This window comes from Notechis scutatus, chromosome 4 (genome assembly GCF_049901735.1).
Source record: "Notechis scutatus isolate UNSWTSFEM ecotype Mainland chromosome 4, rNotScu1.2, whole genome shotgun sequence".
Taxonomy (NCBI): domain Eukaryota; kingdom Metazoa; phylum Chordata; class Lepidosauria; order Squamata; family Elapidae; genus Notechis; species Notechis scutatus.
Window position 1 is genome coordinate 74,145,304 of NC_142012.1, and position 141,274 is coordinate 74,286,577.

Consider the following 141,274-nt stretch of genomic DNA (forward strand, 5'->3'; position numbering starts at 1 on the left):
GATTTCACTATTTTATCTTTATGCAAGGAAAACCACTTCTCTGATACTACCTTTGTTTTGTTTCACTCTGGGCAATACTTTCCATTGTGGTAAAACCATTGGATTTAATTTTTTTTTTTACATTGATGTATTTATTTTATTTTTTAGATAAAATAAATCTAAATTTATTTTGCATTTATTATTTATTTTTTAGATTGCCCAGCTCCCAAATTGTCTCTGGGCACAAAATTGAAAACAGAATAAAACTACTTAATTTTTTTTTTTTTTTTTAAAAAGCACAGTTGCCCCAAGGAAGCAATTAGAATCAACCCCCACATTCTAAAGAGACCCCGAAACCCTAACCCATGGCTGGAGGGAATTACCATGGATGGAGAGCTTGTTTGAAGATGGTTGAGTTGGGAGGGGGGCAGCCAAAGAAATGCACCAGAAAAGGCCCATTTTCTAGGTTGATCTTAATTGAGGGAACCTGAACAGAGCCGAAGCTGCCTCATCCTACAGGTATGATGGGGGACAGGCGAGTCCTTCAGAGTTTACTCATCTACTACCTGATCAGATAGGAGTTACATTTTGTAACCTACAAAACCAGATAACTTCCAGCTTGGAAAATTTTGTTCTAATCTCATTTGTTTACTTGAGCTCATTGAATTGGGAAACATTTTCCTGAACAGGTGCTTGAAAACCAAGCTTGTTTAACCAGCACAGGTCTTGAAAAAAACTGGATTTCTGTCTTGCTCTGGCTACACTTCCCTTTTGTTCTAATAGGGTAGCTGGGTGTGTGTGTGTGTTTGTAATCCTTGCACTTCACGTAGCAAATCTCTTGGCCCTGGCAGCTCATGTGCTATAACTCAGAGGCCTACGAGCAGCCAAAGATGTGGTCCAACATGGCCCAACCCGGACGAGATAGGTCAATGCAGTGGGAGGGTTGTATAGGGTGGGCCTTGTGTTTTTGTGGAAGAGATGCAGAATTATTATTTACGGTTGAAAGGCTCAGTGCTGTTCAAACAGACATTTCTAACACCGGTTTTCTCTCTTCTCTCTCTCTCTCTCTCTCTTCCCCGTCCTTTTCCACTTGACCCAAGACTGTGTGCTTTTACTGCCAGTATTCTAGAGAGGAACTCGAGGACGAACAAAATCAACAGGAATTAATCAAGTCATGGACAAAAGTTGTGTGTGTGTGCGCGCGCGCGTCTGTGTGTTTGCTGCTTCCACACATTAACCGCATGGTTTTCAACATGAAGAACACCAGAAAAACAAATTTTTAATTTAGCATGAGCCACTTCTACACGAGCATGGAAGCCCACTTTTATTCACACCATTAGAGAGGATGCAGTGAGAGAAGAAGTGACGGATGTCCAGGGTGCTCTTAGGCGACGGCTTCACAGAAGCAAACGCAAAGCCATTGCGAAAACCGAGGAATTCCTGTTGCGAGAGAGACTCAAACGACACTGGAGAATGGTTCAAACTACCGAAAGGCACTAAAAATTATTAAAATCCACAACAGCTCGCCTTATTTTTCTCAGACCCAAACTGTCAGGGTACTAAAATACACCTTTGGTTTTGTTTTGGGTTGTTTTGTTTTTTTTCATTTTTTAAAAAAAAAAAACAAAGAAAGACGACTAACATTGCTTGTTTCATTGTAAATAACACTGTAAATTCTAAAGAAGAAGAAGAAGTGGACCCAGGCTGATCTGGCCCTGCCTCCTAGCTCACAAACTGAATCCTGCGTTTGCATTGAACAGAAATCGGTGTCTCGGAGGGCCCCCCCCCCTCTACCTGCCGAGGTATTCTGGGTGTATCTTCACAGATTCTTGTATATTTAGCAATGATGTTTGTATATGCAAAAAAGGCTAGCTTGATTTTAAAAAAATCTTTAAAATCTGCTACAAATTTAATGATTCCTAAGATGGGGGAATCTACAGTTCTGTGAAACCAAGGATTCTCTCCGGAGTACTCATATTTTGATGCATGCGTTCTGCCTTATTTTGATGAACTCTTTTCCAGTTTTGCAAATATATTAGATTGCGACGCGACAGACGTGATCCCGGGGCGCAGTTCATCAAGCACAGCTGCTAAGGAAGGCCTCCTCCTCCTTTCTGCTTGCAGTGGGTGGAGGACCGAGGCCGCTTAGGCACGGCGGCTGTCGAGGGCAGGGCTGCTTGTGGAATCCTATCCTCAACCTCTAAACACAAAGTCCCCTATCTACTATTTGTTGCTCTTGCCAGTTTTTCTGCTGGAAACGATCTCAAACTTAACAGAAACCATAACATATACCATAGTTGCTTTTGCGGAGGGGTGGGTGCTACCCGTCCTTGCTTTCCACTGGGGGAAATGCTTGCAGCTTTTGGCAGTTTGGGGTGATGGTCTTGGGAGCGCCAGTAGGGAATATTTAAAAAAAAAAAAAAAAAAGGAGGGGGGAAAGGAAGGAAGAGAATTTCTTAGCTAACAGAGTGGCAGCACGCTGTAAAAATATTACTATATTGTGTACTGGCTCTAAGATGTAGAATCTTTCAGGAAGCCAATCGTGTAATCATCCTAGCAGATTAATATTAGGTTGTTAAGGCTGCTGTGTTTTAAAAGGGCATTTTTATTTGGGTTTTTTGGTGAAATACTTTTAATTTGTTAATTATCTTCATATGGAAACAGGATTCGTTGATAATAGCTCTAATTACATATGTATGAAAAAAAAAAAACACCCACCAACACTGGATGATCTAGTTGATAATTTAAGCATAAAATAAATTGTGTTAAAACACTTCAATGACATGGCGGTTGCAGAATGCTTTGTGCCTGGTGTTAATCCTCTGAGGAAGCTTTGCCTTCTCCTTTCTCCCCCTCAAGATTGTGAATTCCAGAAACGATAACAGTAAAAAAAAAAAAAAAGTTGGAAAAGGATCTTGGAGATCATCTAATCCAACCTCCTGCTCAGACAGGAGACCTACACTATTTCTGAGAAATGTCTATCCAATTTCCCCTTAAAAGCCTCCAGTGATGGAACACCCACAACTTCTAAAGGCAATTTGTTCCACTGTTTGATTGTTAAGAATTTTCTTAGTTCTAGGTTGTTTCTCTCCTTGATTAGTTCCCACCCAATGCTTCTTGTCTTACCTTTTGGGGGGTCCCACTGTGCCTTCAGTTTTTGCTCTCTTTGTTTCTCCCTCTTCTTCTGCCTTCTTTATTTCACCTGTCATCCAGGTCTGCCTTTTATCAAAAGCAGATTTTTCCCCCGACCTCAAATTCTCCTTTTCTTCCCCAGAACAGCTGCTATTTCTCCTCCTTTCCATGCCAGCTGATGATTGCCTCTTGAGATCTTCCATCTCAGGATGTTGGGTGGCTTGGAAGGGATGGAAATGGTCTATTTTTAGAGCCAAGGACCCTGAATTTCTCTACCCTCCCCTCCTCACATGTAGCCAAAATCTCATCTCCTTCCTGCTTCTGGATCCTGGATCCTAGGCCTTCCTCACAAAGCACAGACGTCTCCGTACTTCAAGAACCATTAAGGGTGTGTTGCGTTTGTTTTACTGATGCACAGCAGAAGGGTGGCTGGATCACCGATGGAAAACAAATATAATTCTGGAATTACAAATGAAATGAAAACAGAATCTTTCTGTTTCGGGGGATGGTAAGATAACTTACCAACCATTGTATCATTGAATAATCAGAGGGAATGCTACCTATTTTAAAGAAAATTCCTTCACTGAGTTGACTGGCGTACAGACCACCGAAGGGGCTAGGAATTGTATTTGGAGCCTCTTGAGACTTTTCCATTCTTTCAACAAGACAATGGGAGGTTGATGTATAAATTGTACTGCTTATCAATGTCAAAACTGCTGTTTCACTAAGGAGGGAATAGATTGACGTTGTAGCACTTTCTTAATCTTTTTGCAAACTGTTCTTTTGAGAAGTCTTCTTGATGACCTTGGATTCACACCTTTGTGTTATTTGTGTAATGCCCAAGGACTATCTGACTCTCATCAGATTTCTTTAGGTGAACACTAGACGAACAACTGGCTAATTTAACATTACTATTTCTCCCATTCTCATTTGCCTTCCTTCCACCCACCCCATTCCTTGGCCCAGTCTACCATCTCAAGTCTGGAACAAGATGTCAGAAGCATGGCCAATAGTCCTCTGGGCAACATTGAGTTAGATCAGGGGTCCCCAAACTTGGCAAGTTTAAGACTTGTGGACTTCAACTCCCAGAATGGCTGGAGAATTCTGGGAGTTGAAGCCCACAAGTCTTAAACTTGCCAAGTTTGGAGACCTCTGAGTTAGATGAAGCCTGCAGAAAATGAATAGCCTAGGAAAAAGATGACTCCTTTAACATTACTAAGCAGCGTGGTGGTGGTAAGGGGAGGAGGAGGGGTTGACCATTAAACCTCAGCTGTCCAGAGGTAGGGAAGTGATGAGACCCTTCCATGTGATATTAGCGATAGCACTTAGACTTACCGTATATACTGTTTCACAGCGCTTTCCAGCCCTCTCTAAGCGGTTTACAGAGTCAGCCTATTGCCCCCAACAATCTGGATCCTCATTTTACCCACCTTGGAAGGCTGGAAAGCTGAGTCAACTTGGAGCCAGTCAGAATTGAACTTCTGGCAGTAGGCAGAATTAGCCTGCAATACTGCATTCTAACCACTGTGCCACCATGGCTCCATTATGGCCAATGACCAGGTACGATGAGAGATTTTCTGCTCTGAAAGAAGGTAGTAAAAATGATGATGAATAAATACAGTCCAACAACATTTAAAAAAAAAATCCAGGGCTTCTCCATCTCTGATACAAATCAAAACATCAATATTTTTGAGACCACTTTTTATTTTCAATCTTTGAAGCTATCGAAACACTGAAAATGTGCATTCATCAAATAAACATAGACTGGAATGAGTGAATGGGAGAAGCACAAACTCTTCTGAGCCAGAGAGAAGAGTGAGGAATTTTGCAAGCTGATGAGTAGTGAAAATGATGTTAAATTTGGGGATTTGACCTGTGGAGTGGCACATCCGTCTCTTTGTTGAACAGTGATTGGGGGTTATGTGGGGTGGGGAGGCTGACAGCTGAAGCTGATTGATCAGGTAACCAGCTCAGTTTGCAGCAATTCTCTTTAGAAGAAGCAACTGGGAGAGTGGAGATTAGGAAAATTAGCAAGAATAGGGGAGTGCAAGGGAAAGCAAATGAGTCTCCTGTCGTGTTGAAAAGACAGGCACAAGGAAATGAATGGTTTACCAGATGTGCTGTGCTTGTCTTAACCAGAAAGGCAAGCTAATCTTACAAATGGAAACTTCTCTCCTAGCTGAAAGTGAAAGACTAGAGGCCAATGTTTTCTTCTTAAAGACCCATCAGAGATCTTGAAGGCCAGCAGTACACAACCTTTGGGGAGGATAGGACATCTGTTCAGCAGGAGGGGAGGCACGGGGATGGTTTCAAGGAGAAAGACAACATCCCAATGGGAATAAAGGACTTGGAGAAGAAAAAAAGGGGGGGCTAGTAAATATCCATATATTTTTTCCTTGCAAACAATTGATTTTTTTTCTCTAGAAGATGGGAGAACAAACAAGGGGGGTCAGCTATTCTGGATTAATCTCAGCTCTCAGATTGACCGACTGAAGACATCAGGAAGAAAATAACCATGTCACACTGGCATCCAAGCCACCTGAGTGAGGAGAATTTGAAGAAGCAGTTTATGTACTTTGGGCTTCAGGAAGCTGGATTTTAACAACCACAGGTGGAATCTAGATTTTAACCACCACAGGTGGAATCTAGATTTTAACCACCACAGGTGGAATCTAGATTTTAACAGCCACAGGTGGAAGTCGGGCAATGTTCCAGGCCTTCTAAAAAGGTCCTGAAAATGCAGGAAGAAATGAGTGTAATGACATGAGGAAAGCTTCAGAGAGACCTCCTGGACAAGCTAAAAAGCCAAAGGGAGATGAAAAGGCCACACCCACAGTGTGAACACATCAGGAAACTTAAAGATGAGCTGGCAAGGAAGGCACGGAAGAGGGTCTTTTCCACAGGGAAGTTATATGGGGAAGGCCTGCGCCCTGCCTGCCTTCTATCAGAAGAGGGAGAGGGCCGTGGCTAAAGAAGCCTGCAGAAGAGAAGGGAACCCAACTTCTGGGAGGAATAAAAGGACTCAAGGGGAATAGAGGCGTAGTAAGAAGCTAACGTAAACAAATTATGTTCCCATGCTCTGGAATGCCTCCTCTCAGGGTGTTGGCAGAAGTGCAGATTATATAACCTTAAAAAGCTCCAGAGGTGCCAGAAGATTAGCGAAGGGCAAAGGTAAGTCTCAGTATCCAAAAAAAATGGGGAGGAGGTGGTGTAGGCACCTACCTTGGGAGCACTTTGGCATACACCCAGAGGCAAGGGTGAATTTGTCAAGGACGTATCCAAGCACGACGATGGACATTGATGGAGAAACACTGTTCTGCAGCTTATTCAATAAGCTCCCTTCCCAGCTCATACAATCCGTGTATCTTTTTATTATGGTCTCCAGGTCTATTGGTTAGAAATATTTGGGAACTGAGGGTCACAGCATCAGGTTGAGAAAGTCTGATTTATACCAGGGGTCTCCAACCTTGGTAACATTAAACCTGGAGGACTTCAACTCCCAGAATTCCCCAGCCAGCAGAGCTGGCTGGGGAATTCTGGGAGTTGAAGTCCTCCAGGCTTAACGTTACCAAGGTTGGAGACCCCTGCAAGTTTATACCACAGTTAAATTCTGGGTTTGAATTAAATTCCTCTATCAGGAGACCACGAGGTAATATCTGGGTCAGGACGGGGGGAAGGGGTCCAGCAGATCTCCCCACAGACTCCCCCTCTGCTGCCAGCCCCCCTTGGGTTGCTCCAGCTTGTCTAATGGGAGAGGCTGCCCGGGGAGAGACGTGTGTGTTTGCGCGCGCGCGTGTGTGAGAGAGACCTTTGAATGGTGAGACCCGCCTCAGGAAGCAAGGAGAGCAAAGACGGTTCTCGGTGCCGGCAGTCCCGGGCCGCCCATGAGCTAGAAATCTGGAAAGACCCTCCCACCAGCTGCCGGACGCCAAGAAAGGCTGACCCCCCCCCCCGAAGAGAGGAAGGGGCAGGGCGGAGAAAGGGACGCCTTTGAGGCTGCGGAGGAGGAAGGAGGGTGCAGTGCCGGAGGGCGCCGGAGGGGCCGCTGTGGGCGCGGCGGGCGGCCTCGGAGGCGCTCCTCTTGGCGGGCGGGCGGGCGAGAGCGCGCGGGGCGGAAGGCGGCGCGGCAGGCGGAGCAGCAGCAGCAGCAGCAGCGAGCGAGAGAGCGAGAGAGGAGCAGCGGCGGCGGCGGCAGAAGCGAGAAGGGCGCCTGGCTCGGCCCGGCCTCCCTCCCCGCCTCCCTGGGCCAGCATGGCCGACAGCGCCAGCGAGAGCGACACGGACGGCGGCGGTGGCGGCGGCGGCGGGGCCGCGGAGGCGTCGTCGTCGGGGCCGGCCGGGGCTCCCCGTCGGCGGCAGCGGCGGGGCTCCCGGGGCGGCGGCGGCGGGAAGGCGGGCGGCATCGTGATCTCCCCGTTCCGCCTGGAGGAGCTGACCAACCGGCTGGCCTCGCTGCAGCAGGAGAACAAGGTGCTGAAGATCGAGCTGGAGACCTACAAGCTCAAGTGCAAAGCGCTGCAGGAGGAGAACCGCGACCTGCGCAAGGCCAGCGTCACCATCGTGAGTGGCCCCGCCCGGGACCCGCAGGCAGGCAGGGAGGCCCAGCCCCGCAGGCCGAGTCGGGGCCGGGGGCAGAATAGTGGGCGCGGCCCTCCCCCTCCCCAGGGACCCTCTGGCGGGGCCTCCGGGAAAGGTGGCTCTGCTAAGGGGGAGGGAGGGCAGCCCGGACAGGAGACCTTCCCCCTCCCCCCCTGCGGGTCGGCTGGGGGGATTCAGGCGGGGGCCGCCCCAGGTCACCCCGGGGGACTGGGACCCTCGTCCTCCGGCTCACCCTCTCTGGACGGGGCCGCCCTCCTCCCGCCCCACCTGCCCCCAAGGACCCTCGGGTGGGAAGGGGAGACCCTCGCCTCTGGCTCCCCAGCCCAGGGCCAACCGGGGTGGAGGTACCACCCCAGGATTCACGGGGTGCAGCTGCCCAATCCTCCTCTTCCTCCTCCCACCCACCCCGTTTCTCCCTCACCCAGCCTGGCTGCTTCCCCGGGGGAAGGACGGCCCCCCACCAGCTTGCCAGGCAATCCTCGGAGTGCTCTGGGAAGGCAAGCAAGCTCAGGGTGGGTGGGTGGATGGATGGAAGGCAGGCAGGTTTCTGCTGAGCTGTCTGTCTGTCTTCGCCTTTCGGGGTGTTTCTGGGGTTTTGTTCCACTTTAGGGCAGGTCTTCCTTGTGGCTTCTGGTGTTTTTTTTTGTGGTTGGGAAAAACCGCCTAGGTAGGAAGTCACCTTGGGAGACAAACCAGGAATATTGGCGTAAAGAAGCAGAGGGATGGGCAGGATGACCTTACGAAGATAAATATTGTACTTCTTGAACAATACATCTGTGGATAAGGGCTCCTCCTCCTTCCACCCAATTAGGAGAAACGATTTTTAAAATCTCTCTTTTAGGACAGAAATGCATGCCTCTTTTGTGAGTTAGGTTTCAAGGTGTAAAGGCAAGAACCCGAGGTGTGCACACTTCCTGCTTGTCTGCTAATTTGGTCGACTCTCTGTTATTGCTTGAAATGCTGCAGTGACCTGCAAAATCACTTTGACTTTCCAAAGTGGGTGTCCGTCCCAGGGGTGGGTTTCAAAGAGGTTTGCCAAAGGTTCGGTGGGCGTGGCTAGCTGGGCACGCTTTGCACACATGCCAAACACACACACAGGCGTTTCCTACTCACCTCCTGCAATCCCTGTAGCTTCAGCAGCTGACTCGCGGCACTGCTGTGCCACACAGAGCAGCTGAGCTTCAAAGGCAGGGAATAAAGGTCAATATGGGAGCCCAGGTGGACCCAACAGCAGCACATCAGAGAGAACCGGTTCGATCTCAGCTGATCTTCAGCACTAGCGGTAGGCCAGAACCAGGCCGAACCGGTAGAACAGCACCAATGATCTGTCCGTCTATCTGTGTGTGACAGGCAGTGATATAACTGCAAAGTTTTCAAAAAAAAAAAGGCTGAGAATAACCCAGCAAGCCCATTTCTGGACTAAGCTGGAAGAGGAGTTGATTGGAGAGTTGAGTTGCATGTGGAACTCCCCTCCTCGCTTTTAAATGTCTTCTGGAGTTAAAAATGGGCATGTTGAAGGATCTCTTTGGATGTGTCGTTCGTGGTCCTAATGTTTGAGTGGCTGTGGCTTTTGAAGATTGGATCTATTCTGGGGCGGGGGGGTCCAAAATAGTAAGCATTTGATGTATCTACTGAGTTATAGTGCCCACATCCAGCTCAATTACTGAGATTTCTTTTCAGCTCCTCTTTACGAAATCAGAAATTAATGAAATATGGCATTTCTAATCAGAAGTACTCTGACAGGTACTTTCACCTTGACACTGAAGAGACTTCTAATCATGTGAATGCACAATTACATACAAACGAGTTGCACTGAAAAACCTTGTAAAAAATGCTGAACCAGACCGGGAGAAGGTCTTCTATCTAGTTCACACAACTGTACATTTCTTCTAATAATTTGTATTTACTTAGGGAAACTTCTAATGAGAGATACCAAGCATACAAGTTAATAATCACATTGTTTTATTTATTGCATTAGTATTAACTATCTGCATTTCAAAGTTATCCCATTCAAAATCAGTTTATAATACAGCAGAATTCAAGCCTTAAAAATAATAATGTATATTATTAATCTCCGCAAGTTTAGAGTGGCAGAATGCTAGCCAATTAAAATTTACATATTAAAATAATGTAACTCCTTTCTTTATCATGATGGAACTGTTCACTTACAAATACAGTACTCAAGAGTCAGCACAAATAAATTCTTATGGACACCTTGCAAATTATGGCATTTCTCCTCAAATTACTGCTTCCTTTTATGGTGTTATAAAAACATACTTAAATGCTGAAAATTTAATAACCATTTATCTGCGTGTAAATTCATAAGGGTCACTTTATTATTACAGAACTATAATTTGCGAGTTTGCTCCGTTTGTTGAACACTGTGTTGCAAGATGTGGGCCTGATCATCCAGCCATCCAGCCTTAAACATTCAGAGATTGCCCTTAATAGTTATGAGGCATGAATGTAAAGCGGTGTTCAGAATCAGAAGGATCAAAGCACAAAAAATACGTGATAATGGTTTGAATGATTCTTGTGTGAAAGATGTTTGTCTTTGCCATCATTTTCAGTTTAAAAATGGACAGCTTAGTCATTTGAAAAGTTCAAATGTGAACATCATCGCTAAAAATATACTCACTAATAATAATTAGATTTTGAAGGATAAACTGCATGGAGATGAAATGAAGCATTATACCAGTCTTCTGGATTGCTAAGAAGGAGGTCCTATTTTCCCTTTAATAATTTAAAAAAGAAGCTGTCATAATCACCCCCACACCTCAGTCTGAGGACTAGAAGGAAAAGAAAGAACATGAAACAATGTAATCAAATGTTTTTTCTCTCTCCATAATTCACTTCCAGTATTTTCTTAACCAACACCATTGCCATATAATCAACATACCCAGGCAATTCACAAGGCGCTCACAATCCCTGTAATAAGGGAAAATCAGAAAAAGACAGTGAACAAAATCCATGGAAATGAAGATAAATAATTTTGAGAAGATGCTTTAAAAGGAGCATTGCCGGGTACACACTCTCACACAGGCTCACATTATGCGGTCTCCCTGAAACCATCTCTTAGTGCTGTCATTTTACACCAAGGATGCTCAAACTTGGCAAGTTTAAGACTTGTGGACTTCAACTCCCAGAATTCCTGAGCTAACATGACTGGAGGAGGAATTCTGGGAGTTGAAGTCCACAAGCCTTAAAACTGTCAAGTTTGAAGACTCCTGTCTTACACAGTAAGAATTCAGCCTAAACATTTCTGTATATTCAGAATTTTGGGAGATGAATTGTCAGATATGATGGAAAGATGAGGAAACATATGGACATGGTACAGCAGTTCTCTAGCTAGCAACCTGTTGGCATCCCCCTTTCATATCGCTGAATATCTTTGTAAAAGGAGCATTTAAAATATTTAATATCTTGGTTACAAAACCTGTTGAGGTTTTGAAAAATCCAGTGAAACGGTAACATGAAGAGAGGTGCTGATAGAATCACTTGAAGCAGATGGACAGACCATAGCCACAGGGACAGTACTGTTGCATTGTACAGTATTGTTGCCATAAGTCTTGAACTTTTGCTATTGTCACGGCACTATCCTCTTTTTTCAGTGGTCAAAATTTCAGTTCATGTTTTAAATACAAATGGGAATCTATATATTTAAATGTATCTATATAATTCAGGCATTTCTCCTGATGAATTTAAGATGAAGAGAATTGAACTAGCATTAATGAAAGGTCAGAAAAATAATGTTTATAAGATGGTTCTGCAATCTTTGGGAGATAGTGGACCAATTTGGAAACTGGAAAACACGCTCCCCAAACACAACACCCCTGTTTCCCAGGAGAGAATCTGGAGAGGAACTGCTTTGCTGCCACCAATCCTTCAGTTTCTGAGAGGTTCTAAGATCCTTGAATTTCTTTGGTCTGTTTCTGCAGCCCCATCTTTCTTTCTTTTTTTTAATTTTTGGGGAAAGATTATGAGACCTGCATCCTGCGGATGAAGGCAATCTGTTTTGATCCTAAAATCAAAAGGGAGCAGAGTGTATGGTCTGTATCGCTGGAGGGATGAACGTCTGTTGGAATCAGCCAGTTTCTGACAGCAGATGCCTGCCTTCTTCTGAAAGAGAAAGAAAAATGGGGACAGCCTTCAGTTGGAGGCCCTCAAACAAACTACTTGGCTACCTAAGAGGATTGGTTGCCAGAGGAGCTTTTCTCCAAAGGCTGAGATTATTTGGAGTAAGCCCTTTCTGAGCGGAAGTCAGAGGTAATTGCTTTTGATTCAGAAATGTGGAACAATTATCTGGCTGCAGGCTGAATGGAGGAGTTACACTGAGATGCACAGGGACCTCACCTCCTCCACAAATACTTTTGAGTCGGATGTTTCCTGACGCTCCTCTCCGTGTTTTCTCTTTGCATGCTGGCTCTACCCACAGAGACGCTGGACAGGCTTTCTCTCCATCTTAGTTTACTTCAAGCAAAAGATTATTTTCCCAAGCATTGTCCTACTGTGTGCCTGACCCGAAGGGCTCTTGTGTCGTTTCTAATGGTGGCTGATCAGCAGGCCATGGCCGAGCACTTCAACACAAGGAGAGAAGCTAATTGAAGTTTCGCATTCTTGTTGAGACACAATGCTGGGGAAAAGGCCTGAGGTTCTGGTGGTGAAGGTGCAGGACAGGGGATGGGTGGCCGAGGTGGTAGTCCTCTCCCTGAGTCAACGGGGGGCTGAATTAAGAGCAGAGAGAGGTCCAGGTTCTTTCCTTGTCCAATGAAGGAATCTGAACTGGAAGCTTACGGCAAATAGATGAAAATGGAGCCTGTGTGCAGTAGAGTTTCTGTCAGGATTCCTGCAGTTACTCCAATTAAATCACAAGTCTTGAGCCAAACTTCCAAAACTTCAAAAGGATTTATTGGGAATTAATATGTCCGGCACTACCTGGGTGTAGCCGACTCTGAGACACATCATTCATTGTCACCCTTTACCCTGGTTTTCCTCCACCCCCTGGGTGTATCATAATTCATATTCTCCAATGAGACACCTCCATAGCCAAGAGTCATCAATCATGCTCTCCAGTTAGAATTTTGCGGGGCAGAAACTTCAGTCACCCAATTACTATCTGTGAAAAACTATGTATGGAATGCACTGCTGCCACACTGCACTTTCAAACCCCTTTCCTCCCCTCCCTTTCTGTTGGCAACTCTAAAACGACCATAGATATATTTTATGAGTTGACAGTTTCCTTTTTCCTTGTTAGCTCTTGGTAGAAGAGAGGTGGGGTACAAAAGAGATTGTCCTACTCTTGGTTAACAAAATGGCCCATCCTTTCCCCCCCTTTCCATATGAACGGCTGCCTCTGGGTGTGTGCGCATGGGCCTGGGCCTGAACTTGGATGACCGGAGATGATCGCGGGACTGCCCAGTCCTATTGGTCCTTTCCCTGCTCTTGGAAAGGAAACCTCAAAGAGATCTCGGGGCTCATCAGAAGTCAAACTTAGCTCAGAACAACTAGACACCAGAACAGTTTTTCCCCGAACGCCATCACTCTGCTAAACAAATAATTTCCTCAACACTGTTCAACTATTACAAAGTCTGCACTACTATTACTATTAATCTTCTCATCACTCCTTACCGCCCATCCCCTCCTACTTGTGACTGTAGGACTGTAACTTTATCGCTTGTATCCTAATGATTTATATTGACTGTTTCCTAGTATGATTTGATTGCTTATTTGTGCCCTATGACTCTTATTAAGTGTTGTACCTGATGATTCTAGACTCTTGACGAATGTATCTTTTCTTTTATGTACACTGAGAGTATTTGCACCAACGACAAATTCCTTGTGTGCCCAATCACACTCGGCCAATAAAAGAATTCTATTCTATTCTATTGAGAAGAAACAGGGAATTTAGGCCAGAGTGTGGAGGTTCTCTGAGCTGCTCAGTTGTGTTAAAGACTGCTGCCAGTTGACTTGAGGGAAGATGGTCAAAGTGCAGAGCAGCTCACCCAGGATCCTTTGGTTGTCTTCTGCTTCATTGCAAGAAGAGAGACCCCTCCCCTTAGAGCAGGAACAGCCCTCTTTCAGATGCAACTCCCATAACTGGGGGGGGGGAGGCTTTGAGGGGCTGCAGCCCAAAGCCTGTTGGGGCTTAAGCAGCTGCTGCTCTTTTTTCTTCTCTCTTTTTATTTTTTTACTCCGTCCAATTCATCCTGTGGGTTCTTCCGAATGCACAGCGCATGGCATGACCTTATTTGAATAATGGCACATTCCCCCTCATAAGAGAAAGTCCAAAGGAAATTTCAGGGAGAAGACCAAAACGGAAAGCTGCAAAGGGATTTGATAGCACGGTGGAGCACAGTGGAAATTGGATGTGCTCTTTTGTCTCCCCTCCACGTGTCCTATAAAAAGCCACCAACAACTGAACTCTGCAGTTTACAGGGCAGAAATGCTAAACATTGTGGCAGGTAAGCCTTTTTCAAGTTTCCAGGAATAATAATACTTCCTGCCAGCCTTTTGACACACCAGCACTGTGTCTTCCACCACATTCTGTTATTCTAGTTGCTTCCTGCGAAGAGAGACAACTGCAAGAAAACAACTTGTGAAATAATAGCTTTCTTAAGTTACTAACATGCTCTCCTGTTAGGGAGTCTACCTGACATTGAACCATTGTCAGTGGGCCTTTGCCAAGGGTCTCTCACTGCCAAGGGGAGCCTAAGTTAGGTTTGGGATCTGAGGACTTCCCACCTGCAAAAGAGAAGCAGAGTAGAGATCTGGAGGGAAAAGTAGAATTAGTCCTGGACTTATAATCATTTAACAACAATTCGAAGTTAGGACAGCCTGGGGGGGGGACAACTTGCAACCTGTTCTTAGTGTTCTAATCACTCTTGTTTCCCACTCCATCTTTGAAGTTAAATGATTATATGTTGGGGAAACTAAACACCGTTGCCTGAAACTTTCTTCTCTGAATAGTTTTCTAAAGCTTAACTTTTTTTAAAAAAAAGTTCCTCTGACTTTATAGGAAAAGGTGGCCTTTCTAAAAAGCTCTTGAGGAGGAGAAATTCTTGAATACTTTGCCGTTCTTCCAGGGGAACCCAAGATGGTCCTTGTGAATTTTCACTCTCTAGCACTGATAGGTGTGAAGACCGTGGCTCGTATATTTTATTCCTTCTTAAAAGTCAAATGAGATTTGTTCTATTTCAGGAATATATTTTAATTTGCATGAAATTACGGATTCATTTATCATTGACACCGCTTAATCCTTTTGACTTACTTTTCACATCTTATTGATGACTCTGGCTGCTGCTTCTGTCCAAACCCACACACACATCCTGGCTAAACTCAGTTCTTGCTGGGAGCAATGTGATTAATTGATAGCCTAATGCTGGAGCTTGGTTTCCATATGTGGAGATGTTTCGGGTCAAAAAGATATGAAAAGCCTAATCTGTTGCAAATTAAAGGAAAAGATACTCTGTGAGGCGGGTACCCTTTAGTGGGGCTTTATATACATTTCAAAATAGAATTTGGAATTCAAGTAACAGCACCTTGGCTCAATAAAGATGCAAATTCACTGTCTTCCTTTAACATGGGTGATAGAAAGAACAGTGGGGAGGCTCATCTGTGATTCTAATATCATGAACATACCCTGAGGTCAATCTCAGCATCTGTAGTCATAATTAACTTCCAATTCCAGGCGTTTAACGAAATGAGGAAGTTAAGATGGAGACCAAGGGGTTGCCAGCCAGCAAATCAGTTTGATTCCATTTCTTTTGTTCTCTCTTTCCATGCCTCATTTCCTTCTCAGGATTATCAAGCCGAAATTCCTTTGCGGTAGTTTTTGAAGTGTCCCCTTTCCCCCATTTCCTTGATGCCCCGTCTTACCACACCCAATCAGGAGGAAGTTGGGAGGACCTCACAGAAGGCAAGAGTGTTCCTTAGCCCTTTTTTACCCTCTGGGTTCCTGCCTGTGTGGCTGTGTCCGTCTCTGAGAGAGAAGGGGGAGAGAGAGAGAGAGAGAGAGAGAGAGAGAGAGAGAAACTAGTGCAAAGATTGAATTTCCCCACAGAGCTCTCACAAGATGCCTGATGAACTCCGAGACTAATGAAAGTTTAAGCCTCTGGAGATCCACTCCAGCTCTGTAAATACAAAATAATCCTCCCTTCCCCTTGATCTTAGGATGCCTTCTCACTATGAAAGCAAGAAATACAGTTTCAGGCTGTGGTTCATGGTGGGTTTTTTAAAGGCCCACATGCCCTGCCTAAGCTGTGCAATGTCTGGACCTTTTTTTGCTAGGCAGAGGTGTCTTTCCAGACTCCAGAGGGAGGTAGAGGATCTTTCAGGATCCCAGATCCTGCTCAGAATCCTCTGGAGTAAGAGGTCTCCAACCTTGGCCACTTTAAGACTTGTGGACTTCAACTCCCAGAATTCCTGGGCTGACATGACTGGAGGAGGAGGAGTTCTGGGAGTTGGAGTCCACAAGTCTTAAAGTGGCCAAGATTGGAGACCCCTGATCTGGAGGTGGCCTGGCTTTTGAGGAGAGAGGAGGTTCTTCCTCGGGGGCTCGGCTTGGAGCAGCCACTCAGTCGTAGCGCGTTGAAGTCTCAGTCACGGTCCCATAGAATATTCCTTCTTTTTTTCTTCTTTCCTTTCTTTGCCCTTCATTTTAGCCCTGCTTGAAAAAGTTTTGGCAAATCCTTCTTCTTGTTCTTCTTTATAAGCCTTTCCGCCTCAGCTTTACGTCCTCCCATTTCACACACACACCCTGAAGGTTTTGCCTCTGCCAGGGCTCATTAAGTGAACCTCGGCCCACTTGGGAGCAGCCCTTGAAATGATGCCCTGGAGCCTTTTCGGCTTCCTCTAGAGCTGCTGGCAAGGAGTTGCCTGGGGCTGATGGTCTCTGCTGCTCCTGGGTGGTGCCTGAGCTGTCCCCAGAAGGACATTCCCGAGGCTTCGGCTATGCTGCTGCCTTGTGCCCTGGAGAAATCGCTGGATCAAAGATTGCCTTACCTAACTCTCTCCTCTGGCAATCCAGAGTCTTTTTCTGTGCCACCTTTCCGTTGCCAGACTCACTGAGCCAGACTGTCAAGTTTTTCCTGCCTCTTTGAGGTCTGAGGCTGCGTTTTGGAAAGTAGAGATTCGCAGTAAACATCCTTTGAGATCCTTGGTTCTTTGGCCCAGGATTTAAAATTCTCCACCTCCTTCTCAGCTCAAATGTCTTTGCCTGATTTTGGGAGAGGACTTGAAGCCACCCCCCAATTTTCTTGATGCCAGGCCTCCCCACCAGCCTTTCTTCTCTTGCAGGATTCACCGCTGGGCCTCGCAGAATAAACCTCACCCCCACTCCAAGTCAGCCAGCATTCTTAAATCCTTACGTTTTGTTACTCAGTAAGAGTGGCTCTCTTTTTAAAATAAGGCTTCCTGGGTGCCACAAGCCACTGATGGAAAAGCCTGATGCTCCCTGATGTCTTCCAGAATGTCATGCCCCTGTCGGAATTCGATTCGGAGGGGTAGGCCGAGCAGCTGACAGGGAGTGGGAGTGTGGCTCCGGTGGCTGTGGAAGAAACTGGGGAAGGTTAAAGACCGGCTGGGCAGAGCAGGGGAGAGATAGTACAAGGGAGAGGGAATTCAGAGGAAGACCCAGGCCCATCCTCTCTTCATCCTAGGGCACACAGGGAGGAACGGAGAAGGGAGCAACGTGAGTTGCGTGGCTTACGGGGGAGGAAAGGGCCCTGATTCCCTTCATTAGCTGCAGCTGGGAACACAGTGTTTAAAAAGGGAAGCTGTGCACAGTAAAGTTGTTGGCAGCAAGTCGTGAATTATGTGGTCAAGGCTTATCTGGGTTCCTGGCGTCTTCCCAACTGTGTGTGCTTTGTTGGCCTTTCAAGTCTGAAATTCCTTCTCCTGCCCTGTCCAGTCAATTGTTCCAGCGTGGTTTGTGTGGATTTTTATTTCCAGTTTGTATGTACTTTGTTTTCAGACTGAATTTCCTCCACTTAAAGGCTGTTCTTAGGAGAGTTTTTTCTCCAGCCGAAGGTAACCTGGACATTGGGGGCAAAGTTGGAGGTACTAAAGGGACTTTTCTTACTTATGTGACTGTGTTGCCTTTGTGCCACGCCCCTTTGGGTCATCACACAGAATTTCATAAGTATTGATCTCCTATGATTGCATGCACCAAATGTGGCACTTCTGCTTCCAGAACGGTCCTCCTGCCCCATCTGGGTAAAGAAGGCTGGCTTAGTAACAATCCAATCTCTGCAATAAAATGTCTTTCTATGAGATACCAACACAGCTTCTGTAAAGAAGTGAAACGTGTGAAAATTTGCAAGAACAACCGTCAAGGAGATTGCGATGGGCTGTGGATAGTGGCAGCCCGAATCCCTGCACGAGATTTGATGTCAGGGGCCGCCTCCTTGGAGCTCTGATAGCTTTCCAGCGCTGCTTCTCCTGAGGTGTGTTTTTCTGCATGGATGATTAATGGTACTTATGCCACTTCTCCACCCATAAGAAGGAATTAAAAAAAGATGGCAGATGCATAATTGCAATCAAATGCTGAGTTCTGTTCTCTGTACTGCTGCATGTAGTGCTAGCCAAGGATTTTAAAGTTATGGTTTGTGGAAAATGTCAGAATGACCTTCTCTGCAGCTGACAGCAAATCATAATATGAATTGTACATGTCTTACAAAGCTTAAGAGAAATGTTGGCTTTGTGTGAATCAGAGTTTACTTCCAGCAAGGGGTGCAGAGTGTCCAATCCCCTCCTCCTCCTCCACACACACACACACACACACACACACACACACACAGCTGTTCTGAAATTGCTCTCCTACTTTTCTAAAACTAAATCTTCCAGACCAGGGTATTCCAGACTTGAAGATCTTGGATGTGAGTTCCAAAGAGAAGATTAAATAAAAAACTAACAACGGAGTCAGCTGTGGTCTGGTTCCAGTTAACCATTTCCTGAAGCAACGGGTCATAATGGTTCAGCAGAGGAACCAACTTTTCCAGCATTCTCTAAAGCAGGGGTCTTCAAACTTGACAGCTTTAAGACATGTAGACTTCAACTCCCAGAATTCTTCCTCCAATCATGTTAGCTCAGGAATTCTGGGAGTTGAAGTCCACAAGTCTTAAACTTGCCAAGTTTGAAGACTTTTGTTCTAAAGGTTTTTCACATACTAGGTTCTAGTTTAGTTTAGGGGACTGGAGGCATATGAGGAACAGTTGCAGGAACTGGGCCTGGCTAGTCTAGTGAAGAGAAAGACCAGGGGAGACATGGTAGCAGTCTTCCAATATTTGAGGGGCTGCCCCAGAGAGGAGGAGAGGGTCAAGCTATTCTCCAAAGCACCTGAAGGCCAGACAAGGAATAATGGGTGGAAACTGAGCAAGGAGAGATTCATCCTGGAAATAAGACATTTCCTGACAGTGAGAACAACCAACCCATGGAACAGAAGTTGCCTTTGGACATTGTGGGAGCTTCATCACTGGAGGCTTTCAAGAAGAGATTGGACTGCCCTCTGTCAGAGGTGGTGTAGGGTCTCCCGCTTGGCCGGAGGGGTGGGGAGGGGCTGGTATAGAATGTAGATGACCTATAACAAGGGTGTCAAACTCAAAGCCTGCAGGCTGGATAGAGCCCACAGTGTGGTCAGATCCGGCCCAAAAGTCCTGGTCTACCCAACGCGAAGGCGAAAGATCAGATCAGCATAGCTTCGGCCCGGTCTTTCCATAGGGAAGAGGAAACATACCAGCATTTTGGGGAGTGGCATCAAGCTGGCCCCGCCCACCCAGTTGACCATGTCCCCCTGCCCCCCTCCTCCAAGGTCAACCACAGCTCTAATGTGGCCCTCAATGAAGTTGAGTTTGACACCCCCGACCTTCCAACTCAGTTAATCTGTTACCTTAGTTTTTCTTGCACTGTGTGTCTGTCCGTCCATCCATCATCTGTCCTTTCCCATCATGTACCTCTCCCCACCCTTGCATGCACCCCCTCACCAGAGCTCTTCTCAACCTCGTGGGGCCTGTGCTTTTGAACGTGCTTCAACAGGGTAATCATTAATATGTGAGGGGTAATCATACGTTAATCCGCTGTCATCGTAATAGCGCTTTAAATCCAGTCCTGTCAACTTGGCCTCCATCCCTTTCTCTTGATCCTAATCTTTTGCCTGCTCTTCCTTCTCAAGTTCAAGGCAAGGCTGTAGGGCATCGATCTCTTTTTCCCAGCTGCTGGCAACACGCAGAGATCATTTGCAGGCATTCTGTGAGATCCAGGGAAGGTGGAGAGTTCTCACGTTATATTCGACATTTCCCTTTCTAGCCAGTTGGGTTGCTTTGTCTCTAATCAACAGTTAGGCTGAGTTGAGTGACCCTTGTGCTTCTACGCTCCTTGTTCCATCCGTTTTGCAATTGCCTGGCGAAACCAGATTGGCAGGTTGAATGGTTGCACCAATAAGATTCACTTCAGTCCAGGAAAGTCGTAAACTCCAAAGGATACTGGTGGAGCGGTTTTGCATGGAAGCCACGGCTTGGCTCCCTTGTTCCATGCTTCGAAGTTTGCTTTGAACTTTATTCTCAGGACTGTGAGGTCTGTGGTCCTGTAAGAGTAGAGGAAAGAGAAAAGAAAACTCTTTGGGTTGCTCTGTGTTTTCATCCTGCCCAGGATGGGTGGATGGCTTCTTGTTCACCAAGAGTAGGTTGTTCTCTTTTTCATCCCCTTCATCCCTCCCACCTCCCTCTCAGGGGTGCTTACACTAAAGCCAAGCACGATGGGCAGTTGGGAATGACTTTATTCCAAGTGACTGGCTCTGAGACTGTTCTGATCTGCAGTTGAGGAATAGGAGGGTCGGCATCAGCGATGGCTAAAATTATTTGCAGTCTGTCCCAGGAAGCTCAGTGCAGTGACAGGAACAAATCTCTGCCCACGAACGCCTTGAAGCTGAAAAATGGGCTGTTTGTGTCAAGAGTATTACAGAAAACACCTCCCGCCCCCCACAATATCCTTTTCACAGTCACATCCATCCTGGCTTGTGTTGGTTGGTGTGGCTTCATTTCTGGAGTCAAGCACTCTGACTGCAAGAGAGCATTTCTGGCACTGGGGTCCCTACCTTTCCTCCGTGGCAGCCTAGAGCAGTGGTCGCCAACCAGTAGGCTGGGGACCACTGGTGGTCCACAAGAAAATTTTGGTGGTCCCCAGAAAAATGTCATCCTCAAAGCACCCTCCCAAAGCAATTAATCCAGGCTGTGTGGGAACACAAGACTGTGCCGCCAACATGGCCTGCAGGAACACAAGGCTTGCATCGCTTGCATTGCAAACAACATGAGGTAGTGAGGGGGCGGGGAGTGAAGGGGGCCAACTTGCCCCACTCACCCTAGCACCTTGCCTGGCCACCAGGCTGCTTCTTTCTTCTGCTGCTTTTGACTGCACGCAAGGAAAGCAGCCAAAGTCTTTCTTTCTCTCCTCCAAACTCCACCAGAAATGAGTCTTTGGGACCCTGCAAGGCCTCCTGCTCCAAGAGCCTGCGCCGGTGTGATAAGTCTCAAAAGACTCATTTCTGGTGGAGTTTGGGAGAGAGAAAGAAAGACTTCTGCTGCTTTCCTTGCATGAAGCCAAAAGTTTCTCTCTCTCTCCCTGAGAACGGAGCTGGAGACGGTATCCTGCAATCCCAAATAAAGAATGATCGATCAGTAGGAAAACGGGGTGGGGAATTTTCCTGCAGACTTTTTTTGGGAATTTTCCCAGGGTCTCTGGTCTGCAGGATTTAAAATTATGAGTTTGGTGGTCCCTGAGGTCCAAAAGGTTGGCGACCCCTGCTCTAGAGCAGAGACCCAGACCTAGACCCTCCATGGACAGGATGAGGTCCAATGCTGGTGGCAGCAAAGAGATCAGGCTTGGATTTTCAGGGCAGATCTCTTGGTGTCCCCCCGTTCTTTCCCCCCTCCATCCCCGGTCTTGTTTAGTTGAGTGGCAGCAGAGCATCAGCCGAGGAAGTTACAGGGTGGCCTTCCAGACCAGTTGCCTGGCTCTCAGCTTGTGGTTTCTCTTCCAGCAAGCCCGAGCCGAGCAAGAAGAGGAATTCATCAGCAACACCTTGTTTAAGAAGATTCAAGCTTTGCAGAAGGAGAAGGAGACGTTGGCCGTGAATTATGAAAAGGAGGAGGAATTTCTCACCAACGAACTCTCGAGGAAGCTGATGCAGGTATGTCTTCTTTGATTACCCCCCACACCTGGGTCCCAAAATAAGAACTGCTCGGGCCATTCTTCTTGTTAGATAGGAAGTGCCTTTGTTATCACTGGAACCATCGTTTCAGGCCCTTAAGCAACAGGTGTTAGAATGAAACAGGGATTCTGCAGAGCTGAAGAAGCGAAACGTCTTCGAAGAAAAAGAGGAAAGTCCAGTTGCCTCCTGAAAAAGCACCTTTGGGAAGTCAAAGGAAAAATGGCTTAACCGCCATTATCGGCTAAACATTCCAAACAGGGGAGTGAACAAACCAAAGGAAGAAAGAGGGTTGCAAAAAAAGAATATTTCTCCATTAAAAACAAAAAACAAAACCAGAGGCCAGGGGAAACCAAGCTGCCAGGCTTTAAAAGTCCATTTTCAAAAATTAATCGATAAAGGCCTTTTCAAAATCCTGTGCTAAAATTATTAATAGGCGAGTTGTGATGTGTGAATCACGCCAAGATGCCGTTCAGTGGAACAAGCGATCTCAACTCTGCGGTGTTTCCTCCTGTGCAGAGGTTCCCCCTCCCCCAGACACCCCAATGCCTCTAATGCAATGTTGGGTACCTGTGAGATGTGTGGACGTCAAGTCCCAGGGTTGCCCTGCCCTCCTTGGGTTAGGGGTGGGAAAATCTGGGCACCCCAAAAGTGCCAAGTTTGAAAAAAAAGGCGTCAAGTGGCTCTGATTCAGCGCACGGATTGAGCTGATTCATCACCCAAAGGGGTGTTTGGATAGCTTTGGAATTTGCCTTGGATCAACTCTTTGTGTGTCCCTTCGCACTTCGGCTCCTGCAGAACATTGTGTGTGTGTGTGTGTGTGTGTCTTGATTTCCAAGGCTGCCAAGGGAAACAGCTACAGTGTTTATATTTCACCTTTGCTCTCTTGATCTATATTTTTTTCCTTCCAGGATCCACTAGGAATGCCCTCCATTTAAATAATGTTGTATATCCAAGTACCAAGGTTCAGATGATACTATCCAGAACCTAAAAAGGCAAAGTATACCTCCTCCTCCTCCTCCTCCTCCTCTTCTGCATTGCAATGCTGCTGATGCAGAGTTGCTGAATTTACCACTCTTGGATTGAGGCCTTTTATAATTTTTTGAAAGAGTTTTATTAGAACCTGTTGCTGCTAGATGCACGTGCCTTGGTTCATCACAAAGAGGTGCACTGCAGAGAGCAAAACGATGTAGATTCTGGAATTTTCTGTGGAGGATGAGCTGGGCTCCTAGATTGCCTAGAGAACCCTGGATTTTCTTTGAAGATCCTGCAGGGGATGGTGTTGCATTAGCTGTTCATGTCTCTGTTTTGCCTGCTTCTGGTGAATGCACTTCCTGGAAATGAATAGCCCTCAAGAGGGAAGGGGAGAGGGAGAGGAGAGAATAGCATCTTTTTATGGAGATATTTTGTTAAGCAAATCTGAATTTTACTGCCTTCTGATCTCTTACTCTGTTTTAATTGGCTTATTTCCCACTTTGCAAGTTAGCCACCTTTGGGTTTCAGCCAACCTAGAGGTAGAAATGTTTTTTTTGTTTTTTTTTTGCAACTGTATTAGACTTGAGGTTTTCTTTTCAACTGAATTGATATTGTTGCAACTGTTCCAGAGTTTGTTTATTAAATGCATAATATTAGTTACTATGTTTTTCAAAACTCTCTGTTCTTCCTGAATCATTCAAAAAGTACTTCTGGTACTTTGAGATCTGGCAACTTTTTATTGTTTGAGCAGGTACAGTCAGCAGGATCTGTTTTTGAGATATAAAGTGCAGATCTGGTGGCTGAAAGAGAGAATCTTTTCCAAGGATTCTCCTGGTTTTGCAGAACTTTCTTTGCTAAAGAGCTTCAGAGAAGTCAGAAGTGTGTATGTCCTTTGTAACATTTGGACTGGGTTTTGTAAAGGGATTAGGCAGCGGTCAATCTGAGGTACTGTTTATTTCTTAAAGCACAATGTTTCCAAATGTTTATATGTTGGAAGAAAGGAATATATATAGCTTAATTTGTCCTTGTCTGTTCACTGGCTAAGTCTCTGGGGATTGTCCACCTGTGTTTGCCCTGCCATTTCTTTCTTTTGAAGTTTTTAGTGCTGCTCGGTCCAGGGGTGTACATAAACTAATGGAAAAAATGTGCTTGAGTCTATAAAACTGTCTGCCATGGCTTTCAGACTTCCTTAAGCTAGTTAGTATAATAATAATAAAGAGAACTTTATTAGATAAACAGAGTTAAAATATAGAAGTAAGGGAACTAATTTTTCTCCTCCCCCAGCCCCCAATAAGTGTCAAAACTTTGTGTTGCTCTGTGTGTAAGTGTGGCATCTGGTGTATATTGTCCTTGGAAGATTCGTTCTTTTAGCTCTCTGTAGCAGCCTCATTGGTTCCATAATGTTCTGCAAAGATAACATTTGAGTCCCTGTTAGAAGGCATTTAGGAAGGGAAGACCCTTACTATAGAATAAAACATTCATGGAATTGGAGCCACGAGATATTCTGGGTATAAGAACAGACTGTCTCCCTTGTGACCCTCAACTGTTTGCATTCTGACATCTATTTGACATTTCCAACCTCTGTATTTATTATAAACCTGTTGGATTTGCACCAGGCACCAGTTCCTTTAGTGTTTTAAGTGACTTGGTTGGAACCCTCCTAAGAAAAGTTATCTCTTGATTTGGTATCCAGCTGCTACTTATTACTTTGAAAAAAAAAATCCCCCCCCCCTTAGGTTTATAGAATTACGGTTTACTCTGCACCCCTCTCAGAGAATTTGAGAAATTGATTTCACAAAACAGAAAAGGGGCCACTGGATTTCCAACCCTACACAATAAGGCACACTGGGTCCTTGGATATTCTCCCTCGAGCCGCTCGGAGCATCCAGAGACTGGGATGTGCTTCTGAGTCCTCTTCTTGCAGGCTGAGCTTTAGATGAGGAAACGCTCCGCCCCCTCACGTGGTATTGCGCAGCGTCTCCCCAGTCTTTTGCTCAGCCTCGAAGAGTCAGGCTGTGTTTTCAGAGAGCTCCTTGGCTGATCGTACATTTCTTGCCTATTTCTTGCCTATTCCAACTTCGTCTTCATAAGGTTTGCCTTTCCTTCCTCCTCCTGCGCAAAGGGTCTGGACTTAAGGGAAAAATTTCCCCGTCCCTGGGGCGAAGCTGTGGGCTCGCAGCGCGATAGCGCGACCCCCCCCCCACCCTTATCAGATCGCGTTGCTGCCTCCACGTTGCCTTATGGCACGCATTTCTTTTATTGCTGGATTCCCCCCCACCCTAAACGCCGATCGGGAGGGTCATCGCCCCTAGGGCCCTAGGAGCTGAGCTGACCAGCAAGCCCTCCTTTTCCGTCCCGAAGGCGTCCCGACGGTTCAGCTTGCGGCCGCCATTTTGGCTCCGCATCGTGGTCGGGCGCCATTTTCAAATACTTAGCTGCGGTGAATTGGAGCTCCAGGCCTTGGGTTAAAGCTTAGCTGCCCATCTCTTCCACCTGGCCCGCTCTTTTATTACTTGTTGGCCTCCCGCAGCCCGTTTCGGGGCGAAGTTGCAGCCCCCCCCCTCCGGTTTTCTTTTTCTTGTCTGGAGGCCTGCTGCCAGAGGCCCTCTCTTCAACTCTAGGCCTCAGGCGTTTATTTGACTGATTGGCCTGTACTGAGATACAGTTCTCCCTGTTACGGTTACTGTTTATATAGATTTCAAAAACAAAAAACAAAAAACACCAAGAGTTCAATTCCTGATAGAGGGTTTTAATCCCATTGAAAAATCTGTGGCTACAATGCATATTATCCTTGATTTGCAGCAGCTTGTTTAGTGACTGTTCAAAGTTACAATGACATTGAAAAAAAAAAAAAATATGATATTTTTAAAACCAGGGGCTGTATAGCTCCTGAAGCTAATGTATTGCATATTGTCACCTAATGTGAAATACAAATACAAAAAGAAAAAAAAAAAAAATTCCTTTTGTACATCAATATTTCTCATAGATATATAGAGGTATACGGAGAACCTGTATATTCACCTGGTATAAAACATAAAAATAAATAAAGGGAGAAGAAAAATTACAAATTAGAGTATATATATTTCTGTTATCTCTGTACATAACAAATTCCAAAAGGGGGAGCGGGCCAGCTTCATCGTCACCCGGCCTCATCCAGGCCTGATCTGGGCGAGCCAACCGCCCTTGCTAGTATTTATTATCTAACATGGCAGACGACAATCCCTCTAAACGTCCTTCCTTGAAGGCTAAGGCAAAGTCCCACTACTTGCGCAGGCAGGACAAGGAACCTAAGGGCTCTAGACAGGACAAGGAACCTTCCAAGGCCTCCCAACGTGACGCCTCAAGGCACCACAAAGCGTTGGAAAAAGAGTCTGACAGGCGTTCAGGGAGTCTCGCCCGGAGCCGTCAATACTTCCTCCTCCAACCACTTTTACACCCACTGCTGCTGGTCTGCGCCAGGACGAACCCTCTACCTCCGAGGTTCCGCCTCACATCAGGGCTTGGATGGAATCAGCCATCCGCCAGAGCATTGCAGAGGGACTACAACACATGACCAGATCAGGCTTCTCTCCATGAGCCTCCGAGCACGACTCTTTATCCATCAGATCCCTTCCACAACCGGGCCCCCCGGTTGATCAGGTACTCTCTCAGAGGGACAGCCCTCCTCCGGTTGGGGCCCAGGTGGAGGAGGAAGGGGACTTTGGGGATTTCAGGGAAGAGGAAGAGGACTCCCAGATGGGATCCTCCCGCTACAGTGAAACCCTCTTAGAGGCTGACATCATGGAGGGGGAGATGTCGGAGGACGAGGGCACTTCCCCCGACCAACCCACTTTTGGGGGGCTGTTCAAGCCGCACATGTTCAAGTCCCTCCTCCTTAAGGCCAAGTATGTCTCTGGCCTTCTTCCCCAGTCCCCTGCAAACCTTCCCCCGTCCCAGAGGGCCCGGAGGACTCCATTTTCACCCAACCAGTGGTGGAAGCTGAGGTCATCCCTTCCCCTTCCATCTTCGTGGATCTGGTAGCGAAGCAACTCACCTCCACAGGGACCCCTCCTACACCCTCTAGCCAAGACAAGAGATTCTTTAATCTCGATTCGGCACTATCTAGCCTTCTGAACATTCCGGAAGTTGATGACCCCATTGTGGGTCTGGTTTTCTCCTCTACCCCTTGTGAGGCCCTAGAGGCCTCGAAACCTGATGACATGCGGGCCGAGTTGGCGCTGCGCAGGGCCCACCTATATGACGCCTGGGCCATTAAATCAGCTATGGCCGCTTCCCTTTTCACAAGGTCCTCTATCCGGTGGCTACGTCAGCTCAAGGAACACGTCCCGCTTCCAATCTCAGAGCACACCAGGACATAGCGAAGTTAGTGGCTGCAGCCGAGTTCTCGGCTGACGCCACTTACCAGTCGGTAAAATTCTCTTCCAGGGCCATCACATCGCACGTCACGGCTCGCCGCATGCTGGCTCAAACACTGGCAGACGGACGTAAAGAATAAGGTCAAGCTGGCCACTGCTCCCATTAAGGGAGATAAACTGTTTGGCCCAGCTTGGAACCACTGTTGGTCGAGGGCCGCAGTAAGAGAAAGTATCTACCCCCCTTCCCGCCCAGATACCCTAGACCCCCTTCCTTCCGATCCCAGGACCGCACGGTCCCGGGCGACAGGACCAGACGCGGTGGCAGCTACAAGAGACCCTTTCGGGGATCGGGAGGAAGGCCCTACCGCAGAAGGTGGAGCCTCTTCCTCCCTCCCCATTGGCGGCCGCCTCAGCCACTTCGCTGCCCAATGGGACATATCCACATCCGATGCATGGGTTAGGGACACAATCAGGTTTGGTCTCGCCCTGGAGTTCAGGTCCGCCCCCCCCTGATTATTTCATCCCATCCCCCCTCCTCAAGGGATCCCTCCAAACGTGCACCAATGGATGCAGCCATCCATCATCTTCTTGACATTCAGGCCATTCAACCTGTCCCTCCGAATCAGAGAGAAAAGGGCTTTTACTCCCATCTCTTTGGGGTGCCCAAACCCTCTGGGAGTTGGAGAGTCATCCTGGACTTGAAACGGCTCAACCGTCACCTTATCCAGCGTAGGTTCAATATGCACTCCTTGCAATCAATTCTTTTAGGCACCAGGCGGGGAGACTGGTTATCTTCCATAGATCTTTCGGAGTCATTCCTCCATATTCCAATCAGGCCCTCCCATTACAAATTCCTCAGGTTCTGTCATAATAGCCTTCATTATCAATACGTGGTCCTTCCCTTTGGACTGGCCTCGGCCCCCCGGACCTTCACCAAGGTCCCGGCGGCCCTGGCGGCTTATCTCAGGAGCGTTCCCGTCCGCCTCCACTGCTACTTGGACGTTATCCTTATTCTATCCCCGTCCAAATCCCAGGCAGTCAGGGATACCAGGGTCACCCTCTCCGCCTTACGGGCACACGGGTTTCTAGTCAATTGGCAAAGAGCCAACTTACCCCTTCCACCCGAATCAACCTCTTGGGTGCCATAATTTATTCTGTTTCTCAAAGAGTTTTCCTCTCTCCGGAGAGGTTCCTTAGCATTCAAGCCCTGGTCAAACAGAGCAGGCGTTCAAGGAGGGTGGCCTTGCTGGACCTCTCTGAATTGTTGGGCAAAATGGTGTCACCCATCTCTATTATTCCCTGGACCCGTCTACACAGTAGATCCCTCCAGTGGTTCCTGCTCCCGTTCCAACGATCCGGAAGAAGCTACTCGAAGGCCAGAATCAGGGTCCCTCCAAGGGTCCTCACGTTTCTTCTCTGGTGGACCAATCCCACCATCAACAGAGGCCACCTCTTCGCGGAACCTCAATGACTCTCCGTCACTACGGACGCAAGCCTGTCCGGTTGGGGCGCTCATCTCGACTCGCTCTCGGCACAGGGCAAATGGTCGCCGACCGAGCAGAGGTGCAGCATCAATTGGCTAGAGCTTCACGCTGTCCATCTGGCCCTGTGCAGTTTTTCCTCAGATCCGCAAACATCACGTTCTCGTTCTCACGGACAACGTCACGGCCAAGGCCCATATCAACAGGCAAGGGGGCACCCAGTCCATCCAGCTAATGAGGGAAGCCGAGCGCCTTTGCCGCTGGGCAGAATCCAACCTCCTATCTCTAAAAGCCGAACACATCTCCGGAGTAGACAATACTCAGGCGGACTGGCTGAGCAGGGCCACGGTGGACCAGGCAGAATGGCGTCTCCATCCATCCCTATTCGAGGAAGCGTCCAGAATATTCGGCCTTCCGGTGGTGGACCCTTTCGCCTCCCCGTCCAACACTCAGCTTCCACGGTTCTTCTCCCGGTATCCGTCTCACCGGTCGGAGAATCACAACGCCATGCGTTGCCCATGGCCCCCAGGGCTCCTATATGCCTTCCCTCCGTTCCCGTTAGTTCCCAGAGTCATACAGAAACTCATACAGGAGAGAGCAGACCTTCTCCTGGTGGCTCCCTATTGGCCCAGGCAACCGTGGTTTGCGGACCTCCGCTTTTTGTCGGTAACGCCCCCATGGAGGATCCCCCCGGACTGGGTCTCCCTCTCTCAGGGGCCCCTTCTGCATCCGGAGCCTCAATGGCTCCAGTTAGCCGTCTGGAGGTTGAGCGGATCCGCCTGACTAGTGAGAAGCCCTCAGTCAAGTCATCGACACTATTTTGGCCGCCAGGCGACCTTCCACTACACGAATTTATGATGCCACTTGGAAGGGGTTCTGCAAGTGGTGTAGCGGGTCTCAGATTGATCCCCTCTCTCCCTCTGTGGCTCAGATCCTAGAATTCTTCAGGAAGGCCTTCGCAAGGGGCTCGCACCTAACACCCTGAGACTACAATTTTCTGCCCTCTCAACCGTGGTCTCCTGTGATAACTACGGTTCCCTTTCTCATCACCCCGAATTAGATCTTTCCTTAGGGCGCCACCAACCTGTGCCCTCCCACTGTTCACAGGTTCCCACATGGGACCTCAACAGGGTCCTCGTTTCTCTTACTCGTTCCCCGTTCGAGTCTTTGAGGGATTAATCCCTTCAGTTTCTCACCTTTAAGGTAGTTTTTCTAGTAGCTATTACTTCTGCTCGTCGAGTTTCGGAATTAGCAGCTCTGTCAGTCAGGAGCGATCTATGCGCGTTCCATGCAGACCGAGTGGTCCTTCGTCCCGACCCCACCTTCCTACCCAAAGTCAACTCTCCCTTCCATAGGTCACAGGAACTGGTTCTACCAAATTTTTGGCCTAGGCCCTCCAGGGGCAGGGGCGTCCTCTGGCACTCCCTAGATGTTAGAAGGGCCTTGCGTATATATATTAACCGCACTCAATCCATGAGAAAGTCGGAATCCCTCTTCCTATCCTTTCAACCCAGGTCACTGGGGCTTAAGGTTTCTCCTTCCACCATCAGTCGCTGGATCAGGGCCACCATTGCGAGGTGCTACCTTTCCCATTCCCTGCCCGCTCCGGGTGGAATAACCGCCCATTCCACCAGAAGTGCAGCCACCTCGGCGGCCTGGGCCACGCAAGCCCCCATCGCTGACATTTGTCGGGCAGCCACCTGGACCTCTCCGTCCCCGTTTATCAGACATTATAAAATAGATACGTACGCCTCAGCGGAGGCCTCTTTTGGCCGACGGGTCTTACAGAGGGTCATCAGTGATCCGGAGGGGCCTTCGGGCCAGACGGAGTCCCACCCGTAGGACAGCCCAGCTTTGGTATGTCCCAGTCTCTGGATGCTCCGAGCGGCTCGAGGGAGAATGGGCGTTGGTTCTTACCTGATACGCCCCTTCTCGGCGAGCCGCGAGGAGCATCCAGCCCCACCCTAATTTTCTCCGTCTGGTGGGGACTCTTGCTTCAGCCAAGGAGCCAATAGTAGATCAGAAAGAATTAATAACCTCTCTTCTCGTTATCGCAAAAAACTGGGGAGACGCTGCGCAATACCACGTGAGGGGGCGGAGCGTTTCCTCATCTAAAGCTCAGCCTGCAAGAAGAGGACTCAGAAGCACATCCCAGTCTCTGGATGCTCCTCGCGGCTCGCCGAGAAGGGGCGTATCAGGTAAGAACCAGCGCCCATTTGCTTCCCTCGCTCAGAAATATTCAGTCTTTGTCTGAACTTGTTCAGACTTCTGCACACATGGAGGAAGTCAGCTCTGACAAGCAGGGAGGGCTTGTTTGATCTCTGCCAGTTCTGAGTTGGTGTATTTATCAAGGAAATATAGTCCTGCTTAAGCGTGAGACCCTATACCAGTGGTGGCTAACCTTTTTGGGCTCCTGTGCCAAAAATGGTGTTCGTGCGCGTGTGCCAGCACCTAGAAGGCAATGCGTGCGGCCCCCCATGCCCCCTGCGCATGCACGCACAATCCCCCCCACCTGCACTGTGCCTCCCAGCTGATTTTCAGCCCGTTTGAGGCCTTTTTTTGGCCTCCCAGAGGCTCGAGGGAAGCCTCTGCAGCCTTTGGAAGCCAAAAAATGGGCCCGTTTTGTCATTTACGGTGTTTCCGGAAATTCAAGAAGTGATGAAACGGGCCTTTTTTTCGGCCTGCAAAGGTTGCAGAGGCTTCCCTCAAGCCTCTGGTAGGCTGAAAAAGGCCTCAAACGGGCTGAAAATCAGCTGGGAGGCACACCCATGTGCAGTGAGGTAAGTTTGCCTGGGGCTCGTGTGCCCGCACAAATGTCTCTGCTATAGGTTTGCCGTCACAGCCCTATACTATTTCAGACCAGGGGCTGTCCAGTCTTTTCTTTAAAACCTCCTTGAGTCTCATCCCCTCATGAAACGTCTAGAAATCCAATTTGCTCTAGATCGCTATATTTTGTCCCTATCTGTAGAAAACATACCTGTTCCTGAGTGAGAGAGAAAACACAACAGAAACGGCCTACTGTACTGAAGTTGCCCCTTCAAAAGCCACAAAGGCCTTTTCTGGGTGGAATTGCTTCATACGTTACGCGCCCTTCATGTTTCCCGTTAATACTGTGTTTCACTTCCAATCTGGGTTTGACCAGGGCCAGATTTTATGCCCTTATGTACAATGAAAGTTGGCTGGCTTGCTTACTTGCTGCCCAAGACTGACCCCTCTGCGCTTGGACTTCTCTCCTGGTCTCAGCTGCAGCATGAGAAGGCAGAGCTGGAGCAGCACCTGGAGCAGGAGCAAGAGTTCCAGGTCAACAAGTTGATGAAGAAAATTAAGAAACTGGAAAATGACACCATTTCAAAACAGCTCACCTTGGAACAGGTAAGTCCCAGAGGCTGGGGGGGGACATCGGCAGTGCTTGCATGGTGTGTGTGTGTGTGTGTGTGTGTGTGTGTGTGTGTCTGGTGGCCAGCACAGTTTGCAGCCCAGCTTTTAGGGGAGAGGAAATATTCCTTTTTGGGGGGGGTTGATCCCCCACCTGGGAAGAGACGGGACGGGAAGGTTGAAGGAAAGGTGCTGGGTCTGTGGAGGGAGGTTCAGTGGAGGACCAGGGAAAAGTCCAGAGGGAAAGCAGCCCCTGAGGATCCACTAAGACAGTGGCCCCCAACCTTTTTTGTGCCACGGCCCGGTACCGGCATCACAAAATGATCCACGGCCCGGTACCGGCATCAGCACGCATGACAAGGCAAGGCGAGCCGAGCGACCGGCCAGCCAGCCGTCCCCCGCTTCTCCCCGCCACCTTCAACTCCTCTGTACCTTTTTTGTGCTTTTTTGTGCTTTCTTAATCTCCTCCGCCATCGGGACGGCTCTTCGTTTGAAGCCGCCCACCCCCCTCAATGAAACTAAGGTGCGAGGATTCCTTCAGGACCCAAACGCCACTTTCCAACCAGAAAAAGCTCACCCGGAAGCACTTTCTCGTCGAAACAAGATGGCGGCACCCAGCAAACCGGCAGCCCGGTAGAAAATGATCCACGGACCGGTACCGGTCCGGGGCCCGGTGGTTGGGGACCCCTGCACTAAGAGACAAGGAAGCCTTAACCACATCTTATAAGGAAAATCTGTTCAAGATGTTTTATAGATGGCTTCTCCCACCCACCAGATTAGCTAAAATGTATAGCTCCCAATCTCCAATATGTTGGAAATGCTTGAAAGAATGCAGCACTTATTACCATATGTGGTGGAAGTGCAAGAAAATGCAAGAATTTTGGCGCAAAATTTGGCAATGGTTAGAGGAATTGCTAAACCTAAAAATAAATTATACACCAGAAATGTTTATATAAGGAATAACAAATGAGAATCTGAAAAAAGCAGATATATGTCTTAATTATTCATATTATCACAGCCGCAAGATTATCAATTGCCCAAACCTGGAAATTAAAAGAAATACCTAACGATGATGTAATAATACAAAAATTTTTATACTGCGCCGAGTTAGATAGCTTAACGTTGGAACTGAAGGAGCGAGATACTGCAGAATTCTATGAAATATGGGGGGGGGGGGAAATCTATAATTGGAGGAATATGAAAGGAAGTTAAAAATAGTGAAATAGAAACTAAAGAGTTTATACCGCAACAAAATGTCTAAGATAGAAACGGATACAAAGATTTATAATGTAAATATGTATACAGATGCGTGTGTGTGTGTGTGTGTTAATATTGTTTGATGACATTCTGCTATTATAACAATGTAAAATGTTGATATATGTCAAAAGATCACCACGTTCAAATGTTTTTAAAATCTAATTTTCAATAAAAATTTAATAATAAAAAAAAGAGACAAGGAAGGGAGGGGAGATGGGCTTCTTTGCAGCCCTCTGGCAACTTATTACTGACTTCAGTGTAGGGCTGAGGTGATAGCTTTCCCTGTTCCCTAGTAATAAAATAGGAGGACAGATTTGGCCTGCGCCTTGTTGAGGTAATTCCCCGTTAGGAGAATGAGCGCATACAGGGAGACGTATTTGAGAGTAGTGTTTGAATAATACACACAGAGCACACAGATACACTGTACAGTAAATGTAGGTTTTTACTTCCAGAAAGGTTTAAGCAAAGTCCAAAATAAGCAGTCCAAAAGTCATTCACAGGTAAAATCAGTCAGTTTTCATCCAGGGATAATCCAAATATCAAAGTCCAGTGTCAAAAACAGTTCAGTATCAGACTTACATTAAATCCAGTAATATCAGTCAATTAGAAGAAATGGAGCAACGGCAATACTTTCCAACAGAAGGAAACAGAAATACTCACTCAGGCACACTCTCTTCTGAGACTAAGACTAAACAACCCAGGTTTCTGGCTCCATCTTATGGCCGTTTGAGAAACCACACCCAATTGCATGCTCTTGTATTCCCTTAAAGATATAGTACTAAAATGTTTATCCTGGTTTATATATTTCTAACCCAAATACCTGTTAGGTGACTTATATTCCTAACACGCCTCCTTAAATATGCTAACTGGTGACATGCACTTGAAATTTAAAAACCGTGTTTCCTTCTCTTCTATGGTGACAGTTCTGCCACTTTATTTTGCCTTCCTTTATTTGTTAAATTTATTTGCCCCCTATCTAGCCAGGAGGCTCCTCTGGGGGCTTACAGCAATAAAAAGGAAGAAAGGAAAAGAGTGTGATCAGCGCAGGAGTAGGGTAATAAAGCAATGAAATAAACAATGAAGAAGAGCAGAAGGGGCAATGCAGCTATATGATTGTCATAAAAGAAGGGTGGGCGGGCAGAGGGCAAAGTGGGCGGGAATCTGCCATCAATCCAGCAGCCAAATATAACTTTATATTCAAGGTCAAACCTTGTGTTGTTGATTGTTGATGGTTTTGTGAGGTGTTGCAATGGTACGTGAGAGAGGATGAAAAACTGTTGTCTAGGGCAGGGGTCTCCAACCTTGTCCACTTTAAGACTTGTGGACTTCAACAAGCAAAGCTGGCTGATGAATTCTGGGAGTTGAAGTCCACAAGTCTTAAAGTGGACAAGGTTGGAGACCCTTGCCCTAGGGTACAGTTAGATCAAAGAGGGCATAGCCTGCAGCTGCATAACAGAAGGAGAAAGAGAACCTCCCAAGCTTTTCAGGCTGTAAGGGAGAGGGCAGGAGATTGGTATTTTCAGACCTGCAAGGTTCTGTCCACGTAGCTTTACCATAATACAGAGTTAGCTCCACCTGGTCATGTTTCCTTTCTGGTCTACCTACCAAGGGTGACACCTGTTTTCTGAATTTTATGCAGATAGATACTTGGCATTAAGAATAAGCAAGCTAGCCAAAGAACTTCCTGATTAAAAAAAATGGATTTTGCGGTTAAGCCTTTTGCAATAGAAAGAAAAGGATCTCAAGGAGGCCCTTGCCACTTCTTCACATTGCAAGAGACTTGCAGTATTTTATTCACCATCTTGCTAGAGTTTTCCCTCATTCCTCTTGCTTTTATATTCTAAGAGCCCTTTATAGCCTCATTATTAAAATTACTAGTGGATTCTTTGGTCTTAATGTTTGATTCCTGCATTTGATTCCACTATCAGTTTCTAAAGTAATGGTATTTGGTGGAAAGGGGGGTGGGGGGGTTTGACTGGATTCTTCTCTTAAAAACAAAAAAAAAATCTGCTGTAAGATACTCTCTGCTCTATCTTCGTGCTAAAAGGAAGTGTGTGCACAGAGAAGACTCCTCGGCAGCCCTGCCCGTGCTGGGTTATGCTGCCTTCGGCTCCTGATTAAACCAGAAATATTCCCTGTGGTTATGCTGGGTGGGTGGCTTTTGTTCAGCTGAGAACTCCCTCGGCCAGCGCGTTCCATGGGAGCAGAAAGGGATTGTGGTTACTCTGGACTCCAAACAGCGGTTGTGTTCCTCAGTCCTGAGAATTAGAAGTTACCTTCTGCTGCTTCCCAGCCTTTGTGGAAAGGTTACTTGTGTCCCTGAATTCAGCACCAGATATTATTATAAGCCCTTGAGCAAAGGGCTTCCTTTGATTGCCACATCCTTACTAGGAAATAAATCTCTTCCCTCCAGCTCTGCTTCAGTAGCTGATCTAACCCATTTAGAATTGGTTGTTTAGGTTTTTTTTTTTTTTTTTTTTGAGTTGCACTGCAGCTGCTGGGGACGTTCTGGGCACGTTGTGAATTTCTCATTGAAATTGAAAGTGTCCTGTTCACTCCTTTGTGTGGCTATTTAGTTGGTTCAGTTTTCTTAACAAGAGCGCAACTCAGAGAGGTTAACAATCGTGCTCCCAGGTGCTCATCCCATTTCTTTCTGACAGAAATGCTCCTTTCCCCTCCAAGGAGCCCTTCCTCTGCCTCGTGGCAGAGAGTGGTTGGTTGGCTGGTGGGGCAGTTGGCTCAGTTCCTCTGCAGTGGGGACAAGAGGAAGAGCAAGCCCAGTTTCACCTGGAGTGCAATTTGAACCAAGAATCAAGGGTTGGTAATTTGAGGGCACCCCTTTCCCCAGATTGATAGCAGGCCTGTTTGCTTCTCTATATACCAATCATTCTGTGCCCCTTCCATGCCAAGAGGCCAGGCTGTTCTCCCAAGATGTGCTGCTGCTGCTGCTCCCCTTCCCCAGGTGACCTTCTGCCTCTTCTCGCCATCTTGGCTGGTGACCAGTGCCCCCTCCTTTCCATTAATCCCCCATGAGCAGTGGGTGCCGTTAGAGGAAGAGAAGCACCCAGGCCAGCCCTGAAGAACAGCTCCAGCCAGCCTGCCAGTGGAATGGGAATTGCTCCAAGCTGGAATAGGACCTTCTGCTCTTCCAGCAGGACATTGGGATGCCTCTTAGCTCACCTTCCTTCTTAGGATTTTCACAGAGATTAAAAAGATAGGGTCATGCCCCTGTTGAAGTGACTCCAAGGGAGAGGAGGAACAGCTGACAGGGAGTGGGAGTGGGAATGTGGCTCCGGAGGTTGTGGAGGAAACTGGGGAAGGGCACAGGCCGGCTGGGCATTCAGAGGAGAGGATAAGGGAGGAGTGAATGGCGTGGTCTACGGGGGAGGAAAGGGCCCTGATCCCCTTCATGGGCTGCAGTTGTCAGGACTGTTTAAAAGGACAAACTGCGCATGGCCCAGTGCTGGAAGCAAAGCATGAAATAATTCTAGTCTTTCAGTTCCGAGTTCTGGCGTCCTTCCCAGTGTGTGTATTTCGATATCTGTGGACGCCTTCAAGCCCTTATCCTGCCTTGTCTCAGTAATTGCTTCAGTGTGGTTTGTGTTGTTTTTTCCTGTTTATAATTTATATGTATTTTGAGTTTGAACAGCACTTCTTCCTTTTCGCAACTGTTTGTGGGGGAGTTTTTTCCCCAGTCAATGATAATTGGGCCTTTGAAGCCAAGTTGAAGGGATTAAAGGGACTTCCCCTGTTTTTGTGACTTTGTTGCTTTTGTATCCCACACTGGGTCATCACACCTCTACAATATGTGCCATTATGTGAAAAGCTGGAAGAACAGTTGGACAGGTGCCAGGAGACTGTAAGAGAAGAAGGATGGGTGGTGGGAATAGATGAGGGAGGTCATTCTCTGGCCAACACTTGGAACAGCGACCATTGGAGGGCAGTGCCCACTCGTCAACCCCAAAAGATTAATCTCTCCCCCCTCCCAGGGTCACCTGAGATAATCCAGAAGCCACTAATCTGGATGTTTGAGCGGGCATTTTTCAGATCTTTTGCTTCAGTAGCCTCTCCCAGAACCCACAAGCTGCAACTGAGTTTGGGGACCCAGTCAAGTTTATTATTTTGATTAGTAAACCAAGTGAGACTTAAATTGCCATGAAAAGGGAATTTGGCGCAAAGGGATGCACGAAGCATCGCTCTCTTTCCAAAATCGCCACTGCCCAGAATGAGAACGGCCTGATTTGGTGACATCAAGCGCTGTGTTGTTGTTACAGAGTCAGGCTGGGACCCTCTAAATTCCGTGTTCAGGATCCCTCCCCGCTTGGTGGTGGAACTGTCTGGGTGACTTGAAGCTGGTTGCTTTCTCTTAGCACACCTTCCCTCCTAAGAGAATCAAAAGAGGGCTGGCCTTGCCTTGAACTCCTCAAAGCAAGAATAATCGGAGAACAAGACAGAGGAAGCCTGGTTGGCTGGCAGCGGTCAGGTTGACCTTGGCTGAGCTGGGGGACTAATCAGGATCGGAGCTGATTAAGAACTGAGTGGGAGATGAGCAGGAGATCTCAGGCTGCAGGCCAGACTGGGAATCCCAAATTGCCCCACCCCATCTGGGAGAGGAGCAGCCATGCCAGTTCCATACTCTTGCTAAGTGACCTCTGGGGCACGACCTTGGCCTCTCTGGCCATCGAACCTGGCAGGAAAGTAACTTTCTTTTTACCTGGACAAACGAATTAGAAAGAAACCAGGAGGTGCGCTTATTTTCCTCTTAAATCAGTGGTCGCCAACCGTTGGGTGGTGGTCCATGAGAAAATTTTGGTGATCCTCAGAGAAATGTCACCCCCAAAGCAATTAATCCAGGCTGCGCAGGAACATAAGGCCGCCCACATGGCCCGCGGGAACACAAGGGTTGCGTCACTTGCATTGTGAACAACACGAGGTAGTGAGGGAAGGGGGGAAAGGGCAGAGGGGGGGAACTTGCCCCATGCGCCTCATCTGGCCACCGGGCTGCTTCTTTCTGCTTCTTTCTTCTTCTGCTTTTGGCTGCACACAAGGAAAGCAGCAAAAGTCTTTCTTTCTCTCCCTGAAACTCCGCCAGAAATGAGTCTTTGGGACCCTGCAAGGCCTCCTGCTCCTGTGCCATTCTGGCGGAGTTTGGGGGAAAGAAAGAAAGAGTTCTGCTGCTTCTGCTGCTTTCCTTGCATGAAGCCAAAAGTCTCTCCCCCCCCCCCACTCCCCCCAGAATGGAGCTGGAGATGGTATAAAGAATGATCGAATGGTAGGAAAACGGGGTGGGGAATTTTCCTGTAGACTTTTTGTGGGGATTTTCCCAGGGTCTCTGGTCCGCGGGATTTAAAATTATGACTTTGGTGGTCCCTCAGGTCCAAAAGGTTGGCGACCCTTGCTCTAAATAAACGGAAAGAAAAGCAATATTTCATTAAACAGGTTTTTTTTCCTGTTTCCAAGTTTCTGGATCAACAGAATTTTATTTCAGCTTGTGCAAGCAAAAGATATTTTTTTGTAAGAAAGGATGGCAATGTGAATGCAGCTTTTGAGTGTCCTTGAATTGGTGCCGAGTTAAGCTGTGGTCTAGCTCAAACTTAGGAAAAGGGGACGCCCGTTAACCAACCCCGCTTTGCCTCCTAGCTAAGACGTGAGAAGATTGACCTGGAAAACACACTTGAACAGGAGCAGGAAGCCCTCGTGAACCGTCTCTGGAAGAGGATGGACAAACTTGAAGCCGAAAAAAGGTGGTTTTCTCCTTTGCTCCTCCCAACCATTCACTCCATTTCGGGAGAGGGGGAGGGGCAGATTTGACAGCTTCTCCCTGAAATGCAGCTATTTCAAGGGGCAATAAAAGAAACAGGCAAGAAGAGAACAGCCAACTATGTCATGTTGCAAGGCCAGAGAGTAATATAACATGGCATTTAAGACTGGTTCACTAGAAAGGATCTTTTCTGTCCTGTTAATAGACTTTGCTTTATGCATTAACTCAGAGGTCTCCAAACTTGGCAACTTTAAGATTTGTGGACTTCAGCTCCCAGCAATTCTGGGAGTTGAAGTCCACAAGTCTTAAAGTTGCCAAGTTTGGGGATCCCTACGTTAAATATTAGCTACTGCTATTTGTACATCTCTGTGCCGAATCCCGATTTTTGTCAGAAACAACCTTTCACGGCCTTCAGAAAACTTCACAGAAGCAGCAGAACTTGAAGGACCCACAAACACATGGATGTGGGTGCTAGGTAATGAAAAGATAGACCTCACTGGGATCCTTTGTTCTCCCAACCATTTTTTTTTTAATTTTCTAAACATGTAAAAAAATTAAAGTGGTGCCATGAATCTTCCTTCCGAGACGGAGGGCGATCTTGTTCAAAGAGAGAAGGGAGCAAAAATGGACCTCACACTTGGGGAACTCTGGGTGGGAATCCTTGCCTCCTTCCCTCCCTGGACGTGGAGTAAGATGACCACTTGCCCGGCCTGTTAATCAGAAATCTGGAGCCAGCAGGCTTGACCTCAGCCCTGACTCTTCCCACCCTCTTCATGGGGGTTTGTTGACCCCCAGGCATGTGAACAAGGGGTTGCCCACATTCCAGAGGTGTGGCAGATAATTGCTTTCTCCACAATTCCTACTTTGATTTCTTCGGCACAATTCACGCTCTTTATCCAAAAGAGAAAATTTCCCATTTCAGATCACCTTGATTTCTGTTCATACGTTCCGAAGAAACCAAGCCAAAAGTGCCCATATAAACTTCTTCTTCTTCTTCTTCTTTTTTTTTTAATTTCAGAATTCTCCAGGAGAAACTGGACCAGCCCGTGTCTGCTCCTCCATCGCCAAGGGACATATCCATGGAAATAGACTCTCCAGAAAATATGATGCGGCATATCAGGTTTCTGAAGAACGAGGTAGAGAGGTTAAAGAAACAGCTCCGAGCAGCACAGCTACAACGTAAGTCCCAGTTTCTTATCTGGCTGCGCTGCCTCCTGCGTCATGTAAAACTATTCCTGATCCAGAAGGGGGGATTTCCAGGCCAAGTTCAGAAGCAGAATGCTGGGTTTTTTTAGGTAGCAGACAGTCGCTACTGCAGCCTACGTGTTCCTAGGTGCTCTCTGAGTTTGTTTGTTTTCTTGCAGGCATTTCATCACCCAAACTCAGTAACTTTATCAGTGCTGATGTTATCTAGTGTAGGTAATGAAATGTGTGCAAGGAAACAACAAGGAGTTTCCAACTAAGAGAGCACCAAGGACTCCAGCCTTGAGCTATAAAAATTCCCCTTTATTATTGGTACTACATTTTCCCCTCAACTAGGATAAATACAAGTTTCAGGTCATTGATCTTACTTTAGTTCACCATAAAATGATTAGGTGTGGTTTTACAAAACTTTAGTCTGCTTAAATATACACTTTGGGGCAGGAGAAGAACATGGACTATGTTTAGCTCAATTGGAATTGCCGACTCTTTGGACGAGGCCTTTTCAAAAGATGTGAAAATGCCGTAGTCTGTGTTTTGTATATTATTATTTTTTTCGGAAAGCAACATTGGTGGCTCTAGAGAGAAGACTTCAGCTGTGAATGCCCTGATATTATCTAAGAGCATTATGCCATCCTCTGGACACACAGAGTGTATGGTCCTTTTGCACTCAGCAGCTTGTTGTGAGCCAAGACGTGCAACGACATTGACAAGGAAGGCCACAAAGCAAGCACAAAATAGGAGGAGGGAGGGGTTTTCTCCAAGGAACAACAACCGAGGCATAAAATGCCGGAGAAGGCTCTGTAGTGAGAAAGTAAAGAAATTTTATCCCAAAGTTTATCCTCTTTTCCTACTTATCTCCAAGCTTGGAAGCAGTGGTGAGGTTTGAACTGTCCAAAAGGGCCCTGAACATCTAGAGGATATCCAGATGGGCTGCTGGTGGGATCACCTTCCCATCTTGGGAATCTGTCATTTTTGGCATAGAAAAGCAGGTCTTAAATGCTCAGAATTCGATCAAGTCGTGATCCGAACGAAGTTCTCTAATGCAGTGGTCCCCAACCTTTTTTGTACCAGGGACCGGTTTCAAGCAGAAAATTTTTGCAAGGACCGGGGGGTGGGGAGCGGGGGGGGGAGAAGGGAGAAGAGAAGGAGGCTTCGCTCTCTCGCTGCTCCACCATCCAAGGAAGAAACTGCTTCAAAGAAGCGGGGGGGGGGCTTTTCCTGTCGCCGCAGCTATTCCGAAGCGCCCGTTTCACCCCCACTCCCACCCCGCCCGCCCGCGCGCGCGCGCTTCAATCCACAGTGTCCCGTTCTGCCTGCCTGCCTGCCTGCCTTAGTTTCTGGTTGTTTGGGAGCAGCTTCGGCTGAGAATAATAACTATTCGCCTCTTTTACTCAGCCGAAGCTGTTCCGATTCAACCATTAACGAAGGCAGGCAGGCAGGCAGAACGGAGCACTGGGTTGAACCGCGGACGGGGTGGCGGTGGGGGAGAAACGGGCGCTTCGGAGGCACTGCGGTGACAGGAAAAGCCCCCGCTTCTTTGAAGCAGTTTCTTCCTGGGCTGGTGGAGGAGCGAGAGAGCGACTGAGAGAGCTGACCCAGAGAGAAGGACAGGCTTCGGTTGCTTCCTCCCTCCCCTTCTTTCATTTGTGTCCTTGATCCCCGATCCCAGCAGCATCCACCGAAGGCGAAGAAAGCCGCCATTTTTTTAAATTTTATTTTCTTTGCGGCCCGGTAGAGAGTGCTCCACGGCCCGGTACCGGTCCGCGGCCCGGTGGTTGAGGACCCCTGCTCTAATGCCTCCTTCAAATCCGAGATGTTTACATTCAGTCTGAATAAAAGCCAGCAGCTTTTTAGACAATTACAGTGTGTTAATTGGTGAACATCTCTTCAGAGGGATCTTGTGCTGTGAGGGCCTTTGTCTCCCCGGAGACAGGAGTGTAAGGGAGTAAGGGTAGGATCCTGAAGTCTGTGCTTAAGACGGGTCAATAAATGGGGGAAGAGTCTGTGAAGAGGCCCTGAATTTCAGATTCAACATGAAAGAGCAAAGAGAGGAACCATCTTGTTTGACTGTATTTCTTCCAGCCTTTGAACGTAAAAAGTTAGTTTCTTCCCCCCGCATTTGAATATTTGTGGATCACTTGCCTTCCGCCTTTTTCCTGGACATAAATTAAAGGCAATATTTCAACTTCGCTTTCTGAGACAGAGCATTTAGTGGCAATCAACGTCCTTTGAGGACGGGAAATGAAGAAGACGTGTTTTTAGGCGGAGTCCTTGTTGGCAAGGTGTGCAAAGTTAGTGCTGTCACTTCAAAGGAGGTCAAGGCTGTAATCTTTGCGTCCTTGCCTGTCCCTTGGAAGTGAGCGCGACAGACGTCTGGGAATCAGGACGGCCGATGTGCAAATGTTAGCCCTGAGCATTAGAATTCAAAAGCCTCTCGTGGCCCTCTCCCCTTATCTTCTGTCTGCCCCCACAGTGGTCCTTGAAGGCCTGGAGCTTTCTGGGCCTCCATCAAGCTGTAGCACTCTGGGTTATCTCTGATCTCTGTCCCCAGTTCTCTGTTTAGGCCAAAACTCTCGGGGAAGGATCAGCAACTTTGGAAACTTTACTGAGCTGTGGACTTCAACGCCCAGAATTCCTGAGCCTTCTTCTGCTCCCCATACTTTGGAAAGTTTTTGGACATTTATGTCGTCATTTCTGCCATCACGACAGAGACAGTTGTTCCAGTGGGGGATGTTCTCCCCATGTCAAGGGTTGGTGCTGGTAGCTTGGTAAATTGTGGTGGTTCCTCCTTCGGGACGAGAAGTGTTTATTGTGGGTTGAGATTTTCGGAGATAATATTGATGCTTTTGAGCAGGGAGTCTCCAACATTCAGCAACTTGCGGGTTTGTGGACTTCAACTCCCATGGGAGTGGAAGTCCACAAGTCTGCAAGTTGCCAGGTTTGGAGACTCCTGCTTTTGAGGATGGCTGGCCAGCCTGTCCGAACCAGGCACCGACACTCTCACTTTTACCCAACCAACAACTTTCTGACAGGTATGAATTAACCTTGGGGAACCCTGGATGGTTCCCATTGTAGCCAATTCAATGCCAATTAAGGTTAAACTGTGATTTGCTCAGCTCTCCGTGTTCACCTTCTTGGATTCAGCGGAATTGAGGGTTGAGTTGTGCAACGTTTGCCAAGATCTGTGGTCCTTCTAAACTAAGCACAGCCGTGGGTTTAATAACCAGCCATCTTGAACCCTCAGATTCAGAGAAGATGGCCCAGTACCTGGAGGAAGAACGTCACATGCGAGAGGAGAACCTGAGGCTCCAGCGGAAACTGCAGAGGGAGATGGAGCGGAGGGAAGCCTTGTGCCGGCAGCTGTCTGAAAGTGAATCCAGTCTGGAAATGGACGATGAAAGGTTTGGGCTTGCCTTATCCTGGCTTTCAGAGTTCAGGGCTCTGGGGCTGCAACTGGAAACAGACTTTTCCAGGTCTGACGCTTTCTCTTCTGCAATTGACAGCACACCTGGCCTTGAGCCTAATGTCATGCCCCTGTCAGAGGGGGAGGCCAAGCAGCTGAAAAGGAGTGGGAGTGTGGCTCCATTGACTGTGGAAGAAACTGGGGAAGGGCAAAGGCCGGCTGGGCAGAGCAGGGGAGAGGGAATTCGGAGGAAGATACAGACCCACCCCCTCTTCATCCTAGGGCACACAGGGAGGAACAGAGAAGGGAGCAACGTGAGTTGTGTGGCTTACGGGGAAGGAAAGGGCCCTGATTCCCTTCATTAGCTGAAGCTGGGAACACAGTGTTTAAAAAGGGAGATTGCACACAGCAAAGTTGTTGGGAGTAAATCGTGAGTTTATCTGGTATTGTCGAGGCTTATCTGGGTTCCTGGCATCTTCCCAACTGTGTGTGTTTTGCTGGCCTTTCAAGTCTGCAATTCCTTCTCCTGCCCTGTCCAGTCAATTGCTGCAGCGTGGTTTGCGTGGATTTTTAGTTACAGTTTGTATGTATTTTGTTTTCGGACTGAATTTTCTCCACTTAAAAACTGTTCTTGGGAGAGTTTTTTCTCCAGCCGAAGGTAACCTGGACATTGGGGGCAAAGTTGGAGGCACTAAAGGGACTTTTCTTACTTATGTGACTGTGTTGCCTTTGTGCCATGCCCTAGGCCATCACACCTAAGCTAAGGGTCACTCCAGGCCTCTGCAGGGACAGGCCAGCAACAGCAACTGCAGAAGTAGGGGATGATGTTGGGCAGGCCAGGGCCCTGACGCGGCCTGGAGGCCCATCTCTGGCTTTCTCATAACGCAGAGGTATGTCTAGGGGAAACAACAGATCAGTCCTTTTGCCCAGATGGCAAGGTCTGCTGTGTTGATGGGGATTCTCCTGCTGCTTCATCTAACATTCTCTTGTTAATTTTGAGGAGTCCTTCTGGTATCTGGAGTCTGCCAGCTTTGCCAGTTTGAAGGGATGAAATGCCAGCAGCTCAGTTACTTTGAAGTTAGCCTTACCGTGCACTTAAGCCTGGCAGGGCCAGCCTGTGAGTTTGAGTGGATACCTCAGTGAAATCTGCAGAGAATTCCTCCGAAGAGCGGACAGTTCTCTTCGAAGAAGGTGGGATGAGTTGCGTTTGGCAGCACCAGGGGAGAATTCTGTGCTTTTGGCACTGAAGCATTTTGGAAGTGAGCTTTGTTGCCCGTATTCCTTACGCATTTGTGTAAAAGTGTAACGCAGTATTTATGATTGTCATGTACAATACTTAATATGCCTAAAAATCCTGACAATCTGCTGTATTAGAAAATACCCTCGTGAATGATGAAAAAATGTTCTTATTTAGTCAGTCGTATGAAGTTTATCATGAAGTTCCTCTAGTATCTTAGAAAAGCATCCAGAAAAACTAGAAGAAAGCCTAAAGTAAGGAAATTGATTTGTGGCAAATTAAAATGAATTGATCTCTATCTCTTAGATACTTTAATGAAATGTCTGCGCAAGGATTAAGACCTCGCACTGTGTCAAGCCCAATTCCATACACACCGTCTCCAAGTTCTAGCAGGCCCATCTCACCAGGTAAGAAATATGGAAAATTCAGTGTTTTTGCCTTTGGCACACGCGCGTCTTGCTTGGCCATGTAGTTAATCTTCCACTAGGACCAGTCAGTGGAGGCTCTGCAGTCTTAAAGCAGACAGATTATATTGAAATCTGGGCATGTAATTAGTCAACAAACAGAGCTTAGGCATTTTTATGCCATGGATTTGTTGAAAACCACAAACACTTGTTAACATTTGCGTAACTCAGAAAGAGATTTTATAGTTTTTCGACATGTTTCCTTTTATATCTTAGTCTCAGTTTTTTTTTTTAAGGTTAATTTTATTCAGATTTTACCACCCAGCCACTCCTAGCATTAACTCTCCAATTCAGACAATTTTATTTCCTGCTTTGAAACTTCTAGGTTGGGGCAAGCTATATATTTATGCACTTAAATGGCCTCACCTCTTTTGGCCTGACCAGGAGGCACCAGTAGCTTGTCAACAGAATTGCAGACCTCTTACCTACCTTTCCTTCTTCCTCTTGGACGGGGAAGTAGTTGCCTCTCCCTCCATCCGCCGTGATGCCTTCTCTCGCTTTCTGGTTGCAGGTCTCTCGTATGCAAGTCACACCGTTGGCTTCACTCCCCCAACTTCACTCACCAGAGCTGGCATGTCTTATTATAACTCTCCTGGCCTTCACGTGCAGCATATGGGGCCCTCCCACAGCATTGCGGTGAGTATCTATGGCAGGGCTCTCCAACCTTGGCAACATTAAGACCCGTGGACTTCAACTCCCAGAATTCCCAGAACGGCTGAGGAAATCTGGGAGTTGGAGTCCATAAGTCTTAAAGTTGCCAAGGTTGGAGACCCCTGATCTACCGTTCCTTAACACCACACACACACACACACACACACACACACCCCTCAGTTTTTCTGTTTCCTGGTTTCTTTCAGACTGGGATGCTACCAAGCCCATGTTTCTCTTTTTAAACTAGAGCAATATTTCTCAAAGATGGCAACTTTACGTTGGGTGGAATTCAGCTCGTAATGGCTGGGGAATTATGGGAGTTGGAATCTGCACATCTTAAAGTCGATGAAGTTGAGAAACGCTGCACTGGATTGATTGATTTCCCTTCAATTAGGAACTAGATTATGTGTGTGTGTGTGTGTGTGCTCTGCAGCTCTTCCTTTTCTTTGTGCTACGCATTTGTGTGTCCCATTTAGTTGCTGCTTCTCCCTAGCACTCTCTCCAGAACAAAAGGTCAAAGAATCTCCTGATCACGAAGCCTTTTTTAAACATCTACAAGCCCATAAAACCCCCAAACCATAAAGAACAAAACAATGGCAGAGTTGATTTTTTTTCCTTGCCTCCCATCCTTGGCAAATGAATTGTCCCAGGCTAATTCAGGTTCAGGGCCAACCATCAGTTTATCACCATAAATGCTATCTCGAGTTTTTCTTCTTCTTTTCTTTTGTTAGTTTATTAAGCTTTCACTGCCCAGTTTTCTAAAATCACAAAAAGGCATCAGGACTACTTTTTTTTGCTGCTGCAACGGATGAGGGTTTTCTACCTGGCAAATAATTTTGAACTGGGGCAACGTGTTGAGTTCAAGAAGGAACTGAAGGCTTTGCCTCAATGATCTATCCTATTAACTAACCTCTTCCTCCTCCATGCGTGATCAACCCCAGCGCTCTTGCCTCCAGCTCCCCATCTTCCTTTGCCTCCAGCCCTTCAAGAACGGAAGCCCATCTTCTCTCGAGGCCACGGAGGGGGGGGGACATTGGGGTGGGGGCACAGAGGAGGAGATCAGTGTAGAAGGACCCTCCACCCCTGTTCTCCCGAGGCCAGGTTTTAAGGAGTGCTCCGGCCCAATTTTGGTTGCAGAGAACGTGGCGGGAAGTCATAGATTGGGACGAGGGGCCGGGAGGTGTCACGGGTACCGATGGAAAACGTTTGCATGGCCCCCTTCAGAAAGCAGCAAGATTGGCCTTGCCGTGTTCACGCTTGGCGGGAAGCATCTCCTTGCCCCTTGCCCCTTGCTCAGTCTGCTGGGATGGAGCCTCAGAGTAGGGCAGCCCTGCCAGGGGTCCCGGTTGGGCTTCGCTCTCCCAGTTGTGAGGGCATCTCTCCGATTCTGGCCCTGGCTGTCATTCTCCCATTCTCCCTTGTTTGTTTCCTCCTGCAGAGGCCTTTGCCGCGAAGAAGCAACAGCCCGGACAAGTTCAAGCGCCCCACGCCTCCTCCTTCTCCGAACACGCAGACCCCGCTGCCGTCGGCACCCCCGCCTCCCCCTCCCCCTCCTCAGCCGGCTCCTTTCCAGCCCTCCCCTCAGCCCTAGTGCCCCGGCCAGCGATCCTGCCTTCAGAGTTGGACTCTCATCCCCCGGAGCAGTTTACTACAAGCCAAAGGCTTACCACGGTCAATGTAGAGTTGACTGACTTGCACTGAAGTTGTCGAGGCTTCCACCGTTTCGTTGTCTTGTACCAGTTTGCCCAAGGACCTCCTCCGGCGTTAGCGCGTTGAACCCGCATCCGAGGCGCTTCCTTCCGGGGAAGGAGGTGGGCGGCAGCGGCGGCTGAGCACCGCCCACCTCCCTGGGGGGAGGTCCCTCCCCGTCTGCGTGAGAAGCGCCTCTCTCTCTGTTTCTCCAAAACGCAGCCATCGGGGTTGAGATCTGCCACCTCCGCGTGAAGCAAGCCAACCCAAACCCATCAGTGTTGATACGGGAACATCCATCTACGCGCCTGCCGCGGCTGGCACACCAGCGCCTGCGTTGGGTATTGCGGCCTCCCCCGTACAGCCTCTCCTTTAAACCCCCTCCCTCCCTCCCTCCCTCCCTGCCCTCCCCCGCTTCCTCCTTTCTGAGACTGAAACGGGGTGGTTCTCTCGGGTTCTTCACAACATCTGGCCTTCTGCGACGGGAGGCATATGGGCTGTGCACTGCAGGCTCCCAGGTATTGGCGGTGTGTTTCCAGCGTATGCGGCAAATCAGCCCTACATTTCAGTACAGCTTTTAGTGCGAAAGTGAAAGCCCGACACCTCACCTCTCGAATTGTGTCCCTTAATTTCCAGGCTCAAGTAAAGCATACATGCGCAACCCCCCACCCCCACCCCCCATTTATCCAGTGTATTGGTACTGTCTGAAATGCCAGACCCTGTAAGACGTATGGATCTGCCTCCCTCCCTCCCTTCTTCCTCTTCTTCCCATTTCCTCCCTCCCTTCTTCCTTCCTTTCCTCCCTCCCTCCTCTTCTTTCCTCCCTCCCTCCTCTTCTTTCCTTTCCTCCCTCCCTCCTCTTCTTTCCTTTCCTCCCTCCCTTCTTCCTCTTCTTCCCATTTCCTCCCTTCTTCCTTTTCTCCCTCCTCTACCTTCCCTCCCTCCCTTCTTCTTCTTCCCATTTCCTCCCTCCCTTCTTCCTTCCTTTCCTCCCTCCCTCTTCTTTCCTTTCTTCCCTCCCTCCCTCCTCTTCTTTCCTTTCCTCCCTCCCTTCTTCCTCTTCTTCCCATTTCCTCCCTTCTTCCTTCCTTTTCTCCCTCCTCTTCCTTCCCTCCCTCCCCTCCTCCTCCTCCTCCTCCTCCTCCTCCTCCTTCTTCTTCTTCTTCCCATTTCCTCCCTCCCTTCTTCCTTCCTTTCCTCCCTCCCCCTCCTCTTTCTTCCTTTCCTCCCTCCCTCCCTCCTCTTCTTTCCTTTCCTCCCTCCCTTCTTCCTCTTCTTCCCATTTCCTCCCTTCTTCCTTTTCTCCCTCCCTTCTTCTTCTTCCCATTTCCTCCCTCCCTTCTTCCTTCCTTTCCTCCTCCCTCCCTCCTCTTCCTTCCTTTCCTCCCTCCCTTCTTCTTCCCATTTCCTCTCTCCCTTCCTTCCTTCCCTCCCTCCCTCCCTCCTTCCCTTGTAAAGCCCATCCTGCTGCTTCATTATAATGCTTGGGGCCGTCTACAGCTGTTCTCTGATTTTCTGCTGTAGGGAAGCAGTTTTTATGAAAAGCAAAAACGAAAACAAACAAACAAACAACAACAACAACAACAACAACAAAAGGCTGATTTCCCCCTTGTTTGAAATATTTTTACGGTGTGGCCCTTCCTCTCCAAAAGTTTAAACCGCGATGTTTAGCCTTTTGGAAGAAGAAGAAAAAGAAAAAGAAAAAAGCAGATGGGAGGTGCTCATTTATAGCAGCATATGGTTAAACAGCCAAAAGTGTCGTATTGCTTGGTAGAAAAAGGATCAAGAGAAAAGTTAGGTGACAATAGCAAATGCGTATTTAGCAGCATAAGCCGGTACAATGTATAAAGAAATGTATTCTGGAATACATTCTTTCAATTCATTTAGCACAAATAAATGGTTTGTTTCACTTTGCAGTGGAAGGGAGTCTCTTTTTTTCTCCCCCGCTCCCCCTTTTCTTGCTAACTTTCCTACTTGCTAACTTTTAAACGTCCCTTACTCAGGTGCTTAACCGAGTAGGAAGCAGGAGACCGTCCTGTACTTTTGTCGTCCCTATAAATATACTATTGAAGCCCAGGCTTCAAAAAATGGGCTTGCAACGTTTGTACACAGTTTCATGTTTTTCTTTATGAAATGGAAACTAGAGGCATGGGAGCCATAATCCCTTTGAATTCGTTGAGCCCTTCTGCTGCGTCTTAATTTTTGTTTGAGAGTCTTAAGCACAGGTTGAAACTACTTTTCCCCTGCCTGGTCGTGACCCACTCTAAGGGGAGGTGCTTCATCCCCAATTCTCAGCCGACGGAGCCTTGCGTCGTCTGAGAGATGCTTCTGTCATCCTGTGGCCAGCGTGAAGCTGTTACCTTGGTACCTATTTATCTACTCGCGCCTGCATGCTTTCAAGAGGCTAGAATGGCGGGAGCTGGGGTGAGTAACAGGGTGACCTCACCCCGTCAGGACTCGAATCAGGGCTGTTGACTTTCCAGCGGACAAGCCCAACATCTTAACCAATTTGCAATGCTTCAACATTTCTGTTTTTTTTGGCTTTTAGAAGCAGATACTTGCATTAAAGGTATTTTGGGGGTCACTTTAAGGAGCCAGACTGGGGTTAATTTGCACAGTGTTTGAAATAGTTATCAAATATATTGGCGCTCAGCTCAGATCCCGTTTTTAAACTTACTTGCCTTTCCTGGGAAAATATATATACCTTAAAATTAGTCTTTAATACCTGAAAAATCAGTGCACGGCTCTCTCCCCCCTCCCAATACAGTAAGATAAAAAAATATAAAAGGCTTAGCATGTGTTCCAAAATCAGTTTCGTGTGGTTAATCATATATGAATCCAGGACCAAGGTGGGTGGGGAGGCAATGCCAAAAATGCAACCTTCCCCTCTCTATTTCCCCAACTTTAAGCGTGGCTTCTGAAAGTCAAAAAGAGGTTGTCCGTCACTGCAATGGAAGGATCAGAGGGAGTCAGTGTGCGGTGTGTAAATGTGAGAGCAGAGAGCCAGGCATCTTGGCTCAGAGGTAAGGCTAGACTTCAGCTTTGGTTGGCTGGTTGGTTATTTTAGCTGCTTTGGCTGGCGGGGAGAATTAGGGGCCTGCTGGTGGGGCTGGCAGATGAGCCCTTGGACACAGGTGAGCCTGGCTTAGTCCTCCCGGGTTTCTGCATGGCCACCTGCAAAGAGAAAGAAGATCCTGGCAGGCTGGAGATATCGTGGTCCAATCGAACAGTTTTCCCCCATGCGGGGTTAAGGTTTGGACAAGAGACGTCCATTCATTGGGCTGCCGAAATAAGAAAACAGACTGAAGGGAATGCTTGTCTCCAGTGCCACAGGAATGTCAAGAAAAGGTGTAAGGTAACATTATTACATAAGGTAACATTACATAAGGTAGCAAGGTAACATTAAAGTTCCTCTTTAAAGCTGCAGTCACAAACCATTGCCTTTTTAACCTGGTCACCAATCTGCCCCAAGCATGCGATTCCTGCTACTGTATAATGAAAACCATCAGAGTATCTTGCATGCTTTTTTTTTTTTACAGGAGAATTAGATTGCATGGAAAAAACATTTGGAGAAAATTCATTGGAGGTGTATATTGTGTGCAGAGGATCATTCTGTGGTTTAAAATCTTGGGCAAAGTCCATAACTATCTTAGACAGATAACCATTAGCGTTTGTGCCTTTTCTGTTTCACTCTGTCATCCTCTCCAAGACTTCCCTGCTCTCAACATTTGGGGAAAAAAACCACACACACACACACACACACACACAGGGGTGGGGTTCAAAAATTTTAGCAAAGGGTTCTCTGCCTAGTTGCTGGGTGGGCTGTCCATGGTGGGTGTGGCCTAGTTGGCCTCCTGAACCATAGGAGGTTTTTTTTTTTTTGCCCTCCCCGGACTCCCGAGGCTTTTTTCGAGCCTCTGGGAGGGAGAAAACGCCCTCCCCAGGCTCCGGAGGCTCTCTGAAAGCCGGAAACAGGCCCATTTCCAGCCTTCCCAAACTTCGGGGAGGCCCGTTTTTTGCCCTCCCTGATCCTCCGTGCGCACCCTGCACATAACATACCTGCATCCCAAACAGGCCTCGTGGGGACTCCTGGGAGGGGTGGGGTGGGCGGGGCCAGCCAGGAGTGGGATTTGGGGGTTCTCCAAACTGCACAGACTCTTAGCTCGGGGCCCTCCCGAACCCCTGCGAACGCCCAGCTGCACACACCTTTTTTTGGAGTCCCAGAGCTTTGCCTTCAAGCAAAGCTAGTGAACCTGCATCCGTGGAGTTATCCTGCGCCCATCAGCGCCTCAGTTGTGGTGCTGGAAGGTCTCCGTCCGTGGAGAGGGGCCGGGGCTGTTTCAGTCATGCAACTGAAGACCCAAAGCCTTCATTTAAACATCACCCAAAGAGGTTGATCTTGGGACAGGAGGGATGAGCCATTCCTTCCTTGGGTGCTGCATCTCGGTGCTTTCCAAGAAGCTGCAAGGCTTGGCTTGGTTGCCTTTTGTTTGGCCAAACCAGATTTGGAAGCTTCCCTCCTGTAAAATAACCCAGCTATGATTTTTTTTTCTATGATTTTTTTGTTAAAGACATCTTTCCTAACCCCCCACCCAATTGGGTTTACTTGAGTGCTTTCATGGAGAAAATGCCTAGAGCGGCTCTATCAGCTCCTCGGACATAGTTCTAATTTCCTAGGTGTCGTTCAAAAGCCTCTGTTCTCTTGGGCTAAACTGGCACTGCCTGTTTTCAAGCTGGTGAGGTAGAAAAAGAGTTGTTTATCTTGGCTTGCGGAGGGAAAGGCAATTGGCACCAAAAGCGGCAGAAAGACATAATTACTTTTGCGTAATGGTCATCGAAACCCCATAACCTTCTTCTGAACTGCTCAGACAGTGGTCCCTTTTGTTCTCCTATTGCCTCTCAACTTCAGAACTTTTAAGCCACAAAATGCCATTTAAGTGGCGCATTGTTTGAAGAAGCCTAGCTTAAAGAAGCCAACATCGGATTGTGTCCTACTAAATCAGAGGGCCTCAAACTTGGCAACTTTAAGGCTTGTGGACTTCAACTCCCCGAATTCTGTGCTGGCTGGAGAATTCTGGGAGTTGAAGTCCACAAGTCTTAAAGTTGCCAAGGTTGGAGACCCCAGGCCTAAACCACTTCTCAATCTCAGCAAGTTTAAGATGGGTGGACATCAACTCACCCAGTTGCCATGTTTGAAGAACCAACAGGTTATGCTGGCTGGAGAATTCTGGGAGTTGAAGTCCACAAGTCTTAAAAGTTGCCAAGTTTGAAGACCCCTGGCCTAAATCATGCTTTCCTTACTTTTCCTGAGAGTTTGGAAAGAAGTCTACTAGAACTGCGGTCCCCAACCTGGTCCCCAACCTTTCTGATTCGGTGGACTGGCAGAGGTAGTGGCAGGGGAGGAGGGACAGGATGGTTTCAGACGCAGAACCTAATCCCGTGTGTGTGCAAATGGTGCTTCACACACTCGACTGCCACTTGCGCTTCCTGGTTCCCAACCGGCTGCAGACTGGTACTGGTCTGCAGATTGGGGGATGAGGACCTCTGTAGTAGAGAGTTAATTAGCTCACTTTTAATACTTAAGTAATTAGTATCCTGGCATGAAATACAAACCAGGATCAGTCTGCTGATAATAAGACCATCATTGACTGGGTAACTTCCTTCGTCAGGTATGAGAATCCCATAATCTTAATATAGTTTGACGTTAAGAAAGCGCCTGATAAAGTATCTCACAATTATTCTGATGAGCAATTTAAGATTATGTGGATTGCAAGTCCTGACAATTACAGTAAGCGGATGCATAAAAGGCTCCAGAAAACACTCAAAGTGTTCATTGATGCACCCTTGGAGAAAGATATTGGGGGTGTTTTCCCGAGGATCCGTCTCATATCCTTTATTCATCCATATTTCCTCTCAATAAGGCCTGGGGAAGAAACTTGCCAGATTTACAGGTAACACTATAAACCAGGTAGAATGGCTGATACTCCCTCAGGTAAATGGAATTTGAACTGATTGTGTTAAAGAAGTGAATGTACATAATTGATTTTTTTAAGTCAAAACACTTGAAAAGTTATTTAGCCGGAATGCCAAAATTATATGCACAGGTGTAGGACAGCAAATAACCTAATTTAGCAACAGTCAACAGCCCTTGTGAAAAAGGTCTTGCAGTGGGACATGATGGCAAAGTGTCAGCCGGCTTGGTGGTGTGGTTGCAGAAAAACACATGCAGTTGTAGGCTCTGGGATTTGAAGTGCAATTTCCAAAACACAAGAAGCCATCACTGCATTTTATCCTGTGTTAGTCAAGCCCGCCCGCCCCCTACCCCCCTCCATCTCCAATTCTAGAGAGGATGGTTTAAGGAGAGTCAGCCAAACTGGAACAGGTTCAGGGAGGCGTTGGCGGTGAAGCCTTACGAAGAGCGATGGATACAGCTGAGCAGAAGTCAGGCTGAGCGCAGGCCTTGCCTGCCAGGAGAAGGCCCAGATGGGTGGTTCTCTTTGAGTGCAGGACACAGAAAAAACAAAAGAATCCAGGTACGGCAAAGCAGGCTCCAGCCAGACCCCATGGGGAATGGTACCAACAGTTGGAGGGTGGAACCAGCGACCCTGAGAAGATGTACAAGCAGAAGCTATGTTTTTGGGGGGAGTCCTGCCAGCCTCCCCAGTAGACCGGACAGGAAACACAACAAGGTGAGCTAATTCTACTTTATTGTAAAGCTACATTAATTAGCAGAATCTTGCCAAGTCTGAAGGTACAAATCTCCCAATGTCTCATTTGCAGTCTGATCCATTAGGGTGGGCCCTTTCTAAATGTCTTTCTCTGCCTCTGATTCAGTTGTGGGCTCCTCCTTTACCACCATTCCTCCCCCTCAAGGTTTTTTTTATTTTATTTTTTTGAGATCGTTAAGGGTGGGGTGCAAACCTGGCTTCCCCCCTCAGTTCTTGCTTAAGACATCACGGAATTAGCAAACCAGGAGCTGCATTTGCATTCATTGCAGCTTCTTCAAGAGCAACCCCCGTGCTGTGATATTTACATTTGGGTTTCTTCTCCCAAAAGAGCTGTATGACTTTGTCTCCTCCAAACATTTAAGAGGATGCATCTCTTGTTTATACTGAGACTGTTACGCTGATTGTCATGCAACTTTATTGAAATCAAATGCATTTCGCTTGGGTTCTTTTCCAAGTGCCTGTTTCGGAAATGACACTCTTTTAAAATGTCAGCTCGCTTAAAAAGCCTACAGTGCTAAAAGTTCCCACGCCCTGTTAGGTTATTACCTAGAACTGAGGGTTTGTTTTTGGTTAACTGTGGCCTAACTTAATCCTTAATTCTTGTAGTGTAATTAAGGGACTTCCCAATTAAGCTCAAGAAAGCTTTCCTGTATGCAATGTTTATTAAAAAGAGTTAGTCAAGTATCTTTTTGACGGTCCTTTGCAAATGTGAGTCGAGGGTGGATTTTCATTTGGAAAAGGTGACCCAGAGTGTCTCACCAGACAAAATTGGAGACGGGGTGAGGAGCTGCTTCAGAGCGACTGAACTGAATCTCCAAAGGTGCTAAAAAGCAGCATGTGAACCAATACTGAGGAAAATCAAAAGTTCACCTGAAGTGGGATGACTTGGTTCTCCCTTTTTCTGATTGTTTTACTCTCTTCCTTGTCCTAGGGTCCTTGGAAAGAAAGAATATGGAAGAAGGCAGATCAGGGGTCTCCAAACCTGACAGCTTTAAGACTTGTGGACTTCCAACTCCCAGCATTCCTCCTCCGGTCATGTTAGCTCAGGAATTCTGGGAGTTGAAGTCCACAAATCTTAAACTGAGCCTTGGCCGGTAGATCCTTGGTGCCAGTTGGCTACTTAGAATCTTTCTCAGAAAAATGAACCAGAGGGATTTCGCTGCGGGGAGAGAAACCAGCAAAGACAAAAACCCGCTTCAAAAATGGGGCCAGTGTGGCTGGGGCTGTAGCAGGAGGCATTCAAAATCCCACCCCATTCCGACTGGCGGAGGGCAGCCGGTCAGAACTGCCTATCAACTGGACCTTATAAAGACCCCCTTCTGGGCAGACAGCCCAGGAAGGACTCACAGCCGGGGGGATAGTCCTGCCCCGCTGTTCCCCCTTGATACACCCTGCATGTGGGTTGAAGAGATTCCACCAGGAGATGCAAATGCTGCCACTGCCTCTTGTTGGAGTGGCCTCTGGATCCCTTGCAGGCTCCGGCTCAACTCAGCTGACCTCCGTCCCAGATGATCCATCTTAAAAACAAAACAAAAAACAAGGGAGGGTGTGTGTGTGTGTGAGAGAGAGAGACTGTCTGCATTTGTATTTCCGTCTCTTGTGTGTCTGGAAAGCAGCCAAACACCAGCATGAAGCCGCTTGCAGATTTCTCTGGCTTGACATTCTGCACCTCCAGATCCTCAGTGGTGTTTATCAACAGGAAGAGGAGGAAGTGAGGGAAGACACTCAGCTGTGCTGGCCAGCCGAGTTTTGCTGACAGGGATAGGTGGGTGGAGATGTTCAACCTAAAGAAGAAGACCCAACACAAGCCAGCTGTTGGGAGGAATAGCAGGTGGCTCCCATTTGCTGCTTACAAACCCTCCCTGTGAGTGTGGAAAGGACCAAGCACCTCACCCCAACAGAACAATAGCCTGCTTTCTATACCCCCTGCGTCCAAAAGAGAGCTTGAACTCAGCCCTGTTGCCTGCAGCTGTTCTGGTTGACTCCATCCAAGCCAGGGGTCTCCAACCTTGGCAACTTTAAGCCTGGAGGACTTCAACTCTCAGAATTCTGGGAGTTGAAGTCCTCCAGGCTTAAAGTTGCCAAGGTTGGAGACCCCTGATCTAAGCAACTAAAACCCTTTTTGTTTTTTTTTTTGTTTTGGTTTGCTTTCAACTCAGCCAGGCCTGTGGACCATCCGGTTTTTTAGAGGGCTGTGGCAGATGTTTTCAGGGGGCTCAAGACACGGGGGGGGGGTTCTGTTCCAGCAGCTCCCCTAATTTCAGAAGTGACAGATCCATCCTCCAGGCCTCCTTGCCATGGGTTCCCTTTAGAGATCAGCTGGACAGCCCCTAACTCACCCTGTAATTGTGGCAAGTGTTTTTTTTTTTTTTTTTGTTTTGATAACCCTGACATTGTGGGGGTGGACTGCATAGATACATAGATACATAGATACATACATACATACATACATACATACATACATACATACATACATACATACATACATACACTTAGATAAACACACACACACACATACACACACAGAGTCCACCATATATATATATATGGTCTTTTGGATAACCCTGACATTGTGGGGTGGACTGTATACATACACACATACATACATACACACAGAGAGAGAGACAGAGAGTCCACCCTACAATGTCAGGGTTATCCAAAGCGTATGTGTGTGTGTGTGTGTGTGTGTTTGTTTATTTTTCTGGTGAGAAAAACAAACCCAGAGATGCTTTCTTACAGCCACGGGCAGAGGACAAAGGACATTGCTGGACTGATTTTTGAGAATCCAGGGAAAGAATGAAAGGTATTTTGAAAGAGGATGTTTAATTAGGATTAAGAGATTTTTCCCCCCTGCCTAACACACACAGTCAAGGGGATACTAACTCTGTTCTCCTGCTGGAGCTAGAAATCCAGCTTCCTACACAGACCCTAATTCAAGAAAGGTAAATTTTGGGGCACAGAATCCAAAATGCCACTAAATTTAAATTGGGCCACATTCTCTTAAAACCGCGGTCTTCAAACTTGACAGCTTTTAAGACTTGTGGACTTCAACTCCCAGAATTCCTCCTCCAGTCATGCTAGCTCAGGGATTCTGGGAGTTGAAGTCCACAAGTTCGAAAGTTGCCAAGTTTGAAGAGCCTTGGTCTTAAGGGTGAAAAATGGTCATAAGTCACTTTTTTTCAGTAACTTTGGTCATTAAATGAACTGTTGCAAGTTGAGGACTACATGTCTTCTAGTTCACAGGTCTCCAACCTTGGCAACTTTAAGACTTGTAGGATTTAAACTCCCAGAATTCCTCAGCCTGAAGTCCACAGGTCTTCAAGTTGCCAAGGTTGGAGACCCCTGTTCTCGTTTATAGATATGAAAAGCTTCTCTTTGGAAACCTTTCCGCTTATCGCTCAGGGAGACCACCGGGAGTGAGCCTGCTCTTTCCCCAGGCCAGGTGTGTCTCTCTCCCTCCCTCCCTGCTGCCTCTCCCTTGGGCAGGACTTTCTGTGCCTTGAGAGCCAGTGAGGATGGTCAGCCTGGTTGCTGGGAGTCATTTTGGAGCCCCTTTTATTGGCTTGTTGCTCATTTATGTTTTGCGTCACTTGGCATCCCACAGGTGCTTTTGCAAAAGGCAAGTGGGCTTCCTTTGGTTTGGCTTGAAGACGTTTCGCTTCTCATCCAAGAAGGTTCTTTAGTTCCTCGGTTCTTCTCAGAACTGAAGAAGCATCTTGGATGAGAAGCAAAATGCCTTCAAGCCAAAACAAAGGAAGTCCAGTTGCCTTTTGTCAAAGCACCTTTGGGACACCTGTGACCTGGATGCCTGAGAATCCCCCATAGACATAAATGGACATCTTAGAAAGACATTTAGCAGATGCTGAAGGACACCAACTTTGGATTTCCCTAGGACACACCAGCATTATAAAACTATTTCATCTTATTTTAAGATAGATTCATTTAACCTGAATTAAACTTCCCATATTTTTAAAATCTTTCCTTAAAGGAAACAGCTGGTCATCTGAGAAGTCAATGAACTTCCTTTGACTCCATCGCTGCTGCTTCTTTACTTCCTCTTTTACTGCTGCTTGTAAAGGTGTTGAAGGATCCTTCCTCCACCATTCCTGAGGACCAGAGTCCCTATTTATTTACTCATCATATGTAATCCAAGCCCCAAGAGACAAACAGCCCAAGAAAGAAGGAAATAATTGAAAAAGAGAAGGGGGAGGGGGAAGAGAAAGGAGATTTATGAGGCAGAGAGGCAAGGAGGGAGAACATAACTCTTAAGAGTTCTTTACAGGTCTCTTGAGCTTTTGTACTCCTCCTTGACTCTGTTTTCTGCTTCCTGTTCCTTCTCCATATTCGTCTCAGTTTCTTGAGCAGCTGCAGTTATCAGACCTGGTCTCCATAAAACCCGATGACCACCAAAGGGGAGCTGAAGAGATACAGAAAACTCTTCGGTGTCTCCTCATGGTCATTGGGATCTAGCTCAGGTCCGTCTTCTTGCCAAACATTGTTTTCAGACAGAACTCTTGAATGGAGCATCCTAGAAGCCCGAATAATGCCCGGTCTCTGAGTCCAACCTCACCTTAGCGGTAAGGTCTCCAGGTAAGAAGAAGGGATGGGGAAAAGAAGGAACTAGAGGCAGGGAAGGGAAGGTGGAGCGGAAGGGAAGAATTCTGCTTCCCAGAAAGCCATTTCTGAAGATTTTGCCGAATCTCTGTCCACCTAGAGAAGGCTTTGAAGAGGGGCCAGCAGTTGGGATCGCTCCCTTGCTCAGCCCGGGGGAAACTCAAGGGCGAGAGGGTCGCTCCTTACAGCCGGGCCTTCTCAATCTCCCCAAGGGGCTCATCTCATAGGATTCCCCCACCCCAACTCAAAAGGAGGGAGCGGGTCGGGCAACTGGGCTTGGCCCGCCAAGCCAAAGGAGCTGCCGGGCGCGAAGGATGGCGCCAGGGATGCGCGGCCAGGCCCCGGAGCTCTCCAGCGCGCAGGCTACAGCGCAAGGCGGATCCCGGCGAGGCAGGCGGGCGAAGGATCCGGCCCTGGGCCGGGCGAAACCCCTTCCTGGAGGACGGCGAGCGGGCGAGCGGGCGGGCGGAGCAGCGCAGCTCGAGCCTCCGCGATGCCGCCGCCTTCCTCTCCCGAAAGCGCCTCGCCGCCCTGTCGTCGGTTCCAACCGGTTTGGACCGGCTGCCTGCCTGCCTGCCTGCCGCCGGCCGGCCGGCGGCTCCTCGGCTGCAGCGAAGCGGCAGGAAGGGAGCCCCGCGGACAGTGGCCAGCCAGGCTCCCCAAGGCCGGAGGGCTGGGCCAGGCAGGGCGCACCAGGCAGGTCGGGCGCCCGGCGAGCGCGGCCAGGCAGGTAAAGGGAAGGAGGGAGAGAAGCGGAGCGAAGGGGAGGGGAGGGGAGGGGAGGGAGGGGAGGGGGCGAGCTAACCCCGCTTCCCCGTCTCTGCCGCCGGGAGCCCCGAGAAGCCGAGGCAGCCGGAGGGGGATGGAGAGCGAGGCGCAGCTTTCCCGCGGACCTTGGGAGTTGCCAAGAGACCCGGCCTGCTGCAAAGGGCAAAGGGCTCGCCGTTGAGGGAGGCGGGCGCGTTCCCGGCTTGAGACGTGCGGACCGTGGCCGCCGGGCAGGGGAGTGTGAGCTTTGTAGTCCGAGGCATTGGCCCAGGAGGCGGGAAGACGGACTTGACAGCTGCTGCTGCTGCTGGGCTCCAGGGAGGCTCGGTTCTGGGTAAACATGCTTCAGGTTGGGGTCCTGCCGTGTGTGTGCGTGCGTGTGCGTGCGTGTGTAAGCCTGAAGCTTGCTCTGCGGGCCGTCCCAAACTCTGGAGAAGACGCTTCTTCTCGTCCTTCTTCGAAGCTCCTTTTTCTACCCGCGCTGGCTGCCTCAGCCCATCACACACACACACACACACACACCACACACACCACACACACACACACACACACACACACACACACACACACACCCTCTCCCCGGCAAGAGAAGGGGCTCCCCCTCCGGCTCCTGGAGGGCGAAGGGGGGAGACCTTACCGGCCTCACCTATCCTCGGTGCTTCTGCTTAACCGGCGGCCGGGCGGAGAGTTCGCGCTCCAAGAAAGACGCCAAACCCCACATCTTGTTTGCTAGTGTGGAGCTCGGCATGTGACGCGAATCAGTCCTTGTGGTTTGGGGCAGCCTGTTTTGTGGTTTCACACTCAAGGGGGAACTTCAACAGGGCCCGTCACGAGGGAGCCTTCGCCTCTGGTCCTGGCAGCCTGCGGTTCGGGGCAGAGATCCCCGAACAAGGCAATAATCCCCAAGCAGGTTTTTTGGGGGTGGGGGGTGGGGGGAATGGATGGGAGGGGGGTCTATCGTGTTTAAGGTGTATCCTTTCTCCTTCCCAGTTTAGGTGCTGGGATACTTTCAGTAGAAACACCCCCAGCCCCCCCAGGACTAAAGCAACAAGCAAAAGGATGGAAGCCAATTAATTGGTCTTAGCATAAGGGGAGGCTGGTGAAAATCAGCTCAAGAGCAAACCTCACTGGAGCCAGCCTTGGCATGGATTGCATTCAAGGTCCCTGCCTTGAAAAGTGGGGAACCCCGAACCCTGGTGGCTCATGTCTGGGGGGGCAGGGGGGGCAAGCAGCGTCCTCTTCCACAGGGCAAACACCCCCAGAAACACCCAAGCTTCTCCCAGTTTCCAAGCTCCTTAGAGACTCAAAGCATCTTGTTTGAGTCTTTAAGAAGCTTGGAAAGTGACAAACTGACATGCAAACTGACAAAAGTTTGTAAGTTTGAAGTATAGAATTACCTATGGCAAAACAGTGACATTCTTACGGTTACCAAAAGCCTGAAGGAGACCATACTTATCAGGCGCAGGGTGCTCTTTTATCTTGACAGCAGTCTTGGGTGGAGAAGAAAGAAAAGAAAAAAAGAGAAGAAGAAAAGAAAGAGGAAAGAAAAAAAGAAGAAGAGAGAGACAAGGAAAGCCTTAGGATGCAACCATTGTGTTGAAGAAATGTTGGATGAGAAGGAAGTCCACTGATGTGTTGAACATAAGCCTGACTGAGAGCTTGAGTAGATAATTAGGCAGGAAGCATCGGGTGGGGTGCCCAGTCATGTTCACCCAGAGGAGGGAGGGGTTGCAGTGATGCTATCCTGAAAACAAATTCTTTGCTCTTATCAATGCACAAACAAAATGTTCCCTTGGTCAACAAGGAAGCATTGGTCAACTTGAGGGCATGGGGAAGCGGAGGGCTCAGAGCCTTAAATCTGCAATATAAACTTTTATGAAGGGTGTTATCTAACCTGGCAACAAAACATCTGCAGGAAATAAAAAAAAGCTTGAACGACCCCAAAAGCACAGCAGTTCAACTCTGAGTCACAACTACTACTCTCTATAATACCAGGGGTCTCCAACCTTGGCAACTTTAAGACTTGTGGACTTCAACTCCCAGAATTCCTCAGCCAGCAAAGCTGGCTGAGGAATTCTGGGAGTTGAAGTCCACAAGTCTTAAAGTTGCCAAGGTTGGAGACCCCTGCTCTATATGACAGGAGATGGAAACAAGATTGTTTGGGGCTCAAGGCAGCTGTTGCGTTCATCTGTGAGATGAAGTAGACTCAAGGTGGCTTGAGGCAATTGTCACAGGGAGGGCTTGGTGAGCAGACTGTCCTTCACCCAAATGCCTCTTCTTGGTTGTGCGGCTCCAAAAGATGTTGAGACTTTGGGAAAAGTTCAGAGAAGATCAACTAACACGATCAAAGGCCAAGGAAGACTAAACCATATGAAGAACGGCTGCAGGATTTGAGTTTGGGTAGTCTAAAAAAAAAAAAAGAATTAGGGGTGACATGATTAGCAGTCTTCCAGTATTTGAGGGGCTGCCACAAAAAAAGAGGGGGTCAAATTATTCTCCAAAGCACCAGAAAGCAGGACAAGAAGAAGAGAGAGAAGCAACCTGGAATTAAGGAGAAACTTCCTCACAGTGAGGACAATTCACCAGTGGAACTGCTTGCCACTAGAAGTTGTGGATGCTCCATCCCTGGAGGAAGAAACTGGACAGTCACTTGTCTGAGATGGTATGGGTTCTCCTGCTTGATCGGGGGTTGGACTAGAAGACCCGCTCTATTTTACTCAAATGCATTCCAGGGCAACATGCAGGGTGGCCAGTTCTTAAGCCAAACCTGTCGTCTTTGGGATCCCACTGCAGCTGCAGAGGCAGCCACACCACCCTGGGAACAGCTGCAGGTGGACCCCCAAGGCTGTTTTGGGTCTTCCGAAGAACCGTCTCAGCCCTCCTGATGTTCCTCAGGAATCTTTTAGGATTCATTTGTGCACTTCTGGGCCAAGATGTTTCAGTGGAACAAGTCAAGGAGAAAGCAGGTCCGAATATAGGGTGGTGAGGCTATCTCTTGTGTTCTGGGTCCTTTCCCCCATGTGTGGATGGAAGGAGAAAAACATTCTGACTTGTTGATATGTCCTAGCGCAGGGATCTCCAACCTTGGTAACTTTAAAACCGTTGCAAGTTGAGGACTATGCGTCTTCTAGTTCAGGGGACTCCAACCTTGGCCACTTTAAGGCTTGTGGACTTCAACTCCCAGAATTCCTGAGCTAACATGACTGGAGGAGGAATTCTGGGAGTTGAAGTCCACAAGCCTTAAAGTTGCCCAGGTTGAAGACCTCGGCCTAGCATGTTGACTGCTCCTCTGTGCTTTGGCTAATTGGAGCAAAATAATATTTCAGGAAATAAAAGGTCAGCTTTTAAGCATTTTTACTTTCTTCATGCTTGATGTTATACATGTTCAAGAAGAGCTCCTTTTCCTTCCCATTGCGGTCTAGATATCACAGTATATAATGCACAGCTGCAGTACTGGGAAAGAAATTTTGCCCCAGGGCTGAGGAGGTATAGGCGAACAGCCTTATCAACTTGTATCACTTCTCTGGGAAGAAGCACTCAGGAAAGACAGGTTATTGGGCCACAGAGGAGAATTTGGAAGGAACCTGCTTTGGATTGCTTAAAATTAGAGAGTTGAGCTTTTTGATGGGGACGTTAATGCTTGCTATAAGGGCAGGAGGGGGCAGGACAATTCATTTCTACCTTGCAGCCAGCTTATCTTCCTTTTAAGTTAATGTAAGCAGTAATCCAAAGTCCTTCTCCAGGAATGTTATTTGGTTCACCAAATGGGACAGGGCACCCAGCTCCCTTTAAGGAAGAGAAGCTCAGACTTTTTAACATTAACGTTTCAAGAATTTGCATCGTCCCCTGGAAAGTCTGTTAATTTCTAGTCGGCTGCTTTGTGAAGGCCCAGATCTGGGAGTGCGGAAGGGCAACAAGACTGTGGGGTCAGAAGGGTAAAGGCCGCTTGGATGTGACCCATCTCAGTGCCAACACACATCCCCGAATCAAAATTAGCTGCAGAAATATTCAAGAGCTTCATGTCTTTTCTAGTGCGCAGCATTTCACAAAGAAGTAGATAGGATCCTCTCCTTGGGTTAAGGAGTGGATAAGGAGTAGATGGTGGCAAGCATGACTTTTGCCCTGGCCCAGGGATGCTGCTCCAAAGGGCCACTTTTCTCCTGCAAACGAAAGGCCCTACCTGCAAGAAGCATCGCTGGTGGTCCTTCTAGAGCAGGGCTCTTCAAACTCGACAGCTTGAAGACTTGTGGACCAATTAGCCAAAGCACACAGGAGCAGTCAATACGCCAGGGCAAGGGTCTTCAAACTTGGCAACTTTAAGACTTGTGGACTTCAACTCCCAGAATTCCTCCTCCAGTCATGTTAGCTCAGGAATTCTGGGAGTAGAAGTCCACAAGTCTTAAACTTGCCAAGTTTGGAGACCCTTGGTCTAGAATAGATGTTCAAACCTTCACACTGGCAACCAAGGAAGGGAGCTGTCCAGGCCCCAAAGCCTGCTCAGCAATCTGTATGGAAGCTGCCAAGGCCAGGTGGCCCCACAGCTTCGAGTTCATTCAGGATGAGAGGGACAGGAAGAGGCAGCTTTTGTGGCATCACCTTTAGGGATGTTCCACTTGGCTGACAAAGTCGTAGCTTGGGCAGACCATAGTGTAGCCCAGCGAAGGCGAACCTTTTTGGCAACAAGGGCCAATACAGGAGTGTGTGCGTGTGTGCCGGAAACCAAAAGAGTAGCTCCCTGGCGCACCGCAGAGGAGTGCTGGAAACTGGAAGCTCACCTTCCTGGCACACACATCTGTGCCAGCCACCCGGTCTTCTGATTTCTAACACGCATGGTGTCTAAAGCAGAGGGGGTATTCAGCAGATTCTGACCAGTTTTGGAGAACCGGTAGCGGAAATTTTGAGTAGTTTAGAGAACCGGCAAATCCCACCACTGACTGGCCCCGCCCCCATCTATTCCCTGCCTCCCGAGTCCCAGCTGATAGGCTGGGTCTTCTTTTTTTTTAAAAAAAAAAACAAGTTTTATTAATTTTTAAAACACACAAATTGTCATTATTCATTACATGTTTAAACCTTTTTTCATTGTCAATTTAACAAGTCAGATAAATTATAATTCTGTTTTAAACCATTTCCATACAACATACCAAAACCTCTTATTCAATTTCTCTTTACTTCTCTTTACTCTTATTCAATATCATTATTATTATTTCATCTGTTTCTTTCTGACTTAGTTACCATTATTCTCAATCTATATTTCTACAATTTTTAACTAATTCTCCCCCAAAAAGACATATACACACAACACACAAAACATAAAAAAATCTTTTGGAAAGTAACTTGGACCCAGGTGTCTCTCTCTTCATGGACTTCAATTATATTCATGCTCATCTTACATATCATTACTTATTTTATTTACCATTCTAAGCCTTCTATATTAACTTCCCCACATATTTCACACTTCTTACTTCTATCTTAATTAATCATCTTAATTTGAATCATTATATATATATCTTTTGTCCATTTTTTATCATCCCTTTGTCTCATTCCTTATAAAAAAAAGAAAATAAGTTTCTCCTGAAATCATTAATCAGAGTATGATGCCTTTCTATCTCCCCCCCTAAGTTAATCAAATTAATCTTTAAAATAATATCTAATACCCAATCCGATTTTGCTTGGTACATTCTATCTAACTAATACATCCAACATAATTAAGTACATAATTAGACAATAAATCCAAATATTAAAAAAAGATACTATAATAAAAATTTTATAATAACATCAATACCATAGTCTTATTAAACTCTTTAATTAAAACAATATTCTAAACCTCCCCTATTATTAAGTTTTAAAGCCAATCATTTTTAAACATTTTAACATTTTAATCTCTTATCAACTCTTAAATCATTACAATACTACCATCTCATCTTATGTACCTTGCAAAATCTTTTTTTTTAAAAAAATTATACTTTATCCATTATCCAAAAAAATTTCTTTTTTTCATTTAATTTCAAAACATTGTAGCTTTTCTCCACCTTTTCCCTTTCTTTCTTCTCCCAACAAACCTTTCTACCCCCCCCCTTCTTCTAGCCTCTGCCTTGCCAGCTTCCCTTCTCTGTCGTATTCCTTTTCCCTTTTGTTTACTATCATCATATTGGGTTTGCACCTTATTTTTCCCTTTCTTAAATGTTTTTTTAGATCTTAAGTCCTTAAGTCCTTTAATTTTCTTCTTTTCTCTTCTTTTCTTTTCTTTCTCTCTTCCTTCTTTCTGGATCAAGTTCTGAGATTCATTAAAAATGGCTCCTTTCTTTCTTTCTTGTTCCTCTGCTGTCTTCATCTGTTGTAATGTTTGTTGATAATTAATAAGCGCCATTTCTAAGAAAAGGAAAGCTTCTTCCACACCATCTTTACCATTTTTTTTTGCTTGTTCATATTCTTTTCTTAGTTCCTCAACAGAAAGAGCCATTATAAATCTTTTCTTTTCTTTTCCCCTTCTTTCTTCTTACAACAACCAGAATATTCAAAAGAAAAAAAAGAAAAAATAAAACAGTCCCAAAGTTATCAGTCAGTCCAAACCAAGGCAGAGTTCTCACTTTCTCCTTCTGGGGTAATATCAATCCAAGAGAAAGAAAGTCCAAATCTGTTTAAAATCTTATTGCAATATATTCTAGTCTTCAAATCCTTAAGGCATCTGCTCCAACAAAGTCTTAGCATACAAATGTTTTCTTTTAATCCTCTCTCTTCCCACTCATCGCTTAAAACCAATTTTCACCTAAAAGAAATAGGTTTCTTAATATCCAGTTATTTATTCCGTAGGAAAAGAGGGAAAGCTATCCTTTCAGCACCTTCAAACAGCCGCTTTTTTCCTCTTCTGGCAGGTATTATTCAGAAAGTCATACTTTTCAGGAATTTTATTAGATATGTCTTAGAGTCCTAGGAGCCAAGAAAAACTTTCTCCTCCCAATCACTTTCTCCACTTCCTCCTGCGCATTCTTACCCGGCTGCCAGCTTCTTTGTGGCGGCCATTACAGACCGCCGCTGCACTGTCCTGGGAAAAGGGAGTTCTGCCGGCCAGGGAGGGAGTCTGCAGCACCCCCAAACCCTTCTCCGGATCCCCTACCTTCAGCTGCCCCTGCAGTGCAGCCTAGCTCCGTACCCGGCTGGGTCGGAGCCCCAAAACGGCTAGCGCGGCAGGGATCGCGCAGCTTCGCAAATCCCTGCCGCTCGCGAAGCCGACAAACCGGAAGTCCCCAGGCTGGGTCTTCTTTTGTTGCCCTGCCCAGGAGAACGGAGCTGGAAAGCAGGTGAGTGGGGTGGGGAGGGAAGGGGGATGTTGCAGTAACCTTCCCCTGCCACGCCCACAAAGCCACACCCACAAAGCCACGCTCACAGAACCGGTAGTAAAAAAAAAAATGATTCCCACCACTAGCTGCGAAGACCAGCTGCGCTTCCGGTTTCCGGTGCTACTGTGTGTGTGAAGAACCCGGAAGAGCAATGGGCAACAGCTGGTTTGCCTGGAAAGATGGCTCTTTGTGTGCCACTTCCGGCATGCGTGCTCTAGGTTCACCATCACGGGTCCAGCCAGTAGGCTGTGAGAGAAAACCGTCCATGCTGAATGCAGCTTTTGGTAGCAGTTGGGTGGAAATCAGAAATTGCTGGCGGTTTGCCTTGGCATGGGTTCCCAAGGCCTTGCGTCCTCCTCTTCCTCTTCTCCTACTTGAGCTCAGGTTCATGATGGTCTTCAGTGGGCATGCCTAGCATTGGGTCAGGGGTGTCCTTTCCCCCCCTCCCCCATTTGTTTGTCTTTCTCCCTGCAGAGCTCGTGATCCCTCGGATACCGCTGGAAAATGGTGTTCCAGGAATCCCCCGATGGCGGTTGGGGATGGGTGATAGTCCTCAGCTCCTTCTTCACCCAGTTCTTGTGCTACGGGTCGCCCTTGGCGGTTGGGGTGCTCTACGTGGAATGGCTGGACCTCTTTGGAGAAGGGAAAGGAAAGACCGCCTGGGTCGGATCCCTGGCCAGTGGAGTGGGGCTGCTTGCAAGTAAGTCTGCCTTGCCAAAAGGGAAAGAAATATCTGACCCTTATGTTTATTTTAATCTATCTTAAGATAAGATGAAATAGTTTTATAATGCTGATGTGTCCTATGGAAATCCCAAGTTGGTGTCTTACAATCTGCACTAGATGTCAATTTATGTCTATGGAGATTCTCGGTCATCCAGGTCACGGATGTCCCAAAGGTGCTTTGACAAAAGGCAAAAAGATGGACATGAGCTAGACCCCAATGACCATGAGGAGACACCAAAGAGTTTTCTGTATCTCTTCAGCTACCATTTGGTGGTATCTCTTCCCCCTCCCCCTTCTCTTTTTCAATTATTTCCTTCTTTCTTGGGCTGTTTGTCTCTTGGGGCTTGGATTACATATGATGAGTAAATAAATAGGGACTCTGGTCCTCAGGAATGGTGGAGGAAGGATCCTTGAACACCTTTACAAGCAGCAGTAAAAGAGGAAGTAAAGAAGCAGCAGCGATGGAGTCAAAGGAAGTTCATTGACTTCTCAGATGACCAGCTGTTTCCTTTAAGGAAAGATTTTAAAAATATGGGAAGTTTAATTCAGGTTAAATGAATCTATCTTAAAATAAGATGAAATAGTTTTATAATGCTGGTGTGTCCTAGGGAAATCCAAAGTTGGTGTCCTTCAGCATCTGCTAAATGTCTTTCTAAGATGTCCATTTATGTCTATGGGGATTCTCAGGCATCCAGGTCACAGGTGTCCCAAAGGTGCTTTGACAAAAGGCAACTGGACTTCCTTTGTTTTGGCTTGAAGGCATTTTGCTTCTCATCCAAGATGCTTCTTCAGTTCTGAGAAGAACCGAGGAACTAAAGAACCTTCTTGGATGAGAAGCGAAACGTCTTCAAGCCAAACCAAAGGAAGCCCACTTGCCTTTTGCAAAAGCACCTGTGGGATGCCAAGTGACGCAAAACCTAAATGAGCAACAAGCCAATAAAAGGGGCTCCAAAATGACTCCCAGCAACCAGGCTGACCATCCTCACTGGCTCTCAAGGCACAGAAAGTCCTGCCCAAGGGAGAGGCAGCAGGGAGGGAGGGAGAGAGACACACCTGGCCTGTGGAAAGAGCAGGCTCACTCCCGGTGGTCTCCCTGAGCGATAAGTGGAAAGGTTTCCAAAGAGAAGCTTTTCATATCTATAAACGAGAACAGGGGTCTCCAACCTTGGCAACTTGAAGACCTGTGGACTTCAGGCTGAGGAATTCTGGGAGTTTAAATTCTACAAGTCTTAAAGTTGCCAACCTTGGCAACCTCTGATTTACAAGACCTTTGCTTTAAAGAACTAAAACTCCACTGTAAAAGGAGCTGGCATCTCTTTTGAGTGGGAAGATCAATTCCTGCAGTGGCATTTCACTGCCAAATGACTTACAGCTGCAATCCAGCAAATGTATTAAAAGGAATTTAAGAATAATCATATATCCGCCATCAGCCTGGTCTCTTCAGATAAACTCCTCAAGTTCATGCCATAGTACGAGAAAACACGTTGGCAATGGTTTATGTGGGAATTGTTTTCTATTTCAGTTTAGCAGGCAGTTAAGAGTAGGAACAATTTTGTGGTTTTTCACTTTTTGAGAGCCACATAATAACTGAAGCACCCATGGCTAAAGTTTGCAGCCCCTTTCCTGCAGTTAGGATTGAAAAAAAAACACAAATATATATTTCCATTCTAATCATAGAAACAGCTATTGCATCTTGGCAAGTTTCTAACTTTACATATTAGAGTAGACTATGCGAGAAATAGGGAATCTCTAGAACTGTAATATTTGCACACACAGCATCTTTTGTGTAGGGAAAATTGAAGGCCAGGATTGTGCAAATTAGATAGTTCAGTTCTGTGTATTCACCACAAGAGGAATAAATTACACTAATTTCAAAAAGAATTAAAATAGAAGTTACCATTTGCAGAGTTGGGTTTGTATAAGCTGTTGACTCTCCAGCATGCCTGCATTTAACCTGACTCAGTTCAGTGGAAGGACAAAGAACTATAAAATGTAAAAATATCCAACATGGCTCATAAAAAATAATCTGTTTTTACTTCCAAAACCGTCCTCTAAAATTCTGCAGGACAGACATTGGTAAGGAAATTGGGGAGCACAGGGATTAACATGGGATTTTTGTTTTCAATTGCTTTTAAATATTACTTTAATTATTGTAAACTACTTTGTCTTTTTTGTTTTATAAAAAAAAAAACTATAGTGATGATGATGATGATGATAATGTATTTATTTAAGCCAAGCTTAAATACATGTGTGAGAAGCAGTGAAGGAAAATGCTTTTAAAACTTTACAGTCCAAAAAAAGAGATATACAGATGCAGATTACAGGAGAAGCAATAATTGCTTCTCTATTTGTAGAACAGAGTTGAGTAATAAGAGATTGAATAAATGATCTGGCAGAATTGTATCTATATGCAAATTTCCTTAATGCAGGGCAGGGCTGATAAGAGGTGATTTTTGACAATACCCATTGGAGGTGATTGTTGAGGTAATTCCCCGTTAGGAGAATGAGCGCATACAGGGAGACGTATTTGATAGTAGTGTTTGAATAGTACACATATACAGCACACAGATACACTGTACAGTAAATGTGGGTTTTTACTTCCAGAAACGTTAGGCAAAGTCCAAAACAAGCAGTCCAAAGTCATTCACAGGTAAAATCAGTCAGTTTTCATCCAGGGATAATCCAATAACGAGGTCCAGTGTCAAAAACAGTGTCAAAAATAACTTCTTAGCTCTATGTTGCCCTCTCAGTCTTACTTGTGAGGGAATTTGCACCCATGGTGGAGCTCCAAATGTATGTAGGTAATTTAAATTTGGCTTTCTGCCATGCCAACGAGTGAATGGCAATTCTCCAGTTGTTGTATTTACTACATTGTTTAAAACATGGTGACTACACATTATGGCCTCACCCCACGGTGTTTCAGGTAAAGCTGAATCAGATAACATAGTACGAGCCATGGCTTGCCCTCTTCGTTCTACAAACGAGTTATGTTGTGGTCTGTAAGGTGCAGAACGTTTATGCTCAACACCAGCCAATTTCAACATTGTTTGGAATCTTTTGTTAACAAACTCAGTCCCATTATCAGTAACTAAAGTAATTGCTTTTCATTTTTCTCTCAAAAAGCCTTAGCCAGTTAAAGAAATGTTGGAATGTTTCTGTTTTGTTTTTCATAAGATAGCAGAAACCGTATCGTGAGTAATCGTCCATAATACTCAAAATATAGCAGGCACCTCCTAAACTTGGTTTCTTAGGACCAATTATGTCAGCAAACACAACCTCTAAAGGTTCTTTGGTCTTAAACCCATTTAGTCTGTTTGCAGGAGTAACCTTACTTTTCTCCTGACTATAAGCATTACAGTGTAAATACTTGCTACAGGGTTTCAATTTTACTCCCTCTGACAATTCAACAGTTTGTTTGAGCATTTTGAAATTAATATGCCCTAGATATCTATACAGTAAATGTATACATTCATCATGTGGCTTAACATTGTTATAAACTTAGCCATGTTCAATTGGTCATCATGTATTACATATAAATCATTCTCTAAAGTAGCAGTAACACTTTTACCCTCTTTCTCTATTATACAGTTATCTCCCCTAAAGGTTACTACATAACCAAGATTAAAGCCCTTACTGATAATAAATTAAATTTTAGTTTAGGTACATATAACATAGTTAAATGTTATACAAGGACAATATGCAGTACCTTCACCTGATGCGTTCATCTTCCATCCATTTGCCAATGATACATGTTGTTTACTCATGGACATCTTTACAAACCTGTTTCTATCTTTAGTAATGCATTGTGATGTTCCACTATCAACAACCCACAAATCATGGTTTACAGTTGAATTGCTAGACATAGCTAAACTAACATTCTTCTTGGCCTTCTGGTGATTACCAGTATTCTGTTGTTTTCCCTTCTTACAGAATCTAGCTATATGTCCCCTAGCCCCACAAGAAAAACATTTCCTAACAGTATAGGCAGTTGAAGATAAATCCTCTTCTTGTGGTTGTTCCTTCCTCAGTTGGTCCCTATCCAGTCGTCTTCTTGCTTCTTCTAACAATCTTCCAATTATGTCAGTCAATGTCAGTTTATCTCTGGGCAGGACTTCCAGTGAAGATACATAATCATCATAACTTTTATCCAACGAGGAAAGAATGATGTAAACTTGATGCAGCTCTGAAAATATCAGTTCTTTTTCATGTAGCTCTTGAAAAGTTCTTTTCATGAAGTTTAAATGAGCTAACATATCTCCACCTTTCAGAGGGCGTGCTCTAAACAGTTTACGTGTAAGATGTATGTGTGCACCTACACTGTCACGAACATAAATTTTCTTCAAATTCTCCCAACACCTAGCAGCAGACTCTTCTCCACGAATATGGACTAGTTGCTGGTCACTCAGTGTTAGTCCAATTATACAAAGAGCTCGTTCGTTGTTCTGTTTAAAGTCAGCAAGCTTCTTGGCATCGTCCTCATTTTCTGGATCCCAAGCATTTACATCCGCTGGGTCTTGAACTACATTCCATAAACCTTCTCTACGCAGAAGTAGACTGCACTTCATAGACCAGGAAACATAGTTTGTTCCATCCAACCAGGTTATCAGTGATAGACTTGTTGAAGTGTCTTGTGCCATCTTTACCAGGATAGTAACCCACAATTAAACAGTAAACAGCTGTCTGTATACAGTACCATGCATTCACACTAACTCTCAGTTATCTGAGCCTGGTATGGCCTGGGCCCATAACCAGTGTTGAAGTAATTCCCCGTTAGGAGAATAAACGCATACAGGGAGACATATTTGATAGTAGTGTTTGAATAATACACATATACAGCACACACATACACTGTACAGTAAATGTAGGTTTTTACTTCCAGAAACGTTAAGCAAAGTCCAAAATAGGCAGTCCAAAAGTCATTCACAGGTAAAATCAGTCAGTTTTCATCCAGGGATAATCCAATAACAAAGTCCAGTGTCAAAAACAGTTCAGTAACAGACTTACATCAAATCCAGAAATAGCAGTCAATTAGGAAAAATGGAGGAATGGCAATACTTTCCAACAGAAGGAAACAGAGACTCACTCACTTCACTGAGACTCTTCTGAGACTAACACTAAACAACCCAGGTTTCTGGCTCCATCTTATGGCCGCTTGAGTAACCACACCCAATTGCAGTTTTTAGCATGCTCTTAAAGAGACAGTTTTAAAATGTTTATCCTGGTTTATATATTTCCATCCCAAATACCTGTTAGGTGACTTATATTCCTAACAGTGATAATAACTTCTCTGATATCTAAAATAATGATTTTGACCTTGGTGTATTTTATAAAAGTATCACAATGACTTTGCATACCTTAAAGGTGTTAAACAATACAAAGGCTTGTTGGATAGTTGTGTGAGTCACAGCAAAGGAGATGGTTGCTGGTCCTTTTGTAACTGCTTTGTGGTAAAAATAGATTCAAAAGTGGAAACACGAATGTATTGGAAGCCTGTAGGTTTAAAATTCAAGCACAGAAGAATAGAAAAGCAGGAAGAACAGTTGAGGGAGAAGAAAAAGAGAGGCAGGAATGGAAACAGACCCTCCCCATGAGTGGCAGAGAGAAGTGTGACTCTCAGAAGAACATCAGCCTTTGTTGCTTGTAAAACGCTGAGAGAGGAAGGAAGCTGCCTCCACTCAACAGAATAACTGAATAACAGAATTGGAAGGGACCATGAAGGTCTTCTAGCCCAACCCTTGCTCAAGCAGGAAACCCTGTACCATTTCAGACAAACGGTTGTCCAGTGTCTTAAAAAACGTCCAATGATGGAGCACTCACAACTTCTGAAAGCAAGCTGTCCCACTGATTAATTGTTTTCACCGTCAGGAAATTTCACCTTAGTTCTAGGTTGCTTCTCTCCTTGATTAGTTCCCATCCGTTGCTTCTTGTTATCCTTCAGATTCTTTGGTAGACTTGGTAGAGAAAGGCTGGGAACTGAGGTTTTAAGGTCCCCAAGAGATGCTTCGCCTGGGAAGGTCATGAGGCCCTAGAGCAAGGCTTCCCAACCATGGCAACTTTCCGTCATGGGGACTTCAACTCCCAGAACTAAACCCGTCTGAGCCTCAAGTTCAGGCAAGAGGACCAAAGACAGGAGGGGTGGATGAAGGGACTCCACTTTTAACAAAAGAAAGTTCTTCCTTGGAGCTCCCCTGTGTTGCAGTTGTTGGACTGCTTCTGCCTCATCATGCATGGACATCGCCTTCATTCCTGGACAAATTGGCTTTGCAGAAACCTGAAGACACTTTCCCCAAAGTCAGCAGACATGGACAGCATTGCATGAAAGAACAAAGGTGGCCCTTCTTCAGCTTCTTCTGCTTGTCCATCCCAAGCTGATGGGCCCTAGGGAGTTTAGGGTGGTGCTCCCGCCCATCTAACTCACTCAGTGTCCTGCCCCACCTCACTTCCCTGCTGCAAAATCCTTTCATGGGAAAGCATAATCCGTGATGAACAGATCAAAACCACAAACAGTTCTAGATGTTTGCCGTTGTAAGAGTGGTGAACCTTGTCTAGCCGTCGGCTCCTGGTGCCAAGTCATGAAAAGGCACAGAAATGCACAAGACCCACTTAGTGGCTCTCTGTTTTACGGATTACCTTTGGTCTTGAGCAGTGGTGGGATTCAAATAATTTAACAGCTGGTTCTCTGCCCTAATGATTTCTTCCAACAACCAGTTCACCAAACTGCTCAGAAAGTTAACAACCGGTTCTCCTGAACTGGTGCAAACTGGCTGAATCCCATCACTGGTCTTGAGTTTGTTTAAATTAAAATGATACATTAGGCTGGAAACTGAAACTTCTAAAAGGCTTAAAACTGGTCAATGGGTCCCAGATCTCACTCTTAGTCTATCCTCCCATCAACTCTCTGTTGAGTTTCCTTGAAACAATCTCCACCTCCTGATTTCTGTTCCAGTCAATTCTGGCTGTTTTAACTCATGCAAAGCGGTGGAGAAAGATAGCAAGAGTAGAGATACCACAAATCCACGGAGGGGGACAGTTGGAAGTGAAGGAATTATTGCCCCCCCCCCAGAAATTGTTGCAGAGTTGCAAATTAAATCGTGCCATCTCCTCATATGGTTTGGTTCAGTTTAAGAAGTCTACAGTCCTCTGAATCGAAAATCAGCCTCATGGTCCTCAGTCGGACTGATCCCTGGGAAGGCACACAGGACATTGGATGGTGCAAATGGGAGTTTATCTAAACACTTGATGGGAAGGAAAAGTTTATGGAGGGTTTTGTACCTGCTGACAGGCAGAGAGTGGGAGGAACCAGTTGCTGATGTGTGTATTGGGCGATGGGTTTATTGGTTAAGCCCATAGATCAGGGGTCGCCAACCGTTTGGACCTCAGCCACCACCAAACTCATTCTTTTAAATCCTGCGGACCACTAATATGATATTTTTTTTTAAAAAAAAGATAATATATTTAATATAACATTTTTAATTTTTTTTTTATATTAAGCCTCGGAGACACCGCAGTGTCTCCAAGGCTTCGATGTTGGGAGAGGCAGCGAGGGCTGGAGGAGCCGAGAGCTGCACAAGGCTCCGTGTCCCTTTCCCTGCCTACCTGCAGGTGGGCATGTGGGGGGAGGGGGGAGGAAAGAGAGAGAGAGAGAGAGAGAGAGAGAGAGACGGGAGCAATCCAAAACTGGAGAATTAATGGGGAGAGCTGACAGTGGGCACCGGGGGAGGGGACTGTTGTTGCCGCCGCTACCGTGTGTGGGAGCTGGTTGGCACGTGCATCTCAGGGTCCCTCGAAGAGCCGGGAGATGCGAGAACTGTGCGGCCCAGATTAATTTCTTTCGGGGGCCATTTCTTCTGCAGCCCACCAACATTTTTCTGCGGCCCATCAATGGGCTGTGGCCCGCTAGTTGGCAACCACTGCCATAGATTATAATCTTATATATATGCACAGTTACCTGAGCATTAGCCAGATAATTCCCTTTAGGGCAATATCCTTGCTGACCTGTGACACAGAGCGGAGGGGGCTTGGCATGGTTTGGCATGGTGCAGCTCCACCACAGCTCCATTGTGGTCCTCAGAGGCTTAGTTGGTGGTAGAACATTCCTGGTGTAAAAAGGATGCAATAAGCATTAAAATACCTTGAGGGAGAGCTCTTCTTTTTGGATTTAAGAGAAGTCAACCCATCTCTCGACCGGCTCCTTTTAAACATTTGAAATAAGATTGTGCCTGTGTTTTTCTCTCCTCCCCGATTGTCCCCCTGAAGGTCCCATCTGCAGCACCTGTGTCTCCGCTTTTGGTGCACGGCCAGTGACCATCTTCAGTAGCTTCATGGTTGCAGGAGGCCTGATGATGAGCAGCTTTGCTCCCAATATCTACTTTCTGTTTTGTTCCTATGGAATTATTGTTGGTAAGAAAATTCACAGGGTCCTCTTTGTCCCCACCAGATAGCAAGAGAATCAAATGCTCAGGAGTTAAAGGCATCTTCTAGAAAGGGGATTTTCAACCTGGACCCTAATCTTCCCTGGTGGGTGGCTGAATTCCCAAGAGACTTGCAGACCCCATGCCAGAATTTGCCTGATATTCAGGTGAACAGTGCAGGTGTTTGGGGAACCCTCCAGAATGGTTCCCTGTGTCCTTTCATTGAAAATTAAATATATTAGTCCCTATTAGACTATAAGCTGGAGGAACAGATGATGGTGGCATGGGCCAAAAATTTCAGACATAACATTGAATTGGCTAGACAGCAAAGTCTCTGGGGGGGAAAAAAGGAAATTAACTTTAGCTACATCATACAAGGAAAATTTATACAAAATGTTCTACAGGTGGCATTTTCCTCCAGCAAGACTTGCTGAAATGTTTAGAAACTTATCACCAAAATGCTGGAAGTGTAAGGATTGACCAGGTACATACTTCCACATGTGGTGGACATGTAATCAAGCAATGAAATATTGGCAACAGACATGGGTAGAGCAAATGGCGGGAGAACATATTCAATTTAAGCCAGAACTATTCCTTTTAGGAATATAATGACAGAAAGTCACAGCAAAGGCATAACTTATTTAATAATACATGAACTGACAGCGGTGAGAATAGTCTATGCACAATATTGGAAGAATGAAAACATGCCACCAGAAAGAGAGATAATAAGAAAAATTCTGGCTTGTGCAGAACTGGATAGACTTACTCTAGAACTGAAAAATAAGGGGGAATCAGAATATTATGATACTTGGAATAAGTTTTATCAATGGTTGCAGAAGAGAGGGGAAGGTCGGAACAAAAATAATTACGACAAATGGACCTATATTGTGAATACTGTACTAATAATATGAATGTTAATGATTTAGTAATATCTTTGTATGTATGGCAGAGTGATGCCAGAACAGCCACACTGTGTTTGATACTGAAAAACAATAAAAAATATATTAAAAAGAAAAAAGAAAATTAAGTATATTAGCCAAGAATTCTGGGGCACTGATCATATGCCATGAACTTTTCTTTGCCTTTAGGACTTGGATGTGGCTTATTGTACACAGCCACCATCACAATCACGTGCCAGTACTTTGACAAACGTAGAGGCTTTGCGCTGGGTCTCATTTCCACAGGTACGTTCTTTTACCTGATATTGATCTCAGGGTGGAATGAATGACTTTATGCAGTAGTTTGGTTGACTGAGATTATATCCTCCAAACGCCAAAAGTCAGTCTGCATTTATCACGGTTAACTATTACTTCTGATCAGTTTCAGGTTCCACTTCCATAATTTTATCATGAAGGTGCTGTTGGTCCTTTGGATGAGCTAGATCTTGAAAGGATAATTAAAGAGAGGAAGAGAGAGAGAGGGAGAGAGAGAGAGAAAACGGGCTCAGCCAGGAATGAGTGATCTGATTCAGTCTTTGCTTTCTTCAAGTCTTTGAGCCACAGTAGTGCAATGGTTAGAGTGCAGTACTTCAGTCTACTTCTGCTGGCTGCTGGCTGCTTGCAATTTGGCAGTTCAAATCTCACCAGGCTCAAGGTTGACTCAGCCTTCCATCCTTCCCAGGTTGGTAAAATAAGGATCCAGATTATTGGGGGCAATAGACTGACTCTATAAACTGCTTAGAGAGGGCTGTAAAAGCACTGCAAAGCAGTATATAAGTCTAATTGCTATTGCTATTGCTTTCTGGAAAATTGGTGTTTTGATCAGTGGTGAGATTCAAAAACTTTTACTACTGGTTCTGTTGGTGGGCATGGCAGGGGAAGGATACTGCAAAATCCCCTTTCCATCCCCACCCCACTTTCCAGCTCCGTTCTCCTGTGCAGGGCAACCAAAGAAGACCCAGCCAATCAGCTGGGACTTGGGAGGTAGAGGAGAGATGGCGGCAGGGCCAGTCAGAGGCGGTATTTGCCAGTTCTCCGAACTACTCAAAACTTTCTGCTACCGGTTCTCCAGAACTGGTCAGAATCTGCTGAATCCCACCTCTGCTTTTGGTATTATTGCTTTGCTCTGCAGCTTTTTACATAATTTTTACATTACATTTATTACGTTGGCAGCCAAGGCACAGCAGACGGCAACATGCATCTACTGACCTGCTCTTCTCTTCTTCCAGGCTCCAGCATTGGCCTTTTCATCTATGCCGCCTTACAGAAAGAGCTGATTGAACTGTATGGGTTGGATGGCTGCCTGCTGATCACTGGTGCTCTCTCTCTAAACATCCTACCTTGTGGCAGCCTGATGAGGCCTCTGCCGGTGGTCCAGAAGCCCGATCCGGAGAAGGTTCCAGATCAATACCTCCTTTACCCCAGAAAAGAGAAGCCCTCCCATGAAGAACACGTCACCATACCCGAGAAGGCCCAGAGTGAGGGGAAAGGGGAGAACCAGGGGCCGCTCAGCAACCACCAAGCGAATGGACTCCCAGTTCACAGCCAGCTGCTCTTGGCCGCCTCAAGAGAAGCAGACAGCTACCCAAAGAAAGTGGCAGAACAAACTTACCTCTGCAAACAACTGGCTAAGCAGAAGTGGGGCCTGTATTTAAAGTACTGGGAGGACACCCTGAGCCTTTTTCAAAACAAAGTCTTTTCTGCCCTCTTCATTGCCATCTTCCTCTTCGACGTTGGCAGCTTCCCTCCTTCCTTGCTCATGGAGGACGTGGCGAGGAGCTCAAATATCACGGAGGGGGACGGCGTCATCCCTCTGATCTCCATCATTGGCATTATGACTGCTGTGGGGAAGCTGGCCCTGGGCGCCCTGGCGGATGTAGACTGGATCAATGCTTTGTATCTCTACGTCCTGACGTTGATCTTGATGGCGGGAGCCCTGGTGTTAATCCCCTTTGCCCAGAGCTACAGCACTCTGGCAATCCTTTCGGGGGTTTTAGGGTTCCTGGCGGGAAACTGGTCGATTTTCCCATATGTCACAACCCAGACGGTGGGGATCGAGAAACTGACCCATGCCTATGGCATATTGATGTTTTTCGCCGGGCTTGGAAACAGCCTTGGACCCCCAGTTGTAGGTAAGTCAGCATTTCAGCCAGATGCTGTTCCTTCCTTTCCAAAATGGCCGCCTGCTAGTGGAGTTGTAGCATTATTCTGTTACAATGGAAAAGCAGAGCGGTGTGTTCTCGGTAGCCTTAAAAACTCGTATCCCGGTTTGTGCTCCATACAGTAACCCTTTCCACCTCTGTGATACAACAGCCGGCAAGAGTAGAGCCATTGGCTGCAATTGTGGCTTGTCAATCACTTGGGTTCAAAACACTGGCATCCTTCACTGGCAGTTTCCTGAGCAACTAAATTTGACATATAATCCCAGTTGGAAGGGGACCTTGTCTAGTTCTAAGGCCAACCCCCAACCCAAGCAGGAGACCCTACATCATTTCCGACAAATGGAAGTCCAGTCTCTTATTGAAAGCCTCCAGTGATGAAGCTCCCACAATGTCCAAAGGGAACTTCTGTTCCATGGGTGGATTGTTCTCACTGTCAGAAAATTCCTCCTTATTTCCAGGTTGAATCTCTCCTTGATCAGTTTCCATCCATTATTCCTTGTCTGGCCTTGGAGTGCTTTGGAAAATAGCTTGACCCCTTCCTCCTCTCTGTGGCAGCCCCTCAAATATTGGAGGACTGCAATCATGTCTTCCCTGGTCTGGTCATGCTCTGGTGTGGCCTTTTTATGGAAGAAGGAATCTTCTTTAATGGCAGGGATGGGTGGGAGATAAAGAGGGTTTGGATCTGTTTCTGGCATTTCTTTGTGTTCTCTTTCAGGTTGGTTTTATGATTGGACTGCTTGTTATGACCTGGCTTTCTACTTCAGTGGCCTGTGTGTGCTCTTCGGAGGGCTTCTCCTCCTGGTGGCTGTGCTTCCCTGTTGGCCTGGGACAAACCCTACTATTGGCCCAAACCCCTATTCCTCCACAGCTGCCTCCCGAGTGTAAATGGAATAGTTGCTGCTGTTTTTATACCGAGACTTTTAGTAAACTTTTACATCTATTTATAAAGGTTTTTAAGACACTTTTGATACTTCTTTCGAAACACTTGGACCTTTGAGCCAAAACATCAAGTCCTGGCCATGGCAACTTAAGTTCCAACAACACGACGGGGCCTTATGCTTTGCCATTGCCCATCATTAGCCACGCACTGCTTGTGCCTAGGAGTGACAATGCCGGATTGCAACTGACCAAGAGACTTTGAAGGTGTGGTGAAGCTGAGCTCTTGAGACGGAGCTTCTCTTGACGAGCATCCTACTCCATCTGAGGCTGAGTGTGCAAGCCGGGGCAAGTGTGCAAAACGTTGGATCAGCCTCCTGAAGGAGGTTCCTCTTCTCATTCACCTTGTATTGTTACTACAGTTTTGCTAGGTATTTTCTGGTGCAACCGATGTATTTTATACTCATTGACATGTAATATTTGTACTTAATTTTGTCCAAGTTGGCACAGTACTTCTTCCCTCTTTAGGAATCTTAATAATATTGCTTGGTAAGGGGTGGTGGAGGAAATACACCACCCTGAGTGTTGTGAAAGTGACCGAAGATCCTGTTTTCTCTGAGGAATCTGGTGAATTGCCAAAAGATTCCACGATCTATGAAATAAACAGCACAACAAGAATGTAGCATTTAATACCAATGAAGATGTTGGATGGCAAAAAAAAAAGTTACTGCATCTTGCATTAGGAACTGTTCAAATGATTCAACTGAAATCTATAAAGCCAATTTATTAAAGAAACCACCAATTGCAGAACTGAAATATTGGTTTTATTTTATTTTTACAAATTCAAGACAAGATTTCCCTAGGGATCTTATAACATTGCAATGTAGCAAAGCTCCTGGTTAAGAACGTCAAGGCTCCATTACATTAGAAGAAGAAAAACAAATCCATCTCTAAAGTTTCCAAAGAAATCTTGAAATTTTCCTTGAAATCTGACTTGGTCTAAATCTGACCAGATTGTTCCAAAATGGTTTATTATTTCATTTAACATTAAACAGGCTTCCAATAAACCAATTAGCTGGTTGAGGAAGGAGCACTATATACAAATCCTTGTCCAGGATGGCATAAGGACTCTTGCCTTGGGCCCTGCACTAGAACAGGAGTCGGCAAACTTTTGGTCCTCAGGGACCACCAAACTCATAATTTTAAATCCCGCGGACCAGTAATAGGAATTTGGACTGACAGCGGCTTGCTGACGGTGGGAAAGTCAGTCCCGTATTCCGAAGCTACAGTAGTCACAGGACTGGCCCTTTGGTTATCCTGGAGCAGCTGCTCCTCCACCTGGGTGCACCGGCCTGCCATGGACTGGAGGAGCTGTTCTGGGATGACCAAGGGGCCAGTCCTGTGACTACTGCAGCTCTGGAATATGGAGCCGACTTTCCCACCAATGTCAGCAAGCCACCCCGGGGCGGATTTCCCTCCCTAGCCATTGCTCTTACCTTCCAGTTCCAGCTCACATGGCTCTACTCAAAGTAAGGTTTGCACTCGGCCGAAGGGTGGGGACCAGTGGGTGGAGGGCCATGTGGGTGGCACAGCCTTGGGTTCCCACACAGCCTGGATTAATTTTTTTTTCAGGGGGGGGGCATTTTTCTATGGACCACCAAAATTTTCTTGCAGACCACCAGTGGTGCCTGGCCCACCAGTTGATGACCACTGGACTAGATGACCTTCAAGGTCACTTCCAGCTTTAGGATTCTTTGTGAATAACAGTAGGGTTGCTGGTAAGCTATTGAATCCTCTGCAGAAATAAATGGGGCTTCCCTTGTAAATTCATGTAGCTTACTCAGTGGCATTCATATTGATCATACTCATTGTTGTCAAATTAATTCTTACTGCATGGACAACATGGATGCGAATAGGTGTGTAAAAGAAAAGCAGTTTGGTAAGGAAGAAGTCTATTTCTTTAGGCAAGGAGCGTACAATAACCAGGACAGCAATTCCTTTTGAACCCGTCCATATAATGAAGCCTACGGTGCAAATTTCTCCACTGTCCATCACAGAGGGACTTTTACGTGACTCTTTGCTTGTCTCTGGCTCTCTTCCAGCTGTCCATTCATGTAAGTCAAACCCATTGAGCCCTGTTAAAAAGCAACAAAGGGCACTTTCGCTCCCGTTAGATCTTTGGCTCCTCTCTCTCTTGCAGCTCAACCAATGATCATCTCTGCTTTGTGATCGTGTCTGGCTCTACAGACCTTGAAATGCTGACAACCACATTGTGGCGGCTCTTGGGAGGGGAAGGGAGGTCCTCTCCATGGAGCATCATGCCATGGAGTGATACTCCATAGAGCCTCAGTGGTGCAGTGGTTAGAATGCAGTACTGCAGGTCTTCTTTGGTTGCCCTGCACAGGAGAACGGAGCTGGAAAGCAGGTTAGTGGGGGTGGGGAGGGAATGGGGATTTTGCAGTATATCCTTACCCTGCCACGCCCACCAAACCACACCCACAGAACAAGTAGTAAAAATTTTTGAATCCCATCACTGGGCAGCTTATGTGAAATGCTCAAAAGCTCATCCACGTCCACAGGTTCTGGAGTTGTCAAATGATGGATGATTACCAGCAGAAGCTTCCTTTGGGGGTGGTGATTCTGCCCGAAATGCTGGGACACGAATGCCATGGCCTGAATTGGGCCCTGATAATGATCTTCTTCTGGAGAGAATGGCTTCAGAGAGAATCCTGGAGCTCAGCAAAGTTCTCACAAGCCTCACTGAGGGCACTTAAGAGGCCCCAGGATTTTTCTACGCTGGCCTTTGCTTTGATTTGCAAGACTGGGGAGATGCGAGTTCTAAACCTATTATCCTATTTTGCACTTTCTTTATTGCGTATCATTGCATATATTTGTTTTATTGTCCCCTTGGATGCAGTTATTGATTGCACCTGTCATAAAGTCTCCTCAGTAAAACAGTTTATACATTCACAAATATACATGTAAATATTTGGCATATTTGAGCCTCGGTGGCGCAGTGGTCAGAGTGCAGTACTGCAAGCTACTTCTGCTGCCTGCCAGCTGCCTGCAATTTGGCAGTTGGAATCTCACCAGGCTCAACGTTGACTCAGCTTTCTATCCTTCGGAGGTGGGTAAAATGAGGAGCCAGATTGTTGGAGGCCATAGGCTGACTCTGTAAAACTGCTTAGAGAGGGCTGGAAAGCACGGTGAAGCGGTATATAAGTCTAAGTGCTATTGCTATTGCTATACAGGCAATTGGCTGGGCTTCAGACACAACAATCAATTTGCTCCTGTGTCAGCCTGCAGTCAGCTCCCTGGACTGTCACTGTGAGAATGGGACAAGCCAGAAGCCGACACTGGACTGGCATGTGGGGTGTTTTCAGTTTGCGTGATAGGAAGGAAGGTGAGGGTGAGTGGGCAGCAGGGGGGGTTCCTCTTCCCTTTGTCAAGCACTGTGCAATCAACACCTGTTGCCCAATGAGTGCTCTGCTCTCAGAAGATGCTTCCTTTACGCCAGAAGTCTCCAACCTTGGCAACTTTAAGACTTGTGGACTTCAACTCCCAGCTATGCTGGCTGGAGAATTCTGAGAGTTGAAGTCCACAAGTCTTAAAGTTGCAAGTTTGGAGACCTCTGATTTAAGTGGAGGAGAAACTTCAACGTTAGGAGTGTAATTTCAGGCTAGTTTTGTCGCTGATGGAATGTGGCCTTGATGATGACACAAAGGGGAGAGATTAAGGCAAGGGGGAGTTAACCTCTGATGCCTCTGCTGTCTTCTGGTTCATATTGGAACCTTCACTGCAAGTCTCATGGCTGGTGGGATTTAAGGCAGGAGTCCCCAAACTTGGCAACTTTAAGACTTGTGGACTTCAACTCCCAGAATTCTGTGCTGTCTGGAGAATTCTGGGAGTTGAAGTTCACAAGTCTTAAAGTTGCCAAGTTTGGGGACCTCTGCTTTATGCACACATAATGCCTGATAACCAAGTGTGATCTGTGGTTATGTTACCATCGCCCAGAGACAAAGCATCAATTTCCAAAGATGCCCACACAACGCACACAAAGAACTGGCAGAGGTTAAATCATGCCATCATGGCCTCCATATTGACTTTTTGTTTCCTGCGAAGGACTGTATACACCTGATGACTTGGCATTCCCCAAATTCTGGGTCCTGGGCCCCAGAAGATTTCCTCTGACCCCAACTATTCCCTTTCCCTAACAAACTATAGATCTAAAAACTTGGGTTGCCTCTTCGCAGAAGGAAGACTCTGGAAAGGTCCCCACAATGGAGTCATTTCTGCCTTTCTTATGCACCAGGGCTCTCCAGTTTGCCACTCCACTTAATCCTGTCAGTGCCTGCTGCTGCCCAGAGAGAAATGCCGGAAGTCATGGCTTCCTGGTGTGTATGTGTATGCAGGATGCCATGGCAACCTCCTTAGCTTGGACATCCCAGGGAGTTTCTGTCCAAGGGTTCAATAGTTACGGAGAGTGTCCTAAGCAGAAAACTGGTGCTGCTGAGGACTGCCTTTGATTGTTTACTTTAACACCTGCCAAGCCTACCTGGAAGGATGAATTTCTACAAAGCCGCAGCCCCGCTGAGCTGCTGACGGGCAGAGGAACACCATGGTTGGCCTGTGGGCCTTCTCTCCTGAGAGAACTTCTGGTCCAGACCTAACATGGGGACAGGGGCCTCCATTTCCCTCTGCGTAAGTGGAACGTAACTCCTTGGGCTTAACTGAGGACTTGCAAAAGCACCTTCTGAGTAGTTAAGGGCAGAAGGTTGCTGCAAATGACTGGCCTATTTCAAGGAAACCCAGGGTTGGTCTTTGTCAGTCCTGCTTGGATACTATCTGTAAATGTTCTCTTCCTTTTTCCCCCTCTTGTCAATCTTTTGTCTTTCATGCGTTGATTTTAAGAAGGTTTACTTTAGGAATACGCCTTATTGATTTGGATTTGATTTATTTCAAATAATTACTAAAAGGCAACGAGGTTTACTCTACCTTACTGCATCATGATAATCTGTATCCCTTTTTTCATACTACAGTCAGAGAGTCAAACTCCTATCCATGATCAAAATCTAACTTTAAGTTAATCATGATGAACATGTCAGCTGCATTTACTTTTTTTTTTTTTTTTAGTATTTGAGAGATATTGCATTACAGTACAGTCTGTTCTACTTGGGCTTCCTTGGAAATTCACATGACGAATGTTCAACTGAGATTTGACCTTAAACCCTGGAATTGTCCCTTGAATGTGAATACCAGTTTTTTTTTTTTATTTCGCTATCCCAGCCTTTAGAGGAGGATCTCTTGGGCTGGGTCCAGATGTTCTGCTTCATGCAGAAAAGCAATTTCTGTTCACAGAAGGATGCTCTCCAAGCCTGAGAAACAATTAAATAGATGGAATTAAATGTTTGGATTCACTTCAATTTAATATTGCTCATCAAGGTAATATTGGCTCCAGCACAGAATCATGTCTGTAATAACGGAATCATATATACTGGCTTTCATTTCTATAACTTGGTGCTCAAGAGAGAATTATAGAGGTTAAAAAAGGAGGAGAGGTCAAAGTGTTGGACTAGGAATGGGGACAATCAGGTTCTAGTTTCTCCTCAATCATGGAAACTCTCCAGAGAACTTTGACCTGTCACTCTCACTCAATCCACATTCAGGGTCTGAAATGAATGAGAGCCCCGTAAAATCATTCTGCAAAAAGGCAGGGTTTTAAAAACAGATTCTGACGACATCCGCTCAAATTAAAAGAAACGTGTTGTCCAGAGTCCACCAATTAATTCTTTAAGGATTAGTGAAAAAGTTAAGATACCATACATCGGGTGACCTCAGAATAACAGAGTTGAAGGGGGATCTTCTATTTATTTGTTTATTTTATTTTATTTATTTACTAATTTTATTTTGTCAGTTAGAATTCTTTATTGGCCAAGTGTGATTGGGCACACAAGGGATTTGTCTTGGTGCAAACGCTTACAATATAATAGAAATAAGAATAAACATAAGAATAAATACACGGAATAGGAACTAATAATTGGGGACAATAGGAGAGGGAGGGTAGGCACGATAGTGCGCTTATGCACGCCGTTCTAGTCCAACCCCTTCTGAGGCAGGAGCCTCTATGCCATTCCAGACATATGGCTGTCCAGTCTGTTCTTAAAAACCTCAACCTGGAATGAAGGAGAAACTTCCAAACCGTGAGGACAATTGACCAGTGGAGCAGCTTCCTTTCAGAAGTTGTAGGGGCTTCATCCCTGTTTTTTTTTTTTTAAAGAAGACACTGGAAAGCCACTTGCTTGAAATGATATAGAGATCCCTTCCATTATTCTGATGTTACCAGATGTACGGTACCCTGACTTTCTCACTAACCCTTAAAGTATTAATGGATGGTCTGCACAATAAGTTTCTGTTATTTTGAGTGGGGGCCTTCAGAATCCAAACCCTGGAGGCTTAGTGAAATAACTGTCACTGGAGCAAGGCAAATATTGTGTTGCCCTGCAAAGGGGGTGAGTGGGAAAGAGGTGTCAAGAAACTGGGCAGTTTTGGAAACATGGATGACGAATAAACTAAGCAACAAACTATGAAACAACTAAACTGGCATCAGCAAACAATGGCAGATCTTTTATTTGGGATCTCTGTTTAGTCAATTGTAGTCATCCTGTAGGCGTGTAATTTATCTTATTTTTCAAGAAACACTTAGGAAAGACTGATTTAATCCCACCCGACATGCATGCTTGATGAAGTATAAGGCTTTTCTGTTATAATTAACAACAGGCTTGCATGTGGTCCACAGTCCTAAATTGTATGTATACAAATCAAGCAAGAAGGCAGATCAGTGTAAGGGAATAAGTAATTATAAAATAATAAGTAATTATCTGCATTTTACACCAAGGATGGGGTGCAGGAATAAGTGCAGTAAAACTTGAAACTTCTTACGCTGTAAGAAGGTTATTTAATTTAAAATATTAATTGACTGGAGGAAGGTTAGGTTGCAAGGCACATAACATCTTTTCTCAAGTTAGTGGAACCAACAAATGTCCCCACCCCCTTCAATTACTTTCGGTTAATGTTGCGCACTATATCAATCCATGGCCAACAATTTTCAAGGCTCACAAACTCAGTTCCATAACCCTGTTGTTATAACATTGACATTATATAAATTTTGAAAATTTATGGTGCAAGAGCAACTGACGCAATTATGTCTCTTGGCAGCAATCATTGTCATCTGTAAAAGTGAAGCACGGTGAAAACAAAGTTGGACCAGAGCCTCAAACAATCTTTGGTTCTCCCCTTGATATCGTCATCAAGGATACAACACAACAGCCTGTTCCTCTAGTTGTCCAACATACAGTGGAATATTTAGAAGAGTTTGGTAAGTTCGTGATTACACTTGGCTGTGATCATTTTCTTCCTTTCACTTGGTCAGGTAAAGGCATGTACTTTGGGGATTAATATTGCTGGTGATGATGTCCATTCAATATCATTGATGAAACGTGGCTCTGGACATCTTTTCTTCTGCAATGACTGTCCATAGACAGTTCTGAGTTGTCAGGTAAACCCCAACTCTATCCAGATCCCATATCCAACAGAATCAACAAATTCAAGGATCTACTCTAACAATCAAATGTGGATTATTATCATCTGGAAGTTGTCATCTCAGGGGCATTTCTGGATAGACAAGAAACCTACTTCCTCCTATAAAAACCTGGAGGCATCAGCGTCAGACCTGCCACAATGTAAACCTCTAAATGGAAACCATCCTTGGCTCCACTGGTTGAGAAAAGTATAGTTTTATTACAAAGTCAAGTCTATTGCAGCAATGCAAAGCCAGAACTGAGAATCACATGCCCAAATCCCTAAATCAACCTTCCCTCCATTAGCTGTCTCTCCCTGCCCACCTCCATATAGCTGAGGTTGAGGCAACATGTTTTCATAATGGTCAGTCCAAGTGTACTTAGATATGTAGCTCCCTCCTTTTTCCACCTGGATGACCTTGAAGCAGCATCTTGAATAGATACTGCACTTACTTTCATTTCCCCAAGCATCCCACCCCTTCATTCCCCCTCCCTACAGTTTATGGCAGTCTGTCACAACATAACAGAGAAGCACCAGCAGCATAAGGTGGCAGCTGAATTCAGTCCAGTTTTAGAAGCACGGGGCAGGTTGCATGGCAATAAGAATAGCACTGAGACTTATCGATCACTTCACAGTGCTTTACAGGCCTCTCTAAGCAGTTTACAAAGTCAGCCTTTGGCCCCCCAACAATCTGGGTCTTCATTTTACTGACCTTGGAAGGATGGAAGGCTGCGTTAACCCTGAGCCGGTCAGGATTGAACTGCTGGCAGTGAGCAGAATTAGCCTGCAATACTGTATTCTAACCATTGCACCACCACGGCTGGTAGATTTTTCCTTTAACTGTATAGACAATCCTATTAGTCAGACGAAGTAAATTCAGGCTGGTTGGCATTTCCCCAACCATTCTGGAGACACAGTAGATTCCCCTTTGAATGATGATGCATTTGCTGAAGTTGCCACCCAACTGATCATGACAAGGACCTTGGCTCTAATCTCCAGTGTCACCTTGATTCATTGCTTTTGCATCACTCCAGTAAGAACCAACAGATCAAGGATTAAAAAAAAAAAAAGGAAACAGCTTCATCTGGAGGAAAAAAAGTCTTGTGATCTGGAAGTAGATTATATGCAAATCTATTATGCATTGTATTTTGAGTTGGGCTCACACTTTCAGTGAGCTTGCCAGTTTGGGACTGATTAGCTGGTTTTTGTAATAATATTCCAGGGGAAAGATCTGCTTTGCATCAGATACTGTGGGTTTTTTCCCCCCTTCTTCTTTGCAACATGAAAAATGAATAAAAGTAGGTGCTCTAGAACAGGGGTCTCCAACCTTGGCAACTTTAAGACTTGTGGACTTCAACACCTGGAATTCCCCAGCCAGCTGGCTGGGAATTCCGGGAGTTGAAGTCCTCCAGGCTTAAAGTTGCTCTAGGAGGTTTTTCTTCTGTGGCCCTGATAATTTACATAATGCCTCCAGCCAGGTAATCTTAGGTATCTTCACCTGAAATGGAGGCTGAATACAATTTGGTTTTGGTTTGCAAAGAAAAACACAGTGCCCAAATACCATTAACTACTATATTTAGTTTTGATTTGATCACAGTGTTATCTAGGAGGAAGAAGAAGAAAGCAACACTGTATTGCATTTTGCTGTCTCGTAAGAAATGTGTAGAAGGGAATGTTTTTAAAGAACATCCTTCCTTTTAAAAAAATCAGAATTAGGCAGTGTCCTTTCTTCCCTTAATCTCTCTATATAAAAGCAAAATACCACTCATGCATCATCACAAAATCTCCAGAACCGTAAAGCCTACAAACTTGAAATTTGGCTTCTAGGGGCTCACTAAGAAAGGATTTCTCTAAATGACCATCAGAGCATTAGTATTTCCTATATTATTTATTAACACGCTCTGATGCTAAGGAGTTCTACTCCCCCTCTCCACCTGGAAAGAAATCTCATTCAAATGCAAAACACAAGCAGAGGAGAGGAGTTTCAGTTTCAGTTTTAGTTTCGCAGCACCAAGCAGCTTTAGTACAGAACAGTTGAGCTATGCCAAGCCCAGGCTCCTTGCTGTCTCCTTCTCGCTCACATAGCAAATACTCTTTCAGTTTCCAAACAGCCCTCAACTCTCTCACATTGATAGGACGCTAGCCAGATGAATACCGATGGATGCTGGTAGGCAGAGGCAGAATTCCCCCCCCCTTTATTTTCCTCCCCCAAAAACTAAGCCCGACCACATAGTTTCGTAGCGAAGTACAGTTATCAAGCTGGTATAATTAGATTTGTTATAATTTTATGAATCTTGGGGTTCCTCCAAATCCACTCCTCTCTTCTATTTGTTCATGGATCCCCTTGGAGGATGTATTAGCTACTAATAATATACATTCAGGATGTTACATGTTCTCCTAGGGCTAAATCACACGGGCCTCTTTCGGATCAGTGGATCAGCAGCCAAAATCAGGGCACTTAGATTAAAGTATGATCAAGGAGAAGAAGTTGATCTTGTTAAGGAAGGAGATATCAACACTGTTGCCAGCCTCCTTAAACTATTCCTGAATCAGCTTCCAACTGCTGTTTTCCCGGAAGATCTGTGCACTGACATTTGGGCCGTTTTTGAAGGTACAGCAAGTACATAAGAGCCTTCTTATTTTTATTTGATGCAAGAAAGTATGATGTCTCCTCCTCCTCCTCCTCCTCCTCCTCCTCCTCCTCCTCCTCCTCCTCCCTCCTCCTCCTCCTCCTTCCTCCTGGCAAGCCCCTCTCCCTTCTATCCCTGATGATGTTACCTAGTTGGGTAATGAAACATCTGCAAGAAAATCCCCAAGCTCAGAGAACACCCAGGGCTTCACAGTTCTCCTCCTCCTCCTCCTCCTCCTCCTTAAATTTCAACTACGTTAAATCTGGTGTTTTATGAACCAAGGCTACAGTTTCTATTTGGAAATCCCATGTAATAATAACTTCATAACAAAAATATTTTTCTGGGCCACAAACAAGAATCTAAACTCATGCCCATTTCTGCATGCTAGCTTATTGTTACAGGCATATCACATTTACTTAAATTCCAGTATGGAATCCATCTTCCCTTGATTATGTGTTGTCCTAAATTGTCTTTTTTTTAAAAAAAACCTTGTTCATTTCCTTTAGCCTTGCATCATCTAAAAGACCAGCAGTGCTCTCTCTAAACATGGACCTTGGTTGCCAATTCCCCCCTAATCCTCTCTCTAAAGGCATCTGCATAGAACGAAATCTCCCTCCTTTCCTCTGTGTCCAATGCTTTCAGGAGCCCCTCGTGCCAGCTGCCATCCTCGGGGGAAAGCCCAATTCAGCAAAGGCTTCGAGCACATGCCCTTAGAGTCAACACTTATGAAACACTGAACAAATTCTAACTGATGTTAATCTTTCTCTGTTAATCATTACTGTCCCATCTTTCACAGCGAATAAAAACTGCACCACAGAACAAACAAGATGTCTAAAACAGCTATTAAGTAGCCTTCCGGAAGCCCACAGTCACCTCGCTTGCTTCCTCATTAGATTTCTCACCAAGGTGGCTGCAAACAGTGATGTGAATCAAATGACCTTGGAAAACCTGGCCATTGTTTTCAGCCCCACGTTATTCCGGTAAGAAGTTCTTTCGATATCTCCATGGTGCTAACTCCTCCTGAGTTGCCATCTAATTCACCTTGAATAGTCTAATCATCTAATTATCCTTCCTGAAGGAGACTGGGGGTGGGGGGGTATTACAGGATCACTTGATTAGACCAAGAGATCATTTAATGTTTGGCTCTGGAATTTAAATGGGCCTCTGAAGATGAACCTCAGATAACAACAAAGTATGGCATCATTTTACGTTCTAAATTGCTAAGGTGAGCAACCGTCCTTCTTTTAGGGAGGACAGTCCTCCTTTTGTAAGTTCTGTCCTCCTTTGAAAAGTGTCCTCCTACATGTCCTCCTTTTTGATATTTGAAGACTAATTTGTAAATCTCCGTATTTGATCGATGCCGATCCGATCCGTTGTGTGTGATGTGACATATTTGTATTTGACATGACGATTCGTCAAGGCTCGGTACAGTGCGGCGAGACGCGATTATGAGACGCATGCGCTCCACCACAGGAGAATTGTTTTGAGAGAGTGCAGCGCATGCAAGTGGCTTTGTTTTTTTTCTTCAATTTATTTGTGTCCTCCTTTTCATTGCGAAAAAGTTGGTTCCCTTAAAATTGCATCTCCCACAACATACAGTAGATTCTTTGTATTTTCTCTAATCATAATAACTCTCAAGAATCAATAAAAAAGCCAACTATCCTAATTTCTTATTGTCAGGATCAAAAGGAGCCATGGTGGCAGAGTGGCTAGAAGGCAACATTGCAGGTGAACTCTTGCACACAGTCTGGAGTTCGATCCTGATAGGGCTTGAGGTTGACTCAGCCTTCCCTCCTTCCAAAGTCGATAAAAGGGGGACTCAGTGTGTTGGGGGGCAAATGTGCAAATAATGTATACATTGTAAACCGCCCAGAGAGTGCTGTAAAGTGATATATAAGTATGTTATGTCTCACCTGAACAAAGTAATAAGTCCAAATTTCCAACTGAAACACAAAAAAGCAGGCAAGTCCGGTAGTTACAGGGTTAAAATTCCTTAAGCCGAGAACATTCTTGGCAGTCTCATGCAAGCTGTCTGCCAAGTCTGATAAGGAAGCAGGAACATACCGTATTTATCGGCGTATAACACGCACTTTTTCCCCCTGAAAATAGGGGGCAAATGATGTATGCGTGTTATACGCCGATATAATGTTAAGAAGCCTTCGGTGAATGCTGCTGGGATCGGGGATCAAGGACACAAATGAAAGAAGGGGAGGGAGGAAGCAACCGAAGCCTGTCCTCTCTGGGTCAGCTCTCTCAGTTGCTCTCTCGCTCCTCCACCAGCACAGGAAGAAACTGCTTCAAAGAAGCGGGGGGCTTTTCCTGTCGCCTCTCCCCCACCCCCACCCCGTCCGCCCGCCCGCCCGCCCGCAGTGCTCCGTTCTGCCTGCCTGCCTGCCTTCGTTAATGGTTGAATCGGAACAGCTTCGGCTGAGTAAAAGAGGCGAATAGTTATTATTCTCAGCCGAAGCTGCTCCCAAACAACCAGAAACTAAGGCAGGCAGGCAGAATTTTTTTAAATTTTTTTTCCTGAAATTTCCCCCTTAAAATGAAGATGCGTGTTATACGCCAGTGCGTGTTATACGCCGATAAATACGGTAAATCACAAGCTGTCGCCACACACAGGATAATTCTGAAGCTTCTCTCACTAAATAAAACGTTGTCCCGAACAAGTTCTCAGAGCGAGCACACCCACTTTTAATCCCTGTGGGGCGTGTCAGTCCCTCATCTCAGTCTCTGATTCATCCTTTCTTTCTATGTTGCAACTTACACTTTTGCTTATGCCGTTGCCTCGCATCAAGCCAGCATTGCTCAGCTTCATCCTCAGTCAGAGGCTCTGATACGCTCTCCTGATTATCTGCCGACACCTGAGGCACAATCAGGGAGGAAGGTCCTGCCGAGGGGGAAAGTCCTGGGGAGGGAGGCAATTCCAAATCCTCTAACAAATCAGGCTCAAACCTCAGAGCCAAATCCTCCCCTTCCTCACCATCCAAGTCTTCGTCCTCTGACAAAGCAGGCTCAAACCTCCAAGCCACAACATAAGTATAAGCGCTACTGCTATTAAATGGAAAGTGATTGTTAGCAAAATCATTCATTTCTTTCCCTATCATCATTGGGGTTTTTCCATTCAAGAAAATGAGCCCATTTAGTCATGTTAGGTATAAAGCAATGGAGGCCAGGGCTGAGCATTTGCACAGAGCATCTTCAAACTTTTGAGCAAAACTGAGTTTGGGAAACATTAAACTTACGGCATTCTATCCTCCTTACTGCTACTATAAGTACCATTTTGTGTATTTTCTATCATTCCTTGCAGCCCTTTGGCATATGAAAAGCAAACCCTTTGCTATGCCATGCTTCTGCATATGCTTCAGCACCACAAGGACCTCTTTCTCCAGAGCTCCAACCACCATGTCTCCCCAACGGAAGAGCAGGCCCAGGTAAGAGCCTCTCAGGAAGACCAAAATAACAGAAGGGACCTGGGAGATGTTCTAGCCCAATTTCCCGCTCAAGCAGGAGACCCTACACCAGGGGTGTCCAACCGTGGCAACTTTAAGACTTGTGGACTTCAACTCCCAGAATTCCTCAGCCAGCTGGCTGAGGAATTCTGTGAGTTGAAGTCCACAAGTCTTAAAGTTGCCAAGGTTGGACACCCCTGCCCTACACTATTTCAGACAAGGTTGTACAGTCTCTTGAAAGCTTCCAGTGTTGAAGCACCCACTGTTGGACCAGTTCAAGATATGACCATGGATCTCCCTTCATCTACTGTAGCTTAATATCTCCCTGGACTGCACAGTCGCCCATGGCAGTAATGAGCACAGTGAATAAAGGCAAAATGGAGGGTTGATTTTTACTCTTAATCTAACCCCTTTATCTTTTTATTTCCTTATCTATTTATTCACTGGTTTTTATCCTTAATCCAATTGTACCAGTTTTCCCAAACTGTACAATATTTTAAGTCTGCCTTGTCTCTTAGTTTTTGGGTATGTCCATTTCAGCACAGATGTAGACCTTCTGGATTATCTGATTGTTTGTTGGTCTCTGATCACCCTTCCAGCCCTGTGCAAAAGCTATTCTTGCTGCAGTGATTATGTGTAGAATTAGGTATTTCATTTCTTTTGCGTACTCACCTTTTATCATTCCCAATAGAAAAATTTCGGCCTTGAGTTGATCTATTTTCATATCGGTACCAATTTATAAAGGGATCTCTACCATCCCCAAGAGAGATAACAACTATTCCCAAACCCTGCATTTAGGATTTTATTTTATTTAATTAATATTATTTCTAAAAGGTTGCTTAAATTGAATGTAACAAATACATTGCTTCAGGGCAATGGAGATTTAGTCAATTCACCCACTATTAAATCAAGCATGCTAATGTCTGTAATGAATCTGATTCAAGAGTAGAATGAAGTTCATTATATTGCAATTATAGAATCATTATTGATTGAAAAGCTAATTTGTTCAGAGGGACAGCAGTGTGAAAACTGCTGAGGAATATTCCAATCTTGCTTTTTAATCTGGTTTCCTGTGCGTAGCTTGCTCTCCGTGTCTGCCCCTTGACCTGGAAAAATTGACCATATGTTGAACTGCTGGTTAAACTGTCATTCAGATCTAGGGAATTAAAGATAGAGGAAATCCATGGGTTTCTAATCTGCCCGACCTTTGCCACCCAGCTGTCCGCTGAGACATTGAGTCCCCGAGCAAGGAGCTGTACAGCAACTCATTGGACAGCCATCTACAAAGTGACATGTCCCACAGGAGCTTTTTCAAGAGGCAACTGGACTGACTTTCTTTTTCCTTGAAGATGTTTTGCTTTTCATCCAAGAAGCTTCTTCAGTTCTTTAGTTCAGAACCTAAAAAGCTTCTTGGATGAGGAACAAAAGGTCTTCAAAGAAAGTCCAGTTACCTCTTGAAAAAGCACCTGTGGGATAATTGTGACCTGGACTGGGGTCGCCAACCTTTTGGACCTCAGGACCACCAAACTCATAATTTTAAATCCTGTGGACCAGAGACCCTGGGAAAATCCCCAAAAAAGTCTGCAGGAAAATTCCCTGCCCCATTTTCCTACCAATCATTCTTTATTTGGGATCACAGGATACCGTCTCCAGCTCCGTTCTCAGCGGGAGAGAGAGAGAGAGACTTTTGGCTTCATGCAAGGAAAGCAGCAGAAGCTGCAGAAGTCTTTCTTTCTCTCCCTCAACCTCCGCCAGAAATGAGTCTTTGCCAGCGCAGCCTCTTGGAGCAGGAGGACTTGCAGGATCCCAAAGACTCATTTTTGGCGGAGTTTGGGGGAGAGAAAGAAAGACTTTTGCTGCTTTCCTTGCGTGCAGCCAAAAGCAGAAGAAGAAAGAAGCGGAAAGAAGCTGCCCGGTGGCCAGGCCAGGTGCATGGGGCGAGTGGGGCAAGTTCCCCCCCTCCTCCCTTTCCCCCCTCCCTTCACTACCTCGTGTTGTTCGCAATGCAAGCAACGCAAGCCTTGTGTTCCTGTGGGCCATGTGGGCGGTACGCCTTGTGTTCCCACGCAGCCTGGATTAATTGCTTTGGGGGGTGCTTTGGGGGTGACATTTCTCTGCGGACCCCCAAAATTTTCTCGTGGACCACCAGTGGTCCCTGGCCCACTGGTTGGTGACCACTGACCAGGATGACTGACAATCCCCATAGATACAAAGCAGCATGCTAGAATAGAGGCACAGAGGTTTTAGCTGATTCTCTGACCACATGTGATATTCCAGCTCAATAATTACACGTTTCTTTTGAAAATGGTCTCTACTTTCCTTCATCCTACACCTTTTTCTTTTTTCTTTTTAGACCCTTGTTGCTTCTCCACAGATTTTCCATCCTGCCTCAGCACCTCAAGAGCTCACACAACAGACAGAAAAAAATGAACCTCCTCAAAGGATCCCCAGAGCTGTCTGGCACCTTCCATCCATGTGGTGGCAATGTTGTGTTTTTAATCTTTCGGCTCACAGCTCCGGGAAAACAGGGTCAGTCTGAGTTTGTGATTTGCAAAGCATTAATCCTTTTCTGGGGCAAATTTATCAGTTTTCCAGTCAAGCACCCTTCGTTCTGATTTATACTACCCGAAAACAGTTGCTTTCAAACAATACTGTGCAAGCCATGCAAAGACAGTGCACGCTGTGCAGAGTTCAACTGGGCATTTGGCTATAAATGTCTGCTGTTTGGAGGTAACATTTTGAAAACAGAAGACAAACTATCTAATGTATCCTTTCCATTTGAAGTGTTAGAACATGGAACAAATCTATTTTTGATAGCACTGGAAATTAAACAAACAAATAAAAAACCTACATTGGTAATACGACTCCCTCCTCCTTTTTGGACAGGAATTCTTACTATCAGGTTTCATTCCTCCCTGTTTTTATTTATTCTACAACTCTTATTTTTTATGTTTTGCCAAATAGGCTGGGTTTTTTTTAGACAGCTACTGCCCTTTTCATCTTCATGAGGCCAAATTTGGAAGCAACGAAAACATCCAAAACAAATTCTATCCTTTCCTCTGCAGCCTCCCAACCACAAAAACAAATCGCTTAAAAACTTATCACAGTTTTACTGGACAAGTTGAGAAGACGCTCTATAAATACCCCCTTCAAGAACTGCAATTCTGCAATTCTTTGCCCCTTAAGGTTCTTTTTGTTTTCCCACCCAGCTGCTCAGAGTTCTTCAGAAAATATGAAGGGGACCTATTAAAGCTGTCTAGCTGAATGATGAGCAGAGGGTAGATTTTCTCCCTCCAGCTCTCTGAGCTACTGTTTTAGTTGTGATTGAGGCCCAGAGTTCCTTTTCCTTGAGGTGAAAGCCATGCCATGAAAAGTCTTTTAACCTCAGCTTTACAACCCACAATATGCTGCCAAAGATCAAGACGAGACATGACAAGAGTTGGACAGGGGAGGGGACGAATGCCACAATGGCAGCCTTATGCTGAGGCGTCCCCACTCGCTTCCGTTTGGGTCAATTTTGGTTTTGAAGAAGAAATTCAACAATTGTTTGTCAGAATATATTCATGAACTGGAATAGAGCATGGTAACAAGGTCAGCTAATGAATAAGCATAGCAACTAAGTCAGCCAATGAGGACTGTTTTTGGAAAACGAAACTAGAAGTAGCCTAGGCTGGAAACTGAAACTAAAAGTAGCTTAGGCGTGGCTCTATATTAATCTCTGCAACTCTGCAGCTATCTTGATCTCTGAGTCTGTCTATTGAAATGAAACTGCTTCTCTCCTCTTGCTTGCCTGCTGATCTATTGAAGATGAAACTAACTTGCTTGCTTGCTGAAGGCTGGAGCTCTGCTCTGAACTTGCAACATGTTTCTGTTTGAGTTTGCTCCATGTTGGAGAAATCTACAACTGGTATTGTAAATATAGTTATGTTTATAAAGATGTTAAATGAAGCATCAGCCATCTGTGTTTATTTTTCTGGCACTGAATTATCACTGCAAAACTATAAATATTGTTAGGTAAACACTAGCCTAGCCCTGGAAATACTTGAGAAGGAAAGCCAAGACTGCCCAATCTTCACTCTCTTTGGCATAAAAGAGGGAAAAAAAGACTCTGCCAGGCTTTTATACTCTATTAGCAGTGATGGGATTCAATTTTTTTTATTACTGGTTCTGTGGGCATGGCTTGGTGGGCATGGTGTGGCTTTGTGGGCGTGGCTTTGTGGGCATTGCTTGGTGACGTGGCAAGGGAAGTTTACTGCAAAATCCCCATTCCCTCCCCACCCCACTAACCTGCTTTCCAGCTCCGTTCTCCTGTACAGGGCAACAAAAGAAGACCCAGCCAATCAGCTGGGACTCGGGAGGCAGAGAATAGATGGGGCGGAGCCAGTCAGAAGTGGGATTTGCCGGTTCTCCAAGCGACTCAAAATTTCCACTATTGGCTCTCCAGAACTGGTCAGAACCGTCTGAATACCACCTCTGTCTGTTAGGAATGAAGCAGAGTTCCCATAGTGTTTGTGGCCTCTGTGTCTTGACCTGGCCTACCTCAAAGACTGACAATTCTTGAGGTAACAATATTGTGGACAACGCTAGACAACATGAACCAATGTGGCAAAGTAGAGGAAGGGAGATCTGGTCTGTTGTAATCGTCTCTCTTATATATTAGTCTCCCCAGCTGCAACCAAGGAGGAGGATCATGGCCGCTTCCTCTCTCGTAAGCCAAGTTGTTTCCTTCTCTGTTCCTCCCTGCGTGTCCTAGGATGCAGAGGGGATGGGCCTGGTTCTTCCTCTGACTGCCCAGCCGGCCTCTGCCCTTCCCCAGCCTCCTCCACAACCTACAGAGCCACACCTCTACTCCCTGTCGGCTGTTCCTCCTCTCCCTCAAAGTCTGAATCTACAAAGCCAGGCATGTCAAACTGAAGGCCTGGAGGCTGGATCCGGCCTGTGGGGTGCTTAGATCTGGCCCATGGGTCCGCTGTGAAAACAGCGAAGGACTGGCCTGCGGTGCCTCTGCCAGCAAAAATGGAGCTTGGGAGGGCTACCCATTTTCACTGGCAGAGGATTGCAGGAAGCCGTTGCAGCTGAAATTGGAGTTTGGGAGCCCGTTTTCATGGGCAGAGCGCTCTGGTTACCACAGGCGCCCCTGACACGAGTGACGTTGAGCTGGCCATGCCCTCTGGCCACACACCCCTGACCACCCTGCCCCCCAAGGTCAAATACAACCCTGATGCGACCCTCAATGAAATTGAGTTTGACACCCTTGTTCTAAGCTGAGGAATGCTTCCCACATAACTGTCATGGCGGAGCTGCAATAAATTCCAAGATAATATTTGACAAACTGAGGTGGAGGTCAGGGAGTAATCAAAGGCAAGAAGAGACCGGATAGCCATTTGTCAGGAATGGTGTAGGGTCTCCTGCTTAGGTGGTGGTGGTGGGGGTTGGACTAGAGCAGGGGTTGCCAACCGTTTGGACCTCAGGGACCACCAAACTCATAATTTTAAATCCTGTGGATCAGAGACCCTGGGAAAATCCCCCCAAAAGTCTGCAGGAAAATTCCCCACCCCGTTTGCCCATTGATCAATCATTCTTTATTTGGGATCGCAGGTTACCGTCTCCAGCTCCATTCACAGGGGGAGAGAGAGAGAGAAAGAGAGAGAGAGAGAGAGAGACTTTGCAAGGAAAGCACCAGAAGCAGCAGAAGTCATTCTTTCTCTCCCCCAAATTCCACCAGTCTTTGTAAGACTTGTCACGCCGGTACAGCCTCTTGGAGCAGGAGGCCTTGCAGGGTCCCAAAGACTCATTTCTGATGGAGTTTGAGGGAAAGAAAGAAAGACTTTTGCTGCTTTCCTTGTGTGCAGCCAAAAGCAGAAGCAGAAAGAAGCGGAAAGAAGCAGCCCAGTGGCCAGGCCAGGCATGTGGGGTGAGTGGAGCAAGTTCCCCCCCCTCTGCCCTTTCCCCCCTCCCCTCACTACCTTGTGTTGTTCACAATGCAAGCGACGCAAGCCTTGTGTTCCCATAGGCCATGTGGGTAGCACAGCCTTGTGTTCCTGCGCAGTCTGGATTAATTGCTTTGGGGGGGGGGTGACCACCAAAATTGCAGACCACCAAAATTTTCTCATGGACCACCAGTGATCCCCGGCCCACTGGTTGATGACCACTGGACTAGGTGATCTACAAGGTCTCTTCCAACTCTGTTAATCTCTCTCTTTCTCCGTTAAAAAGGCTCCTTTCTGTCCCTTCAGTGCAGTAGAAGACATTCAGTCCCATCAGTCAGGTTGGAGCAAGATTTGAAAGTCTGAATTTTGCACATAGAATTGGGGTTGCAGGTGGTGCTTCCTTTGGCTGTAACAAGTCAGGGACAGAGGGAGGCAGAGTCCGGAGAAAGACGCACCAGGGCTGAATTCCCTCCTCCCTGTTGATTTCCTCTGCATGCCTCTTCTCATCAGAAGCCCTGGTGTATAGACAGGCTTGTTTTGACAATCCTTGCAGGAAGAGACCAAGCATCGGCTTGTTGCTAAGGCAACACAAGGATGAAATCCTCTTTTCTCTTTCCTTTAGCAAGTCCTGCACCTCCACTTCATGGCGAGCCTGGATAGATCAAAAATAGCATATTCATTCTGTACTTCTGAAATACCTTTTTCTTCTTTTTCTATCTGTCAGATTGGAGTTCTCTTTAACTTGACATAATCTTTCTTTCTTTCTTTCTTTCTTTCTTTCTTTCTTTCTTTCTTTCTTTCTTTCTTTCTTTCTTTCTTTCTTTCTTTCTTTCTTTCTTTTTCTTTCTTTCTTTCTTTCTTTCTTTCTTTCTTTCTTTCTTTCTTTCTTTCTTTCTTTCTTTCTTTCTTTCTTTCTTTCTTTCAAAGGAAGACTTTTTGCTGGTAGAGTAGATCTCCAACAGTACTAAGCCAAAGCAGAGAAATTTCAAAGTATGTGACAAGGTTAATCTCTCTGGCCAAATCATTGAATAGAAGAAGACAGCTAAACTTTTCTGAAAATGTTGGCATGAATCCTGTTTCCTCTGGTCTGCTGGTGAGGAATCATATGCAAACAGGATGATGCCTTGTGTTGGATTCAGAGTTTGTAGAAGAGTTCAGAGTACTGCACCATAAATTCAGCGCCAGAAAAGTAAACACAGATGGCTGAGGCTTCATTTAACTTCTATATAAACATATAAAGTAAATTTTACAATACCAGTTGTAGATTTCTCCAACATGGAGCAAACTCACACAGAAGCAGACATGTTACAGCTTCATTTAACTTCTATATAAACATATAAAGTAAAATTTACAATACCAGTTGTAGATTTCTCCAACATGGAGCAAACTCACACAGAAGCAGACATGTTACAGCTTCATTTAACTTCTATATAAACATATAAAGTAAAATTTACAATACCAGTTGTAGATTTCTCCAACATGGAGCAAACTCACACAGAAGCAGACATGTTACAGCTTCATTTAACTTCTATATAAACATATAAAGTAAAATTTACAATACCAGTTGTAGATTTCTCCAACATGGAGCAAACTCACACAGAAGCAGACATGTTACAGGTTCAGAGCAGAACAACTCAGGAGCTCAGAAGCAGACATCAGTTTCACTTTAGTTCAGCAGGCAAGCAAGACACACAGCAGAGGAGAGAAGCAGTTTCATTTTCAATAGACAGACTCAGAGCTCAACATAGCCTCAGAGCTGCAGAGCTTAATATAGAGCCACGCTTAGGTTACTTCTAGTTTCAGTTTCCAAACAGTCCTCATTGGCTGCCTTAGTTGTTATGCCTATTCATTGGCTGACCTTGTTACCAAGCTCTATTCCAGTTCATGAATATATAGTCTGACAAGAACTTGCCTTGAATGGGGTTCTCAAAATGTTCTGCCCAAGCTCCTCCCAAGTCCCTCCTTTGGGTGATTCTCAGAGCGCTGGAGCTTGCTCAAGTGATTTCTAGGAGCTTCATTGTTACCCCACCAAGTACTCAGGCTACCCTACACTCTAGAGCAGTGGTGGCTAACCTTTTTGCGCTCCTGTGCCAAAAATTGTGTGCGCATTCGTGCACGTGCACTCACGTGCCAGCATCCAGAATTCAATGTGTGTGCCCCCCATGCCCCTTGCGCATGCGCACACAACCCCCCCTCCACCCCCTTACCTGCACTGTGCCTCCTAGCTGATTTTCGGTATTACAGGAAGTGACAAAACGGGCCTATTTTTCGGCCTGCAAAGGCTGCAGAAGCTGTCCTCAAGCCTCTGGGAGGCCGAAAAAGGCCTCAAATAGGCTGAAAATCAGATGTGAGGCTCAGTGAGTTAAGTTTGCCTGTGGCTTGCATGCCAGCACGAATGGTTTTGCATGCCACCTGTGGCACTCGTGCCATAGGTTCGCCATCACGGCTTTAGAATTTCCTGAAGGTCTTCCAAGCAAATATGAATCAGGTCCAATTCTGTTTAACTTCTAAGACTAAGTAAGGTTTGCCAGATGCTGCTAATTGTTGACTATCATTGACCAAAACTTCTGCTGAGGAAGTTTTATTTTGTGTGCTGATGCTATTGGCTTGCATGAAGGTCCAGATAGCTGGGGCAAAACCCAACTTTTTGTTTATAACGTGTGTCCCACAGCTGCAAAACCCACAGATTTAGAGGATATGATCTGTTGACATTCTAATAAGCAGTTGAGTTGTTTTAGGAAAATATTTTATGGCTATTGGTTGCCACAATCATGGTTTGGTTACTTGTGTGTGTAAACACCACACCATATGGTCTCTTCATACGTTATCTTTAGTGAAGCATGCAAACCAGTATTTTGCATTTCCTGTGTCAGATGAGGTGAGCACATCTTTTTCCTTCTATCCTGGCTACTTTTTACAGAGGCACGATTGAGAGTTTTAATGAAACACATCCCTGTTTGGTTTGATGGTAGCAGTTCCTCAGACAGAAGGTCCATACAGAGAGTGGTCAGGACAGTGGAGAAGATTACAAGAAGCTCACTTCCCATTATTCAGGATAATGCTTATAAGTGCTACGTGCTTAGAACTTAAAGCATTGTTAGAGACCCCACACACCCACTTCACAATCTGTTTCTATTGCTCCCCTCTGGGAGGAGGATTCAAAGTATTTACAACAGGTCTACTAGATTCTGTAACAGCTTTGTGCCCTATGCTATTCATCTGGTAAACTCGCAGGATTCTCTTTTTTGCCATTTATATGTATACATTAGAACTAGATTACGATGTTCCTGTGTCATATATGTGTGTGCATGTGGGTATATGCATAACGGTTATCTTTTGAGAACTGAGGGCAATTAAATTTCATTTTAATGTATGCTGGTTAGTGTACATTTAAAGTGACTAAAGATTCTATTCTATTTTATTCTGTTCTGTTTTGTTCCATTCTCTTCCACTGTCATTGATCCATTCCGTTCTCCAGTAAGATAAACATTGGAGGGGAGCTATTTTTAATGTATTTTTTTTTTACCTTCAAGTTAATCTTCTGTTGCTGATTTTAAGCCCTCTGGTTACCATGGAAACTGCCACAGCTCCTAGCTGTGTGCTCCTGAGAGACTTAATTGCATTCCAAGTTTCATAAACTTTCTATTAACCTTCACCTGGCAGTGAGATATGTGTGATGCTAAGATAATGAGCTGAATTAATTGTCTGATATGATGGATCTGTTCTCCTCATCTTTACATTTCTTTCCTCAAATATCCTTCCTCTGGCCCTTTCCGAAAGGCCTGGTGTCATGGCAACTGGCAGCAACTTTCAGGGTGAAAGGTGCTCAAAAAAAAAAAAGGTCCAAGATGGCACTGCAGGAGGCCAGGCTCGATGTGACCGCGAAGAATAACCCCTGATATGTCCTTGTGATGGTTGGAGGGTTGCTTTCTTTGGTCTCTGCGTTCTTTTCAACAGGGGTGCCAGAACACACTCGCAAATTTCAGTCTCTCTTGAGAAGAATTTGGAGGAATGGATACGGACCTTCTCTTTCAGGATGACCTAGCTTGGTTGCCGGAGTATATTTGGGATACTGGTAGGCAAGTTTGGCCTCTCTTGGAAAGGCTACTCTGTTCACTGGCAGGATGCAAACATCTTGAGATTGTAGCTTGTTGGCCACCCACTAAGCAACTGTCAGACCTGCCTCAACTTAGATCTGTAGGAAAGAAAGACCTGCGATGCCATTTGATTGAAATGATAGGTTCTTTTACTACAATTAAGTGGTTGCAGCAATAGTAAAGCTGGATCTGAGTATTCCTGTGCAAAGGTTACACTTTCCCCCCTTTCCTTGGCCCCCTCCCCTTGGCCAGTCCACCAGTGTCCAATAGTATGCCATACTGGTGTTTTGGAAACTGCTTGGTTGCTTGGCGCTTCTCAGTGTAGTTTTGCATTCTGTTCCCAGGCCAGGTGTCCTTGACGGTTGGTTTATTCTGGTTTGGCATTTCTGGTTTTTGTCAATGTGTCTCCCCTCCCTCACTTGCCGTCCCATTCCCATGCCTTAACTTTGCTACCCCAAATACCTTCTGCCCTCCCCTGCATTTTATGGTAGGATGCCAATGAAGAAAAGAAGCTGAAGATGGCACACCTTGGATATACTGCACCTTTGCATCACATGTTTTCAGACTGAGGTATAACAGGCGGAAAGTTAAACAGAAATTAAAATAATACCACCTACGTTGCAATATATTGTATTGTTAAAAATAAATACAGCAGTGTAAAGGTACAATTAAACTATAGAACATTTATACCTTGAAAGGCTTCCGCAAATAAAACAATTTTAACCATTTATTGCCATTCTCAAAACAGAAGCATTTAATTAATTTAATTTAATAAATGACATTCTGAGAACCACCCTCTCTCCAAGCACTTTTGAACACACTGTGTGCTCATTTCTTGTGATTGCCAGCCCTTTGGGACAAACACAAAGTCACTTTCCCTGTTCAGATCATATTCTGAGGGGATAAAAAACAGAAACCAGAGGGCCTTTTTAAAAAAGATACGGTCTGAATTTCTATCCAGAGAAAATAAGTCACAGTTAATGAAAGGATGTTTAGCCTCAGTAGCACACATGGTAGGAAGTAGGGATTGTCCTGTAACAGAAAACAGCTCAATCTGCTCCTTCGCATAACATGCATAATCTAATTACACATTGCAATCCATTTTAAAAACTAACAATTTACCAACATAGCACTGAACAGAGAAGCTGAGAGATAAAAATGGCTCCACACAAGAGAGCTTGTTTGGATGTACGCACACACAATTAAGAGCTGAGGATAGAATAAATAACCAAATTTACTTCCAGGAAGAACTACGAATTGATCATTCAGGTGCGAGCTCTTTTTGAAGGCTTTCTCTGATTTATCTCCTGCTTTGTGGTAAGCAGGGTAGGGTTTTTTTTTAATCACAGGAAACAGATTATCATTCAACAACATTGAAAAATTAATTCAACTTTGATCTGGTCCTCAAAACAAAATCCTGAACTCAAGAGTTTTGAGTCAGTATGTGCTTATATACCAAGAATTGATGAATTTTGTAACTATAGTGAATGAATACAATTATCCACAAATCCTGTCTATCTCAAATTTGCCCAAGACCTAAACAATAATGGCAAAGTTTGGTTCAACAGAAAAGAAGTGATGGGGCCTTTTCTGGAAACTATTTCAAGGGGTGAACGCAACACAGGTTTGTGTGCAACCCAACGGACTTCAAATGAGATTGAGCAGACATGGCCTTCCAGATTCAGAAACTTGGCCAATGTAGCAGGAGCTACATTAAAAAGCTATAATTTGCTCTTCTAGGGTTGAGACCCAGCACCAACATAGACACCAGTGCTGTTGGTAGATGTTAAACTCTTGTTACTGGGACTTCCAAAAGAGAATTCCCAATTAGACCAATCAGTCACTACTTAAGAGAAGCAGAAGTCCTCCGGTTATTTAATATTTATATGCTGCACGTTCTCATCAGAGAACATGATTCAGGAGGGCACATACTTCAAAGAGCCCAAGAAACCATTAAATACAACAAAATGGGTATGTTTTAAGAATTCTCCCTGAGTGCTACATTTGTACTTCTTTTATTAAATTACACATCCGATCATAATTTTTTTAAAATCAGAAAACTTGTTGCCAAACTTTTCAGACTCATAACGAGGCAGATGTATTCATTCCTGATGTGCTACAGCATAATTTTTATCTGATTAATAATTGATGATCATGGAGGCTGTTTACTGGTTTTCAGGGTATTGATGAGGTGATGGATTGTTCCTTCCTACACAGCCTTTACATAATTTGTCATTCGGGGGTCAACTCAAGTTTTCAGGGTTCATTTGGGAGCCAATTCAAGCCTCCAAAGCTCATTTCAAGTCAACTCAGGCTTCTGGAGCGATCTTGTCTGAACACCATCTTCCAGTGGTTTTTGGGTGTCAACTTCTAGGGCTCCTTGGTGGCCAACTTGAAGCCTCCAGGGTTCATTCAGGGGTCAAATCAAGGCTTCCAGGGTTCATTTGTGAGTGAATTCAAGCCACTAGAGGTCATTTCAGGTGAACTCAGGCTTCTGGAATGATCCTAGCCTGGACACCAGATTCCAGGTCTTTTGGGGTCAACTTCTAATGTTCTTTGGTGGCCAGATGAAGCCTCCAGGACTCATTTGGGGTCAACTCAAACTCTCAGGGTTCATTATAGATAAGTGTTCATTTTATTCGTCTAAAATTTTTAAAAAAGTAATTTTTTAAAAAGAAGTTCCAAGATATAACATTCCTAGTATTTCCTGTTTTGCTGTACTTCAGTTAAGTTACTAAACTTTCAGACTCAGGTTTAGCCACACACTTTATTTTGCCATGATGTCTCCTGGCAGTTTATCCAGTCTTATCAAATAGAACATAAACAGACATCTGCACATAAATTTATCTTCAATGGCTTAAGCAATAAGGCAAGGTAGAAGTATCAGAAAATACATCTTTTCTATTGCAATGTGAAACTCCTTCAGACCCTGAAGTGCCAACTAATTCTTTCAGTGCCAACTAATGCCAACACCAATGCCCATTTTCATAAGCATAGGGAGAGAAGCTAAAAGGAAGAGGAACAATGAGCTAATAAAACAGAGCCTCATACTTTTTATTTTTCCAACTCTGGAGCCGGTTGCTGATTGAGAAAAAAAGCAGATAAAATTCCTTGAAGAGATATGACGGGAGAATGTCGTCTACAATGCATCACAAAACAAAGATGAAAAATAATAAAAATATACTTTTATACGGAGCACAGGGAGTTCCTTAATACATGGTGCTGTAAGGACAGAGACATTACAAAGGTCACATTATTTTAAATTTGTTGATTGTCCAGGAGCATGCAAATCAAGGAAAATAGTGTTTAAAAACAGTGTGCTTATTCACAAAAGAAATCAGTGCTTTAGCCAGACAAAAACTATTCCTCTATTTTCCTCTAATCTCTAAAACTGTTCCCACAAGCAAGCTTAAAATAATACAGTTTTGATACCATTTTATATTTAATGGCATAGCAAAGTGGTGATTCCCCAAAGACCTAACATAACAGCGACAAGAGAAGCACAGAACAACAATCACAGAATTTGGAAAGAAAACAACGTTAGGAACTGGCTGGAATCTTTGCTGTGCATTTTGCAAATGGGAAGTTGGCACCTTGAAGGAATGCAATATCCTGTTCCAGAAATGGATTAAATTGCTTGTATGCCCTGGGCAGTCTCATAATTTCAGGATAGCAAAATAAATCCATGAATAGTTTACTTGCATGTGATATATTGTTCCTATAATAACACATTGGAATCCAATTATCTCTATTATAATATAGATTTGGAGATGGTAAAAACAAATTATAGGCTTCAGGCACTATGCCTGTTTTGGATAGTGGATAATCAGTGGTGGGGTTCAAATTATTTTATTACCGGTTCTGTGGGCATGGCTTGGTGGGCGTTGCAGGGAAGGATATTGTGAGGTCTCCAGTCAGAGGTGGTATTTGTCGGTTCTCCGAACTACCTAAAACTTCCTCTACTGGTTCTCCAAAACTGGTCAGAACCTGCTGAATGCCATCTCTGTAGATAATCCATTTGGCCCATTTCTTTTCTTTTCTTTTCTTTTTTTTTGCTAATTTTTCTAATTTGTTTACTTCTCTTTCTGATGCTTTGCAAGATGCCTCCAGGCACCAGGTGGGATACCTGGAGAAATAAAGAAAAGAACAATGGACTCCACCACAGCTTTCATCACTGTTCCTGCTCTGTCCTGAATTTTGCTGCTGCTACTGTAAATCCAGAGGATTTGGTATGTCTTCACAGGCATAAGTGCACCATCGTGCCTACCGTCCCTGTCCTATTGTCCCCATTTATTCGTACCTATTTCCTGTATTCTTACTCTTGTTTATACTTATACCTATTATCTGGTAAGCAATTGACAAGTAAATAAATACATAAAATAAATAAATAAATAAATAAATCATACTGAAAAGGATCACTGCAAACCAGACAATCTGGAACTTTATATCCTCTGGCACCAAGCTCTGAAAAACTAACTCATGTGTTCGTTTGTGTGCCTTGATGAGAATTTACAGGCAGTAGACTTTGGCTGGGTGTTCTTCTCTTTCTCCCATAAAACCAAATGCTCAACAAAAAAAGCCTTGCTCATTGCTGTCCTTCAGAAGGCTCCCAAAGGGGCCATCTCTTGTAGACACCCATGGGAGCGACTTGCCTTCTTAATGTGCAGAGATGCGTTCGCTTGCAGGGATCCAAGCAAACCTTGGCTGCTTCTTCACCCCACCAACACAGCTGTAATGCTGATGCAGACTAAAGCTGAGGCAGGGATGAGCAATGTCTCATTCTCCTGAAGGTGATCAACTGCACATCCCAGCACCTTTGCTCTTGGCTTTGCTCCCGGGGCTGTTGTGAGTTGTGATTCACTGTATTTGGCCTACACAAATCTCAGTTCACGCTTTGGAATCAATAATAAATAGTGTTAAAACTGCCCGGGGGAGTTCAGGTGGGATTTGGACCAAATCTTGGGAAAGATACATTGAACATTCAAAATGAACACAACAACCTTCTCCAAACTGCAACTCCATACATTCAAATCAGGGCAGAAGGAAGACAATTTATTTATTGTTTTGTTTGTCTGTCAATCATGTACAAGATAACAAGTATAAGTATGAACATAAACAAGACCAAAGGAAGTAAATACAGATAAATGGGGACAGTAAGACAGGGATGGTAGGCATGCTGGTGCGCTTATGCACGCCCCCTTTAAGGACCTCTTAGGAATGGGGTGAAGTCCACGGTAGACAGTTTGAGGTTGAAGCTGTTGAGGGGTTGAGGCTGTAACAATGGAGTCAGGTAGGGCATTCCAGGTGTTGACCACTCTGTTGCTGAAGTCGTATTTTCCGCAATCGAGTTTGGAGCGGCTTACCTTGAGTTCATATCGGTTGTTTGCCGATATTATTGTGGTTGAGGCTGAAGAAGTCGTTGGCAGGCAAGATGTTATAGCAGACAATTTTGTGTACTATGCATAGATCAGACCGCAGGCGGCACAGTTCCAGATTGTCCAGGCCCAAAATTTCAAGCCTAGAGGCATAGGGACTTCTGTTGTGAGTGGAGGAGTGGAGAACTTTTCTCGAGAAATACCTCTGAATCAGGGGAATGATTGGTACTTGAACTCAGCATTTCTACGCTTTGCATAAGAGTGTTCTCCCTGACATGGAACGGTGAGGTGGACATGTATGTACATGGACATGTAGGTGTTTATCCCTCAAAGAAACTTGGAGCAGATTATGCTGCTGAGCTGTGCCCTCCCAGTAGATGTCTATAACCCCTCAGCCTCTCTAGGAACATCCCAAGGCATCCACCTGGGCACCTGCTGGAAACATAGTTCCCGCACCACCGAACTTGGACAATGACTCCCTCTTGGTGGATGTGATGGCCTTGTGAAGGTTAGTTGGGATCTGTAGGGTTAAACATGACACTGGCTGGCTCCAAAATGCATTTTTGCTTAAAGAAATATGAGCGAGCTTTCCCTGGTAGAACACCATGCTTTTATGTGGTAAATAATTGATGATCACGGCGACTGTTTATGGCTCTTCAGGGCATGGCGGAGGTGACGGATCGTTCCTTCCCATACAGCCTTTACATAATTTGGTGTGTATGTCTTGTTCATGCAGATAATGTATGTATCAGAAGCGGGCAGTTATTCTGCCTTTCCTTCCCTCCCCTTCTATTTTCAGAAGATACAATTTCTCTTAAAGTTAGAGCTGGTTTATATTAGATTAGAGGTAGAAAGACTGCATGGCTTGGAGCTCGTGATGGAAGATCACCAGCTGCAATTTATTGCTGAGGGTATGAGCAACATTTGAAGGCCATATAGAAGAAGACCTGTGACATTATGGCTCTAAAGTGTCTTCCTCTTCCAACCTACCTCCTCTATAAACTGCAACCTTGAAATTTGGTGGTTTCGTTGCTGAACCTGGGGAGAATGATCCGGGTAAGGGCCGTTGCCTATGATCTGCAAGTTGGCTGTTTAGTTCTTGTATTTACATTTTCTCTTGACCTGATTTCATTAAAACATGCCACCTACAATTTGAAAGGCATTTACAATAGCTGGATATAGTAAGTGCAATTAATTTTTTTTATACACTCTGCAGGGAAAACAATCTTTGCTGGCAAGCATACCCTTGACCAGAAACTGTTTCCTATTCCTAAATGAATAGAATTTACAATAGAATAGAGCTGGAAGGGACCTTGGAGGTCTTCTAGTCCAGCCCCCTGCTCAAGCAGGACAGCCTATACTATGTCAGACAGGTATTCTTCTTAAAAACCTCCCGTGATGAAGCACCCACGATTTCTGGAGGCAAGCTGTTCCACTGGTTAATTGTTCTCACCGTTAGGAAGTTTTCCTTAATTCAAGATTGCTTCTTTCCTTCAGAGGTGGTATCCAGCAGGTTCTGACCAGTTCTGGAGAACCGGTAGTGGAAATTTTGAGTTGTTCAGAGAACCAGCAAATCCCACCTCTGACTGGCCCTGCCCCCATCTCTTCTCTGCCTCCCAAGTCCCAGCTGATCGGCTGGATTTTCTTTTGTTGTCCTGCACAGGAGAACGGAGCTGGAAAGCAGGTTAGTGGGGTGGGGGAGGGAATGGAGATTTTACAGTATCCTTCCCCTGCCACGCCCACAGAACTGGGAGTAAATTCTTTGGAATTCCACCACTGCTCTCCTTGATTAATTTCCATCCATTGTTTCTTGTCTTGTCTTCTGATGGTTTGGAGAATAATTTGACCTCCTTTTCTTTGTAGCAGCCCCTTAAATGTTGCCATGGCAGACAGAAAACAACAGAACGCAAGCCTGATGCCTTTAGCTCTTTCTACAGTGGTCCTAATGAATGTCAGAATTTTAATTTGGGATCCCACTTAGGCAATGAAGAAGGTTCTGGCTTGGATCCATCCCCCAATCCATCTCTCATCTATTCCTAGATAGGAAGTCCAAAAACTTTCCTGTCTGGGTGAAGATACTCCATGAGCAGCAGTGGTTTCTTGGCTCCAGGCACTTTTCTTCTGGCCAGCTTCATATATTATGAACGTGGCTTATTTTGGTTTGGACTAGTCTGGTGTGATTGTGATTGCACTGCACATTATGACAGTTGCATCTTTTTGCCATGACAGTACACGTCTTGCCCTCGGTGGATCCTCTTATTTTCTTCATATTTACTTCATGTTAAATCTCCATGGTCCGTTTCAAGAGGCTGCCTCCCAACTACTTCTCCATTCTACGGAGATTCTCAGTCATCCATGTCATGGTTGTCCCAAAGGGGCTTTTTCAAGAGGCAGCTGGATTTTGCTTTTCCTTGAAGATATTGAAGAAGGCTCCACACCCATTTGCACTACTCAGGTGACCCTTGAAAGGCACAGATAAACCTTCCAATGACTCCCTGAAAGAGTGCTAATGACCAGATATCTGCAAGGAATATCAATCCTCCCATTCTCCACCACTTCAGGCAGAACTGAAGAAGCTTTATGAATGAGAAGTGAAACGCCTTCAATGAGAAACAAAGTCCATTAATTTCTCCATTCTATGCTGGAGTTCAATCACATCCCCTCCCCCCATCTCAGATAATAGATAATCAGAGTTGGAAGGGACCTTGTAGGTCATCTAGTCCAATCCCCCACCCAAGCGGGAGACCCTACACCATTTCTGACAAATGGCAGTCCAATCTCTTCTTGAAAGTCTCAACTGATGGCGCTCCCACAACTTCCGAGGGCAACTTCTGTTCCATTGGTTGATTGTTCTCACTGTCAGAAAGTTTCTCTTGTTTCCAGGTTAAATCTCTCCTTGTTCAGTTTCCATCCATTATTCCTTGTCTGGCCTTCAGGTGCTTTAGAAAATACTTGACCCCTTCCTCCTCCCTGTGGCAGCCCCTCAAATATTGGAAGACCACTATCATGTCTCCCCTGGTCCTTCTCTTTACTAGACTAGCCAAGCCAAGCCCAGTTCCTGTAACTGTTCGTTGTATGTTTTAGCCTCCAGTCTCCTAATCATCCTGGTTGCTCTTCTCTGCACTCTTTCTAGAGTCTCAACATCTTTTTTGTAATGTAGTGAACAAAACTGGACGCAGTACTTTAGGTGTGGTCTTACTAAGGCTTTATAGAGTGGTATTAGTACTTCCCTTGATCTTGACTGTATCCCTCTGTTAATACAACAGGATTGCATTAGCTTTTTTGGTGGCGGCTGCACACTGCTGGCTCATATTTAGCTCGTTGTCCAGTAAGACTCCAAGATCCCTCTCACAGTTACTGCTATTGAGCCTGGTTTCACCCAGTTTGTATGTTTACTTTTGGTTTTTCTTGCCTAAGTGGAGGACTTTACTTTTCTCTACATTGAATTTCATTTTGTTAGATACAGCCCAGTGTTCTAGTCTGTCAAGATCCATCTGGATCATGAGCCTATCTTCTTTGGTGTTGGCTATTCTTGCCAACTTAGTATCATCTGCAAATTTGGTAAGTTCCCCTTCTATTCCCTCATCTAAGTTGTTAATGAAGATATTGAAGACTACTGGGCCTAAGATGGAACCTAGTGGCACCCCACTGCTTACTTCCCTCCATGTAGACTTAGACCCATAAAGGACTACTCGTTGAGTATGGTTTGTCAGCCAGTTGCAAGTCCATCTAGTGATGGTGCTATCTATTCCACTTTTTTCTAGCTCACTAAGAAGTAGGTTGCTTACTAGAGAGCTCTCCAGAGAGCTTCAGCTTTGTGTCTGGAAATATTATGTTTTGCACGATTCTAGAGCAAACCTTCTGCAGTCAAGACAGAAATAGAGCAGGTCAATTCTGCCTGGTACAAATGAGGCATGAAATTACATAGAAGCACAGGAGCTTCTGGATCAGAAGAAGCCCTATAAATTCAACAGATTTGGCCATCATTAGGTTTGGAACTGAAAGTTAGGCAGGCCAGGTGTGTTTTCAGGGAAATATATGAAGGCTGCTGCTGGCAAAGCCTCCGAAGATGAGGAGAGAAAGGAATTGTTGGGTATTTTTAGAGATCTGCCTTTGCTCAGGCGGTTCCAATTTCCATGAATCTCTATGCTTCTGAGTCACAAGTTTTGAATGAAACATCATTTTTCTCCTGGCATACATCCTGATACACACCCACACACCTTCACTTATTAAGTTGCTCACATCTTCAAGGTTTTTTCCCCACTGTCCAGCAAACAGACACAGCTTCTCCTCATTCTAAGAAATGGACATCAAAAATGGGGATTCAGTGGATGAGATGACAATCAGAATAAAAATGTATGGAGAAGGCATTTTATGGGTTTAGAGCCTAATCAGCCAGCGATCCCTTCCATTGCAGCTACAGGGGATCTTTGAGAATTGATAAAATCTGCCAAAATCTCCAAGAGATGGTTGATTTTCTGTTCTAGGGGTCTTAAGATATATTTTCCCCCCCCAAAGGAACACTTAAAGTTTCGATTTCTTAGCTGGATGAAAACTTCAGGCCCAGTTGAAAATTCAATTAAGAAAATTGAATCTTTCAACTTTCCGACAAATTAATGCAATAATCTTTATTATTTGATTTGGGAGCAATTTAGGGAAATATTGTATTGCACAAGATAATATTGTTCTGTTTTTTTTAAAATTTAAAATAGTCCAGAAGATGATTTTAAAAAAAAATGCTTCATCTTTGATGGAATGGATAAATATTAGTGGCCATCTGATCATTTGGGTTTCTTTAACATTTGGGGGCTGGGGTTTGGATGAGGGCATGCTTGGGATTTGAGGAGCACACTTGCAAACTAGTTTGCCACTCTTTGGTGGTGAATCACAGACCATTCAGTGGAAGGTGAACTACAGAGGTTGCCTCTGCCCACACAGCTGTCTCTTTTTCTCTCTTTTTCTTTTTCAGTCAGAGGTGCAGCCTTACAAACAAAGCATGAAACAGCTGCTGCTATGCCGCATTTCCTTACATAAGAATTTCCCCAGGAATCTGATGGAAATAGAACTGCTTGGAGCTGGTGCTTCCCTCCGCAGCAGGGAATGTCTTCCTATTTGCACACTGATTCATTTAAGAGACTCTAAGACGAATCAAAACGTCAGAGGCGATAGGGAGCCTGGAAGATGTTATGGTCTATGGGCGGCTTTGCACCTTCACGCCTGCCTTTTTAAAGGCAGTGGCGTTGTGTTATAATGTACCTCAGAGATTGGGGGAGTGTATGTGTGAGGCTGCTGGTGGTTTCTAAAGAGGATTCTCTTCTCACTTTTTTTTTTCAGGCAGAGGATATGCTTCTTCTTCTTCTTCTTCTTCTTCTTCTTCTTCTTCTTCTTCTTCTTCTTCTTCTTCTTCTTCTTCTTCTTCTTCTTCTTCTTCTTCTTCTTCTTCTTCTTCTTCTTCTTCTTCTTCTTCTTCTTCTTCTTCTTCTTCTTCACACCTTGCTGAGAAAAAGCTCAGGATTTTCAAGAAGAAAATCTCTGCAGCCCCCTTCTTGATTCCTTTCTGCACACAAAGCTGCAGCAGTCATTTCCAAACACCTGGCTTCAGGGACCCCCTCCTCAACTTTCAGGAAGAGGCAGTGAAGGTGGAGGAGGCAGAATCCCCCTCCCCAACAGGCCTTCTGTGGGCACCTCTTGCCCTGCTGGACATAGACATAGCTCAGGTATGAGAAATGGTTCTCCTAACCTGCTCTGAGGACTCAGCACTGATCCCAGATCACAGCAGTGGCAAACAGTGGTCCAAGCAGATGACCTGCCCAGGCCTTGAAGCCATCAGAACTGATTGGAATGAGATCTATTTTAGCCCCCACGGATCAGTTTGCAGGAAGTTTCTTTGGGTGAAATGGTTTTGGGCATCCTAGCAACTCCTTTTTGTCATCTTGGAAGGTATTTGGGAGGTACTAATACTCCTCTATAAAGCCTTAGTAAGACCACACTTAAAGTACTGCATCCAGTTTTGTTCACTACACTATAAAAAAGATGCTGGGACTCTAGAAAGAGTACAAAGAGCAACCAGGATGATTAGAGGACTGGAGACCAAAGCATACGATGAACAGTTTCAGGAACTGGGCACGGCTAGTCTAGTGAAGAGAAGGACCAGGGGAGACAGGAAAGCAGTGTTCCAATATTTGAGGGGCTGCCACAGAGAGGAGGAAGGGGTCAAGCTATTTTCCAAGGCACCCAAAGGTCAGACAAGGAATAATGGATGGAAATTGAACAAGCAGAGATTTCACCTGGGAATAAGGAGAAATTTTCTGACAGTGAGAACAAGCAACCCATGGAACAGAAGTTGCCTTTGGAAGTTGTGGGAGCTTCATCACTGGAGACTTTCAAGAAGAGACTGGACTGCCATATGTCAGAAATGGTGTAGAGTCTGCTTGGGCAGAGGTTTGAACTAGATGACCCTAACCCTTTCCAACTCTGTTAACCTGTTTAATCTGTTTAAGGAGGGCTGTGAAAATATCTACAGACCCCTCACATCCTGGACATAACTTGTTTCAACTCCTTCCCTCAAAACGATGCTATAGAGCACTGCACACCAGAACAACTAGACACAAGGGCAGTTTTTCCCTGAAAGGCATCACTCTGCTAAACAAATAATTCCCACAACACTGTCTAACTATTTACTAAGTCTGCACTACTATTGCTATTACTCTTCTCATAGCTCCTTATCGCCCATCCCCTCCCACTTGTGACTGTATGACTGTAACTTTGTCACTTGTATCCTTACGATTTATATTGACTGTTTCCTAGTATGATTTGATTACTTATTGTACCCTTTGACTATCATTAAGTGTTGTACCTTATGATTCTTGACTCTTGATGAATGTATATTTTCTTTTATGTACACTGAGAACATTTGCACCAAAGACAAATTCCTTGTGTGTCCAACCACACTTGGCCAATAAAGAATTCTATTCTATTCTATTCTATTCTATTCTATTCTATTCTATTCTATTCTATTCTATTCTATTCTATTCTATTCTATTCTGTTCTGTTCTGTTCTGTTCTGTTCTGTTCTGTTCTGTTCTGTTCTGTTCTGTTCTGTTCTGTTCTATTCTATTTGTATGAAAAGGTCTCTACAAAAGGTCATTTCCCCCTTGCCGATCATCATTACCACTATTATTTGTTCCTCCTCCCCTACTTCTTCTTTTCCTCTTCATTTAGCGTAAATTCCCACAAAAAAGTGTACTAGAATTCCAGGATTGAGGACATTCCATGACACCCCTGGAAGAAGCAGAGGTTGGGATCACCAGATGTAGCCTCGGATTCTGGAGAAAATCAAGTGCACACAAAGGGTGAGCGTAATCGATACCAACCGTAGCTTGCAAGTTTAACAGCAAATCTCCAAGACTCACCAGGAATGATCCCCGCACTTCCCAACACCAAGGAAGACATATGACTTTGATCAAGTTGATCGATTATTTAATTCCCTCCTATTACAAATGTCTTTTTGCTAAAGATGGAAGTCCTCATTTGCTTTAGAGAAAATTGTGTTCCTTAGAAAAGTGTGTGGCTCTTTCACCAGGTGGTACAAATATAATGAACCTCTGGGGACAAAGACACCCCGTGAGCTACGGACAAACAAATTCCACTTCTGTTTCACTGCCATTCCTAGCAGTTTTCAGCCTCTTGTTTCCGTCTCTGTCAGTATTTTGACACCCACCAATGAGAAGTCATGGATTACGATGACATCACTGTGCCTCACAACCCTTCAGGTTAGCTCAACACGGCTGCCAAAGGAAACCAAGCCAGTTTTTTGTTTTCTATGAAGTTGGCATGGTGTATGTTGTGTGTGTGTGTGTGTGGGTGAATGGCCTTGTGGCTTCATCCCGTTCTCACGAAAGCACTGCACTACAGAGCAGTGAGGAAATAGACAACTGGAGCAAAGCAACTGCTTGATCCTCATCCATGGCAGCTCCTTGGGGTAAGTCTGCCTCCTTGGTGGTTCTGGAGAAGGCCAGGCCCAGTTCTGCTGCAGAGGAAATGGCAACGACTCTGAGAAGGGGCCCAAGCAGCAGCCAAGAGTGATGCCCATGTTTACATCTGTCCCAATGAGATGATATATTCTACAGGAAAAAAAAAGAGGGGAGGAAAGGAGAGGAAAACTAGAGATAGGCCTTTGATGCAAAGAACATCCTGCTCCCCTGCATGGCCTCCTTGGCCTAAGGTGGTTGCCCCTCTAACAGTTGCCAAAGGCTTACTGTTTCTGGATGCCCACTGATGCCACTCCAAACTAGCTGCCTGGAGAGCAGTAGACCCTTCCCTCCCTCCCCCAGAACAAAGACAGCTGTTCTTGGAAGAAGGAACAAGTGAGGAGGGTTAAAAGGGAAACAAGCGCATTGAGCTGAAAGTAAAAACTCTTCTCAGCACGGTGGCTGAGCTCTGCAGACCTTGATCTGATTTATTTGTATCATGCCTTTATTATTTTTAGAAGTAACTCAAGGCAGTGAACATATCCAGCAGACCTTCCTCCTCTTACAACAACCTTGTGAAATGGGTTGGCCTGAGAACTTCACCCATCTTTTCAGGTTTTCGAAGCTGGGGGGCTGCAACCCAACTTCTGGGTTGCTCAGAGGGACTTGTGGTCCAACCTGTCAGGACAACCCAGCCTGGAAAAACTTTGCGTTGTCCAACTCATGGGATTCAATCCTTTGAACATACAGGGGTTTTAATATCATCATTTTCCTCTTTCCTCTTTTCTTTTTTTCTTTCAGCAGACACAAATTAACTTCTGGCAGATTCTTTCCACAGAAACGAATGGCAGCATCTTGCAGCCTCACCCGCTTCAGAGCCAGCCGTATAAACCCTGTGTCCACTGGGTTCATCCTCGCCTTCCCAGGAACTCTGGCATGAAGATGTCCTAGTAACCATTTGTAGAGGACACGTCCTCACGACCCATTTCAGAGGTGGCCTAAATCCATCCTGAGCGGGTTTACTCTTCGGTTTGGCTTTTCCGTTCCCGGCCTTCAGCACGTTAGTGGCGGACAGCGCCCGGGCTCTGCTCGGGGGGGCCTTCGGAGGCCGTTCAAGGGCACCGCAACCTCGGAACTCCCGGGGCCACTTCGGAGGGACCCGCCGAAAGAAGAGCCAGCCTGGGAACCGCTCTCGCTGCTGCCCTCCCGAAGGAGCCTGGCACACGGGGGTGGCTGCTGGTGCCCACCAGAGCTTTCCGGCCTCCTTTCCCGGCTCTGGGGGCGCTGCAGCGGTGTGTGTGCGCGCGCGCGCGCGTTTGTGTGTGAAGAGTGCCGCTCCTCCTTGCGGGCAGCACCGGCGCCTCCGCCTCTCCCCCCCCTTCCCTTCGTAGCTGCCGGAGCGCGGGCGGGGCGCGGCCCTCCTTGCTGGCGCAGTGCCGCCTCCGTCCTTCCGCCGCCGCGGCTCGCCCGGCCCGCCCCCATCCCCGCGAGGCTCGGCCGGAGCCCAAGGAGCTCGAGCAAGACCCGGCCCCGCCAGATGCCCGAGGCGGGCGGCGCTGGCGGGCGCCCTCTCCGCCGCGGCGACTCCGCGGGCTCCTGGGTGGGAGAGGCCGGCCGGGACGGCGACGGGAGGCTGGCGTGGCGGCCCCCCCCAGCGGCTGGGAGGACGCGGAGCATGTGCAGAGCCGGCCGAGGGCCGGGCCGCCGGTGGGCGAGCTGGCCGAGCACCGCGTGAAAGCCTCGCTCTGCCGGGGCCGGCCATGCCTCTGGCTGGGCTGCCGGCGCGGAGAGGCAGCCGGAGAGGCGGCGGCGGCGGCGGCGGCGGCAGCGGCGGCCGCCCGCGCTGAGCCCGCGTCCATGTTCTCCTGCTTCTGCTTCAGCGTCCAGCCCCAGAGCTTCGGCAGCGCAGCGCTGCCCGAGTAAGTGCCGCGGCCGGGCGAAGCGGGGGCGCACGGGGAGGCGGGGGCGAGGGGGGCGGAGAGCGGCCTTGCTCGGTCGGCCAGGAGCCTGGTGGGCAGGGCGGGAGAGGTGGAGAGTCGGAGGGGGTCGGCCCGGGCTGCGGAGGGACCCAGGAGCGGAGCTGAAGGAGATAGATTGCCTCTGGGGGACCCAGAGCGGAGCTTGGAGGAGGGGGCGGGCAGTTCTGGGCAGGCTCTGGCTTTGTCGCGGAACCGGATGAGCTGGGGGGAGGGAGGGGAAGGGAAGGAAGAAGAAGCGATTCATTGGGAAGGACGTTGGCCATCGTAACTCGGGACGGCTCCCTTCACGTCCTGTTTCCTGACCCGAGAAGAATCGGGGGAGAAGGGGGTGAGGTGGGCAATGGCCGCTGTCCAGGGTCCTTCCGCAGCCGAAGGGCGGGCGTCTCTGTCGATCAGTCTGTCCAGCTCCGATAACGTTGCAGGAGCCTGGAAAAGAGGACGGGGGGGGTGGGGGGAGCTTCAGCCGAAGGAGGCACCTCTCGTGGTGATGATGCGGGATGAGAGATGCTGAGGAAAGAAACGCGTTTGCTCCTTTTTGGGAACGAGAAGAGCAAAGAAGAGAAAAGATGGTTTCCTGGAGGATCAAATGGGCTGCCTCCTTTTCATGGCTCAGCATTTGTAGAGAGGAATCTGGAAAACGGGGGTCGGGGAGGAAAGAAGCCTCGTCAGTCAAACCACCACCCCCCCGGCCCACCTGCGGCCGAAGCCCTGTCCGCATCCCACTGGAACAACCTCTGTGTCCAGAGGCAGCCTCTCACTTAACGACATGTGTGTTGGGGCCCTGTGGCTCTGGCCAGGCCCCAAGGGAGGGGGGTGGGGCAGGAGGACCCCAAAGGGCAGGCCAGGCCTTGGGGCTGGATTCGAGATCTTCCTGGTCTTCTTACCTGGTTTTTTCCACCGCAGGGTCCAATTAGGAACATTGATGTGGAAAGGAAGCAATTAATCCTCCTTTCTGAATATGAAGCTGGGGTGAAAGCCACTTTCCAGAAATCCCAGTGGATGTTCTCAGGAAGCAGGGCAAGGCAGGTGGCAGCGAAAAAAGAAGCAGCAGCCTGGGGCTGCCTAAGGCATCGACTGTGGTTACTGAACACAGCATCCAGGTTTAGTGGCAGTCTCTCTGAAGCATCGTCCTTGGTTGGTTAATGCCTTATCCCCACCTTAGCTCCTGGGAGATGCTCTGTTGCCTTTCCTTAAATGTCTGTCAAAGCTTTTCACATGCCGAGGAAGAAGAATAAATCCAAGAAGTTTCTGCACAAGCTTCTGACTTGAACTCTTACCAACCTTCCCGTTTTCTTTCAAAATTCATTTTCTAATTTGTGGTTGGAAGGAGTTGGAAAGCCGAAGCATTTCCTCTGAACATCTTGTTCCTGACTTCCTGCCTTGGTCCAAGATGCTATTGATCCCAACATGGGAATGTTATATTTTCAAGTGCCCCAAATATAGAAATCTTGATTTTGGTGTGTGTGTGTGTGTGCTTGTTAATCAATCTTGGAATAGCACAGGGAAAGGGTTAATCTCCCCACTATGGCCTTAGATAAAATGCCCTAGATGTTTTATGCCTTTGTCTCTCCTGGGGGACCTTTTTATAATTTAGAAACTTCCCGCCAGTGCACACAACAGCTGCCCACCCAGCATTTTGTCAGGCTCATGGCAGGTGAGGGAAACTTTAAATTCAGAAGTTCATTACAACCCCTCCCCACACAAACCACCCCATATTCCAAGCTGAGCTGGACTAAGTCTGTCTGTGGAGGCAAAGGAACTCAAGACTAATGATGCATTTGACCACTCCTTCAAGCCCAGCTTGGTCTCTCCTATGGAAGCTTTTGATATTATTTTATAAAACAAACTCTGAGAATCATACAGGGATTATATCTAACTCTGAGGACTTCCTATGCTTGATTAGGTAGAACTATGGAATAAAGACACACAAAGTCCTGTGAATAAGATTTTGATGACTTCCCTTGAGAGCTCCAGAATCCTCTGCAGTTAAAATCCCTTTCTTCAGATTTATTATAATCCACACATCACATTCATTTTCTCCTTATTGAAGAGGGAGGGGGTTTGAGCCACGATGGCTCTGGCCAGGCCATATCCCCCAAAACAAATTTTTACATAACTTCAACATCCTTTAAAATCTATTCTAATTCAGAATTGACTCTACAAATAGCACAAGATACTAAAACCTCCCTTAAAACTTCATCACACTAATTGAAGTTATGTAAAAATTGTGTTGGGGGAATATAATCATATTATATAAAATATATTGCCACTTTTGGTAGCTGCACCCAATTAGTTCTTTATTTTGGTTGAGGAAAGTAGAAATGCTTTCGAGGAAATTGGAAAAGTTAGGCAACAGTCTTTTTAGTGATTCATTTTTTGCTTCTAAGCCAAAATGGGGGATGGTGAATGGAAGTGGCGAGCTCACAACTTTATTTCCAATGAGTTGCTGAGGAAAAGCAAGGGTTGTAGAAAGGCTTATGATTCCATTTTCATAAGAAGGATTTAAAAATCGCAAGAAAGGAGTCAGTCTCTTGGCACTGCTTAAAAATTTGTGAAAAACTGAAAACTGAACTGTCGGCCAAGGTCTAATTCATAGCTTCTATTATATTAAAATTTAAACACTTCTGGAATCTGGGACATATCAAGAACAGCATTCGGGAGATATATTTATCCCTGATGTTTTAGTTTTTAATGAAGGGGAAAAAAATCAGATTTGTGGCAGGATCAAAGGACATAGCTATTTTGAGCCTAAGGCCACATCGTTAACAAGCCCATCTCTGGGACTTGCATGGGAAGCCCAGTTAAACAGGTAAGAACTACAACATGCCTGCTTTTATAGGAACCTGTGGACTCCTGTATAATGCAGACTGATATATTTCACCGTCCCAACCCAGAGGGACTTGTTACTGAAGTGGGACAGATGCATAATGCATTTTCAGTTTACTTTGACCAAAGTAGAATCTTCAACTCTTTGATCAAGACTAAGCATACTTTGACTTTGCCAAGAGGGTGTACATAAAATAAAAATAGTTGACTGGATTGGGAAACTAATTTATAGTAATATCTTTTACAACAGAGTTAGAGGAAGAAGAGGTAGAGGCTGGGATTTCTGGCCTGATAGATGCTTGGAAATTTCAGGGGTGCAAAACCATCTTTAATGGGTCCATGAAGTTCTACCCTAGATTGAATCTCAGGAATTAACCCTTCCACACAGAAGAAGGTGAGGACAGACAGTGGACTAAACCGTGCCCAGAGTGTATGTGGTGTATGTCATACACTCTTTGAAGTATAAGGAAGAGTGGAGAACATGAGAACAAATGTTCCCTTTGGAGACTGGGAATTCTGGGAAACATTTTAAACTCCAGAAACAGGAGGAGGAAAGGATTGTTGTGCAGACGGCAGCGGAATCGGACAGTGGGGAAGAACGGGTACTAGTCCAGGAGTCTGGAGAGGATTCGGACGAGGGTCCTGTGTCTGATGCAGGAATGGGGCCAGGACTATCTGGGAGTGGGGTGCTGCCTTCGGAGCCTTTGGAGTCTGGCAGCAGCGAGGCAGAGGAACAAGGGGAGCCTGTTCCCAGTGCGCATGTGCAAAGAGCTGCTAGAAGGCAAGAGCAGCTGAAACAAAAGGGGCAACTCAAGAGTAAGGCTGGGAGGTGATTGCCCCTCCCATAAGGGATAAAAGTCAGGCCAAGATGTCAAAACCTTTGCAGGAAGCAAAGTAGTTGGATCGGTTCAGAGTCATCCTTGAAACTCTGTGTAATTTGGTTGGTTTCTTTTCTAGTTCATTTGATATTTCTGCTTTTGGCAGCACTTCACAGAACTGAAAGGCGTGTGCTTATCTTGGGGGACTGTTTGAGATTAATTGTGGCTGAGAATGAAAAACTATTCCCAACATTGCAATAAAATAAGTCTTGTTTTAAAATAAGTTTGTGTGCAATTACAGTTTACAAAGCCTGGGTCAGAACAGGGATAGAAACAAAGAAAGGGAGTATTTTTGCATTGAGCTCAAGATCTAAAAATATTATAGCTAGAATAGCCTCAGAGTTAAAACCCATAAACAGCTAAGTAAAAGTCTACACATAACCAGATATTTTCTGCCCACCTCAAGACCCCCTGTAACCATGGAAACAAAATAAGTGTGCGCATAAGTAAAGGAATGGTCAGTATGAGAATAAATTCAACAATTAAAAGCATGATGTTGTGGGCATTAAAAGGTGCAATGGAAGTTTGAGGAAAGCAATCTAGTACAGCTGAGATTAACCATACGATCTCTAATAAAAGCTAAGCCCAAACTTCTGATGCTCATGGCAATGAAGTAGAACTTGACAACATTCCCAGAAATTTTCAAGAAAAAGCCCCTTAAGAATTCTCGGAACTGGCAAAGTTGGTTTAGGTATTGACATGTCTGGGGTGGGATTTATATCGAAGTTGGTCCTGACAGTGAGAACAATCAACCAGTGGAATGAGAACAGTGAGAACAATCAACCAGAGGTTGTGGGTGCTCCATCACTGAAGCATCTTTTAAGAAGAGACTGGACAGCCACTTGTCTGGAATGGTATAGGGTTTCTTGTGTGGGGGAGGGGGTTGGACTAGGACAGGGGTCGCCAACCTTTTGGACCTCAGGGACCACCAAACTCATAATTTTAAATCCCACAGACCACTAATATGAATTTTGACTGATGGTGGCTTGCTGACATTTTCCCAGGGTCTCTGCAGAAAGCAGCAGAGACCCTGGGAAAATCCCCCCAAAAATCTGCAGGAAAATTCCCCACCTCGTTTTTCTACTGATCGATCATTCTTTATTTGAGATCGCAGGATACCATCTCCAGCTCCGTTCTCAGGGAGAGAGAGAGAGAGGGAGAGACTTTTGGTTTCATGCAAGGAAAGCAGCAGAAGCAGCAGAAGTCTTTCTTTCTCTCCCCCAAACTCTGCCAGAAATGAGTGTTTGTGAGACTCGTCATGCCGGCACAGCCTCTTGGAGCAGGAGGCCTTGCAGGGTCCCAAAGACTCATTTCTAGGGGAGAGAAAAAAAAGACTTTTGCTGCTTTCCTTGCATGCAGTCAAAAGCAGAAAGAAGTGGCCCGGTGGCCAGGCCAGGCGCGTGGGGTGAGTGGGCCAATTTCCCTCCCTCCACCCTTTCCCCCTCCCCTCACTACCTCGTGTTGTTCACAATGCAAGTGATGCAAGCCTTGTGTTCCCGTGTAGCCTGGATTAATTGCTTTGGGGGTGACATTTCTCTGCGGACCACCAAAATTTTCTCATGGACCACCAGTGGTCCCCGGACCACTGGTTGGCGACCACTGAACTAGGAAACCTCCAAGAACTCTGTTATTCTGTTCTGTTCTATTTTTCTTACAGAACGCAGTGGAGTATTGGTGGCATATGATAATATACTGTATATTGCATTGGACAAGGATTGGCCATTTAAGTCCACTTCTTGTCAACGACATTATAAAGTCTGAAAATAGTCAGTATAGGAGAGGTACAGCCATGCCTGCTGCAGCATTGGCTTCTTGTTTATGTGTCACTAAATCTGGATAGCTGATTGTGCAGCTGGCACATTGAGAATCCCTTCCTACTCACCGATCGAGTTATCCCTTTGATAAGCCTTTCCATGTGGTAGGGCTGAAGAGCAGATGGGGAGAACTTATTGGAGATGTCTTCAAAGACAGTAGACACTTTGCTCTGGTTACCGGTGTGACCTCTTTTACTCTCCAGAGTCACGCAGCTACAGTCAATGATATTCTGCCTGCGGAGGCTTCCTCCTGTGCAAAGTGTGCCAGAGTATTTGCAAGCCTGAATTGTAGTACCTTTTCCAATATTACTTTGCTGCCAACACAAATAGTTAGGAATAGTTTGGGCATGTGATTATCTGGCAGTGAGATTGTGAAAACCCAGGCACTTGCTCTATAACAGGGATCTCCAACCTTAGCAACTTTAAGATTTGTGGACTTCAACTCCCAGAATTCCTCAGCCAGCAAAGTGTGGGCGTGGCTTGTTGGGCGTGGCAGGGGAAGGATACTGTAAAACAGGGGTCTCCAACCTTGGCAACTTTAAGACTTGTGGACTTCAACTCCCAGAATTCCTCAGTCAGCAAAGCTGGCTGAGGAATTCTGGGAGTTGAAGTCCACAAGTCTTAAAGTTGCCAAGGTTGGAGACCCCTGCTGTAAAATCTCCAGTCAGAGGTGGTATTTGATGGTTCTCCGAACTACTCAAAATTTCCACTACTGGTTCTCCAGAACTGGTCAGAACCTGCTGAATACCAGCTCTGCATCTCTTTCTGTCTATCTGTCTTATCTGTCTATCTGTCTCTCTCTGTCTCTCTCTCTCCCTGTGTGTGTCTCTGTCTCTGTCTGTCTGTCTCTCTCTCTCTCATATCACTGTCTCTCTTTCTCTCTCCTATCTATCTATCTATCTATCTATCTATCTATCTATCTATCTATCTATCTATCTATCTATCCATCCATCCATCCATCCATCTATCTATCTATCTATCTATCTATCTATCTTCTAATCTATCTAATCTGCAATTTTCCAACACAAAATGGATTGAAACCTTGTCCAAAGGGAGATGAACCTGGCAACTGAGGTCATGAACGGGATGACATTCCCAAGGCATGGAGCTGTGGAGCCCTGGTTCCATTCTAACATTGCTTAGAATGCAGTATTGCAGGCTAACTCCACCCACAGTCTGGAGTTCGATCCTGACCGGCTCAAGGTTGAGTCAACCTTCCATCCTTCCGAGGTCGGTAAAATGAGGACCTAGATCATTGGGTGCAATAGGCTGAATCTGAACAAAGTGATATAGTGCTATTGCAGTTGGCCTGGATGACCATTCAGGCTGGGCTCCAGGCCTGGAGGGTGAAATCATACTGTTTTCCAAAAATCACATATCCTGGGGAATTATTATTTTTTATCTGGCAAACTTGAATCAGTTGGCTGTAGTAATTAAGTAGTTTTGAAGTCTGGGATTAGGGCTGGATTTCTTACCCTCTGTGTAAAAAGTGATGGTATATAAAGAAACTTTATTTTGGTCTTGGTGATTTTGATGGGAAGGTTTTATTTAGGAGAAACGAAAAGGGAAACTTGTATTTTTCAGATAAGCTTGGGGATCGATGTGTTGCTTTGAGCACTACCATTTTGCTCTCTGTTTTACTGGCTTAAAATTCTTCAGAGTGCTTTTTAAGATGTGCTTTTATTGATTCTTTCCCCCCCAGAGATGAAAACAAGGAAAACTACCCAGACAAATCTGTAGTCTTAGAGGAAAGTGAGGAAGTGTTTCAAGACAAGCCAACACCCTGCGATGGCATCCTAAGAGTTGGCATGGGGAACTTAAAATCCAGAAAGCCTACATCCATTCCAAAAGCAGAAAATGGGAAAACCCGTGAAGAAAATCAGGTAATTTGCTTGCAGGTATTTGCTGGAATTTTATCAGTAATCAAAGAAAAGCCTCTGGATTATATTTTTATTTCTAAGATTGGTTGGTGAGTACTCCGGCCTGGGAGTAGGTGGGTCACTGTACAGTAAACGCAGCTCAAAACCCTGAAATAAACCCTGAAAATAAAGATAATGTCATCTTCAAGCATTCCAGATCAATTGGGATTAGATGGGGACATTTTTTTTAAAAAAAATTCATTAATACTACAAGGTATTTGCAGACATTTTGGGACTGGACAGGTTGGACATTGGCTTTGTATGTGGGTGGACATTTTAGTCTCTTTTCTTCTGTAGGTAAGCAGCAGTTTTTTTCTCCTGGGTGGAAGATCCTGAGCAGGGATTCTGATTTGTGTGTGTGTGTGTGTGTGTAGATTGTAAAGTTTCCTAGTAAGGCTAGTTGTGGGAAGTATCTGAGAAAACCAACTTGGCAAAAAAGATGCCATGATTTCTTTCTTTCTGTACCAATTCTCTTCATGTTTTCATTGCTGTTAGCATGGCCATATACAGTATTTAATCTTTCTTGCTTTTTAAAGTTGTGATTCAAGGAGCTTGTTGTCTTTTGTTAGCCAAGTGAAGCAGTGGTGGGCTTCAAATGTTTTTACTACTGGTTCTGTGGATGTGGCTTGGTGGGCGTGGCAGGGGAAGGATACTGTAAAATCCCCATTCCCTCCCCTCCCCACGCCACTAACCTGCTTTCCAGCTCCATTTTCTTGTGCAGGGCAACCAAAGAAGACCCAGCCGATCAGCTGGGACTCAATGGGAGGCAGAGAAGAGATGGGTTGGCGGGGCCAGTCAGAGGTGGTATTGGCCGGTTCAACGAACTACTCAACCACTACTGGTTCTCCAGAACTGGTCAGAACCTGCTGAATATCACCTCTGAAGTGAAGGAGAGAGACTGATGACAGCTATTCTTTCTTAGCCTTTCCTACCGTGCAACACAAAATGCCATTTCCAACTGTTACGGGGTGAGTTGACCTTTCCAGCAGTTGTCCTCCCATCAGTATCTCTCTGAAACTTATGCCATCGTCAGAAGCAGTCCTGTAAGAAGTCAGGAATGGGGAGTTTGGCTGTTGTGGTGTGGGATACAATCTCTTGTATACTGGGAGGATTTCACTTCTTTCAGTTCTGCCTTGGCATTAAAACTGATGTGAAGAAGTTGTAGGTCAGAGGTGTCAAACTCAATCGGACCACAGTGTCATGCCCCTGTTGGAATCTGATTCGGGGGGGGGGGGGAGATTGAACAGCTGACAGGGAGTTGAAGTATGGCTCCAGTGGCTGTGGAAGAAACTGGGGAAGGGCACAGTGTGGCTGGGCCTTCAGAGGAAGACCCAGGGCCACCTCCTCTTCATTCTAGGGAGGAACGGAGAAGGGAGCAACGTGAGTTACGAGGGCTACGGGGAGAAAAGGGCCCTGATTCCCTTCATTAGCTGCAGCTGGGACAATAGGATTTAAAAAGGGCATTTGTGCACAGTACCTTGCTGGAAGCAAAGTGTGAATTATCTTTCTTCGTCAAGTCTTATCTGGGTTCCGCTGTCCTCTCAACTGTATGTGTTTTGTTATCTTTTGACGTCTGCAATTCCTTATCCTGCCCTGTCTCGTTAAATATTGCAGCGTGGTTTGTGTTGGTTTTTATTTATAATTATAATTTATATGTACTTTGGATTCAGACTGAATTTCTTCCCTTTAAAAACTGTTCTTGGGACAGTTTTTTTCTCCAGCTGATGATAATTGGACATTGGGGGCCAAGTTGAGGTATTAAAGGGACTTTACTTACTTTTATGACTTCGTTGCTTTTCTGCCACGCCCTAGGTCATCACACATGGAGTGTTTAGATCTGGCCTGCAGGGCTGCCCTGGAAGCATCAAAGGACCAGCCTGCAGTGCCTCTGCCAGCCAAAACAGAGCTTGGGAGGCAGAGGTGGTATTCAGCAGGTTCTGACCAGGTCTGGAGAACTGGTAGTGGAAATTTTGCATATTTTGTTCAACCGGTAAATACCACCTCTGACTGGAGATTTTGCAGTATCCTTCCCCTGCCATGCCCACCAAGCCACACCCACAGAACCGGTAATAAAAAAAATTGAATCCCACCACCATGCACGGCCCTCCCAGACTCCATTTTGGGCTGTGATGGCCTCCTGCACCCCTCTGCCAGTAAAAACAGAGCTGGGGGGGAATGTGTGGCCCCCTGAGCTCCATTTTTGCTGGCAGAGGGCTGCTGGAAACCATCATGGTCAAAAATGCATCCCCCAAGCTCTGTTTTCGCTGGCAGAGGGCTGCAGGAGGTTGTCACAGCCGAAAACGGAGCTTGGGAGCCCATTTTCACTGGCAGAGCGCTTGGAGAACCGCAGTTGCCCCCCCAACCCCAACACGAGTGACGTCAACCTGGCCATGCCCCCCCAGTCCCTCCCCAACCCTGATGCGGCCCTCAATGAAACTGAGTTTGATACTCCTGTTCTAGGTGGATGGAGCAAAGAGTGCTCTTTCTGAAGCACAGCTGTCAGGAATCCAGCAATCACCCTAATTAAATCATGATTCTTGAGCCAACCTTCAAAAAACTTCAAAGGACTTATTAGAGACGATCTACTGGCACTACCCTGTATGAAGCCAACTCCTGCATACATAATTTACAGTCACCTGTGACCCTGTTTCCCGCCTTCCTCCTGGGTGTCTCATCAACCAAATTCTCCAGTTGACCATGTTCATAGGCTGGGTGTCATCAATCACATTCTCCAATTAAATATATTCGCAGGCAAAAGCTCTGGTAGTTTAGTTACAATCTTTTAATGATAAGAATTGGAATGTATTTTTGCTTTCAAACTGCTGCACTACTCTTCCAGATTTCCTTCCCCCCACCCTTTTTATGGCAACTACTAAAACAGGCATAGGAATGTTTTATGAGTTGACAATAGCATTCTGAGGGGAAAAACTTGGAAAAAGCCCAGAATTTAATATCAGGAGAAGCATATACTTTCTTCAAAGTCTCAAGCTTCCTGTCATAAAAAAATTGTGATACCCATATGGCTGTGAAGAGATACTTTGCAAGTGTGTGGGCAAGGCGAACCGAAATATCTTAAGTTTAGACAGAGGAGGGAGGGGAAAAACGATTCCCGCTGTTAAATGCCAAACGTCATGCCGCCCTCAGATTTTTTTTGATTGATTTGATTGATAATGCAGATGGCTTCAAAAAAGACCTGAGCAAATTGGAAAAACAATATTTTAATGCAGGGGTCTCCAACCTTAGCAACTTTATGTTCTGACCCAAACCTTGTTCCAAGGAAACAAACACCAAGCAGAGGTAAAAGAAAAACCTTTTAATGATTTTTTACGAATTCTGTTCCTTCCTGGTTAAAAGGCTGTTTCAAACTAATCGTCTCTGATAAGAATGAGCCTTGCCAAGGTTGTGCAAGGCTGCCAAGAACAGTAAAGTTGCCAAGAAGTATTTTAAACACAAAGAGTCTCCAAACACCAACCAAGATATTCCAAACGTCCACGAGACTCGAGTGCAAAAACTTCTTTGCTTCCTGCAAAGAACTCCCGTTTCTCAGCTGGCTTTTATCTCCTCAGGGAGGGGCCATTACCTTGCAGCCTTACTCCCGAGTCACCCATACTGCTGTAGCTGCTCTTTCCTTCGAGCAGCTCTGTGCACACTGGGCACAGGCTCCTCGGGGGCCTCTTCATCACTGCTGCCAGCCTCCACAATCTCCGAAGGCAGCACTCCACTCCCTGATGGTCCTGGCCCCATCCCTGCATCACACACAGGCCCATCATCTGAGTCCTCGCTCTCCGAGCCCTCAGCCGTGCGCACCTGCTGCCAGCGAACCACAACACTTTAAAACTTGTGGACTTCAACTCCCAGAATTCCTCAGCCAGCTGGCTGAGGAACTCTGGGAGTTGAAGTCCACAAGTCTTAAAATGGCCAAGGTTGGAGATCCCTGTTTTAATGACTGCAAAGGTTCTGAGGAACATGGTGAGGAACAAAACAAGCCCTCGTGTTGTATGCAAGAATGCACTGACACAGGGTCCCACCACCACCCCATCACCACGTTGTTGTCGTCATATTTGTACAGGCAGTCCTCGACTTATGACCTCAATGGAGCCCAAAATTTCTGTCGCTAAGCAAGATGGTCCTTAAGCGAGTTTGAGACCCGCTTTACAATTTTTCTTGCGGCAGTTGTTACGCCAACCACCGAAGCTGTTGAATTAGTCACACCTTTGTTACGCGAACCTGGCTTCCTCATTGCCTTTGCTTGTCAGAAGGTGATCGCATGGCCCCAGGATACCGCCACTGTCATAAATATGAGTCAGTTGCCCAGCACCTGAATTGGATCATGTGACCATACGGTTTGCAACGGTTGGATGAAAAACGTTCATGTCACTTTTTTTGAACTGTCACTAAATGAATGGTTGTAATTTGAGGACTTCCTGGACTAAGCAGGAGAAGATGAATTTTTGACTTCCCTCTTTGTCTTCTTTCTTTTCTTCCCCTCCCTGTTTCATTTACCCCCCACCTCCTAAAATAGATGGTCCACATCAGTCTGGCTCCCAATTACTCGAATGTAGTTTTATTTTGCTCCTCCCTCTTTGAATAGGAGATGGGAAATGCAGGGTCTTGGCTCTCAGGGTGTCAGAAGAAAACGGCGACCTCAGCTGCTGAATACGCTGAGAATGTAACGCTCAGATACCAGGAAACAGCTCTCAAGTTTCAACCCAGGTATTCCTTTTTGAGTCTGGGTAGCTTCTGGGGACAAAAAACAGGGGCTGATTTATATGTGGTGTGTGTGTGTGTGTGTGTACACACAGACACAGACACAGAAACACACACACACACACAGAGTGGTGGGATTCAGCCAGTTTGCACTACTTCGGGAGAACCAGTTGTTAAGTTTCTGAGCAGTTTGGTGAACTGGTTGTTGGAAGAAATCATTAGAGAACCGGTTGTTGAATTATTTGAATCCCACCACTGTCTGTCTGTCTGTCTGTCTGTCTGTCTATCTATCTATCTATCTATCTATCCACACACACCACACACAGTGTCTCAGGCTCCAGTTGTAACAGAGAAGTCCATGGAACAGGAGTCTGTGTTTCTCTTCTGACCCAGGTTCGTCAAATGTACTGAAACACAAGCTTGTTTGAAACGCAAAACCTGTTTTAATGCAATACTGGGAATTACTTTCGTTTTCCAACCAGAACTAATTATTCACAGTTCCCCAAGATAAGCCCACACTTGTCAGTGCTGGGGAATGCTGCCAAAAACAGAAGTCGCCAAAGTAATTATAACAGAACCCATCCAAAGTATCAGAAAAAAATGACCAGAGTACACAGAGCTTCAAGAAGGACTTGGAATCTAATTGAACTGCTTTGCTTCCTGCAAATATGTCATCATCTTGGCCTGACTTTTATCCCTTATGGGTCAATCACCTCCGAGCCTTACTCCTGAGTCGCCCTTTTGTCTTAGCTGCTCTTGCCTTCTAGCATCTCTGTGCACACATGCACTGGGAACAGGCTCCCCTGGGTCCTTTGCCTCGCTGCTGCCAGACTCCAAAGGCTCCAGAGTCAGCACCCCACTCCCAGATGATCCTGGCCCCATCTCTGCATCAGATGCAGGACCCTTGTCCAAGTCCTCTCCAGACTCCCTGACTGGTTCCCGTTCTTCCTCACTGTCTGATTCTGCTGCCTTCTGCACCGGCTGCCAGCGAACCACAACAGTTTCTTTCTTTTCCAGATTTCTCTCCAATTTCATATTCAGGCGAGGTGATGTATTATGTTCTTTGTAGGTTTCCACACAGAAATATGAAATTGGAGAGAAATCTGGAAAAGAAAGAAACAGAGACTCCTGTTCCATGGACTTCTCTGTTACAATTGGAGCCTGAGATACTGTGTGCTTGAGAGAAAAACATATGTATAAAAAACTCTGAATGAAAAGGGGAAAAAATTAATCTTCTTTGAAAATCGTGTGAAGACATAATGATATGTCAGGGAAGAAGAGGGTGGAAATCTTGATTTCTATCCGAATAGACAGTCTGGGCTTTTGGAGTGTTACAGTAAGTCAGAAATATTAGCAAAACATGAAAAGAGACACAGACTTTCCAAAAGTGCAGATGTTAAAATTTCTAAACTGGAAGTTTAGAAGGGGACTTGCTTATTCTACCTCACACGGTTATAAACCAGTGTTTTTCATACTTAGTAACTTGAAGATGCGTGGACTTCAGCTCCCAAAATTCCCAGCCAGCATGTGGTCCATGTCTATTCAGCTATGTCTATTTGGAAAACTAGCCTACCAGGAATGCTCAGGACACTCTTCCTGTCTCTGCTAGAGAGGATAAAATGTAGCTGAGTGGGGTGATCACGTGAGAATTAAGGAAAAAGAAATGTGCAGTTTCATGTCAGATTTCCTGCCCCGTTAAAGCTGGCCTCCCTTTCATTCATCCAAGGTTTTTCCTCCTTACTGATGAAGCAAGCCGGATATGATTCACAGGGTAGATAATGAGGATTAAGAAATCACAAAGCAGATCAGACGGTCAAATTTTAGCTGGTGGAGGTGTTTCTAATCCAAAGTGCAGTTTATCTGGTGTTCATTTGTTTTGGAAAGTATTGGCATACTGCTTTTAATTAACATCTCCCTACGATACATAATTCTTCACTTCATATATGACATTACTGAAGAGTTGGAGCTTCATTAAGATTAGATTAATAACGTAAGGAATAATTACAGTGAACACATTTCTATAAACTTTTAAGGTTTAGTTTTATTTTATTTTATTGTCATTGCACCTCGTACAATGAAATCAAACACCATCTTCAGTGCACATCATGACCAGGAAAATAAACACAAACAAACACCCTTCACCCTCCACACATTGAACTAAAACCCCCCCGACACCGCACCAACACTGCACTATACAGCAGTATTCAAAAGAGTTACTGCCCTGGGATAAAAGCTGTTTTTCAGCCTATTTGTGCTGCTGTTTATTATCCTCTACCGTTTAAGCTTGGGACGTGGTGGCTCAGAGGCTAAGAAGCTGAGCTTGTCGATCAGAAAGGTCGGCAGTTCGGCGGTTTGAATCCCTAGCGCCGCATAATGGAGTGAGCTCCCATTACTTGTCCCAGCTTCTGCCAACCTAGCAGTTCGAAAGCACGTAAAAATGCAAGTAGAAAAACAGGAACCCCTTTGGTGGGAAGGGAACAGTGTTCCGTGCACTTTTGGCATTTAGTCATGCCGGCCACATGACCACGGAGACGTCTTCAGACAGCGCTGTCTCTTCAGCTTTGTAACAGAGATGAGCACCACCCCCTCGAGCCAGGAACGACTAGCACATATGTGCGAGGGGAACCTTTACCTTTACTTTTAGATGCATTAAAGAGGTTCAGGAAATAACATTCATTTTCTATTGCCCAACATTCCACTCCAATATTTTTTTGAGTGGATCCCTCTGTCTCCTACATCTGCTTTTAAAGAGTTAATGCAAAAATCCATAAATGGGTTCATTTAATGGCCCCAGTTATGTTGGTTGGCTGAAGGGTCTCTGATTCTCTGATTCTCCACTTCCTGTTTTGCAGGACAGATCAAAGTGCATTCATTTCACCAAACGATGTCCCCGAACACCTGCAAAGGCTCACTGAAGTAAGTCCACTAGAAGCCCAAAGATGCTTGGCTAAGAGGGCATCTTTAAGCTAATCAAAGGAAGAGAAGACGGTGCTCACATGTGGTCTTCAGGCATCAAATAATGATCTTGCTTGGGCTGGGATTCTGTCAAAGACACAAGAGGATGGTGATGTATGTCAGTGTTTCTGAACCTCAGCCATTTTAAGATATGTGTGCTTCAACTCCCAGAATTCCCCAGCCAGCATAGCTGGCTGGGGAATTCTGGGACAAAGTCCACATACCTTAAAATGGCTGAGGTTCAGAAACACTGATGAATGTGGTACAGTCATGTTGCTATCATTATTGGGGTTTTATGATTTTATGATATTCTTTGTTAACATACTGTACATACTGTGTAATTTATTAAAAATCACTTTTCTAAGCTGCTCAATTTTTTGGGGGGGTTGCTAAAGTGGCATTGAAGCACTTGACTTTTGTGCAATTGGGCACATTTGTATTGTGGTTTGATCATCCAAATTGATGGTCCCTTTTTGGGGTGTATATCTGTGTATTGTATAAACTGTGTACTTGATTTAGATGCATAATTCATGCGATTCTAGCAAGGCCATGATTCGATTTTCATTCTGTTCTGAATATTGAAATGCTTTTGAAGATGCCAAAAACTTTTTCAGTCTCTAAGATATTATGGGATGCCTAAGAGTGTTTTGTGAATTTTAGAGAAGGGAGAAAGGATGTGCAAAACTGGAAGAGATGAGTAATTAGCCTTTGTGGCTGATAAGAATAACAAAATAAATATGGAAAGCCATTTTCCAAGAAAGAATTTTTAGGAGATTTTTCCTGGCTTGGTTGAACAGGGAATAACCAACTGGAGATTGTTAAGGAAACATCTCAGTGGAGACAATAATTGCTTCTATTTTGGTTTTTTGGGCATAGAATAGCACCCTCACTAAAAACATATCTACAGGGTTCGGTGGGAAACATGTGTAATAAAAAATTCTATTGTGATAAAAACTTGCTGTTGCAGGACAGCAAAGATTAATGAGTTTAGATCATGAAGGCTGTAGATTAAATGTTCCCTTTGGACAAACCCTCCTTCTTTGCTGTTCTCCAAAGTCTTCAAATATTCTTCTTGAACTTAGGGCTTGAGAAGAAAATCCACAATATGCTCTATGGTAACCTTAGGAGTGTGCCAAGGAAAACAAACTAGTTCTGCATTTTTCATGAACTGCGAGGTTAATTTGCATGTGCTTGTTTTGTAGACTTCAAATTGTGGACAGCCACATGAAAACTCCCAAGTAGGTTTATAACTGCTGAAAGTTAAACAAGTCTTGAAATTTTGAAGGGAGCATTAACAAATCATGCCCATGTCTCTGGACTTAAAAATGGAAGTGGTGCAAGAAATTGGGAATCAAGAGCAGGTCCAAAATGAGTACAAGTTAATTTCATGGTAGCTTTCTACAAGAATCTGAACTACTAACAGTCAAGGCAAATTAGCAATAGATAAGAGTTAATGGAATTCAAGGTATGCTGGACTTAGGTCTCTTTGTCGATGCGAAGGAACTCAAGACTAATGATGTGTTTGACCCCTCCTTCGGGCTCAGCCTGGTCTCTCCTACAGAAGCTTTTGATATTTTTCTTAAAACAAACTCTGAGAATCTTAGAGTGCTTATATCTAACTCTGAGGACTTCCTATGCTTGATTAGGTAGAACTATGGAATAAAGACACACAAAGGCCATTTGGCCCATGAATAAGATTTTGATTATTTCCCTTGAGAGCTCCAGAAACCTCTGCAGTTAAAATCCCTTTCTTCAGATTTATTATAATCCACATGTCACACTCATTTTCTTCTTATTGAAGAAGGAGAGGGTTTGAGCCAGGATACAACATCCTTTTAAATCTATTCTAACAAATAATTCAGAATTGACTCTACAAATAGCACAAGATGCTACACCCCCCTTAAAACTTCATCACACTAATTGAAGTTATGTAAAAATTGTATTGGGGGAATATAATGACACTATATAAAACATAATACCACTTGTGGTAGCCGCGCCCAATTAGTTCTTTATTTTTGTTGAGGAAAGTAGAAATGCTTTCGAGGAAATTGGGAAAGTTAGGCAGCAGTCTTTTCAGTGATTCATTCTAAGGCAGCTCTTCCTCCATTTCCATCATAGGTAAAATGATGCAGCATTAGAAATGAATCCAGCACTAGAAATGATTGGTTGCAGTTGCATTGCATTTGCATAGCCCCAGAATTTGCTGGGAGGAGTGGCTCAACAACAAGCTAAAGAGAATTGGAACTACATCCAGTAGATCAGGAGCCCCCAAACTTGGCAACTTTACAACTTGTGGACTTCAACTCCCAGAATTCTCCAGCCAGCATAGCCGGGAGTTGAAGTCCACAAGTCTTAAAGTTGCCAAGTTTGGAGACTTCTGCAGTAGATCAAGCTACCCATTTGCATAGCACCAGAGGCTGAAGCCAACTGTGTAATTGGCTTCACTTGCATCTTATTTGCATAGCACCAGTAGGGTGGTCTTTTGTAGAATCCGGGTATTCAAGTCTGATAAATCAGAATTTCCAAATAGTGAGGTAGCCATTTAGGTATTGATCCAAGGGCTCCAATCACAATTGGGATAATAATAATTATTATTATTAGATGCAGGAAGATGTGTTTTCTCTGAATGGAGAACTTATACATAGCACTTATTTCCATTCTTTTACCATTAGTTTCTCAATTTGCTCCTCCTTATTTTCTTGGGATTGATGAGAGCAATAGGTAACCCTTTCTTTCTGGAATGACCAATGATATCCTCTAATTTGGACAAGATTATGAGACTACAGTTTTGGGAACAACACTGTTCACTCGGTCTATGTTGAATTCCTTAGTATCCGGACGTCTTTCCGAGGGATGATAAACATGGATGAGGGACTCCTAACAAACCTGGGGTCAGTTCTATGGGGTAGACCAAATGGCTTCTGGATGGCTTCCTCAAGGTCACTTCCATGGGGCTCCGCACTCACTTGATAGAGGAAAAAGGCAAGATTTTTGTGTGAAAGTGCATTGATGGAATAATACGTTCTGTGTGAAACCTGGGATATGATAGCCAGAGAGAACACAAGCAGATAACTAACCTTGCTTTCTTGGACTTGCCTATAGAAAGGGATGACAAACCGCTTGTTTTGTTCTGGAGCGTGAAGGGAAATGCAGACTATGTCTTGGCCCTTCCAAAAATGGAATATCTCCCGCAGGGCAAAAATAAATGGAACCTGTCCTGCAGTTCTGCAACTGATCTCTCTTCTTCTGCGTTTTTGCTAAACCAGGAAGACAGTCCTCAGCTGGTGGCTTCAGAGGAACCAGCCTCTTCATCTGCCTCAACGAGCATGAACATTGACAGAGATTGTGGCCGTGGTAAGAAAACCTTCGGTTAATGCATGCCCTTGGCTTTTCGTCATTAAAGGTCCCTGGAAGCCTTTGAATGTGGTGCCGTACATGGGTGAATCTGCCAAAAGTGACCGAGTTCAGGCATTATTTGAGAACATAAGATCTATTACTGCTTAGAGCAGGGGTGTCAAACTCAAGGCCTGTGGGCTTGATTCAGCCCATGGGGTGCCTAGATCTGGCACATGGAAATAGCAAAGGACTGGCCCATGGTGCCTCTGCCAGCAAAAATGGAGCTCAGGAGGGCTGACCACGCCCCTCCCGAGCTCCGTTTTCGCTGGCAAAGGGTTGCAGGAAGCCATCACAGCCAAAAACGGAGCTCGGGAGCTTGTTTTTGCTGGAAGAGCGCTTGGCCCACCACAGGCGCCCCTGACACGAATGACGCCAAGCTGGCCATGCCTCCCTTGCCCCCCCCTCAAGGTCAAACACAACCCTGATGTGGCCCTCAATGAAATTGAGTTTTGACACCCCTGGTTTAGGGCATAATAAGGAGGAAATAGTATCTAATTTTATTTGGGTCACATAAACGCAGCTGGCTTTAGGAAACAGGATATATTGTAAAAGCTCGATTCCATCCTAACAAAAATTAATTTATTTTAATTAAACAAACAGATCAACACCATATACATATACATAGAGAAATACATACATACACGAGGTGCAACTATGTTTCTTAAATCAACCTTCCATAGAATGATTAAGACACTCAAATCCTTTGTTTTCCTTTGTATTTGGGAGATCCTATCGTTAGGATACGATAGGATGTCCAAGGTAAGCATTGGCCCAATGTAACATTTCTACTCCTGCTGCTGCCATTAGCCCTTCTCTGTCTCCTTTTTAGAGGGTGTATCAGCCAAGAAAAAAATTCTGGGAAGGGAAATATTTAAGGCTCTTCAAACCATAGCTCAATTCTGAGGCCAGATGAAGTAACAATAGTAACATCAATAAAAAGTCAAAGGTTAAGCTGGACACTGGATATGGGTTTGACCCAGTGCTTTAAATGAAAAGGGTCTGGAAAAGCATCCCAATTCCCACTGGATGGATGGGCCTAGGTGATTCTGAAGATCTTTCTTTTTCTTTTTTACCTTTCCTACTAAAGAGCCAAAGTGGCAACGCTGAGGGCATTGGTGTGTCCAGGGGAGAGCTGTAAGCTTTGCATCTGGACCATATCACAGTTTCTTGTAAATATATTATCACTTCCAGTCTGATTTTCAATGCATCTCTTGCATACAAACTTCTCTTTCAATGCTTAATTAAACTGCAGCAGGAATTAAGTGCCAGCAGAGTCCATGCTTCTGTGCCAAAGACCCATCATTCAATTCTTCACATCTTTAAAAGAAAAACAGAAGGCTGGACAGAATTCTTAAGGATTGCTATTTGCTAGTGGGATGTTTTCCCCCTTGGCATTGAAGTACTGGAAAATATTTATGTAAAAGAAAGAAACTCTACTTACTTTTTCATTTAAATCGACTTTATATGTGAATTGTGCAGAGTTGATTGATCTATGGTCAGAAATGATAGAAGCTGTCAATGCAGAAACCATGGGAACGAAAGCAAAGTCAGGTGCATTGTTACGCCTGCCAGAATGTTAAGTCTTTCAGTTTCTTTAATGAGACTTATTAATTTATGAAACATTTCATAAATGTTAGCTATTTGGTTTAATAAATCATTCTGGCGTACACATTTTATATCGTGAACAATTTGTTTTGCATGCTTTATACATTTTGGCTAAATGGTTACAGGCTTCACTTTTCTTATAATTCATGTTTGATATTTTGATTGGATCAGAAGAAACGGGTCTGTCTTTCCAACCGTCCACAGAATTCCTCCATTTGGGTGTGTGTGTATGTGTGTGTGTGTGTGTAAACAACACAAGATCTAATAGTTATAAAAATGGGAAAGGAAGGAAGGGAAGGAAAGAAAGAAAAAGAAAGGGAAGGAAAGAAAAGAAAAGAGGAAGGTAAAGAGGAAAGAGGAAAAGAAAGAGGAAAGGAAAGGAGAAAAGAAATTCAAATAAGAGGGCATTAATAACAATGGCTATTGTTTATCTTAGTACACAACACAAATTAGTAGAAAGGAGAGAACAATTAAGGCGAAAAATATGTAAAGCCAGTAAATAGCATCTGCTGCTGCTTTGGATAATAGTGTAAATAGAAAAAACACTGTTATTGTTTATTTAGTGCCTTTTTTCCTCCCAGATGGTACCTTCCATTTGCAAAAACCAGAACATGGCAAAACCTCCTTCCAGCGTTTAGCCTGGCTACATATTTGGCAGCAAGAAGTGAATCAGCTAAGATGAGTTCTTAAATCTGCAAACTGATTCCAAGAGTTGTGTCAATTGCAGTTTGTCACTGGTATCAATTATACTTTCCTTAGCTGACCCTAATCTTCAGGGGGAGGACATTTTGATTCTAGTCTGTCATGCCTCTGTTGGAATCTGATTCGGAGGGGGAAGCTGAGCAGCTGACAGGGAGTGGGAGTATGGCTCCTCCGTTGGCTGGGGAAGAAACTGGGGAAGGACAAAGGCCGGCTGTGCAGAGCAGGAGAGAGGTAGAGCAAGGCAGAGGGAATTCAGAGGAAGATTAAGGCTCACCCCCTCTTCATCCTAGGGCACTCAGGGAGGAACGGAGGAGGGAGCAAGGTGAGTTGCATGGCTTATGGGGGAGGAAAGGGCCCTGATTCCCTTCATTAGCTGCAGCTGGGAACACAGTATTTTAAAAGGGAGATTGTGTGCAGCAACTCATGGGAAGCAAATAATGAGTTATTTTTTCATTGTCAAGGCTTATCTGGGTTCCTGGCATCTTCCCAACTGTGTGCGTTTTGTTGGCTTTTGAGGTCTGCAATTCCTTCTCCTGCCCTGTCCAGTTTATTGCTGCAGCGTGGTTTGCATGGATTTTTATTTACAGTTTGTATGTATTTTGTTTTGGGACTGAATTTCCTCCACTTAAAGACTATTCTTGGGAGAGTTTTTTCTCCAGCGGAAGGTAACCTGGACATTGGGGGCAAAGTTGGAGGTATTAAAGGGACTTATCTTACTTATGTGACTGTGTTGCCTTTGTGCCACGCCCCGGGTCATCACAAGTCTGTTGTGGAAGTGTTTCCTTCTTGGTGTGGCCCTTGAGTTCTGTTTTAATATGGGGCTGATATTGAATTTGCCCTGAGAAACCTCTTGATCTTTGACCTTCCAGAGCCTGCTCAGGAGTACCGAGAGGGCCTGATGGAGGCTGACAATGGGCCCGAAGACCCGGATGCTTTAGGGACTTGCAGGCTGTTGCATCATATCACGGATGGAGATTATCCTCTGTTGTCTCCTCGCTGCTCTATTTTCAGCCAAAGCCAGAGGTTTAACTTAGACCCCGAATCGGCTCCTTCTCCACCAAGCACTCAACTCTTCATGATGTAAGCTGCACCGACCTTCTCCCTTTTCCCAAGCGCAAACAACCTTGTTTTCCTTCTGAGGACAAA

General features: G+C 45.6%; 5 protein-coding genes and 1 long non-coding RNA gene across 64 annotated transcripts in view; 5 read left to right on the forward strand and 1 right to left on the reverse strand.

Moving 5' to 3' along the window:
• ANK3 (ankyrin 3) overlaps nucleotides 1–2,758 on the forward strand; it is a 329,783-nt gene extending 327,025 nt beyond the window's left edge. For all 50 annotated transcript variants that reach the window (XM_087963780.1, XM_087963779.1, XM_087963798.1 and 47 more), the window contains one exon: nucleotides 1,080–2,758. The gene's annotated coding sequence lies outside the window, so the exon portion shown is untranslated. The remainder of the gene's footprint in view (nucleotides 1–1,079) is intronic.
• A 4,519-nt stretch (nucleotides 2,759–7,277) lies between these two features.
• Nucleotides 7,278–49,667, forward strand: CCDC6 (coiled-coil domain containing 6). The gene is made up of 9 exons (XM_026674229.2): nucleotides 7,278–7,671; nucleotides 21,740–21,889; nucleotides 31,962–32,090; nucleotides 38,991–39,094; nucleotides 40,130–40,290; nucleotides 43,559–43,715; nucleotides 45,261–45,361; nucleotides 45,930–46,054; nucleotides 47,508–49,667. The coding sequence occupies exons 1-9, from the start codon at nucleotides 7,363–7,365 to the stop codon at nucleotides 47,658–47,660; spliced, it is 1,389 nt and encodes a 462-aa protein (XP_026530014.2). The 5' UTR covers nucleotides 7,278–7,362; the 3' UTR covers nucleotides 47,661–49,667.
• On the reverse strand, nucleotides 33,770–74,293 carry LOC148130787 (uncharacterized). The gene is made up of 2 exons (XR_015749310.1): nucleotides 73,042–74,293; nucleotides 33,770–34,032 (listed from the first exon to the last, which is right to left on the reverse strand). It is a non-coding gene; the product is annotated as an uncharacterized LOC148130787 (long non-coding RNA).
• SLC16A9 (solute carrier family 16 member 9) lies at nucleotides 49,840–81,800 on the forward strand. Of its 4 annotated transcripts, none has more exons than XM_087963826.1 (6): nucleotides 49,840–50,182; nucleotides 67,680–67,905; nucleotides 76,185–76,328; nucleotides 77,428–77,523; nucleotides 78,507–79,409; nucleotides 80,155–81,132. In XM_087963826.1, exons 2-6 carry the CDS (start codon nucleotides 67,710–67,712, stop codon nucleotides 80,322–80,324), a joined length of 1,509 nt encoding a protein of 502 aa, XP_087819952.1. In that variant the 5' UTR covers nucleotides 49,840–50,182; nucleotides 67,680–67,709; the 3' UTR covers nucleotides 80,325–81,132. The 4 variants fall into 4 exon arrangements, with proteins under 4 accessions (XP_087819952.1, XP_087819954.1, XP_087819953.1 ...); XM_087963828.1 differs by lacking the exon at nucleotides 49,840–50,182 and adding an exon at nucleotides 58,791–59,076; XM_087963827.1 differs by lacking the exon at nucleotides 49,840–50,182 and adding an exon at nucleotides 59,466–59,830 and having other exon boundaries at nucleotides 80,155–81,800.
• Nucleotides 81,801–84,774: 2,974 nt separating this feature from the next.
• On the forward strand, nucleotides 84,775–99,511 carry LOC113416354 (protein FAM13A-like). Its single transcript, XM_087963837.1, has 7 exons — nucleotides 84,775–85,016; nucleotides 87,531–87,690; nucleotides 90,295–90,504; nucleotides 91,320–91,503; nucleotides 93,834–93,957; nucleotides 96,350–96,504; nucleotides 97,185–99,511. Exons 1-7 carry the CDS (start codon nucleotides 84,987–84,989, stop codon nucleotides 97,237–97,239), a joined length of 918 nt encoding a protein of 305 aa, XP_087819963.1. The 5' UTR covers nucleotides 84,775–84,986; the 3' UTR covers nucleotides 97,240–99,511.
• A 19,329-nt stretch (nucleotides 99,512–118,840) lies between these two features.
• Nucleotides 118,841–141,274, forward strand: part of FAM13C (family with sequence similarity 13 member C) — a 47,973-nt gene continuing 25,539 nt past the window's right edge. For 4 of the 7 annotated variants that reach the window (XM_087963830.1, XM_087963831.1, XM_087963832.1 and 1 more), the window contains exons 1-7: nucleotides 118,841–119,266; nucleotides 120,230–120,426; nucleotides 126,547–126,727; nucleotides 131,355–131,476; nucleotides 134,323–134,386; nucleotides 137,692–137,779; nucleotides 140,998–141,208. In XM_087963830.1, the coding sequence (XP_087819956.1) occupies nucleotides 120,326–120,426; nucleotides 126,547–126,727; nucleotides 131,355–131,476; nucleotides 134,323–134,386; nucleotides 137,692–137,779; nucleotides 140,998–141,208 (767 nt within the window). In that variant the 5' untranslated portion in view covers nucleotides 118,841–119,266; nucleotides 120,230–120,325. Of the gene's footprint in view, nucleotides 119,267–120,229; nucleotides 120,427–126,546; nucleotides 126,728–131,285; nucleotides 131,477–134,322; nucleotides 134,387–137,691; nucleotides 137,780–140,997; nucleotides 141,209–141,274 lie in introns of those variants that run through there. The other 3 variants (XM_026674224.2, XM_087963835.1, XM_087963834.1) reach the window with 2 other exon arrangements.

Excerpts from the sequence above, each read along its gene's own strand:
- CCDC6 (XM_026674229.2), top strand. The coding sequence starts at position 7,363 with ATGGCCGACAGCGCCAGCGAGAGCGACACGGACGGCGGCGGTGGCGGC. Across the intron at positions 40,291-43,558 it reads CCGAGCAGCACAGCTACAAC|ATTCAGAGAAGATGGCCCAG; the intron begins GTAAGTCCCAGT and ends TTGAACCCTCAG. Across the intron at positions 45,362-45,929 it reads TAGCAGGCCCATCTCACCAG|GTCTCTCGTATGCAAGTCAC; the intron begins GTAAGAAATATG and ends TTCTGGTTGCAG.
- SLC16A9 (XM_087963826.1), top strand. The coding sequence starts at position 67,710 with ATGGTGTTCCAGGAATCCCCCGATGGCGGTTGGGGATGGGTGATAGTC. Across the intron at positions 76,329-77,427 it reads TTCCTATGGAATTATTGTTG|GACTTGGATGTGGCTTATTG; the intron begins GTAAGAAAATTC and ends CTTTGCCTTTAG. Across the intron at positions 77,524-78,506 it reads GCTGGGTCTCATTTCCACAG|GCTCCAGCATTGGCCTTTTC; the intron begins GTACGTTCTTTT and ends CTCTTCTTCCAG.
- LOC113416354 (XM_087963837.1), top strand. The coding sequence starts at position 84,987 with ATGGGGACAGGGGCCTCCATTTCCCTCTGC. Across the intron at positions 87,691-90,294 it reads GGAATATTTAGAAGAGTTTG|GGCTAAATCACACGGGCCTC; the intron begins GTAAGTTCGTGA and ends ATGTTCTCCTAG. Across the intron at positions 96,505-97,184 it reads CACAGCTCCGGGAAAACAGG|CTGCTCAGAGTTCTTCAGAA; the intron begins GTCAGTCTGAGT and ends TTTCCCACCCAG.